The sequence below is a fragment of the Heteronotia binoei genome, chromosome 21 (assembly GCF_032191835.1).
Source record: "Heteronotia binoei isolate CCM8104 ecotype False Entrance Well chromosome 21, APGP_CSIRO_Hbin_v1, whole genome shotgun sequence".
Lineage (NCBI taxonomy): Eukaryota > Metazoa > Chordata > Lepidosauria > Squamata > Gekkonidae > Heteronotia > Heteronotia binoei.
Window position 1 is genome coordinate 134,709,513 of NC_083243.1, and position 144,179 is coordinate 134,853,691.

Genomic DNA, 144,179 nt, shown 5'->3' on the forward strand with positions numbered 1-144,179 from the left:
GGGAAGGACCTTCCCACCATGGGCACCACAGCACTGAACGTCCTGAGAGCACCGGAAAGCCAGCAGAGGAGCCACCAGCCGCAGTGCCGCTTTTCCCGCCAATCACCTGTTCGGCAGTGGGGGGCTCCTTGAAAGAGCCCCGGGAGCTGGTACTTTACCAGGTGGGTGGTAGGAGGGGGAAGGTGCTGCAGAGGAGGGCGAGGACTAACAGAGAGGTGGGAGATCAGGGCTGTGAGAGCAGTGGGGAGAGGGGGGACTGGTGAGGTTTTGAAGGATATGGGAGCCACATATGGCTCTTTCACACATATTGTGTGGCTCTCAAAGCCCCCACTACCCCATCAACTGACTTGGAGAAGGCATCTCTCTCTCTCACTCTCACTCTCTAGAAGAAGAATTGCAGATTTATACCCTGCCCTTCTCTCTGAATCAGAGTCTCAGAGAGGCTTACAATCTCCTATATCTTCTCCCCCCACAACAGACACCCTGTGAGGTGGGTGGGGTTGAGAGGGCTCTCACAGCAGCTGCCCTTTCAAGGATAACCTCTGCCAGAGCTATGGCTAACCCAAGGCCATTCCAGCAGTGGAATGAGGAGTGGAGGAGTGGGGAATCAAACCCAGTTTTCCCAGATAGAGTCCATGCACTTAACCACTACAACAAACTGGCTTAAGTCACTTCTCCAAGCTACTCCAGCTGGCGGCATGGAAAATGCATTTAAAGTTGCTTTCTTTCCACCTCTCCCTCCCCCTTCCTTCCTTCCTTCCTTCCTTCCTTCCTTCCTTCCTTCCTTCCTTCCTTCCTTCCTTCCTTCCTTCCTTCCTTCCTTCCTTCCTTCCTTCCCTCCCTCAAACATATGATGCTCATGTCTTGCAGCTCTCAAACATCTGATGTTTATTCTATGAGACTCTTACATTAAGCAAGTTTGGCCACCCCTGGTCTATGGGCAATCGCTGTCCTTAGGTCAAGCCTAATTTCCATTATTCACTATGAGCAAGCATGGTTTCCAGTATTCCCTATGGGCAAGCATGATTTCCAGTATTCCCTGTGGACAAGTGTAATTTCCATTATTCTCTATTGGCAAGTGTGCATTCTCTATTGGCAATCATGTATAAGTCTATTGGCAATCGTTGTTCCTAGTTTTAGTAAGTCCCATTGGAAATAACAAAGGATAGGGACTCATTTTGGGACTCATGGAATAGGACCCACTAGTCCAATCTTTTTGAAACTTGGAGAGTGTTTTAAGGAGAGCCATTGGATGCTGTGCTGAAACTTTGGTGCCTCTGCCTCAAAAAAAACAGCCCCAGATACCCACAGATCTATTCTCCATTATACTCTATGGGAATTGGTCTCCATAGGGAATAGTGGAGTGCCCAGCAGACATTTCTCTTCCCCCCACTTTCTTATGGCCCTGATTCCCTGAAGTGAGGTGAGGGCCTCCAAACTGGGGATCCCCTGACCCCACCTGGGGATTGGCAACCCTGGATCTTTAGATGAGCCAGCCTGAAAAGAAATCCTTTCTCTTTTTGGTAGAAAGGAGTTTTCTCCTTTTGCATGGAAAGTATCTAAACTGTTTGTTTGGGGAGATTTGGAAGTTAGATATGATTGAGTACTTGCTATAATTGGGGAAGGGTAGGAATTTTCCTGTCCAGTTGTTGACATGTGGAGGAAATTGCTGAAATCAGCCCATTGCTTATTGTCTTTGAGATCTGGCTCATTCTTTTCCACCTTAGCATGACTTAGATATCCTTTTGATATCATGTTAACTCAAGCTCCATATATCATTTATAGGGCCCACACTAAGGTGATATGTGTACAGGAAAAGGGCATGACAAAAATGAGGGGTCCCCAAGGGTGAAGTCCTTATGGGCATCACAGCTGCAACAGCCACAGCAAACTGGACTTGGTATGGACCAGCACTGGCAAACACCCTGCAAACTGGCAAACATCATGCATCATGCAAACTGGCAAACATCATGCATCTTAACCAGACTTTTTTCCCAGAAAGAGGCTGTCATGGTAGAGTTGCCATCCTCAAGGTGGGGTCTGAAGATCTTCCAGAATTACAACTGATCTCCAGATTAAAAAGATTAGTTCCTCTGGAGAAAATGGCTGCTTTGGAAGGTAGGTTGTATGGCATTATACCCCATTGAGCTCTGCCCCTGGCATCAAACTCTACTCTCCCCCAAATCACCAAGAATTACCCAATCTGGAGTTGGAAACACTATGCCATTGGTAGGAAGGAAAGAAAAGCTGAAGACAATGAGGCAGATGAAGATAGGTTGGATGGTGGATGGGAAGGAGAAAAAGAAGCAGGAAAAGGGGGAGAGGCTGTGGAAGCTGCCAGGAAAGAGAAAGAGGAAATAGTGAGAGAAGAGGATGCAGGGGGAAATGAGATGCAATCTCCCCCAAGTGCTTGCAGATCCCCCATCATGGCAACTTCAAAACCATCAACGTTTTATTCCATGTATAAACTTCTGTATGCAAGCATACATCCTCTTTGCAAGGAGGGAGGGTGGATGAGTGGATTCTTCTAACAAGCAATGTACATTGAGGAAGTTATTTTGGCTTATTCTGAAAAGCTGTTGCTGTTGTTTTTAAAAAGAATTTCTCTGTTCCTACCTGGATTTGTTTTCTTTCAAAAAGACTCTGATTAGAAATTAGAACACTTGGATTGGTCCTTATATCTTGGAGAGTCAGAGTGGAATGATTTCAGATGCCAAATGATGACAACACACATTGGCAGGAGACAGCTCTCAATTCAGTCCAGGAGGATGCATTGTCTTGAGCTTCATTATCAATTACAATTCAGCAGTCTCTCTTTCTAATCTCCCTTTGAAGTTCCTTTGTAAGAGCACTGTTGCTCTTAGGTCAGCAACAATGTTTCTAACTTCAGGCTTATGTCCATTTGTTCTTTGCATCCTCCCAGACTGAATCCTCCTGGATGGAACTGAGACCTGCGAACCTTTCTTTTTATTTGTTAGCTTCTCTGACCAATGGTCTTAAGCTCAAGATAAAACAAAACAGTAAATAAAAACAAATTACAAATAATTTAAAGCCAAAATAGACTAACAAGAGGGAAAACCAATAACCATAATCGCAAAACATAATTAAATAATCTGAAAGACTACCTAATATTAAAATTCCATAAAACTCTTTAACATTATAAAATTTTATAACAATATAAAATTAGAGCTAAGATCTTAGTACATATTAGCAGCACAACCAGGCCTTCATTTTAGAGAGAGCACTATTTGCCATCGAGTGAGTTATTTCAGGGTCCACATCTGCCAGCAGTAGGGTTGCCACCCCAGATTCCACAGGAAGTCGATATTTATGAATGGAATTGAGACCTAGGTTTCTTGTTTCATTACCAATGCTTGTATCTTCACAACTACTACCCCTCTGCCAGGCCTGGCGCTAGGGGTTCTGGCGCTCCTAGCCCAAGGCTTGTTCCCCCGCCCCCCGTTTCTTCTCACGCGTGAGAGCGTGCATGACCTGATGATGTCATCACATGGGCATGCTCTGCTGGCCCAGCCAGCTCCCTCTGAAGGAGGGGGGAGGGCTGGGCAAGGGGTGTTCTTGCTCAGCCCACTCCTCGCCCAGCTCTCCCGTGTCAAGTCTGATGTTTCAATAACGAGACCTTTTTGATAAAAAGTTGCTAGTTTGTTGTAACATGTTGTTAGACTATAGAACGAGGTTGAGAGACTGGCGGGTATACAAACAAAGCAATCATATAAGGTATACATCAAAGGAATTCTTAAGGGAGGGGCACACTATGCAGGGCACATTCACACATTGATGTTACTTTTTCGTTCTCAGACCTAGGTCGTCCTTGAGCGTCTGCTTGGTACCACTTTCCCCCCACGCTCCTCTGAGAAGGCTCCACAATCTTGTTCCCATATTCCCATTTCAAAGCATTGCTACATAACAAAGGGAGGGAGGGGGGAGAGGAAAGTTCGAGCTAGCAGCATTGGCATACAGTGTGGTTTTTACCCAGGATCCTTCTCCTGAACCAAAGAAATGATTTAACTACACAGAGAATTACAGCAGCTGCGGAGGAGACTGAGTTGTTTTACTGTCCGGGGTTTCTTGACTGGTGAGGCAGCGGTCGATCGGTGGGGCAGCGGGGGCCCCTAATGGGGGAGGATGCCAACTCGACGGCCCGGGGTCCCGGCAGAGCAGGCTGCAATGAAACACAGGGTGGATTTTACCCAAAGCGGGTGGCAAGTCTAGTTCCACCGTTACTGGATTGATCACCCTTTTAATTCGGAAGGGTCCCAAGAATTTGTAAGCCAGTTTCCTAGAGGGTTGGTTGAGGGGCAGATTCTTGGTTGACAGGAACATGGAGTCCCCCACCTTGAACTCCCCCGCAGGGATGTGAGATTTGTCATACTGTTTTTTGTAAGATTCCTTCGCTGCCTCCAAATTTTCCTTGATGGTTGGCCAACTGCTACTCGGCCCCTGCCACCATTGTTCAAAAGCTGAAGGGGCCCCCTGGCTGTTTCCCCCTGGTAATAAAGGGATCGGCTTCCCCTCATAGCGAATACCATGGAGAAGGGGGAGGCTTTTGTGGAGCTCTGCATACTGTTGTTATAGCAGTACTCGGCAAAGGGGAGCAAGTCTACCCAATCGGACTGGCGCTGGTTCACACAACACCTGAGATATTGCTCCAGCACCCCGTTCACCCTCTCCGTCTGACCGTCTGTTTGGGGGTGGTACGCTGAGCTCAACCCCTGTTCAATTCCTACTAATTTGCAGAACTCCTGCCAGAAGGTGGCAACGAACTGCGGCCCGCGGTCGCTAATGACCTTATCGGGGAATGAGTGTAATTTTATCACGTGATCAAAGAACAGGGCCGCTAGTTTCTTCGCCGTGGGCAGTTGGGGGCAGGGGATGAAATGTGTTTGTTTGGAAAAGGTGTCCACTACCACTAAGATGACTGTTTTCCCCCGGGAGGGGGGGAGTTCCACTATGAAGTCCATAGACACCACCGCCCAGGGCCGTTTTGCCGTTTCTAGCAGCTGCAGGAGCCCGGGCGGTTTTCCCCCCCTCCGCTTGGCCATTATGCACACGGGGCAGTGTGTGACGAACCCCGACACGTCTTTTCGCAGGGACGGCCACCAGAATTGTCGGTTTATTAGGTGCAGGGTTTTTACATAGCCAAAATGCCCCACCAGTTTGGAGGAATGACAAAGTTGCAATATTTCCCTCCTCAAGCATTCGGGGACGTACAGTTTTTCTCCCTTGTACCACAGTCCGTCCTTCCCTTTCTGCACCCCCTCGGGGCGGTTTTCTCCCTCCCTTTCGGTTTCTAGGGCGAGGCGCTCTCTGCTGATCCCTTCCAGCTCTCTTTTCTTTTGGGACCGGGTGGTGACCATGGCCGCCACTTGGGACGGCGGGATTAGGGAGTCCACCACCTCCTCCTTTTGACTCTCGTGTTGTGGGAGCCATGAGAGCGCATCGGCCAAGTTTTTCGTCCCCGGGATGTGTCTCAGGGTAAAGTCAATTTTGGAGAAGAACCCGGCCCATCTAATCTGTTTTTCACTGAGCTTGCGCTTCCCCGTCAATGCTTCTAAATTTTTGTGGTCGGTCCACACCTCGAATGGCACTTTCGCCCCCTCTAACCACGATCTCCAGGTTTTCAGGGCGAACATGACAGTGAACGCCTCCTTGTCCCAGACCGACTAATTCCGCTGTTCATCTGAGAATTTCCGGGAGATATAGGCGCAGGGTCGCAGCTTCCCCTCCCCATCCCTCTGCATGAGAATGGCTCCTACGGCTACATCGGAGGCGTCGCATTGGACCACGAAGGCCCTTTGTTCGTCTGGGTGACTTAGGACCGGCTCGCTAGTGAACAGGCGCTTCAGCTGGTCAAATGCACTTTGACACTCTGGTGTCCATTTTAGGGCAGCCCCTGGCCGTTTGGCCTCCGGACCTCTCCCCTTTGTTTTTAAAAGGTCAGTCAGGGGCAGGGCGATCCGGGCGAACCCCTCTATGAATTGTCTGTAAAAATTTGCGAACCCGAGAAATGATTGGAGCTGTCTACGTGTCCTCGGGGGGGCCCATTCCAGCACTGCTTGAACTTTTGTTGGGTCCATGGCCAGCCCCCGCTCAGACACCCGGAAGCCTAAGTAGTCTAGCTCCGTTCGGTGGAATTCACATTTAGACAGCTTGGCATACAGCTGGTGCTTCAGCAATGTGCTCAGCACCTCTCTCACTAGTTTCACATGCGACTGCTCATCCTGAGAGTAAATAATGATGTCATCCAGGTACACCACCACCCCCTTGTACAGGTATTTCCTTAGTACATCATTGATAAAATTCATAAACACCCCGGGTGCCCCCTGCAGCCCAAAAGGCATGACCAAGTACTCAAATTGTCCCATCGGGGTATTGAACGTGGTCTTCCACTCATCCCCCTCCTTGATGCGAACTCGAAAGTACACATCCCGCAAGTCCAGCTTGGTGAAAATCTTCCCTCCCGCCACTGTACTTAGCAAGTCTCGGATGAGGGGGATGGGGTAGGCATTCGACATAGATATCGCGTTTATCCCGCGAAAATCTGTACAAAGCCTAAGTGAGCCATCCTTCTTCTTCCGGAAGAGTACGGGGGCGGCGTGGGGGGCCGTGGCGGGTCGGATGAATCCCCACACCAGGTTCTGGTCCAGAAATTTGCGGAGCTCCTTCTTCTCCGCCCACCCCATTTGGTATAGCTTAGCTCGGGGCAGAGTTTCCCCCGGGATCAGTTCTATGGCGCAGTCCGTGCTCCGGTGGGGAGGTAACTGATTGGCCTCCCTCTCGCTAAACACTTCCATTAGGTCTCGGTACGCGTTGGAGACCGTGTGCACTTCTTCTACTGACACACACGCCCTCTCCTTGGCAATGGGAGCTCTGGGGCCCCACGCCGCGCTCCACAAGTGTCCTTTGCACCCGGGGTCCAAGAATCTAATGGTCTGCGCCCTCCAGCGAATCAGGGGCTCGTGCTTCTCTAACCACCCCACCCCCAGTACCACAGGGTATGAGCACGAAGGGGCAATCACAAAAAATTCCTGGTCCCAATGTTCCTCAATCCCCATGGGGCAGGGTTGCGTCTCGCGCGTGCAGGGTTCCCCGCACATCACGGACCCGTCCATCTGCTCAAACAGCATGGGGTGGGGTAGCTGCGAGCTTTCCAGGCCAAGGCCTCTACTACTTTGGGGGACATTAGCTCCCGGTTGCACCCCGAGTCTATTAAGGCCCGTATCTGCAAGAACCTTCACAACTTGGGGTTCAGCAGCTTCACAGTCACAAAATACAATCTCCCCGTCACTCTCACCGTCAGCGGCACCTCGTCTCGATCGACCTGCTGGTGGGCACCCTTCAGAGCAGGTCGGGCTCGTTTCCCACCGGCTCCTCCACCCAGGCGAGATCGGCCAGTTCCGCGGACAGGAGCACCTCTTCTTCCAGTAGCTCCTCTTGCACGGCCACCGCGCTGCTCTTCACCGCATCCTTAGGGCGGCTGGGTGTCTTCTTGGGCCCGGGGGGTGGTCGGCTTCAGGGGAGCTGGCAGGGCGCGGGGAGGTGGGGGGTGAGGGCAGTTGGACGCGAGGTGCTTTGGGTCCCCACATCTGAAGCACTGGCAGGGCCCCACCGGTACTGCTACAGCTTGCTTCTTCCCCTTCGGGGGTTCCGCCTTCCCGGATCCAAGCTTCACCTGGGTCTTGCCCGACTGGTGCAGGCGTAGCATGGCCACTCGTTTTAGGTTGTTTTCCACCTCTCTTGCAAGCTGGATCCACCCCACTAGGGTGGTCAGGCGGGCTTGGGTAAGGGCCCGATCCAGGATGCTCGCGTTCAGCCCGTTGGTGAACTGCTCGATCTTCATCACTTCATTCCACCCTCTGACCCTGGCCACGTTGGCCTGGAAGTTGGCTGCGTACTCGCGGATGGGTCGGGCCCCTTGCTGCATGTCTCATAAGGCCGCCAGCGCCTGAGACTCCTGCAACGGATCTTCATACTGGGTCAGCAGGGCTTGTAGGAAGGTGTGCACGTTGTCCAGTACTGGGCTCCTTGTCTCACACAGGCTCACGTACCAACGTTTGGTGGCCCCCCTCAGCTTCGAGCCCAGGTAGTCAACTCGGCTGAACTCATCTGGGAAGGAATGCTCCCAATAGTGCATGAAGCTGTTCGCTTGGATCCTGAAGTAATTCACTTCCTCCGGGTCCCCATCAAAGGTTGCATCCAGCTCCCTTCCCACGTTCCGCAGAGCCACCAGGGGAGCTGGAGCTTGGGGTGCCAGTACTGGTGCCGGGGTGGCGCCTACTCTCGGCGGGGCGGCCACCTGGGCCAGTTGACTCAGGCGGCTACGGGCCCCTGGTTGGGAAGCCGAGGGCCTTCGGGACACCGCTCCTCCTAGTGCACCCCCCAGTTGAGTCGTCAGGATGTGGACCTCGTCTCGTAGGCTCGAGATCGCTCTGTCGATCTCCCGGCGGACCATCGAACGGAACATCTGGTAATCCTCATCATAGGCGTCCCGGGACTTCAGCTCCCTGCTCTCGGTCCCCTTGCGCCCAGCACTCTTGCCCTCGTCCTCACCGTCTTGGACAACGATGATGCTGTCCACCTCCCCCGTCTCCCCAGAGCCCGGGTTGGCAACTTCTACTCCCACCATCTGGATCGGCCTGATGTGGAGGTTCAGAATGGCATCCCGGCGGAGTGGGGCCTGATCCATGATGGTGGTCGAGGTCCTCGGTTGATACTGCTGGGGTAAAAGCACCAGCTGGAACTCGGGAGGTGACTCCGCTGCTCTCCTTGGGTCTAAAACATGCCACGGCGCGGCAGTCCACTCCAGTCCCGCATCGGGTGGGAGTTCTCCGTTGTCCGGAATCTGGTCAGCCATCGGGCTTTCAAGTAGCCGGAAAGGTTGGACTCCAAAAAAGGGAGTCTCTCAAAATGTCAAGTCTGATGTTTCAATAACGAGACCTTTTTGATAAAAAGTTGCTAGTTTATTGTAACATGTTGTTAGACTATAAAACGAGGTTGAGAGACTGGCGAGTATACAAACAAAGCAATCATATAAGGTATATGGAATCAAAGGAATTCTTAAGGGAGGGGCACCACTATGCAGGGCACATTCACACATTGATGTTACTTTTTCGTTCTCAGACCTAGGTCATCCTTGAGCGTCTGCTTGGCACCACTTTCCCCCCACGCTCCTCTGAGAAGGCTCCACAATCTTGTTCCCATATTCCCATTTCAAAGCATTGCTACATAACAAAGGGAGGGAGGGGGGAGAGGAAAGTTCGAGCTCGCAGCATTGGTATACAGTGTGGTTTTTACCCAGGATCCTTCTCCTGAACCAAAGAAATGATTTAACTACACAGAGAATTACAGCAGACTTGACATCCCGCCCCCTTCAAAGGGAGCCGTCTGGGAAGCAGCCGCCTGTGTCTTTCTTCCTCTGTTCCGATTTGGAACAGAGCAAGAGGCACTGGGTGGCTGCTTCCCAGCCAGCTGAGTTCCTCTGAAGGGGGGGAGTGGGCTGGGCATGGGGTGGGCCAATCAAGAACTCTCGGCCCACCCCTCACCCAGCCCTCTCGCCCCCTTCAGAGGGAGCTGGCTGGGAGCAGCTGCCAGCGTGCTTCTTCCGTTCCGAATTGGAACGGAAGAAGAAGCACGCTGGCAGCTGCTGCCCAGCCAGCTGAGTCCCTCTGAAGAGGCAGAGGGGCTGGGCAAGGCCGGCCCCTTGCTTGGCCCACCCCTTGCCCAGCCCATTCCTCCCTTTCAGAGGGACTCAGCTGGCTGGGAAGCGGATGCCCGTGAGCTTCGTCTTCCGTTCCAAATTGGAACGAAGGAAGAAACATGCGGGCAGCTGCTTCCCAGCCACTCCGTCAGTGCAAGCGGGAATGGGGAGAGGGTGCCTGCCCCTGCCCTCCATCCCTGCGGCCAGGTGGGGCCACCTACCTGGCCTACTCCCACATGTCGGCCCTGCCCTCTGCATATCATGCCAAATCTAATCAAGCCTGCTATTGTCATTCACTTGCTATGGCCATTTGACATCTGAAATCACCTTTATAAAGTTTATATCTCCGGTACCTCATGTCGCATTTTATGACAGACATGGCCGCCTGGCCCAACAAAGTGACATAAGAACATAATAATATAAGAGATGTCTAATCAATCTGGCCAATGATCCATCCAGTCCAACACTCTGTCACATACTGGCCCAAAAAACAGGTGCTATCAGGAGGTCCACCAGTGAGGCCAGGACACTGTTGCCCCCCCACCCCCAGCACCAAGAATACAGAGCAGGCATCATTTTAGGCAGGAGCTCACAGGAGCAGCACTCCAGAACCTCTAAATTTTATTTCTTAAACAACTCTCCCCCCCCCAAAAAAAAAAACCTTGCTTCTGGGCTCCATTGTTCAAACTCTGTGAAAATTTTGCTGAATTTTAATAATAATAATAATAATAATAATAATAATAATAAGATGATTGATGATGATGATGATGATGATGATGATGATGATGATGATGATGATGATGATGATGATGATGATGATAATAATAATAAACAACTTTTATTTATACCCCGCCCTCCCCGCCTGGGCAGGCTCAGGGCAGCTAACAAGACATGGTGAAACCATGATACAAATAAAACAGAATACATAATTAATAATTTAAACAGTAAAACCAATAAAACAGTATAACATTATAGTACTATCAGAATATATGCAAGATGGCTCAGTGTTATAGATATTATCAGGAGTTCCGTCTTAAAAAACTAATTGGAAGAGGGCGGTTTTGCAGGCCCTACGGAACTGGTTAAGATCCCGTAGGGCCCGCACCTCTTCTGGCAGTTGATTCCACCATTGGGGGGCCTTTGTGGAGAACGCCTGTTCTCTGGTAGTTTTTAATTTGGTTTCTTTTGGCCCAGGGATTTCCAAAAGATTTTTTGAGCTTGATCGCAGTGCTCTCTGGGGAACATATGGAGAGAGGCGGTCCCTAAGGTAGACAGGTCCTTGACCATGTAGGGCTTTAAAGGTAATAACCAGCACCTTGTACTGAACCCGGTAAACAATTGGCAGCCAGTGCAACTCCTGCAGCCCAGACTGCACATGTTCCCACCGAGGCAGTCCCAATAGCAGCCTGGCTGCTGCATTTTGCACTAGCTGCAGTTTCTGGGTTCGGTACAGGGGCAGCCCCATGTAGAGGGCATTACAGTAGTCTAACCTCAAGGTGACCATAGCGTGGATCACTGTTGCCAGGTCGCTGCGCTCCAGGAAGGGGGCTAACTGCCTCGCCCGTCTAAGATGAAAAAGGCGGACTTAGCAGTAGCTGCTATCTCCATTGTCAAGGAAGGCTCCAGTAGAACTCCCAAGCTCTTAACTCTGCGCACTGCTACCAGTGGCGCCCCATCAAAAACTGGGAGGGAGACCCCGTTCCCTAAACCGCCATCTGTTCCCTAAATGGGTGTCTGTTGTGGGGGTGGAAGGTAAAAGAGGACCAGGCAAAGGACCTCTGTCTTCGCTGGATTCAATTTCAGCCCACTCAGCTTAATCCAGTCTGCCAAGGCTTGCAACACCCAGTTCAGATTTTCTGGGGCATTGTCAGTCCGGTCACCCATCAGTAGATAGAGCTGGGTGTCATCAGTATGACAACCCAGCCCATATCTCCGGGCAATCTGGGCAAGGGGGCGCATAAAGATGTTAAATAACATCGGAGAGAGAACTGCTCCCTGTGGCACCCCACAATTAAGTGAGTGTCTCTGGGATAGCTCTCCTCCAATTGCCACCCTTTGTCCCCGACCCTCAAGGAAAGAGGAAAGCCACTGTAAAGCTTACCCCTGAATCCCTGCGTTGGCAAGGCGGCGGGCCAACAGCCGGTGATCGACCATATCGAACGCAGCCGATAGGTCTAACAGCAGCAAAACTGCCTCACCGCCTTGATCCAAATGTCTCCGGAGATCATCCATGAGAGCGACCAAGATTGTCTCCATTCCGTGTCCTGGGCGGAAGCCGGACTGGAATGGATCTTTTTAAGATTTGACAAATGAATTTTAAGATTTGACAAACTTTCTAATATTTTTCCCCACAATGGGAAAATAACCAAACATATCAAGCAGATCGATGGAAATCTTAATTTAAAAAGTATGGTGGGAGTAAGGTTATGTTATGACAATTATAACTCAAGAAGCATTTTAAGGTAGATGCTGGATATAATTTAGTACACCTTCTAGTGATGTCAGAGGTGTGTGATGTATACAAATGAGTTGTGCTGATGAGCTCTGGCACCTCTTTTTCTACAAAATGACCCCTGATATGGAGCATCACTTGCCCCAGACAGAGACCTCCATCTATACCTTGGGGCTAATTGCCACTGATGGACCTCTACTCCATATGTTTATCCAATCCCGTCTTGAAGCCATCCATGCTGGTAGCCACCACCACCTCCTGTTAATCACTTTTTGAGTGAAGAAGTATTTCCTTTTATCCATTCTAACCTGACTGCTCAGCACTTTCACTGAGTGCCCACGAGCTCTTGTATTGTGACAAAGGGAGAAAAATACTTATTTCTCTACTTTCTCTATCCCATGCATAATCTTGTAAACCTCTCTCATGTCACCCCTCAGTCATCGTTTCTCCAAGCTAAAGAGCCCCATTTATGTCAGATCCAGCCCTCATGAGTTTTAACACCTCTGTAATAAGGTGTTTAAGAGCCAGTTTGGTGTAGTGGTCTGGACTCTTATCTAGGAGAACTGGATTTGGTTTCCCCACTCCTCCACTTGCAGCTGCTGGAATGGCCTTGGGTCAATCATAGCTCTCACAGAGCTGTCCTTGAAAGGGCAGTTTCTGGGAGAGCTCTCTCAGCCCCACCTACTTCACAGGGTGTCTGTTGTGGGGGTGGAAGGTAAAAGAGATTGTAAGCTGCTCTGAGACTGAGATTCAGAGTGAAGGGTGGAGTATAAATCCAATATCATCATCATCTTCTTCTTTTTCTTCTTCTTCTTCTTCTTCTTCTTCTTCTTCTTCTTCTTCTTTTTCTTCTTCACACTGGCATTGAAATAAAGTAGAATTAAGTTTCTAAATTTAGGTTAGATTGTGCCCATTAATTTTATATTAACTTATTTCACAGGATTGTACACTTTTTATTATTAAAAACATTTAAAGACTTCTTCTGGGGGAAATATCTATAAATACTAAAATATTAATGCAATCACCTGTCTATATAATTATAATATGACAGTACATACCTATGAGGGCAGGATTGCCAACCAGTTTGAGAAAAAGTGTCCTGTGCCTTTATTAGAGAGAGGCCTTAGGTAATAATATTTACACTAAGGCCAGGAAAGCTTCCCTTGTCCATTTCCACACATTAAGCTGCTATTAAAGGGACAGGGCATTTATTTCTCAAGGTTGTTGGCAACCCTACTAGAGGACTATTTCTCTATTCACACTTTTACTCTTCTTCTAAACACTCAAGGTCATACATAGGATCATCTAATTTTATCCTATAACAAAAATTAGATTAGATTAAACTACAATGATTAAGCTAAGGTCATCTATGGAGGTTTATGGCTGAGTAGAGATCTGAATCCAGTTCCCCTGTGTAAGTCTAATGCCTAATTTACTACTTCATGTGTGTAAATATTTGCACAGGAAATCAGTGTTCAGATTAAAGGGGGCCCTGCTACCTACTTTTTTATAACCTCTCAACTACATTGCTAAGGATGTGGGACATTTGGCCTCCCTATGTCTATTCAAAGGTTGGACACAGGAAAAGATAATATGTGAAAGGAAATGTATGTTTTCACTTCCTACAACCGGCAGATACATAATCATGTTAAATTTTCCCGTACAGCTCCATGTTAATTCACTGTTTCATGCATTTGAATATTCTTTCAAGTTTATGCAGCCAGTGGCTGTTATTGCTAAGTTAGGAGGCAAGATCCAGCTGTTCTAGTTAGGTGAAAGGAGTACTGCACTACCTGGAAACTGTCCATAAACCTAGACAACAGTAATTTGGCTTGACTTCTCATGATGCCATCACAAGAGGAATAGAACTTGTGTCTCCACAGTGATTGCTTTCATGATCAATATGGTATTTGCCATTTCTTTCAATAGATGCACTCCAGGTTCCAGATACTTCTGAGGCCATACATATTCCTCGTGGCTCCTTTGGAGCTCTTTCTCTAGACTCTGGACTTTCTGTTAAGATGCAGGGTTTTTTTTAAAAAATTGTTATTGGTATTATTAGCGTGTGATTCTGGGGTGAAAATCATTCCACATATTTGCTCCCAGGTACCCACTGGTCTCAACCAGGAAATCTAAAACCGCACATAGGTTTCATTGTCATAAATCACAGGTGAAAGCTGTGAAGAATAAGTTACACACAACATGTTCACTGCTGAAGTCTTAAAGTGTTACTTTAAGCACACCACATCAATGATGGCAGTCCACATGTTCATCTTTAAGTCACTGAGTGAAATGTTACTGAGGCCTGGCATGTGAAGGTTGCATACAAAAGTCACACAAACTGCTACAAACTCCAAGTGTATGTGAACATAGCATACACACACCTTAGTTATGTTACCACCTTCATGAACAGGAAAAGGAAAGGTCCTCTGTGCAAGCACCAGTCGTTTCCTACTCTGGGGTGATGTTGCTTTCATGTTTTCACGGCAGACTTCTTACGGGGTGGTTTGTCATTGCCTTCCCCAATCATCTACACTTTTCCCCCAGCAAGCTGGGTACTCATTTTACTGACCTCGAAAGGATGGAAGGCTAAGTCCACCTCGAACTGGCTACCTGAAAACCCAGCTTCCACCGGGGATCGAACTCAGGTCGTGAGCAGAGCTTAAGACTGCAGTACTGCAGCTTTAACATGCACAGAGTTTGACGCAAAGCTTTGCAGTTTGATAGAGCTCCAGTTCACTGTAATCTCTGCATGCAGTTACTGAGGCACCTGAATATCAATATCATGATGAAACAGAGTTTGATCAAACTGGAAAGTTTTGCATCAAGCTCTGTGTAGGAAGTAATGATGGAGGAAACCATGCAAGCTCACTAATAAGTTGTATTCATACACAAGTGAACTTTAATTTTAGTTTATCATGATCAGGGGGTTTTTTTGGTAGAAAAAGCCCAGCAGGACCTTTTTTGCATATTAGGCCACACCCCCTGTCATCACCATTGTTTCACACAGGGCTTTATTTGTTTAAAAAGCTCAACAGGAACTTATTTGCATATTAGGCCACACACACCCTGGTGTCAATCCAGCCTGAACTGCATTCCTGTGCATCCCTGCTCAAAAAAAAGCCCTGATCATGATGTATAAATGCAGCCTAAAATGTACTTTCTTGTCTGAATCATACTTGACAGAAGCGCTCACAAAATCAAAAGCTGCACAGTCTTGATGTAAAACATATATATATTAAAAATCCTGATACTTCTAGCTTTGTATATGTGTTTTGCATGAAAATATTAGGACAATTCCTACGGAAGTCTTAAAAGTCATCCATGCAATCCATGTCTCCTTACCCATGTATACTACTGCCCCTCTGGCCAGTTCCATGTGTTCCTTCTGAAAGGAAACATTATTTTTATAAATGACATAATGGAATGCAAAATAAATATGTTCAGATTTTGTTCATGTGCTTATTTCTTAATTATATAATTAAATCATTCTGATCCACAAAGTTTTTAGCAAGGATGAGAAGGATTTCTGGTACAAACTTCTAATCCCTGGCACACTTATTGGGGAGTTTCCTAATGATTCTTCCTCTTAAAGTACTAAAGGTAAAGATAAACAGGGTGGTTTGCCATTGCCTTCCCCATTCATCTACATCTTCCCCCCCCCCAGCAAGTTGGGTACCATTTTACTGACCTCGGAAGGATGGAAGGCTGAGTCAACCTCGAGCTGGCTACCTGAACCCAGCGGAACCTGGGATCGAACTCAGGTCGTGAGCAGAGCTTAGGACTGCAGTACTGCAGCTTTACCACTCTGCGTCATGGGGCTCTTCTTGAAGTACTAGCAATAGTCTTATGGAATATCATTGATATTACAAGCAACAGCAATAAACTGCATGGATGATAATGTACAGATTCCTATCTGTCAAACCCATTTTAGCTGCAGACCATGTGGCCATTTTATGTTACTCCTCACACATCTCTGTTGACATGTAGGGTAAAAGCTGATAGCCTTTTCAGTTACTTTATAAAAACCTGGCTGGCAAATAACAGGTACCCTCCAAATTGTAAAGCCAGCCAGCATACATATTTCTCTATTTATTTATTTATGTATTTTGATTTTTATCTTGCCCTACAGAATGCAGAAAATGTGGGTATTGTAGTCAGAAAATAATTAATCATCAACAGCTAATGACATCTTGATTTTGTAGAGGACACAAGTCTGATTACATATCACAAAAGTATGATATCTCTTTCACTTAATTTCTTAACAATAATTTCTCAGAGCATCAATATTTTTAAAAAAAAAACAAAAACAAAAACAAAGAAAGAACATGCCAGGCATTCTCTGGATAGTGGGGTTCTGCAAAGCATGATTCTTTCCCAGATTTTATTACACACATACAAATAGGGTTGCCAATCCCCAGGTGGGGGCAGGGGATCCCCCGGTTTGGAGGCCCTCCCCCCGCTTCAGGATCATCAGAAAGCGGGGTGAGGGGAGGGAAATGTCTGCTGGGTACTCATGATTCCCTATGGAGACATTCCCATAGGAAATAATGCAGAATTGACCCGCAGGTATCTGGGGCTCTGCTGGCCCTGTTTTTTGAGATAGAGGCACCAAATTTTCAGCATAGCATCCAGTGGCCCTCCCAAAAATACTCTCTAAGTTTCAAAAATATTGGACCAGGGGGTCTGATTCTATGAGCCCCCAAAGAAGATGACCCTCTCCTTCATTATTTCCTATGGAAGGAAGGCATTTACAAGGTGTGCGGTCCCTTGATATGTGATAGCCAGAACTCCCTTTGGAGTTCAATGATGCTTGTCCCACTCTTGCTCCTGGCTCCACCCCAATGTCTCCTGGCTCCACCCCCAAAGTCCCCAGATATTTCTTGAATTGGATTTGGCAACCCTACATACGCATTCTATTGGAGCTCATTAGGATCTTGAGTTGGATGACACCAATATGCAGATGAGATAACACTAAGCTCTTTCTCCTGCTGGAAGCACAGCCAGATTCTGCGCTGGCAAATCTGGCCCATTGCCTTGAGGCCAGGCCTCAAATTCAGTGGGAGCTCACAGGAGCGCAGCTCCTATACCTTTCTGAGAGTTCCACCTTCTTCTTCTGAGGGTTCCACCTCCTTGTCCATTGAATAGTATGTGCAGCTGCAAAACAATCCCTGGATGAGCTCCACCACCTATTTTTCTACAAAATGACCACTGCTTGAGACCATGGTTCATTGGCTGAAGCAGAACTGGTTGGCCAGTGAGCACAAGGGGTGGAAAGGTTATTCTGTACCATGGGATCAAATTCTTGTTGCTGCATCTATGTAGGCCTGGTGAGTTGCATTTGTCAGCCAGTGGGACCGACTTGTCTTTAGCTAATCTTCAGGATGGTCTGTGTGGCCTCCTGATGCAATGGGAGGGTGGGGAGTTAAGCCAAGGCTAACCCTCCTTGTGGGAGGAAAAGCAAGGGTTGAGGGAGGTTTAAATTGCTAAACACCCCGAGATATCTGCGATAAGGGGATTATCAAGCTGGGCACTATTGGCTATACAGTCTGGGTGTCACAGTGGTGGCCCTCTCAGGGTTGGGGGAAATATGACAAGATTTATGCTGAACAGTTGTGGGTGGGGCTGTGCCCTCCATACATGCTGTACACTCAAGTATGGGCTGAGAGGGAGAAGGTTTGGGGAAAATTCCAGACCTGGCTCTGAGACGGGGTGATATTGTCCAGTTGATGAGGCTTGCTTTGCTTTGCAAGCTTATGGCAACCCATGCTTTATGAGATATTTCAGTTGCAGATCAGCTATATTTAATAAAGTTCCTAATTTAACCCTAATTGAACTGAAGAACAGAGAGGGGGAAAAAACCCACATCTCTAAAAGGTCACTCCTGAGCTTATTCATGAATGGAGTTGTTACCTAGGAAAGGATATTCTTCCTCCTTTCTTAGGGCAAAACTAGATGTGACAGTATCTTCATGGCTGCCATGAGAATGCTGCTGCCATTTTAAAATCATTGAAAAATATCATGGGGGCCTGATTGGTCCCTATAACATTGCCAGGCAGTGCCAGCAACCGGTACAAGGGTTGGAAGAGCACAGCATCATGGGATTTTTTTTTTAATGTTGCCTCATGTACTTACCAGAATTTCTTACTGGAAGTGACAAAGGGTAGCTCTAGGAAGGACCAGAGAGTATGGTAAAACCAGGCCTCGGATTCAGTGGGAGCTCACAGGAGCATAGCTCCTGAACTTTTCTGAGAGTTCCACTTCCTCCTTCCCACCTTGTCCATTGAATAGTAGGTGAGCTCCAACACCTATTTTTCTACAAAATGACCCCTGGGTAAAACCATAACATTTCTGATTATTCCTAGAGATATCTTTTGTCACTTCCAATAAGAACTTCTGGTAAGCACATTAGACTGCATTTTTAAAAGAAAATTTTCTCCTGTGGCTACTCCAAGCAGCAGCAGGCAAGGACTTGGGGCAGGGAGCACTTGGCAGCCCTATTGGGCCTACAGTTTGGCATTGCCCTCTCCTCCTGCACTGCCATTTCAAGTGCTGAAACAAGCTAGGGAATGTGGCTATTTCAACACTTGATAAGGCATAGTGGGAGATAGGAAACAAGAGTGCCTAAATTCATCACATTGCAAACCTAATCAGGATTAGACCCTCACAGCATTTTAAAATTTTAAATGGTGGTGGTGGTAGCCTTGTGGCTGCCATGAAAATGCTAACACATCTAGTTTGGCCCTCAGACAGGACAAAATCCTTCTTTAAAGATGGTACCTGCTGCAACTCATTTATGCATCATCTGACAAACATATTATCTTCCTTATTTACTTGACAGTTCTAAATGTCTGGCTTTGTTGCAACTGTTCTTGTGATTATATTTTCAATCAGATAGCTATATTCATCTTTGGTTTTGCAGATCATATATTACATTGCTTAACTAGGTTGGTCTTGGCTTGTAGCATATATTCATCTCTGAGGTGTCTGTTTTGGGTGCAGATTAAAAACAGCTTCCTCTGCACTAAAAGAACATGTGGACATTGTTGTTAAGTCTGAACTGGAAGAAGGCACTCTCTCACACTCTTTCGCACACACACACTTTCTGCCAAATTCTCTCCTTTGCCATTCTTGTTATGAGTTTCTCCAGAGGCATGCAGTCTTCTGACAGCAAAAGATAAAACTGACTGATACAAATGAGTCACGGTAAACCTTGGGGGGGGGGAGAGTGGCTCAGTCCCCATGTGAGTGAGGGGGGAGAACTTGAAAAATTAACTGTTGAGTTATTGTGGAAGATGCAGCTGAACTCAATAAATGAAAATAAAGCCACCTCTTTAGAATTCTGGCTCTGGACATGAGTGTGAGAGGGATGTAACAATACAACTTTTTTGTATTTTTGTCAACTTTTTTGTTGGGATGAGAGAAAACAGCTGTAGAACAAGATAAACATTTAAGAGCATGTATGTACTCAACTAGAGCACATAACAAAGTTCTATGGATTGCAAAAACCATTCAACCAGTAACTGCCAATTCATGGACATAGTGCTATCAAATTACAGCCAACTTATGGCAACCCCATAGGGTTTTCAAGGCAAAGGACATTCAGAGGTGGTTTGTCATTACCTGCCTCTGCATTGTGGCCCTGGACTTCCTTGTTGGTCTCCCATCCAAATACTGAACAGTGCCAACCCTGCTTAGCTTCCAAGATTTGACATGGTCAGTCTTACCTGGGCCACTAAGGTAAACACCTATTTTTTGCGGGGGGGGGGGAGAGAGAAAGAGGAGGAGGAGAAGAAAAAGATTGGATTTATATCCTGCCCTTCACTTGGAGTCTCAGAGCCGTTTACAATCTTCTTTCTCTTCCTCTCCCCACAACAGACACCTTGTGAAACAGGTGAGGCTGAGAAAGCTCTTTCAAGAACTGCTCTTGAGAGAGCTGTGACTGACCCAAGGACACTCAGCAGCTGCATGTGGAGGAGTAGGGAATCAAACCTGTTTCACCAGGTTAGAATCCACCACTCTTAACCACTACACTAAACTGGGTCTCAAAATAAAAGACTGAACGCAGTGAATACATTGTGCCTGTATCTGCTGGAAACATTGAGTGTGATCACATGAGAGATTTGACCCAACCTAGCCACGCCTCCCCTCTAGATCTGCCTCCTGAGTCCCGCCCATATTTACCTCATCTTAAAATGGGCTGGGACTGGATTAAATAACTACCAGGGACTTCCTAGTAGTAAATCTCTAAAATGCAGCTAGGACACATTTCCCAGCTGCCTGAATATCTAGGGCATGCAATGCAAATGCCCCACATGCACAGGAGCAGTCTGAATGCTCCTCTTGCATGTATGCAACCCATGCCTCTCCTAGCAGCAGGACAGGGGCTGTGTGATTGCCATAGCATACATCAAAGAGAACAAGCTTTTCCAAAGCTGGTATACTGTCATGTCAAATTCCTAGTATGATTCCCAGTTACAGCACCTGGGTAATATGTGAAATATCTCCTGTGAAATAAGCATAGCAGATGTAAAGCTTGCCTGTTACCTGTGATTATGTCAAAATCTAAAAAGGCATCCATGCAGAATACTACTTCATGGTCTTTCCATAATAGAAAGTAGGATTTAAATGTAATAAATAACTCATTGAAGGAAAATGATAACTGTTATGTAACTGGAAAATAGCTTTATGTAAATTTGACATAGTTGCATGCAGATAAAACCATCCCCCCTTGCATTTCACCCACATAGTTATACTAGAACATGGAGTAATGTTTTTATACTAAAGGAAGTTGAATCATTATTTTAATATAGCTTGCACTGAAGACAATGTGTCTACTGAAGAGGAAGAAGTAATTAATTAAATCCAATGAGACAATGCCAATGTCAGTTTTACCTATGGATAATCCTCTTCAAGGAAAGTGGCTGTTAAGTAATTGTAAAGGAGAGGAGCAACTCTCTGCAACATAATATGAAACCTGATACTGTTAACAGTACAATTCCCCAGCGAGAAAGATAAACTGTGGTCAAGACCTAGACTGGTTAACTAGTGGTCATCAGTGCTGGTGGCACCTTGCTACACATAAAAAAAGAAATCAACACTATTTGGACAAAAGATTTGAAACTTAATACTAGCCATGAAACAAGACATTTGTTGGACTCATTGTTTTTCTTTAAATGGACTTTAATTGAAAGCTTGGTGAAAATGCAGATTACAGTTTTTGTGGAATCAATAACTTGTAGTAACGTCTGAACTGTGATTCATCTAATGTTTATTTACTTTCTAATTGTAATTGTTCAAGAGCAATGCATTAATAGATATATAGCTATATATATAAGATATATACAACACTTCAAGCAATTAATAGTAAATAATAAAGCCCTAAATCCTGAAATAATATAGTTCCTCACGTTGGGCATCTCATTCTGCACATATAATCGTAAATGAAGAGACATTCAAGACACAAGCGCCATCTGTTTACTTTAAGAGCCATATGTTAATGGAAATTCTGGACCAGCCTCTTCTTAATTTCAGCTTTAATTTTATTTTATACAACTTGCTAGCCACATAACCAGCATGGCTGCATGTTAAACAAATCCTAAACTTCTACAACAATGTCAGTTTTATTTTGTGTGAGGACTTCACACACAAAGATTTAAGAACATTATACAGTTTCTCTAGATAAGATAAATGCTGTTGGTCAGACCAAGTTAACTTCAAAGCAAGATTCTCACTTCCAGCTCAGAGAAGTTTTGAATTTAACTTTGCCAGCTTTACAGTCAAGACTGGCAATCTTGTAGCTTGTGTTCAATTTGTTTTTTGTTTTTACAAAGTTTGGTGCAACCTAGTATTTCAGAAGACTACAGGCACATCAGTAGCTCCTACTATTTCCTCAAGAACTATGTAGTCTAGTATTGCTCAGAGCCAAAACTCTATTTACCCAATGGGCATTAGTACCTAAAATAATGCCAGTCAGTGGTTTAACTAAAACTGGGGAGACCAATGTTAACTAAAACTGGGGAGATCAATGTTTAAATCTCCACTCTGCCTTAAAACATACTGAGTGAACCTGGGCCAATCACACTTTCACCATACTCAATTCACAGGGTTGTTGTGAAGATAAAATTGAGTAGAGGGGGGCCATGTAGACTGCCTTGAGGGTCCTTGAAAGAAGGGCAGCATTAAAATGTAACAGATTCATGGTGGTTGGAGAAAGGTCTGATGATGATGGCAGGAATCATTCCCCCCTTGTGGGAACTCAGCCGCCCTGAGCCTGCTTCGGCTGGGAGGGCGGGATATAAATTGAATAAAATAAAATAAAACTGTTTGCAGGCCTTGGCCACTGACCCCCTCCTGAATTGTTTTTGCTGCTCTGTTTCCCCCCCCCCCCCATGCCTATGACACACAATGCAGGAAGGCTTTCAAAATCAATTGCTATCTTTTCCAAGTAGGTTTGAGCACTGCATCTATTAAGCATATCCTAAAAAGAAGGTAGTAGAAGGAGAGGAAGTCCAAAATATGCCAATGTATCAGTGAAAATAGATATATTCAGGTCTCTACTACAACTCCAAGAAAATGTTGCTGACTATTTAATTTTGTAATCATAAAACAAGACAAAGACACTTCATCCCTGCCTATACTGCCATCATTCCTGTCAGCATGCTGATTGTATCAACAGCACTGTCCCTGTCTGCAGTAGTTGTGGGGACCCAGAACAAGCAGAGGACAAACTCAATGTGGACTCGGGACTCAGATGCATATGCCAATATATTCTATGAGAAACTAGTGTCTATAGTCCTGAGGATCGCAAGCAAGATATCAGAAACAGTTGACATGGAAGAAGAGCAAAAAGTGGTCCTCTTGAGCAGTACAAGGGTTACCAAAATTATCTTATTCTTATAGGACAGCAGAAGAATGTGGGAATCTGGGTGTATGCAGTAAGCATATAGGTTACCCAGTATGCAGTAAGCATATAGGATACATAAATAGTCATTCACACACACCCATCACACCCATCATATTGAATGGATGAATAAGAATTAACACTGCCACTAGTTTGTATTTGCGCATTTCAAGTAAAAAATAAAAGTACAAAACTTTCTGAACAAGAGAAAAAATACAAATATTACTGTAATAGTTAAAGTATAGTATAGTCAACTTGTACTTATATAATAATATTTAAATTGGAATCATTTGAAGTTTTTGAATGGGAAGATTCAAAAAGTCCATGCAAAGGGCTGACAGAATCCCACAATGTAGTTAACTTGTCTCAACTGCATTATGAAGACACCATAAGATTTCCTAAAAAGTTGAAAGACAATGGTTGAAATGTTTGCAGTAGTTCATACTGTCCCATCTGGTTTGTACATATAGTATGAAACATCTAAAGGGTAAGCTGAAGTTTAGTCATATTCCTGTTGTGCATATTATGATGACGGACCAATTCATCAGACCGGGCAAATTTTTTTTGACAACTGGGCCACCGGCAACTGAAAGGCTTTTCACCTGTCAAGAAAACATACAATTATTAAACTAGGATATAAGTAAACTGAAACATCATATTATAGGTCCTTCTCTCCCTTACATGATGTTGGACTCAATGAGTTTTTCTCAAACTTTCCTAAACAATTGGGAGGGGAGTATTTTCCAACGTTTTTTTAAAAAAACAAAAGCTTGGCAAAAATATGGGAAGCAAACCTTTCCTTCCTGCTCAGTTCTTTCTCTCACCAAGAAAATAAACCCAAACTAAGAAGAAATGAGGCATATTGAGGGACATGTTTTCCTGCTAGGGATTACTGGATTTTTTTGTTAACCTCCCAAATATAATCAGAAGAAAGTGGAAATTACAATCACAAACTCACTGCTAATATTTTCATAAAAGAGCTGACTTTTTCTTAGTGAGCCCTCCCTGTAACTCCCTCCCACTGTTAAGGGTAATTTTCCCCCTTTGGACAGTGGAGCACTGACTGTCTAGAAACCAGCGTTCCCAACCTCAAGGTAGTGCCTGGAGATCTCCTAGGATTACAATTGATCTACAGGCAATAGAGTTCATCTGGAGAAAATGACCACTTTGGAAGGTGAACCCTAAGACGTTACACCTCATTGAAGTCTCTCCCCTCCCCAGACATCACCTTCCTCACCCCCAAACATCTCCAGGCTCCACCCCCAAAATCTACAGGTATTTCCCAACCCAGAGCTGGCAACCCTACTGGCAACAGCACTGAGAGCCAAACCAGGCTCACGTTCAGAAGAGTGTGCTGGGCTTACAGTGGAGTGAACCCTTATGATGTGAAGAAGCTCATGGTCTAACTCCTACAATTCTGAACTCACATATGTTGAACTAGCTAGAGCATGTAGCTAAACTTTGAGTACTCTTTCATTCACCAACATGATGGGAGTCTTGCCAATGATTTCAGTTGGAGATAGACTGCATTTTAAACTTCAGTTGTTTTATAAATTAACATGTGTTAGAAGTACTAGAGCTGGGTCAGAGTTGCTCCAGGGTTGCTTTCAGTTGGGCAAGTGCCTTGAGACAAAGCAAGAAGAGGGGGGTTTCTTTTACCCAGTTTCCTCACATTGCTTTGCCAAGTGTCTATTCCAACCCACCAGAGAATGGGTTTGGCTCTTCCTCCCTAGCTGCTCCCATGCATGTCTTTTAAACACTTCTCCAAGAGAGGGCCAACTCTGGGCTCAGTCAATCCTGTCTCCTCAATCCAGTCCTGGGGAGTGACAGGCCCATGGGCTAACGGATACTTGTCTTTGGTTAATGAGCTCACTGGTACTTCCCTAGGCTTGCCAGTCCCCAGGTCCAGGCAGGGGATCCCCCAGTTTTGTAGGCTTCTGTATGCCACCAGCCAGTTGTCAGCGGGGGGGGGGGGAGCCTCACCCCAACAGCTATGATGTACCTTTAGATATCAGACAGGTTCAGAAGCTTGCAACTGCTTCTGTTTTGGAAGGTGTGTGCATGCCTTTAAATCTCAGCAAGACTGAAGCTGCAGGGGAGGATAATGAGCAGGAAGAGCTATGTGTGGGGGAGAGAGAGAGAGGAAGAGGCAAAGCCCAGTTCCTCTGTTCATTTTGCATTTCTTTCAGAAGCTGTTTGTGTCATAAAAGGGACAATAAAGATGCAATAGAGGAGTATGGGATAGAGGAAATCTCCACTCCCTAGACCTCTCTCTCTGTAAGTTGGTTGAAATACTGCAGGCTGTTACATTCAGCAACTCTGGTGAGTAAAGCTATCTATACCATTGCCCCAGCAAGATCACAAAAGTGTGGGCATGCAAACTGTTTATTTTCGCTGCTATGTGTGTGTGTGTGCATGTGAGTGAGAGAGAAAGAGAGAGAGAGAGAGAGTTCACTTTCATTTTAGTCGAAGTGCATCTGCTGTGGAACTATTTGAATGCAAAAAAGAGGAGAAAGAAAGACTGCATTCAGGGGAACTGCACTGCTGTATTTTTATTTATTTTTAGAGAATAGGAATGTCTCCCAGCTCCACCCCCAAAGCCCCCAGATATTTCCTGAGCTGGACTGGCAACCCTACATTTCCCCCTGAACTTCTTTTAAGAGCAGGCTGCCTTATTCAACCTCCTCTAAGAAGGTCAGTGCTTCTGCTGTTCCTCCTCCTCTGGCAGAGCTCCCCTAAGTCTCAGTGCCAAAGTTTCCTCTGGTAGAAATTCAGCTGGTTTGGCTTCTATTGCTTAATATACTGCTGAGAACCAGATGGGCTCCTTCAAGCTGGCTGACTCCTGAATAGACTTTTATTTATTTTATTAGATTTTTAAGCCACTCTCCTGTGCAAGCACGGCTAAGGGCTGCTTGCAACAGAAGAAATGAGTAATAAATAACTTTAAAAATGTACAATAAAATACACAATACATACATTAATAATGATCAAGGACGCACCCTGCTACAATCTGGCAAACAACTTCCCCAGCTTTGAGACTTGCTGGTGCAGCATGCCTTTGATGAGGTTGCAGTCCCCTGGGATAACTGTGGCGATGATGGCACCAACCCCAGATCGTATGTATCATGCTTCTCTGTATTCTGCCTCAAAAGAGCTCAGAATGATTTATTTATAGCTCCTTCAATAAGTCTCCCACTATCAAACTGGTGTTCAGTATCAGACCCACAACAGGGTCTGATACTGATACTATTTCTCTCCCCTTCTATTGGGCCTGAAGGACAGTACCCTACCAGAGCCATTTTTGCCCCTCTCTCAACTCTAATCCACAGCTTTAGAAGAAGAAACCTCCTCACTTTAAAACAGGTTAATTTAGTGATGGGCAATTTCTAAACTAAAACTAAACTAATTTTTTCAGTTCATGAGCTTATGCTTGAATAACTCTGCATAGAATTGCACCGCAAGTCCCCCTTTCACATGAGGCAAATAATTATATTTTCCACCATCATAGTTATTATTACCATTTGCATAAGTCTAACCACTTTCAGCAGTTAGCTCTATACTATGATGAAATCACAACTTTGGAAAGAGACAGGACACCCAGCCACCAGGGGCACAGTATCAAGTACAGCAAAACAGTTTGTTGTTGTTTTTAAAGAAAAGGAACACAGATAGTTTCACTGTCTCTCTTACTTATCACCACCATCTAGTATGTTGAACTGGATATTACACTATGGGGCTGAACTAGGACTAGTATGAATACATCACTGAAGGAAAAATAATTTATAATTTAGAGGGACTCCAAATATTTTGAATAATCATGAACTCCTTTTGTTACAACTTTACACCCTCACTAGGTGATGGCAGTAAGAACTCAGTGCTTCTTAGTCCAAGAAATACATTTGCATCACTAAAAATATTAATGACATTTCTTAAGATCAAGTAAACTATACATTTGCTAATGTCCTGAGCATGCTGTAAGAACTGGTTAATCACAACAAAATCAATTTAGTTAAAGTAAATCCAAAAAATATAAATTGGAAAAAAGTATACGCACTTGTTTTACCTGTATGAGTCCTGGTGTGAGTCTTCAAGTGATCAGATCTGGAGAACTTTCTCTGACAGGTTTTACATTGGAAGGGTTTCACACCTAAATAGATAAAAGAAGTCTATTCCTGTATTTCAATGCCTTTTGGGAGGGATGAGGAACATTAGTTATTTCTGAGTTTCCAAATTCTGGATAGTTTGTCATTGTTTAATAGTTAATGTTTTTTCAGCTATTTGCCAACATTTCCCAAAGGGCGTTAATCAGATTCTATAATTATCTAACCTTTTATAACCCTTTGTATTTTTTAAAACTCTTTTTACTAGTGCTTTGAATCTAATACTGTCCTGATTCCTAGCAATGTGAGCACTAACTCATCACTGGATTCTATACTCAAAAAGCTTGCAACTGCTTCTGTTTTGGAAGGTGTATGTGTGCCTTTAAATCTCAGCAAGACTGAAGCTGGGGGGACAAGCAGGAAGACTCACTTGTGTGAGAGAGGAAGCCAGAGAGCCTAATCCCTCTGTTTGTTTTGCATTCCTTTCTGAAGCTGTTTGTGTAGTAAAAGAGATAGTAAAGAGTTAACTAGAACCTGAGTATGAGATAGAGGAAAACTCCACCCCTAGATCTCTCTCTCCATAAGTTGGCTGAAATACAGCAGATCATTACATTCAGCAACCCCAGGGAGATCACAAAAATGTGGGCTTGCAAACTATTTATTTTGGCTGCCTTGTGAGTTTGTGTATGTGTGTGTGTGTGTGTGTGTGTGTGAGAGAGAGAGAGAGAGAGAGAGAGAGAGAGAGAGAGAGAGTTTACTTTCATTTTAGTAGAAGTGCACCTGCTGTAGAACCATTTGAATGCAAAAAAGAGGAGGAGGAAATGAAGACTGTATTCAGGGGAACTACACTGCTGTATTTTTATTTATTTCTTTTTAGGGAATGGGAAAGCTCCCATCTCCACCCCCAAAGTCCCCAGATATTTCCTGAGTTGGACCTGGCAACCCTAGGCTTGGGAAACCCAAACCATGAAATTTGCTATGTGACCTTGGGGCAGACACACATACCTTTAGACTAACTGGGTGTCCTTTGAAAGTCACCACTTCCCTCAGCACCTTACCACCAAGGTGCTTAAGTTGTGTTTAAAGCTTCCAGCCTATATGCTGTTGCATGGTTTGTTGCCAATTGTATGAATTACTGTTCTTTGATTGAAATATTTGTTTTTATGATGTTGTCTAACTTTTGATGTGGTTCATTTTAATGTTGTTTTAGCATTGTAAGCCGCCCTGAGCCCACTCATGGGATAGGGTGGGGTATAAATTGAAAAATTAAATTAAATTAAATTTCTCACAGAGCTGTTGTGAGGATAAAATGGTGGAGATGAGAATTATGTAAACTGCTTTCGGTCCCTATTGGGGGGAAAAGTGGGATATAAATAAATTTAAAAATACTGGGCCTTGTATGGAATTAGGCTATGTATGAGAGGGAGATCATTCTACAAATATAGAAATTCTCTAAGTCGGCAGAAAAATCTTAGAAGTATAAAAATGGGCAATACAAAGTTTTAAAATACTGAGATCTCATAGCATTTCCTCCCAAAATCTTAGCAGCCATTTGGATTGTTTAGGGAACTCTGATAATCCAAGTTGGCTGGTGCAGCTTCATTTCAAATGGGGACTGCTGTGGATTCCCAATGGAAACTGGAAAGAGTCAGGAAAGTGGGGGGGGGCGGGTTTGCCAGGTCCAATTCAAGAAATACCTGGGGACTTTGGAGATGGAGCCAGGAGACTTTGACGTGGAGCCAGGAGAAATTGGGGGTGGAGCCATGAGCAAGGATGTGACAAGCATAATTGAACTCCAAAGTAAGTTCTGGCCATCATGTTTAAAGGGACCACACACCTTTTAAATTCCTTCCCTCCAGTGGAAATAATGGATAGGGGCACCTTCCTTTGGGGCTCATAGAATTGGACCCCCTGGTCTAATCCTTTTCAAACTTGGAGGGTGTCTTGAAGAGAGGCACCGGATGCTATGCTGCAAATTTTGTGCCTCTACCTCACAAAACAGCCCTTCCAGAGCCCCAGATACTTGCAGATCAATTCACCATTATACTCTATTGGACTTGGTCTCCTTAGGGAATAATGAAGTGCCCAGCAGACATTTCCCTCTCCCCCCCCCCCGCACTTTCTGATGACCCTAAAGCGGGGGGAGTGCCTTCAAACCAGGCATTCTCCTGCCGCCACCTGGGGATTCGCAACCCTAGGGAAAGGGAAATCTTCAAGGGAAGGGAAGGATAGGAGAGAAAGTACCAGATAGAGAGATGAACCAGTTAGGTGGGATAGATAAAAAGGAATCAGGAAAAGGAATGACTCTGTGAGGGCTGCGATGGGGAAGGAAGGGGGGAAATGAAGATAGACTAGGGAAGATCAGCTGGGCTGCCTGACTTTCCCTAGCCCTGGATTATTCCCTAATTCAGAAATATATCAACACAGGTCTTTTGTGATTAGATTCTGCTATACTGGATTCCTACCTCTTTCCCAGCTATGAAACTACCTAATGGTCAAACTGGCAGAGAAACCCAAGAAAACAAAATGGCAATAGTACTTATTTAGAATGTTAAAGAGAAGGCTAGAAATTTTGTACAAGAAAACTGAATTTGTGAGATGCTAAAGCTGACATGTATGATTCATTAAAAAAAGGTCAGTCTGAGTATGATATCTTGAATAGCTTTAGCATTTAAACAAAATACGTAAAATACCATGTGGGCCATGGTCCTCCAACTAATAATGTGTTTTTATTACTGAACAGTTTTCCTATTTTTATTATCTAAGCAATATTGTTTGGTAATCCAATAATAAAATATTAGGCATAATAGAGAGGAGCATTGTTTACAGAACATAAGTATAAGTAAGGGGTTCTCCTCTCAGCTCAGTTTCAAATTCCTCAAGACCACTTATATTAGTAGATAACTCTTTTTATACACACTAGGTACTGATAGAAATAATGACTTTGGCCTGCATATTAGTTTTACTCACCAAAAACCCAAATATCATTGCTTCCCCCTTCTTCAAAGAAGGGTAATTGTTTGACCTGTGCTAAAAATATTGCTATGATTATTACAAGATGTAAAAATAATCACCTTATACATTTAGCACTTTTTTGTATTTTAATTTTGAATATATTTAAACATTTGACTGGATCCGAGCTTGTAGATGTATCCATACATCATTGGATATTGCACCCTCTTTCTGCTGTGACAAATTTGCTACAGGATTGCCTTATCCACACAGGAAAATACAGTTACAAATTATTGCTATAGTGCAATAAGAGCATAATATCCAGTTATGTGTCGATGCAGTATATCATCATAAGTATTAAGGAAAATAACCAGGAGTCCATCCTCCACATTCCAAGAAATTAGGACTTCAGACTGCTACAGATTTCAAAAGGCAATATATCCAACAAACCTGTGTGTCGTCTTTGGTGTCGTTTGAGTTGATCTGAACGAGAGAACCTTCGTTCACAATCCTTAAAGTCACACTGGTATGGTTTCTCACCTTAGAGAGAATTTTTCATTTGAAAGAGTTAAATAAATATGGAAGTTATAAAATGAAGACCCTATTCAATATCATACTAAAATGCTAGAAACTTTTCTCATTTGTATTACCGGTGTATGTTTAATGCTAGGGGGAGGGGCACAACTTGGAATGTGATTGTGCATTAAGAACAGCTGCTTTTTGCATTTTTCTTACACCAAGGAAATGTGCAGACAATCACATATGAAAATGGTTCAGAAATGTTTTATCAACAGTACCCAGATAGTATAGCTGTCATGTATAGCAGCTACTCAATTTGCGTGTTTATGTCAGAATAAACCTCATTCTACACATCATAGTCATAGTCCATGTGATCTTCCTTACATGGAGATTTATCTCCATGCTTAAAAGTACACACCGAAAGCTGAAACAATTATAGTTATATGTTGAAACAATTAACTCAGTTATTGGGGTGGTGAATATGAAGTGTTTGATAACTTGGGTTTACACAGAACATACCTGACAATATAGGCAGGATCTTTTATATATATATATATATATATATATATATATATATATATATATATATATATATATATATATATATATATATATACGAGTCTTATGGTGCAAAAAATACGGTATATATATATATATATATAAAACCACTATTGTGTAGATAGATTGAGGTGAGTAGCTGAACAAAGTTTGAGTCCAGTGGAACAGAACATACCTGACAATATAGGCAGGATCTTTTATATATATATATATATATATATATATATATATATATATATATATATAACCACTATTGTGTAGATAGATTGAGGTGAGTAGCTGAACAAAGTTTGAGTCCAGTGGAACCTCTAAGACAACGTTTAATTCTTGGTATAAGTTTTTGTGTGCATGCACATTTCTTCAAATAAAGTTCCTCAGACAAAGTTCGGTTCTGGGTATCTGAAGAAATGTGCATCTAAACATGCTAATTATCTTGGTTCTTGCATATACCCAGAATTAAGCTTTGTTGGTCTTAAAGGTGCCACTGAACTCAAACTTTGTTCCACTACTGTGTAGATAATCTATAAAATGAATATAATTATTTTTGTTAATAATTATATTCATATATCTTTCTTGAAGCGCACTGAATGAATTTTAAAATGTCTGCATTTGTAATATATCTGGGTATTTTCCTCCTCTGAGGCTAACTTCTGAAACCTGAAATGTATTGTGCCTTATGAGATCCACTGAAACAGTTATTTACATGAGATTTAAGGTCAGTTTACACTCAACTTTTGTAATGGCCATCTGTATCTTTATATAAAACACAGGGTTTGCTGTGCCTCTCAATCTTTATTCTAGTAAGATAATTTTTTTTTCTATTCTCACTAACTGAGAGGTCTGGGACAGAAATGTCATATCAAGAGTTCCATGCAAGGTGTAATATTAGCCAATATTTTAAAACAATGTCATTAAAACACTCAGAAAATGAATGTTGGTAAAATGTTTATAGTCAAAGGACTGGTTCAGATTGTCTTCAAGAGAACAATAATAGGCATGGAAATATGGAACTGACTAATGTGCAGTCAAACCAAGGATTTTTCAAACACAGGATTATGTACTTTGATTAGCAGTGACTTTACCAAGACTCAGGCAAAGGTTGTTCCCAATCACCATTTTTAACAGAAGATATGAGGGCTTAAACCTGGCATCTCATGTATACAAAACATGCTCTTACCACTGTACTATGAAATTTATTTCCCCAGTTCTGACTTTGCTGTGATTCGTTAGGATCCTTTTAGATATATTCTGGTACAAATTGTTATTTTTAACATGACATAAACCAATAGCTTTGAGATCTTGTCTTTTCCAAAGGCAAGCGATAGCACCAAGACTAACAGCTTTTTGAGGCAAACAGAGGCAGTGAGACCAAGCTATGAATGCAACTACTGAGTATCTCCAGAAGGGTGTTAGTCTGTAGCAGCAACATAAAACAAGAGACCAGTGACACTTTAGGAATAACAGAATTTATTCCAGCATATTCCGCATACATTGGATGAACTGAAATCTGACTCACAAAAGCTGATGCTGGAATAAATTCTGTTAGTCACAAAGGTACCACTGGACTCATGTTTTATTGGGTATCTGCAAAAAAATCTGGAAGACTTCCTGATACAGTGATTCAGATAAATTTATTGCCTTATTAATCCAAAATGGGTTACTTATGGGTCAATTCAATTCAATTTATTTGCTAAAATGTCACAACAATTTCAAATGAGTCATTTCATATAAGAACACAAAATAATAATAATTCCCCTAGGAATTATTGTGCCTTGGAAACTGATTCTGGAAATTGCTTAAACCTTGGCAGGTTTAAAAAGGAGAGTACTGATAGAACACAGTGCACTGATGGATGATAGTCTCCAAACTATAACACAATTATAGTGTATATGCATTTGAACATGACACCATGGTAGGCTTTATACTGCTTCCACATTACAACAAAGATCTTTTGTTACTATTAGACTGATAACTTACTGCAATTTTTATATCTTTCTCAAGCCAAGTTACTGCAACCAGCCACTGCTGTCACTCATCTACATGGGAGCAGGGCTTTTTTTTGTAGCAGGAACTCCTTTGCATATTAGGCTACATCCCCCTGATCTAGCCAATCCTCCAAGAGCTTACAGGGCTCTTATTACAGGGCCTACTGTAAGCTCTAGGAGGAATGGCTACATCAGGGGCATGTGACCTAATATGCAAAGGAGTTCCTGCTACAAAAAAAGCCCTGCACAGGAACATATCCAAAAAAAGGATATAGCAGCAACTGCTTCCAGAATTTTGATACGTTCATAGACCTCTGCATTTCTGATCAAAAAATTAAGCCACTGTTGGGGGGAGGATCAAATCAGATTCTGATTTTGATTCATTTCATAAATTTCAGAAAAAATCCTGAACTTGAGATGGTTTAATTATTCAAGGCTTCTTTACATATTATACTATCACAACTAAGATATTTTAAGGCTACACTTAAAAATTGAAATCCAGATTCAATAACAAAGCTCTGACTTACAACCTGATAAGGTACATATGTAGGACTATTCTGATCTTGTGAAGGAAAAGGTGCTCAACCTGGCAAAAACTGAACACATGATAATGGAAGGGAGTTGCAGCCTGAGATCAGAATAGCGGTAGTACATAAACATCTAGTTTCTTTAAATGAAACTAAGTCCTCGGGGCCAGATGAACTGCATCCAATGGCACTAAAAGAACTCATGGATGTAATTTCTGAGACTCTGGCCATTATTTTTAAGAATCCTCAGAGAACAGGTGAAATTCCAGAAGATTGGAGGTGGCAAATGTTGTCCCCATCTTCAAGAAGGAGGAAAAGAAGGATCTGGGGTAACTACCATTCTGCCAGCTTGATGTCTATTCCTGGAAAAGTTTTAGAACAAATCATCAAATCAGTCAGTCCTTGAGTATTTATAAAGAATGGCTTTAATTATTAAGAACCAGCATGGGTTTCTTAAGAACAAGTCATGTCAGACTAACATCATATCTTTTTTTGATTTTAAACAATTTATTGGTAGCATATGGTTACAAAGCTTTTCTATTTCTTAATTTTTTTTTTCTTTTTTCACATTAACCCATATGACATTTCCATCCCCCCTCCCTCCAATGTCGACTTCCCCGAGGTTATAAGTTCAAATCCATACTAAAGGCACTTCTGACTGCTCAAAGTTCCATATATATATTCTTACAACTAAAAAATTGTCCAATATTTCTTTACTTTCCAAGTTTTCTCCATATATCCTTTAAATTTTCTCCACTCCCTTTTGAATATCTCTAGATCATAGTCTCTTAGTGTTCTGGTTAATTTGTCCATTTCACACCACGATAAAACTTTCATGGTCCATTCCCATTTCTCTGGTATTTTTTCTTGCTTCCAAAGCTGCGCGTACAAAGTCCTAGCAGCTGATAACAGGTACCAAATTAAAGTCCTGTCTTCTTTTGGGTATTTTTCATATTGTAATCCAAGTAAAAACGTCTCTGCAATTTTCTTAAAATCATAGCCCAAAATTTTGGTGATTTCTTGTTGTATCATCTTCCAGAATTCTTTCGCTTTTTCACATGTCCACCACATATGGAAGAAAGAACCTTCATGTTTTTTACATTTCCAACATCTATCCGACATTTTCTTACTTATCTTAGCCAATTTTTTCGGAGTCATATACCACCTATACATCATTTTAAAACAGTTCTCCTTAATGCTTTGACAAGTTGATATCTTCATTGAGTTCTTCCAGAGGTGCTCCCATGTTTCCATTTGTATTTCTCTATTCACATTAATTGCCCATTTGACCATTTGAGACTTTACTACTTCTTCTTCTGTAGACCATTTCAATAATAACTTATATACTTTTGATATCAATTTTTCATTGTCACCTAACAGGACCCTTTCCAGTTCTGTTTGTTCTCGTCTAATTCCCTCTGATTTTATGTCATTTTCCATCAAACTTTTAATTTGTTGCATTTGAAACCAGTCATAATTGTTATTTAACTCTTCTGAGGTTTTTAATTCAATTTTGTCTCCTTGAATCTTAAGCAGTTGGTTATATGACATTTCTCTTTTTTCTTCAGAATCAGCTGTTATTTTTATTACTTCTGCTGGCACTATCCATAGTGGTTTTCTCTCGTCCCCGTATTTCTTGTATTTTATCCAAGTATTTAGTAATGTATTTCTGACATAGTGGTGAGAGAAAAAACCATCCATTTTATTCTTCCCATAGTACATGTATGCATGCCAGCCGAATCTATTTCCGTGAGCTTCTAACCACAAAGGTTTTTTGTCTAACAGCATTATCCAATCTTTTATCCATGTCAAACAAACTGCATCGTGATATAGTCTTAGATCGGGAAGTTGAAAACCTCCTCTCTCTTTGGCATCCGTTAAGATCTTCATCTTTATCCTTGGTTTCTTTCCGGCCCAAATGAAATCAGAAATTTTCCTTTGCCATTTGTTGAATTGTTTTGCTTCTTTTACAATCGGGATGGTTTGAAACAAATACATTATCCTTGGCAAAATATTCATTTTGATTGCAGCTATCCTGCCCAGTAAGGACAAGTTGAGTTTATTCCATTTCATCAAATCTTTGTCCATCTTACACCACAGTTTTTCATAATTGTTTTTGAATAAATCAATGTTCTTCGTTGTTATCTTCCTGTTTGGTTGGAAGACAGTCTGCAGCTCCCTAACAGAGGGGGATTTTATTGTCACTGTTCAGGGTATTAAAGACCCCTGATAAGGTCCATGCTCATTAACCCTAGGCAAGGGTTAACCCAAGACGACTTATCTTCCTTTAATGCTGTTGATATCGAACTGGAAGAGTCAGGAAGCTGACTCCTTCATTTCTTGATGTCCGGCAATGGAATTTGTCAACCATCGTCTGCAGTGACTCTAAAGTGACTTCGGTCACTTAAGGCTGTCGGAATCCAAGCACTCTAGAAGGACTGATTTTAATTGCAAGAAAATAACAGCCGGGGGAGTTGAGAACATCTAAAAGGTACACTTATCATTCTTATCTTCACTCTGAGAGACTTTGAATATAGTTTAAACACTGAGTGGATTAACAACAGACGAAGGCAAAGCATAATTGAATGGGAAAAAAAACTTTTACCTTGTTAAGCTGAGCTCTGTGGCTTTGGAAGTGAACAACAGCAAAAAATAAAAAAAAACCTTCAAGATAAGAGTGAAAGTTGGCAGTCGGAGGCTGGTGACGCAGAAGAAAGAAAAGAGAGTTGCCGTGTATATATGCCCATAAACTGCAGAACCTTGAATGAACTGAGCTGAGTGGGGGCATAGTAGGAAAAGAATTCAGCTTGTGAAAATTGAACGCCGTAAAAATAATTGCCTTCAAAGATATCTGGAGTAAAGACATATTGTTGTGGATTTTTGTGGTTGCGGTTTCTTCATGCAGCTCAAAAAACTGCGAGATTAGACACGAGATCAGTCTAAGCTGTGACAGGAAGTGAAACTAAAAGGGGCTGGACAATAAATCAGAGCCTATAAGGATAACAAGAGCTGTGACATCCGACCTTTGAACTAGGAAGGAATTGAGTCCAAGATTCAGACCAAGAAAGACGAAGAGAGACCTCTCTAGGCTGGAACTGTACCATAGAGAAATAACGATTGCCATTTTAAAAGGGAGAAAAACTGTCAAAATTGTTAAAATTCAATATCTTTGCTCAGGAAGAAGGGAGAAAAACGAAACTAGTCTCATCTGAAAGAACTGGCTCTAAGCTATTGGATTGGATGCCAAACTTTATGTGGGGATTTTTTTAAGGTTTGGTGATTTTTTATATGTCAGTAGAAAGAATAACACGTGCAAGGGCCCAATCATTTGACAAGATGCAGTCTCAATTTGACGCTCTGGAGGCAAAAATGTTAAAAGCTATGGACAAATTGCATTTGGCAATAAAAAAAGATATTAAAAAAGAAGTTGGAGACCTTAGGAAGGAGATAGAGAGTTTTAAGGAAGAGACTCAAAATAAAGTGAAAGAGGTAGAGATGAAAGTGGATACACAGGCCTCTGCCTTGCTAAAAATTCAAGAAAAGGTCATAATACACGACTGTAAGTTGCTGGAGTCACAAGTGCGTCTAAGAGGGGTACCTGAAAAAGAAGGGACAGATTTAAAAGGCTATATGGTGGATATCATCACTGAGTACATAGAAGAAGACCCTGACAGATTTAAGAGTATGTTGGAGGGTGCCTATAGAGTCAACTCAGTTTATGCGAAAAATAAAGGCCTGCCAAGAGACATCGTCATAAGATTAAGATCAAAAGAGGTGGCAGAGAAAATCTTGAGGAAAGGGTACCAAAAAGCCTGGGCAATAGAAGGGAGCAGAGTTAAAATAATGAAAGAGCTACCAAGAGAAGTGATCAGCGATAGGAAAAAGTACAAGAAGCTAACCGATCAGTTGCGTGCAGAGGGCACAAGATATAGATGGATAATACCAGAGGGTCTTGGATTTGAACAAAATGGCAAAAGGATTACAATAAGAAGCGAACAAGAGATGCATAGCTTTTTTGAAGAAAATAAAGAACCAACATCATAATGGAGTACAAATTACTATCTTGGAATATAAATGGACTAAATTCACCACAGAAAAGGAGAACATTTCATTGGATTAAAAAGCAAAAATGTAATATAATTTGTTTACAGGAAGTTCATATACAACGCAAGGACAGTAAATTTTTGTGGAATAGAAATTTGGGGTTGGAATTTTTTTCACTAGCAGAGCAAAAGAAAAGAGGGGTGGTTTTTTACATTAAAGAACAACTTGACCCAAAATTAATCTTTAAAGATAAAGAAGGAAGATATATTGCTGTTGAGGTGACGATAGAGGCGAAAAAAACGTTACTACTAGGACTTTATGCACCCAATGGAGCGAAAGACAAATTCTTTAAAGACATAAATCGACAAATGGACGAAGAGACCTATGACCAGGTATTGATGATGGGCGATTTTAATGGGACAATACAAAATAACCTTGACAGATCAAGTCCAAAGAAGAATGATAAAGAAGGGAAGCTGCCCAATTCTTTCTTTGAGTTGATTAAACAGGAAAATCTAGAAGACATTTGGAGAAAGTTCAACCCTGAGGTAAGAGACTATACATTTTTCTCAGCAAGGCATAATTCTTTTTCCAGAATTGACATGTTGTGGGGTTCCCAAGGCTTGGGCCTCATAACAAAAAAAATTGAGATTCTTCCAAAGGTTTGGGCGGACCATAATCCAATATGCTGGTCCACAAAATTGCAAAGAAAATCAAGAAGATGGAGAATTAATGAGGATTTACTACAAAATAAAGACACTGTGTCATTCTTAGAAAAGGAGACTGCAGCATTCTTCCAAATAAATGAAACGGATGATATGGAGTATCAAACAGTATGGGACACTTATAAAGCAGTAATGAGGGGTATATTAATTACATTGAATAATAAAGACAAAAGAGCAAGAGAAGAAAGGCTGTCAGCACTGCAAAATGAAATAAATAAAAAAGAAAAGGACTTAAAAAAAAGACCAGGGAAGAAAAAATTAATAAAAGAAATTACGATATTACAATCCCAAGTTAAACATTTGCTGAATAAAGAACTAGAATGGAATTTAAAAAATTTGAAACAGAAATCGTTTGAAAGTGCAAACAAACCTGGTAAATACCTGGCCTGGCAATTAAAAAGAAAGAAAGAAAATAAGACTATAAATAAAATCATGGCAAATGGGAAAACAGTAGTGGATCAAGAAGGAATTAAAAGAGAATTCTTTAAATACTATGCAAATTTATTCAAGGGTGTGAACGTAAGTAAAGAAAAAGTGGAAGAGTATCTACGAAACATCCAGGTGGCACCTTTGACGGAATATATGAAAAAGATATTAAATGACCCAATAGAGAAAATTGAAATAGAAGCAGCAATAAAAGCAATGCAAGAGGGTAAAGCTCCAGGGCCAGATGGATTTACATCAAAATTTTACAAATCTCTTAAGGATGAATTAACACCCAAACGGTTGAAGTTGTTAAACACGATAAGAGAAGAAGGGAAAATCCCAAAGACCTGGAGGGAAGCTGTAATCTCTTTGATTCCTAAGGAAGATAAAGATAGCACAAACGTGAAAAATTATAGACCAATCTCATTGTTGAATAATGACTATAAGATCTATACAAGAATCTTAGCAGAGCGACTAAAACAATACCTGACCAACTTTATAAACAAAGACCAAGCGGGATTTCTTCCTAAAAGACAAATAAGGGACAATGTAAGAGCTGTTATTAATGTCGTGGAATACTATGAAAAGCACCCGGAAAAAGAAGTGGCCTTATTTTTTGTTGACGCAGAGAAAGCCTTTGACAACTTAAATTGGGACTTTATGTTTGCGGTAATGGAAAAAATTAATTTAGGGGAACAATTTATAAAAATGACAAGAGCAATATATACAGATCAGCATGCAAAATTGTGTATAAATGCAGACCTTACCAAAGAATTGAAAGTGAGTAAAGGAACAAGGCAAGGATGCCCGCTATCACCATTGTTGTTTATAATGACTCTTGAAATTCTGTTACAACAAATTCAAAAAGATGAAAAAATAGAAGGTCTAAAAATTAGAAGATTCTCTTATAAATACAAAGCTTTTGCAGACGATATAGTGTTCATAATGGAGAATCCGGTTCAAGTGTCACCACTGCTGTTAGCTAAGATAAAAGAGTACGGAGAACTAGCAGGATTATACATAAATAAGGAGAAATCGAAATTCCTCTGTAAAAACATGCAACCAAATAAAACAAAAGAACTACAAAAGGTGACAGGTTGTGAAGTCACAACCAAAGTTAGGTACCTTGGAACATCATATCTTTTTTTGAGAAAGTTACTACCTTGCTGGATCAGGGGAATGCTGTAGACATTGTTTATCTTGATTTCAGTAAGGCTTTTGATAAAGTTCCACATAATATTCTTGTAGACAAATTGGTAAAATATGGCTTGAACCCTAGTAGTGTTAGGTGAATCTGTAACTGGTTGACAGATCACACCCAAGAGTGCTTGTGAATGGTTCTTTGTCCTCTTGGAGAGGAGTGACAAGTGGAGTGCTTTAAAGATTTTTCCTGGGACCTTTTTTGTTCAACATCTTTATAAATGATTTGGATGAAGGAATAGAGGGAATGCTTATTAAATCTGCAGATGATACTAAATTAGAAGGGGCAGTAAATACAGTAGAAGACAGAAACAGGATACAGGATGACTTTGACAAGCTGGAAAACTGGACTAAAACAAATAAAATGAATTTTAACAGGGATAAATGTAAAGTTCTGCATTTAGGTAAGAAAAATCCAATGCATCATTATAGGATGGGGGAGGCTTGACTTGACAGTAGTATGTGCAAAAAGGATGTAAGGGTCTTAAGTGGACCATGCACTAAACCTGAGTCAGCAGTGTGATGTGGTAGCTAAGAAGGCATGTGCGATTTTGGGCTGTATTAACAGAAGCATAGTGTCCAAATTGTGGGAAGCAATGGTATTGCTTTACTCTGCTCTGGTTAAACCTCACCTAAAGTATTGTGTTCAGTTTTGGGCACCAGAATTTAAGATGGATATAGACAAGATGGAATGTGTCCAGAGGAGGGCAACAAAGATGGTGAGGGGTCTGGTGACCCAAGTCCTATGAGGAAAGTCTGAAGGAGCTGGGTAAGTTTAGCCTGGAGAGGAGATGACTGAGAGGTGATACGATCACCATCTTCAAGTGCTTGAAGGGCTGTCATATAGAGGATGGTGTGGAGTTGCCCCAGAAGGTTAGACTAGATGGGTTCTGGACCAAATTCAATCAAAAGCATTTTCAACTAAATGTTAGGAAGAACTTCCTGACAGAGTGGTTCCTCAGAGAAACAGGCTTCCTTGGGAGGTGGTGGGCTCTCCTTCTTTTGAGGTTTTTAAACAGAGGCTAGATGGCCATCAGACAGAAATGCTGATTCTGTGACCTTAGGCAGATCATGAGAAGGAAGGCAGGAAGGGTTGCATCTCGTGGCTCCTTCTTACACACCCAGGGAAATGCTGTTCACCATTTTGGGGTCAGGCAGAAAACCCTGCGTCTCCAGGCCAGTTTCTCCAGGCCAGTTTTGCCAGGGATTTACATACCAGTCTACCACTGTAGATTTAACAACAGCACCTCTGTATACTGGCGGAAGCTGGGTTCAAGTAGCTGGCTCAAGGCTGACTCAGCCTTCCATCCTTCCGAGGTCAGTAAAATGAGTTTGCTGGGGGGAAAGTGTAGATGACTGGGGAAGGCAATGTGACGAACCACCCTGTAAAAAGTCTGCCATGAAAACATCATGATGCAACATCACCCAGAGTCGGAAATGACTGGTACTTGCACAGAGGACTACCTTTACCTTTTAAATAAAGGCTTTAGTTCCTTTCCAGCCCATATAGCAGACTGTTTTATATATAAGAGCACAGCAGCAAGGATGTTCCAATCTACTGCAAGAAGAGGTAGAAAGGATATAACTGAAATGTCACTTGCAGTAGTTATCATAAAACTGCAAAAAGCAATTGGCAAAAACTTTTGGAAAGACCCAGTATTGAAGGGGGGGGCAGGCAGTAGGTGATGTGAAAAACCTCAACCTGAGAAACTGCAGGGCTGCTTCTAGCCTGAATAGACAATACTAACCTTGATGGACCAATGGTCCAATTCATATAAAGCAGCTTCATGTGTTCATGTGAAAGAATGGAAAATGCCAGTAAATTAGCTATTACAATTCTATAGGGGGGGGGAAGCTGATCCAACTAGGAGGTGGATCCAGCCACCTTTTTTCTTCAGTCTTGCTCAATTCCTCACCCAAGCCTACATCACACATTACTTTTGTCCACACAGGTTCCATGTTCTCCAGTGTAGCCTTTTGGTAGTCAAAAGAGACCCTCTCCTCCCCTTCCCCCTGTTTAAAAGCTAGTTATATCATACATCAGATCAGGGCTTTTTTTTTTTAGCAGGAACGCACAGGAAGCAGTTCCGGCTGGCTTGCCAGGAGGGGTGTGGCCTAATATGCAAATGAGTTCCTGCTGGACTTTTTCTACAAAAAGCCCTATGTGAAACAATGGTGACATCGGGGTGTGGCCTAATATGCAAATGAGTTCCTGCCAGGCTTTTTTCCTACAAAAAGCCCTGTGTGAAACAATGGTGACATCAGGGGGTGTGGCCTAATATGCAAATTAGTTCCTGCTGGGATTTTTCTGCCAAAAAAGCCCTGCATTGGATGCTCTGTCCAGAGAACAATATTGCATTAAACATTTTTTAATTATTAAGATAACAGGCCTTAGAGTTTTCCTCTGCTCTAAAGAGCACTCAATGATATCCCAAATTCTGTTTCTCTAGTCAGTATAAAATTCAATAGTCCCCTCCCTGTACAATTACCAAGCTACGCGCTAGTTACCGCTTCATAGTTTCATCTCTAGTTCTAAATTCTGATTTGCATCGCTGGTCTGCCTGTTACTGAACTTGCTCCTATGCTCTCTTGACCTCCCTTTGAATGACTAGATTTGTCCATGTGTCCATAGCTTTGAGCGACCCAGTTTGGTGTAGTGGTTAAATGTCCTTGAAAAGCATTCTGTGTGGGGCTTTTTTGTTTTGTTTGCCATTCCCTAGGGATCCCCCCTTCCTAATCAGTGTGTTGTATCTTGCATTTATTTTAACTGTTTTGTATGTATTTTAACTCTGTTTTTTAACTTTTAAAAGTTATTTTAATGAGGGGTGTTTGGGAGAGCCATTTTAATGGTTTTATAACATATTATATCATGTATGTTTTAAATTGTTAGCTGCCAAATACAGGATATACATTTTAAAAAATAGAATAGATATAAATAATGAAATAAATGCAGATCTTTAGACTGAAGAAATTAAAATTCAGCTCAGTTCAACCCCTATCATCCTAATTCAGCCCCTATCATCCTTACTAAAAGTCAGATAAGAGACGTTAGTATAGACCAGTTCCTCACTAGTCATTGCTCTGTCCCTGAGCTTCTGCTTTCCCCAGCTCAAGCTATTGATACCCCACCAGTTGCTGTGCGGGCGCATTTTGATCTGTGGCTCCCTCCAGTTTCTTATGCGGCTTACTGATCTCTAAAAAAACAAGATCAGAAACCCACAAGGGAAATTGGAGGAAGCCAGGGGTCAAAATGTGCCCACACAGCAACTGGTGAGGAATCAATCACTTAAGCTAGGGTAAGCAGAAGCCTGGGGGGGTGGAGCAAGTGCTAGTGAGGAGCAGGTCATAATGTTTATCATTTAATTTATTTTTTAGATTGTCAGAGGAGTTGTTTTAAAAATAGCTATTTAGGTTACACTCTGAAATGTAAGCTCAATAATATACTCACATACTAGATGCTTAAGTAACCTTAAAACTATGAAGAAATACTGGATGAGGCTGGGAAGACCGCACTGGCAGAGAAACTAGGTACAAAATTTGTAATGCTATCTTAACCTGGTCCACTCAGAATCCTACTCAGGTTTCTTTAACGGAGCATACTCCCATAAAAGTGTTCTTAGGATTGCTCTGCTATTTTCCTAAGAAGAAGACTATAGATTTATACCCCACCTTCTCTCTGAGTCAGAGTCTCAGAGAAGCTTACAATTTCCTTTATCTTCTTCCCCCACAACAGACACCCTGTAAGGTGGGTGGGACTGAGAGAGCTCTCACAGAGAAGCTGCCCTTACAAGAACAATTCTTGCAAGAGCTATGGCTGACCCAAGGCCATTTCAGCAGCTGCAAGTGAAGAAGTGGGGAATCAAGCTGGAAGTGGTCAGAAATGAAATTCTCTAGCTTTTGACTATTTTGTCTATTGCACAAGGTTGGACTAGATGACCTACAGGCCCTTCCCAGGTCACAGACTCTGTGACTAATCATCATGTCCTTAGAACTGTTTATTTTCAGCTTTTCATTATATTTATAGGTTTCAAGATACTCCAAGACACACGGGATATTCTTATTATCATAATTGTTTCAATAATAGCACTATTATCTCGCAGAAGGCACTTGATAAACTAAATAAAACAGAAGTCTCGTGGCACCTTGAAGATATGAGGTTTGTGAATCAGAGCTCACTTCTAGGGATGGGCATGAACAAGGATTTTGTAGCTCGGTTTGTGGTTTGTGGCCAAACCATGAACTCAGGAGGTTGGTTTGCAAACCTAACCATTCTGGTTTATGACCCCTGCTTTCTGCTCCTTGCCGTTTTTTACTGGAAGCAGAAAGCTGGGAGTTAAATAGCTCTGAGCCATTTAAACCTCTGCTTTCTACTCCCTGCAAAAAAAACCAACCAAAAACAGCTGAGCAGCAGGCAGCGCAGAGCCATTTAAACCCCTGCCTTCAGCTCTTCATGAACCGGCACAAACTACCTTAAATCCAGCTCAGCATAGTGGCTGAGTGGTGGACTCTAATCTGCAGAACCAGGTTTGATTCCCTACTTCGCCACTTTAGCCAGTTACAGTTCTCTCAGAACTCTCTCAGCCCCATCTACCTGTTGTCTGTTGTGGGGAAAGAAGGGGAAGGAAAATTGTAAGCCATTCTGAAACTCTGAGTGAAGGACAGAGTCTAAATCCAACTCTTCTTCTTCATGTAAGTTTGTGGCAATTCTTTAGCTCATGAATCATGAATCCACCAAAATTCATCACCAATTTTCATTTGTAAGCCAGTTCATGCCCATCCCTGTTCACTTCTTCAGTCGTATTAAGAGGAAACCATTTTGGGATTTCTTATATGGAAAGTTAAAGAAAGGTTGAGGGAAGAGGTGTTGAGGCCAGAGGACTTAGTATGAATCCCATCATAAATGTTTCAAGATTATGATGGGATTTTGACCAAGCCTTTCACTGTCTCAGCTCCTCCTTGCCATCCTCCAATTTCTGTAATTTTTCCTACAAGAACTCTTCAGACATTCTAACTCATATTGAAATGAATATTGTTTGTTTTTAAGGTGGACTTCTGTTTTGTTTTGCTACAGCAGAATAAGACAGCTACTCTTCTGCAACTTGATAATCAGTTACTGGAGATATGAGATGCCAGGAAAATGTGTTGAAACGCTGGTAATGCTGATTAGAAATTCCAGTTTTGTGTAACAGAGCACCACATTTTTTGTGGTCCAGTTTTTAGTAACATTATCAAGTAACAAGAATGAACTGCAGGAAATGTAATGAGTCAGTTTCCTATAAATATCTAGGCTCTGGGACAGGGGAATTTGTGGATCACTTTTTTGTAACCAGGATTGCTACCAAAGTTATATTTATTTTATGAAATATTTCTCAATGAAATATATTTTATATAATTCATTGGAAAATATTTCATCCAAAACTTCAAATGCTTTGTTCTTCTAGAACACAAAGAGAATTCCAGCTCTACCAAGATGCTTCAGTTTTGACACTATGCCTGGTAACCACTTGCAGCGTTCCCTCTAAGCTGAGTTAGTGTGAGCTAGCTCACAGGTTTTAAGCCACTGGCTCACACATTTTTGTCTCAGCTCAGGAAAAATTCCCCCAGAGCAAACTAATTGATGCAGTAGCTTACAACTTTAATGCCAGTAGCTCACAAAGTACAACTTTTGCTCACAAGACTCCTCATCTTAGAGGGAATGTTGACCACTTGCCATTCTGCCCTCCATGCAAAGCACCCCATTCCTCCCATTCTCATTATTAAAACAGAGACAATTAAGGATTGTATTATCTTCCCTGGCACAAAAAATCCCCCAAAACCCTCAAAGAATGTCACAAGAATGGACAATGAATAGGTTCCATTACCAGGGCAAAGGAAAGGACAGTAGTAGAGAGAATTAAGCTATTGGACAGGAAGAAATTTACAGTCAGTTATGACACCACTTACCAGTGTGTTTTCTACTGTGCATATGCAGATGAGACAATTTAAAGTATCGCTTGTTACAGCCAGGGTATGTACACATGAAAGGCCTTTTCTCATTTGTTTCACTTGCAGATCTAACAATTGTAGAAGTTACTCCTGGCATTCTCCGCATATCCTATAATGGCATAAAGAATGTTTTTATATGCAATATATATCAGCTGTCCAAGATGTGGAAGAGAGGTAGCTCATACAAAGACTACTACTGTCATGATATCATAAACCCCAAACAAATATACAGTCACAAATATTGGAAAGACTTTTTTCATTTGCATAACAGACATTAATATATAGCCCTTTCATCAAACAAGCAACAACAACAAATAAGATGTTCAGGTCACCAGTTGATATGTTATACAACCTAAAAAGTAGGGTTCATGTTAGCTGGAAATAGATATGCTGAATTCTAGGTACATTAGAAATTTCCCATGTAAAGAAATCTTGCAGCTAGTTAGCAATATAGTCCCAAACATGTTCTGCTAAAAGAGAAATCAATTATTTTGTTGTTATTATGTGCCAAAGTGAGTTTATATTGCTCTTTCTGGCAATAAAATAGCATCTTATTAGGATGTGTTATGAACATCAGCCAGGCAATCAATTTAGACATATGTTTCTAGCAGTACACTCACTTGTAGTCCTCTAAAGACTCCATGAGTATGTATTCTATATTGAGCCCCACAGCTGTATAACATAGGACCTGCATGGCTGTCACTTTCATATCCTGCTGCGTGGCTGAAAACAAAGAGACAGAATGTTTAGGTATACCTGGTTAACAAGAATCTACAAGAAATACCTGTAATGTTTCTTCATTTGATACTAAAATAGTTACATATTCCTCATGCAATCCAAACATTCAGTGATACGTACTGAAGGAAGATATGTCTAGTTGTGCTTTAAAATTTGATTAGTGAATTAAAAACAATCAGGAAAAACTACATATGAACAAAGTTCTATGCACACGTGCAAGTTATTTATCAGCCAAATGCCAGGTTGCATATTGCTAATAACTCTGGAATGAGCAAAATGCCTCAAGTTTCAAATTAAGTGCTGTGGGTTTTTATCAGCACCTCATGACTCAAATATAACGAGATAGTACTGAGAAAGTGATGACATTTACAAGAACAGCAGTGCTATAACCCCTAGGACCGGATAACAAATCAATGTCCTTACTATTTAACCTACATATCAGCTTGCAAGATGTACTGTAGCTTAACCTTTAGTAAAATCAACAAACAGGAAAACTGTTACACCTTGTAATCAATTATTCTATTTTAGTAAAGTAGAATTATGCCCAAATACTCTTATTTAAATTCAAAGCAGAAATTTGAGCACTTCATTGGTTGCAACATGGATTTTTTCCTACATGTATCAATGTTTCCAACAGCAGAGAATACATTGTTTTGACTGAAATTGGATCATCATCATTTGACTTAATTAATCACCCTATCCTGGCTAGTGCTGGGCTCTGGGCATAGATTAAAACCAATAGAACAATTTAAATTAAAAACATTTTACAAACCCCGATGACATCCTACTAATTTCATTCTTATTCCAGACTGCTACGCACTGGGGGGGGGGGGGGGAGGGTGGAGAGACTCAGAGGGATGGTGGATGAAGGTGCCAGCTAGGCAACAATCATTGTCCTCAGTATGCTTCTCTTGCACATTGAAATATTTGCTTTTAGTAGAAGAGTAAGTATTACAGTTCCTCAGAGGAGCCAACTCCCTTTCTGTGTAAGAACTTATCTAATTCTGGCTATGTCTGGACAAGTTATCTGCTGAGGATTCAATGTTGTTTGAAAGGGGTGGGGGAGGTTCCTGTTGCCCCTTGGCATCATGGTGCATACATGCACCTCCTGGTGCTTCCAAACTTTTCTCTATGTCACCATGGCAACTATTTTCTCCTTCTGCTTCCAGAGAGCTTTTATTAGAGTGTTGGACTAAGATCTGAGAGAATCAGGTCTGAATCCTCACCTTGCTGGGCAACTGGGCCAGTCACACGCTCTCAGCCTGGGAGCTTACAGAGTTGTGAAAATAAAATAGAAAAGAGGAGAGTTATGTAAGCCACCTTGGATCCCCATTAGGGAGAAAAGTGGGGTATAAATAAAATTAATAAATAAATCAAGATGACTACCAGGTTCTTAATTACTAACTTTTATTTTTAAAAAAGAAGTCTCTAACTCCTTCTTCTGCAGAGATATAAATGAAAAGGTGTATCTCTGTTATCACAGGGCTAAATACTTTTTTCTTGAAAATTAGTTCAGAGAACCTGGTACACATCTTGGTTGGTACACTGATATAAAAATATTCTAGTACATTTTTTTAATGCAAAAGACCTGATAACCCAAAAGAAGGGGAGTGGCCACTGATGGGGGACTGGAACAGGGAAATTGCAGGAAAATCTTACATGTGGACAGGGGTCATTTTGAAGAAAAAGTGGCGCTGGAGCACAACTCATTTGCACAATTCATTTGCATAACTCATTTTCATATGCCATGCCCCCAGATATCACCAGAAGGTGTCCTAAATTATGTCAGCTCAGCATCTACCATCAAACGCTTCTTGAATTATAATTGTCATAATAAAACCTTACTCCCATTGCACTTTTTCAGTTACTTCCTCCTATGTGGCCACAGTAGCCTGATGAAGATTTCCATCTGTCTGCTTTATATGTTTTGGTTATTTTCCCATTTTTTGTGGGGGAAAATACTAGAAAGTTTGTCAAATCTTAGAGTTCCGCTATATTCTGACAGGGGGATTGAACAATGGAGCCCGGAAGCAAGTATTTGGAGGGGGTGGAGTGTAAAAGAAAGAGCACAATAAAATTTAGAGGTTCCGGAGCTCCACTCCTCTGAGCTCCTGCCCAAAATGAGTCCAATTGCTGCTGCACTTTATCAGCAGCTGCACCCAGCAATGGGGAAACCACACAAGCTCATCCTTGTGTCTGTGTGGACAGCGCCTGTATTTCTTGACTGAAAGAAAACCAGGGTACTGTACTGAATGAATCAGAGAGATAGCAGACAGCCTTCTGCATGGATGGTTGCTTGAGCTTAGAGGAACTTTCAACTGTTTGGACCACTGATGTCTTGGGCCACTGGCAGTTCTTTTTGTGCCTCTGGTTGCCCCAAGCCATAGTTTAACCGTTACTAGCATAGGGTTTTCTAGGCCAGAATTTTTTACTAGACCAAAGGTTAGGAAAGCAAACTTTTGGGTCACTCAAACGTTTTATTTAGCTAGATTACTATTTCTTAAAATAGAAAAATATTGTACAGTCATATTTTTTCATAAATAAAAAAATGAAGACAAAATCCATGCAATACCTTTTATTCAGACTAATCAAATTCTCATAAAACATTGTGCAAGCTTTCACCAGAACTTTTCAACAGGCTGGTTGCTGCAGATTTTCAGAGAGACAAATGAGTTAAAAAGCAGGTTTTTTGGGTCATGGTGTTAAGGTCTGATCTTGCATACATCCTCTGAGGAATATAAGCATGCAGTTGGCTTAACTTTATTGCAGGCATGATATCATTTTACAGTACATTTTCTATGAAGCTGAATTCTGTCCATATTTTTAAAACTTTCTTGATTTTAATTTTCAGTTATACAAATATGATATGTATAATCTTTAAAACAGCAAGTCTTCTAATATACAATAAATATTAAATAATATTTCTTTTTATTTTAAAGAGTCTTGTTTTCATTATTCAAACTAAAAATCAATTTATAATATGGATTTTTAGGAACTATGTACTGTATTTTTCCACCATAAAAGTTATTAAGGGATACCATATTGCAACAACCTTAGTTTCATATTGATCTGTGGGGAGTTAGAAATGTTATAGGCTAATTTACACGTAAAATGATCCCATAATTCAGGGGTGCCCAATGGTAGCTCTCCAGATGTTTTTTGTCTACAACTCCCATCAGCCCCAGTCTTTGGCCATGCTGGCTGGGGCTGATGGGAGTTGTAGGCAAAAACATCTGGAGAGCTGCCGTTGGCCACCCCTGCCATAATTCATTAAACGATTGTTCTATTGTAGGTGGTGAGTTGTATATCCATTCTGCTGCCAGTGTTAACCTTGCTGAATTCTCTCCATTCTTTGCTCTTTCACAGAAAAACCACCCCAAGTTCACCTAAAATGCCAAATGAGAAGCACCCTTGCAGACTGGGAGCAATAGGAAGCACCACATTTCACAGAGGATGCCTGCAAAATCAGAGCGTGGCCTGAAAAATCTGCTTTTCACTCTTCTATCTTAAAAAAACCCGCAACATCCAGCCTTTATGAAATTTCTTGTGAGTTCAAAAGCTTGCAAAGTGTTTTATGTTTGGCTGAAACAACGAATGACAGCAAACATATACGCACAAAAAACCAACAACCCAGGAGCAGAGGGTGGGAGGGAGGGAATACAGACAAAGGCAGAGTGGAGCCAGCATGCTGAGGAACCTTATTTTATCCTGGGCAGGTTGACCAGACAGAAGACTAACACTCTGAGGTCCACCAGCCCAAGGCCTGCCTCCCAGGCCCTCCTGGTGAGCCAAATGATTCACTAACCTCAGGAGAAGGCTGCTGGGGAAGAGGACAGCATTCTGAGAAAATGACACCTGACCACCTGGCTCCCTGTGACACCCTGTAGGCCACAAAAGGGCTCTACAGCTAAGTCCAAGCTCCTGAATTGCAGTCCAAATGTAAATGAGTAGGTGAGAGCTGTGGGGGTACAGAGACAATACACATATTTGGGGTATAAAAGGGGGCCACAACTCTGTAATTATTACAACCATAGAGGTTTGGCTTGGCATATGGTACTGAATCCAGCATCAAGTAACCCACTAAAGCCAGTGGGCCAAGGAACCTCTGTTTATCCCAGGCAGGCAGACCAGAGAGAAGACTAACATTCTGAGGTCTGCCAGCCTGATCCTACATCCCAGGCCCTCCCAGCAAGCCAGCTGATTGGTGCCCCTGAAAGCCATGTGGCCCCCTGGCAAAAGGACAGCATACTTCAAAAATAGCACCTGGCCACCCAGCTCCCTGTTCCGCCCCAGTGGGTCAAAAAAGAGGCCCTTCAGGTAAGTCCAGGAGCCCAAATTTTGGTTTTTACTTTTTCTTGGCCTAGAGTAACTTATAACTTGCAAAGGTGTATGATTTGTAAAACACATTTTTAGTATCAAATATTATGATGGTAATAATAGAATCTTCTACAAAATTGTAACTTTCCTGACACTTCCAGTTGGGAAAACGAATGGAACCAATATGTACCAAAAGAAAGTCTTCCTTGGATTGATAACTGAATTGTTACAAGTAGTTGAATTGTGTACAAATCTCATACTGACTGGTTTCATTACAGGCAGAGCAAAAGGTCAAAGACAGACTTCAAGAGAAAATAATGCTGAAGGAGGGGGGCAGGAATTTAGCAGTAAAACATGGCTGCCCCACCTGAATCAATTTAGCAGTAAATCAGTCTAATACATCCATCGTAAGCTCACTTTTAAAAAATAGATACAGACCTTGAATTGAGCAGGAGCTCACAGGAGCACTACTCCTGAACCTTTCTGAGAATCCCCCCTCTTCCTCCCCACCTACCTACCTTGTCCATTGAATAGTAGGTGCAACTGCATAATAATCCCTGGATGACCTCCACCACCTGTTTATCTACAAAATGACCCCTGAATGGATATAACTGATTTCAAGATATCTTACTTTCAAATAAAAGTGAGTGGATTGAATTGTAAAACTTTGAGCGTTTTCGCACTGACCTTACTCGGCAGAGACGTTCCTCTTCACCGCGCAGCATCTGTGCGGATTTCGCACACATTGCTCTGCAGAACCCGGAAGAGCCGCAAAGTCCCGCGTGTGCGAAATCCGCGGTGAAGAGGGACGTCGCTGCCGAGTAAGGTCAGTGCGAAAACGCCCTTTATCTTTTATCCAGATCAAAGATCAGGGAGGGGGATGATGGACAGGTTAGAGTCTGCCTCCCTCTAAACAACCTATGGGAGCTGATGGAATATTGGTGAGAAGGGACAGTTGAAAATGGCACTTAAAAGAGTTTTAGAGAGCAGTTAGGGAGCTGGGAGTGAGTCTGGCTGAGAAGTTCTGAGAAGACCTGGTTAAATCTGACTGAAAAAGGTCCGTTTATAACAAAAGATTCTGAACACTGAAATATTCAGAAGTCAGTTGAAAAAACTTTGTAACCTCAACACGATCTACTCCAATATTATATTCAAACCAGAAATAAAAGTGAATTCCTAACTTGTTTAATCCTGTGGGCAGGGATCATGGTTAGGGCTATCAGTTCAGTGAAGGATTTACCAAATATTTACCGAAAACTGCCTGGGGTGAGAGGGAGGGGGAGGAGGCCCATGATCCAATCACAGTCAGCGATTTTCCCGCCTCTGGTTGCGGGGAGGGGAGGAGGAGGCCCCTGATCCAATCGCAGCCATGCATTTTGCAAATGGCTCAGGGCTGTTGTGTGCTCCAGCAAGGAAGGGGGAAGAGAGAACCTAATCTCTATTGCTGCTGCTGTGTGTTGCCAACTTGCTATAGAGAGACTGTGAGTGAGCTTCCGTGCCCTTCGCTGTGCTCTGCTCTCTGTGGCCTGGCCTTAGATGCTGGTGTTCCTGGCTAGACTGGAGGATCTTCATCTGGTAAAATGACTCCTTTTTTGTGTGTTTATGGGGGGGGGGGGATTTCTGTTCAGATTAGAAGCAGGTTTATTTTTACCTTTTTGAAAACCTTTAGTTTTCCTCCTGCTTTGGGTGGTTGGTTTTCTGTTGGGGACTGGGTTGCTGGGGAGCAGGAAGTGGCTCTGGCATGACCTGGCTTAAAGTGTTTAATTTAATCCATGTTATCTTTATAATCTTTTCTGGGAATCTTAAAAATCTTGGTTTTTTGGAGTTGTCTGTTAAATTTATGCCAGGCTATGGTTACAGTGTATGTGTGTGGTTTGGACTGCTTTTGGTTTCTGGGTGGTTGGCCTTTGCTTGGCTGTTCCTCTCTGGAGCCTGAGACAAGTTTGGCCAGGCCTGGTGGTGACCTAACCTGTTGAACTGCTGATTGTGTTTTACTGTTTTTCTGGTTGTGTTGGGGATGTGTGTGCCTTTGTAAAGCCTTTTGGAGTGCCCACAGATAGGTCCAGCCTTTTTGGGCCTTTGGGGAGAATCCCCTGCAGCTACCCTGCCATTTTGGGAGCTCTCCCCCAAGCCCCCTCCCCTCCAGGTGGCTTCCGTTATGCCCTATGTTGTGTCATTGACTTCAATAACCCATAGGTATAATGGTGGGACAGAGGCCCCCTCTTTGGGTGTCCCTGGAATGGGATCCCCTGGTCCAATCATTTTGGAACTTGGGGGTTCCTTGGGGGAAAGTCCTCTGAAGCTTTGCTACAGTTTTGGGGGCTATCTCTCAAACCCCCTCCCCTCCAGGAGGCTTCCATTATGCCCAATGTTGTGCCATTGACTTCAATGGCACATAGGGTATAATAGTGGGATAGGGGCACCCTCTTCAGGTGCCCCTGGAATGGGACCCCCTGGTCCAATCATTTTGGGGGGTTCCTTTGGGGAGTGTCCCTTGAAGTTCCACTGCAGTTTTGGGGGCTCTCCCCCAAAGTCCCTCCCCTCCAGGTGGCTTCCAATATACCCTATGTTGCCATCGACTTCCATGGGCTACAGGGTATATGGAACTGAATATCCAGATATCTCAGAATATTCGGATATATCCAGATACTACTATTTGGAAATATCTGGAATACCAAAAAATTTATTACTGAATATTTTCAGATCCGGATATTACTGAATTTTTTTATTGACAGTCTAATCTTGGTCATACACTGAAAAGAGCAAGAGTCCAGTTTGACTCATGAAAGCTCATACTCTGCCACAAATTATGTTAGTCTTTAAGGTGCTACTGGTCTCTTGTTCTTTTCTACTGCTACAGACAAACATGACTACCCATCTTGGTGTGTGTCTCTGTGTGTGTTAGAATATGAATAAATGGTAGCAGTGTGTGAAGGAAAGCATGTTTGAGTCCCCAACCCCAATAGCTCTGTGCAGTGTTTAAGTAAGGGGCAATTATTAAAGGGGGCTGGGCTACTCTGTCTGTTAATGTCTTTGAGAATGAGAGAGAGGACCTGGGATCTGAAATGGTCGTGGCTCTCTATATATTTTAAGAGGCAAGAAGGGTACCCATGTGTACCTGCCTGACTTACCTGAAATCCTGAACCTGTGGGAAACATTTCTGCCAGACAAATTTGTGCCAGACCAATACCTTTTGATCTAAGGAATCCTTTTTGGATGAGGAATCGGACATCAAAATACTATCTGGCCCCTCTTTCCCTGTCTCTATTTGCTACCATCAGTCACCATTTACTGTTAACTATAAGGACCACAACCTCTAAAGAAGTGAGTGAAGTTGTTACCAGGACACCATGGACACAGTATAGTGTGGAAGAGTCTGAATCGCCAACATTTAGAATAATTGCTGTTATGGTTTTTTTTTTAAATATCTTATAACTGTGTGTGTAATATGTTCGCAGGAAAAGTGGGATAAAAGTCAAATAAATCAAATAAAAACCTCTACAATGTTCATATTTCTATATTGAATTTTCCTTTTGGATTGCATTAATTCCTCCTTTTTTATTCCCTTAAAAAAAACAGGAAAAAAAGACTTACATAAAGACAACAATATAAGAACAGTGGTGGCTGATCTACACATTTTCTATAAATAGTTTCCAAATATCTAAAAATAAGTCCATTGCCATCTATATGCCATGCATTCAAATATTGATAAAGTTCTAAGATCCTCAATCCATACATTTACCAGAGGTAGGTTCTTTTATTTTTCAAATGCTGTAGTATGAGTCTTTTAGCTGTAGTTAGGGCACAGAGGTTCCATTTTTGTTCACCATCTGTTAGCCTCCAAGAGATGGGTAGATAGTTTTAAAGTACATAAAAGTAAAGTTAGTCCCCTGTGCAAGCACCTAGTCATTACTGACTCAAGAGGTACTGTCACATCATGACATTTTATTGGCAGACTTTTATGGGGTGGTTTGCCATTGCCTTCCCCAGTCATCTACACTTTACCCCCAGCAAGCTACATACTCATTTTACTGACCTCAGAAGGATAGAAGGCTGATTCAACCTTCAGCCAGCCACGTGAACCCAGCTTCCACTGGGATCAAACTCAAGTTGTGAGCAGAGGTTGAACTGCAGTACTGCAGCTTACCACTCTGCTCCTAAAAGTACATAAGCATCTTCAAAAATCAATAAACATTCTAATGCGAAACTGATACGAGTAATAATATTTTCCCAGATATCCAAATGACTGGACAAGCTCAAAGCATATATTTAAGAGACATATCCTATAGGTTACAATGCCAACAATTAGACACTTTACTCAGTCCTTTGCTAAGGAGTTGCTGTGGTGTCCAGCAGGCTTTGAATTCAGCAGGAGCTCACAGGAGCACAGCTCCTGAGCCTTTCTGATGGTTCCCCCTCCTCCTCCCCACCTTGTCTATTGAATAGTAGGTGCAGCTGCATAACAATCCCTGGATGAGCTCCAACAACTATTTTTCTACAAAATGACCCCTGGTGTCCAGTATATCTTGAGCATAATTTTTTGCTAAATAAGCTTCAATTTGAGACCCATGGAGAGAGCAGGTATAACCTTTAAGGCCATATCCCATTGCTTTGGCAAAACAGGGCAATTTAGCTCCTTATTCCATTCATTCTTGGGGCACTGCATATTTATCGATTGACATCCAGTATATATAAACAAATCGTGTAGGTTTTGTTTTTTCTCTTGGTTCAATTATAGTCTCCAGAAGCAGAGGGGACTCTGAGACACTTTTTGCCACAGGGCCTTATTGACATACCAACAAATGTTGCAACAACAATTGCCATTCTACAGAAGGTGTCAAGTCACATCTAGACTTCAGCTCAGAAAATGACAAAAACCTATCATCATGATCTATCAATTGGTCCAATATAAAAATCCCCCTATCTGGTTGTATTCATGTAATTGAAAGACCCATCAAAACTCAGACATTTTGTTTCAGATCCTTTAAAAAAGATGCACAGTAGAGGAATAAAATTGACATCTGTGAAATTCCTGTACCCTTTATCTGGACACATTTGCATCAACACTGGAAATGTTTCTACTGAGTAATGCAATGTATTGTTCTGTGACCTATTTCTAAGTTTTTTGCTTTTATAATCTATTTTTGTTTATTTAAATAACACCTGCTACCGAATGTTAGCTTATGTAATATAGTTATATTAATTTGCTTAGTATTTCCTTATATATGTAAATAATTGCTGTTTTACCCACCATATTCTGCTTAATAAAGACAATTTAAAAAAAAAAACACTGGAAATCTTTAATACCTGAACAGAAGATTAATAATTATACTCTACACTTTATACAAGACTGGTAAAATGGCTGTAGTTTTTATTCGGTTTTTGGGAAACAGATTTTCAAGTGTAACTTCATCTTCCCCACATACACACCTAATTGTGATGAAATTGTAAGGGATTGCTCCTCACTCCCAGGGAATTCTTCCCACATTTCAGACAGATAGGAGAAAGGTTCTCCATTCTATAGACAATTATAATTTTTGCCTGCAAAGCACAGACAGGAGACAAAAAGTGGCATGTGAGTGGTATGTTCCTTCATTTTCCAAGATCATCAAATGTACAAGGAGAGCGGGATCTAATTTTGGGTTTGTTTTTCTTTTTAAAAATAAAAGTATAGCTTGCACATATGAAGAGCTAAGCCCTACGATCTCCTATATCTTACTTCACTGTGGTATGTTTCGTTCAGTATTCCCCCCCACACACACACACACACACCATTTGCTTGTGAATGGACAGACTTTAGATTCCCCCATGGTTATAATCTTTTAAAACATAATAAAGACATCTGAAAGATTAGGGTTGCCAAGTCCAATTCAAGAAATATCTGGGGACTTTGGGGGTGGAGCCAGGAGACTTTGAGGGTGGAGCCTGGAGACATTGGGGGTGGAGCCAGGAGCAAGGGTGTGACAAGCATAATTGAACTCCAAGGGAGTTCTGGTCATCACATTTAAAGGGACGGCACATCTTTTTAAATGCCTTCCTTCCATAGGAAATAATGAAGGATAGGGGCACCTTCTTTTGGGGCTCATAGAATTCGACCCCCTGGTCCAATTGTTTTGAAACTTGGGGAGTATTTTGGGGAGAGGCACTATACTGAAAATTTGGTGCCTCTACCTCAAAAAACAGCCCCCCCCAGAGTCTCCGATACCTCCAGATCAATTCCCCATTATACTCTATGAGAATCGATCTCCACATAGGGAATAATGAAGTACCCAGCAGACATTTCCCTCCCCCCCCCTGTTTCTGGCGACTCTGAAGTGAGGGATTGGCATCTCTGCTAACTAGTTGCTGCGAACTTCTTAAAAGTAACACAGACACACCATCCAAAGAGGAAGGCTTTCTCAAGTAGAGACTGAAGCCTCCGGAGGTGGAAAGTCACATGGTGGCCGTGGGGGCAGGACTTTCCCCTGCCGGCCAGCTGACTGGGGGCAGGAAGGAGCCTGGGAAAGCGGGAGAACCCCTGCTGGGACCTGGGGATTGGCAAGCCTATGAAAGATGGACCAGCAATTCTCTTTTGCACAGAGATAATCTGGTCCTTCATCATCATCATCAGTCACATCTTCTAATTGTGTTTACTAGTTTATTTTTTACTATTTCCGAGAGAGTCGTAAGCCTCTACTTTCATTTTCCCTCTTTCCCTTTGCAGGGCTGTTAGGATCCCCATTGCCAAGAAGGCAAACTATGGTTTTCTGCCTCTTTATCTCCTTGGTCCCTGAATCCATGCCTGCCTGCCAATGCGGACAAGCAAAGGCTTATTCTGTTTCTTCTACTGTAGGTGAGCATCTTATTAATAGAATGGGGGTAAAATAGCCTGATGCAAGGCCTCTGCTTCTGTTTTTACCTACACACTGCCCTACCCCTGTGTATGTGAAGTCTAAACTTTTGAACCTGATAAGGAGATAGTTTAGGGCAAATATGCCTCATGGTGTATAGAATCAAAAAGTCCTACCAGTGTAATAAATTGAAACATCACACAGAAATGCCAGTCAACCCACAAATGATCCTCTTTGGTGTGATGGTGTAATCATGCATGTCCCTCCTCATTATTCCTTTCACCTCCCACTGCCTCAGAAAATGAAAACAGTCTGCAAAGCACCAAAGTAACTGTTTGATTTTTTTTAACAAAAACTTCCTAGCCTCTCCAAATGTCAGAAATAATATTCAGATTTAGAACATTTATGAGTGCATCTTTTCCACATTAGATCTTTATTAGTAAATTTCCAGATGTACATCCATAATTATCTGTTGAATGCACTGTCTTTGTGGTTCTGAAATAGAAAACTTGACACTGGTTTTCTAGCACAAATCATAACAGTACTAGAAGGACTGGAAGAATTAACACATGGTTATGCAGAGGCCTCAAGATTAGCAAGGAGATGTATCCTTCAATTTCTTTAATTCATAGTATAGTAAGCACAGCATAGCAGTTAATCCAGTTCTACACACTGTAAACTATTAGAGTGAAAGAAAATAATATGTGTGCAGCTTTCAGAAAGCTGATTAGCATTCTGTACCATGAGGCTTTTGTTAGTCACCAAATTACAATCATGGTAGAGTAATAGTGCTACATTTCTTTGAATTTAATAATTACTTAAATATGGTAGTAATATTCTCGACTAACAGAGATTTGCTTCAAAGGACATTTGTCACAATAGGCAGAAGTAGCCATGATGGGAAAGGCATGAAGGAAAAACTGTGAAACCAAAGGTTATTACTTGTACTCAGTATCATGGGAAATAGTAATAATGGGCATAGCTGACAACATTTTATTGTCTTCTCCACTTTAGTATGCAAGCCACCCCTGACTGCAGTCCCCAGCACCACACAGCTAGGGTTGCCAATCCCCAGGTCGGGGCAGGAGATCTCCCAGTATGGAGGCCCTCCCCTCCCCCCAATTCAGGGTCATCAGAAAGCGGGGGGGGGTAGGGAAATGTCAGCTGTGTGCTCCATTATTCCCTATGGAGACCAATTCCCATAGGGTATAATGGTGAATTGATCTGCTGGTATCTGGGGCTCTTGGGGGGGTCAGTTTTTGAGGTAGAGGCATCACATTTTTAGGATAGCATCAGGTGCCTCTTCTCAAAACACCCTCCAAGTTTCAAACAGATAGGACCAGGAGGTCCAATTCTATAAGCCCTTTCATTATTTCCAAATGGAGGGAAGACATTTAAAGGTGTGTGGTCCCTTTAAATGTGATGGCCAGAACTCCTTTTGTAGTTAAATTATGCTTGGCACAATCATGGTACTGACTCCACCCCAAAGTCTCCTGGCTCCACCCCCAAAGTCCCCAGATATTTCTTGAATTGGACTTGGCAACCCTACACACAGCACATAGAATCATAGAGTTGGAAGGGACCTCCAGGGTCATCTAGTCCAACCCCCTGCACAATACAGGAAACTCACAAATACCTCCCCCTAAATTCACAGGATCTTCATTGCTGTCAGATGGCCATCTAGCCTCTGTTTAAAAACCTCCAAGGAAAGAAAGTCTACCACCTACCGAGGAAGCCTGTTCCACTGAGGAACCACTCTAGTGGTCAGGAAGTTCTCCCTAATGTTAAGGCGGAAACTCTTTTGATTTAATTTCAACCCATTGGTTCTGGTCCTACCTTCTGGGGCCACAGAAAACAATTCCACACCATCTTCTAATATGACAACTCTTCAGGTACTTAAAGATAGTGATCATATCACCTCTCAACCACCTCCTCTCCAGATTAAACATGCCCAGATCCTTCAACATTCCAAAGAGTCCTTTAGTGAAGAGGGACCCCTGAATAATTATGAACACCCCAATAATAATAATAATAATAATAATAATAATAATAATAATAAATGAAAATATGGTTTTTGTGCCTTCAGAAGAGAATGTCTGATGTAATATTTGTTACATCTGTTAAAACCAGACAGCCCAAATGGGTGTGAGTCACAAATGTGTATTGATAACAGACAGGCCCCTCAGAGGGAGCATCTTGCTGAAAGCTGATAGCAGACTCATACAGGAAGGTGGGGCATTTGAACAGATGAGGCTGTGGGCTTGTCTGCTTGTTTTGAGTTGTGAATAAAAACAGTCAGAAGGCTGAAGATTGGAACTTAGTCATTTTGGGCTTATGCCAACAAGTTCTACTTTGATATCAAAGTAAAATACCTCATTTCAAACCAAGCAATGTGTGGGGCTTTGTTATTTTCCTGCTACATAAAATGGTTTCATTGGCCGGAGAATGACGTGGTAAGGATTTTTCCTTCCCCTTGGATGACTGCATAACTATCTGCCCTCTACCCTCATGGCAGGAAAGAACGGACTAGGCTCCACGATCACTTTTTTGACTGAGTCCAGCTTTCTCTGCCTTGTGGGGGGCGGGGTGCCCGGTCAGTCAACCAAGATCCTGAGCCTGGTTGAACCGACGTGTGTAGGGAATTGGAAGATCTTCAGGATTGTGAGTATGAACTGTTTGGGAATGTTGATTGCCTCTCCTTGGGAGAGAAGAAGGGTCTGATCATCCCTTGAGCTCTGTCTATTAGGCTCTGCTTTGGAGCTGAAGCACAGAAGCTAGGATCTGGGAGGATTTCTGTGGTGTGTGTGAATGAGAGACAAAGCCTCTAAGTGAGAGGGATTTTCTTTTGTGTAGTTCCCTGTAGGGAGGTCTTACTGGGTCACGAGAGAAAGGGAGTGTAAACCCTCAGGGCTCCCTGGCTGCCAGACTCCTTACTGGCAGCTCCTGTTTTCTGTTTGGGAGCCAGTTTGGTGTAGTGGTTAAGTGTGCGGACTCTTATCTGGGAGAACTGGGTTTGATTCCCCACTCCTCCACGTGCACCTGTTGGAATGGCCTTGGGTCAGTCAAAGTTATCACAGAGCTTGTCCTTGAAAGGGCAGCTTCTGGGGGAGCCCTCTCAGCCCCATCCACCTCACAGGGTGTTTATTGTGAGGGAGGGAAATAGAGGAGATTGTGAGCCGCTCTGAGACTCTTGAGTGGAGGGCAGAATATAAATCCAATGTTGTCATCTTCTTCTTGTTGTTGTTGTTTTCCCTAGAAGTGTCTTGTCTAAATGTTTGGTGCCATGGGGAACTTAGAAGCCAGAATTCTGGGAAATGTTAGAGAATGGTAGTTCCACATGGGCAGGCAAGGCTCCTTTGTCCCTAAATCTCCCCTACAAGAAAAATCTAGCTTTTGGATTTGAATGTCTTTTAGAATGGAGAGACCTGGCTTTGTAAGGTAACAAAGACCTCTCTCCCCTTAATAAAATAAAGCACAGAAGAGCAATGATTTGGACTAAAATTAGATGAGGCCAGTTCTCAGGGGGAGGCCTGGAGATCTCCTGGAATCACAGCACAAAATTCCAGGCTGCAGACTTAGTTTTCTCTGCAGGGTAATGGAAGTTTGGTGTGAGTGAGAGCTCAGAGCCTGGTTCCCATGGGATCTCATCTTTCTTTAGACTTCCATTTTAGATCTCTAGCAATCTGTCCTGTCCGGATATGGCAACCCCATTCAGGAAATAAAACTAACTGCAGAGAATGTGGCCTTGCCCAAAAGATGAGATCTCTGTTAGTGTGAAAAAGTCTGCCACCTGTCTGGCCAAAGTGGGTCAGCAGACTTGCCAACTGATAGTCCAACACAGGTCCAAAGTCTGGTATTTGCCCCCAGAAACACCAGGAAGGTAGGTTGCCACCAGACTGGATAAATCCTTTAGCACAGAGGCCCTAGTCAAGCCTCTGCCTATTAGGAAAACTCTAGAGAAAACCAAGCCACACCACTGCAGCAAGGGGTTCCCCAAGTCAGTTTTCAAAAATTGATAGTAGGTACTTTCAAAGGCTAGTGGGTAAGTTTGGCTCAGATTGTGGTGGCCCTGAAAGCATTCGTTTTAGTGAGTTGCTCAATGTAACTAGCTAACTGGGTATAAATTCAGAGAGCTAGATATTATCATACAGAGTTCAAATGTCCAGATGGAATCCAAGGGTTTCCCCAAATGGAATTACGTCAGGAGGCTGTTTAGCATAATAGGCTCTAGTCTAGGTTAGGCTAGGCAAAGAAATGTACTTATGTTATTTTTATGCCTCCCAGACCCTCGTGGTGTATCCAGTTAAGGCTATTCAGCTATCTCAGCACTAAAAATTCAGTTGGTGCATAGCTACTGCATTACAGTTAGCCCAAAAGAACTTAGGTTCAGCTCTTTTAAAATGCAGCAAGGATGCAAATTAAATAAATACAATTTATTGTCATGATTGAAAGAGAGATTCAGAGAGTTGTACCTTTATTTTCACCTTTAAAATGCCAGAATCAAATATCTCTGAGAAAGAGAAATTAAACTAGTTTTGTTAAATATTTACTGCTTTAGTTCTATAAATTTCAGGCTCAAGGAAAGGCCTCTGAGCATGTACACAGAGTGCCTAAATCAGCCCCAAATTGGAGCCTGGCTTAGGGAAGTTAAAGGTTGCAAATTTGCAGTCCTCTTGCCCTTCCCCCACAAGAACACTGTGGCACAGAGTGTTAGAGCTGCAGTACTGCAGTCTTAAGCTCTGCTCACGACCTGAGTTCAATCCCCAGTGAAAGCAGGGTTTTCAGGTAGTCAGCTCCAGGTTGACTCAGCCTTTCATCCTTCTGAGGTTGGTAAAATAAGTACCCAGCTTTGCTGGGGGAAAGTGTAGATGACTGCGAAAGACAGTGGCAAACCACCCCGTAAAAAGTCTGCCATGAAAATGTGAAGTTGTGAAAGCAATGTCACCCCAGAGTTGGAAACAACTGGTGCTTGCACAGGGGACTTTTCCCTTCCTGCCCCTTCCCCCACCAAGAAGGAATGCTAATCCTCTTCTCTTTTCTTAATCTGAAATCTTTAACAGAACCAGAAAAGAGAAGTAAATTGCCAGCATCTTTGCAAAGAGTCAAAGTTTTCTCTTTTGCAAGGAATTTATGTCCTAGCAACTTTCACTGGATTTTGGCTAGGAAAACTTTTGCAGACAAAGGGCACTGACCTTACTCCGGAGCGACGTCCCTCTTCACCATGCAGCGTCTGCGCGGATTTCGCACCAATTGCTCCACAGAACCCGAAAGAGCCGCAAAGTCCCGCGACTTTTGCATCGCAAATGTAAACCGTCAAAAACCAGTTTACATTTGTGACGCAAAAGCCGCGGGACTTTGCGGCTCTTCCGGGTTCTGGGGAGCAATTGGTGCAAAATCCGCGCAGACGCTGCGCAGTGAAGAGGGACGTCGCTCCGGAGTAAGGTCAGTGCGAAAATGCCCAATCTCTAGCTGTTTTAGGAAAGAAAAGGCACTTAGCCGAATTTAGTCTTAATTGTAGAAATACGAAGTATAAAATCTGAACCCACCAGGCAGATATCTCATCACCTTTCCCATCTTGTGTTTATATATATGCCCCATGGTATCAAAGGGGGGAGGCACAATTGAGATATTTTTCTGAATTCTCATATTCTCCTGATTTTGGGTCTAAGAATACAAATTCAAACTTTTGAAATTCTGCAAGAATGTCTCCATAAACAAAATGAATAGTTCTATATGCCTGGAAGAAAGATGTGTATATGTTAGAAAAAAAAGCAAGTCAGTTTGAAAGCTCCTTGGCTTGCTCAAAACACTACTGTTTTGCAAGGGTGCCAGTCTCCAGGTAGAACCTGGAGATCACTCCCAAAATATAATGTAATGCCCAGAACATTAAGGCTAGTGCCTCTGGGAGAGAAAGTGTCCAGGAGGGTGGACTGCATGTCTTGTAATCTTCAAATTTGATTCAGAGATTCAGAAATCTCCAGCCTGGAGCTGGCATCCCAAAGTTCCACTTACAGCTAATCTTTCTCTGCTAGAGAAAAAACCCTGCCTGTAAAATGCCTTGAGGCAAGAGTTCTTCTAGATTAGAAACTATTCCTCTGATAATTTATTTCTTTTTGCTTTACCTTTTGAGTCCGAGAATATTCTTCTAGTGGCCATTATCAGTTTTCCTTGTACTTAAATTATGTAGCTTTAATTTTAAGGGGGATATTTATAAGATATTTAGCTTGTGATCGTCTTTGTTTTAAAGAAATGGTGCACTTAACAGATCTCTTGTTAAGTTTTTTTATCTGGGACAATGGGTTGGAGGTTTATATTTGTAATCTTGGGTTTATATGGAGCATCTATTCTGCTAAAGCAATACAGTATCCAGCCTTTTGGAAATTTTATTCTTTTGGGATTTTTGTTAAGAACATCTCATACCAGAAGCATGTGGTCTTCAGGTGTTGCATCTGGCAGTTTTTCTGTCTTACTTTAGGTTGCTTTCCAATTTTGCATTCATTTGAATCTGGGGGTTCCTTTTGATGGTTGGTACTGAGTTTTTGTTTAGAGCAGTGTTTTGAAGTTCTGCCTCATAAATTTTGGTTTTTACAAGACCTCTTTCCTTTTGAAGTTATAACGTGTTATAGAGAAACATCTATACCCTTCCTTGGGTGGAACTGCCCTCTCACTGTGCATCTTCTCTCTTAAGTCTTGAGAAACTAATACTTTGCTTTACTAGCGAGCCAGTTATTCTCAGTGTCATGTTTCCTATGGAAATACCCTTTCTAGATTTCTTAGTAATTTAGTAGGCAAGATTCCTGAAAACTCTTGGTCTTCATTGGAAATCTGGACTTTAATACTGTTCTGCATTCCTCAAAAAGTATATCTTCATTTGCTCTCTTGATGTCATTTATAGTTATGATCCATCTATGAACTGTGCATATCAATCTTCCTATTCAGATATAGTGTGAACCTCTTACTTGTGGAAAGAGGCATCTATATGCTTATCTATCATATTTTATGCCTCCAACTATAGCATTTTGTTGGAGCATGACTTTTCTGAGTGTTTTGTTGAGAAAATCTTTTCTATGTTTCATGTTCTTACCATGGTAGGGCTCCAATTCTGCTTAATTTTGTGTTTCAATCCAGTCTCCAGTCCTGGCCAGGCTAGCTACTGGATAACACATTTCCATTTAATTGTTTTAAGTTCATGCCGCTCTGTTATTTCAAACTTTTTTTCAAGGTGTATTAACCAGAATTTGCCTTCCAGGATTGTTTTGTTATATATGAAGAAAATCGGGATCTGCAATTCAAGTTTAGTGCATGCTCATTATTATATAGTAATTTTAAGAATTACTGGTATGTCTGCTAAGAATTGTTTGTTTAAGGATTAACTATTATTTGCTTTTAGGATTTTGTTGTTAAAGTTTGTTGAAACCCACTCTCACATCTACGTGAGACCCACAGAACAAATTTTGGATGAGTTGACACAGAGAAAGATGGGGTTCAGTGGGACTTGAACACCCCACTGATGTCCAATGATTTAAATTCTCTAATCCAGTTCTCTAATCATTTTGGGTCTGATCCCTCACATACATGTATGTTAAAGCTGGCATTGTTCTATTGAGGCCTCAGTTTTGTTTTATATTTGTTTTTGAAGATTTCTTGCCCTTTTTGTGATCATTTTCATAATCCAGGGGTAACTTCAACTCTGGTAATCTCTTTTTGGAGCTCCAAATTTTGTGCACAATTTCATGTTTCTTTTTAAGATTCATATCTGTTGCAACAAAAATAAAAAGCCTCTCATGAACCTCTAGGTGCACATTTTCTATATGGATATTCACTAGCCTAAATCATGAGAAGTGATGCATGGGTTTATATTGCAGATTTGTGTTCTGCATAATGTATGTTGTATGAAATCTGTCCTTTAACATTGGAAGGGTAGAGACATTGTCAAACTGAAACACCATGTGAGAAGGAGGAAGTTTCCTGTCCAAAGCAAGTATGGTAAGTAGCTAATATGTGTGAAACTCTATCTCAACAGGGTTGGACTCAAGTTATGGCAATTTGTGGACAGCCAAGGAAAGCTTTAAAGGGAAAAAGCACCTATTATTGCTGTTTTATTTGTTTGTTTCTCCAAGTATGTTTTCCAGGCTCTTCCATATCTACCTAGAGGTCCTGAAATTTGCCTGGTCATGCCTCATTGATGTTGGAAGGAAGGCCTCCCAGAGAACCCCATCCAAATTGAGTTGTGGAGAAAATTTATTTCCAGGGAAATTCCTCTGCCTAGCAAAAGGCTGGATTCCCCAGCTGATCATAACAGCAGCCCACTGCCACTTCCAAGTTGTGCTTCCAGGAAAAGGAATTCCTTCCGGCTGCAACAGAAACAGATTTCCCTGTGAAAAGATTGTCATGCATAGAGCACGCAAACTCTCCATGAACTCAAGAAAGAAGACCTTTTGTTAGACTAAGGGAGGAGGGGAACAAAGAATTAGTCAGGAAATGGTTTTTGTATTGTAATAATGTGGCCAGGTGTGGACTGCCCACAGCTGCCAATGTTTTCAAGTATGTCTGAATGTGTGTATGATTGGCTCATATCACTACCAGTGATGAGACTATGTCTAGCTATGATTTTCCACAGATTCTCCATTCTTGGCCCAAATAAAAACATTTAAATTTACTTTTACGAAGCTGGTTTATCTTAATCTCATTGTCTCTTTGCCATTTTCCCCAAAACTTGCTATTTAATTTGGGGTTCCCCAAAGAATAATTTCTTCCCTGCTTTAATAACCTGGATCTCAGTCAAGATTGATGTAGTTCTTCACATTGAGTAACCACTGGGTGGCAGAGACTCTAGCCTTGCACACACTGCTGTGCCACAAACAGCTTACCATTACCAGTATTTATCACAAAATTTCTGTGCTGTCTCAGTAGCTGGACTGAGGAAACGTAGGGAAACGTCTGCTGAGCTCTTTATTCCCTATGTGGAGATCGAGTCTCATAGGGTATAATGGGGAATTGATCTGGAGGTTTCAGGGGCTCTGAGGGGGCTGTTTTTGAGGTAGAGGCACCAAATTTTCAGTATAGTATCTAGTGCTTCTCTCCAAAGTACCCCCCAAGTTTCAAAACAATTGGACCAGGGAGTCCAATTCTATGAGCCCCAAAAGAAGGTGCCCCTATCCTTCATTATTTCCTATGGAAGGAAGACATTTTAAAAGGTGTGCTGTCCCTTTAAATGTAATGGCCAGAACTCCCTTGGAGTTCAATTATGCTTGTCACACCCTTGTTCCTGGCTCCGCCCCAAGGTCTCCTGGCTCCACCCACAAAGTCTCCTGGCTCCACTCCCAAAGTCCCCAGATATTTCTTGAATTGGACTTGGCAACCTTAGATGTGCACCTTCCCTAGAAGCTGTGAATTCACTACTTGCAGGGAAGGCAAACACAGCCCCACTTGGAAAGAGAACGCACCCCACATGCATGCCCTGCAAGCAGAGAATTTGCAGCTTACAGGGCAGGAGAAGGTAGCTCCTGCTTGGAAAGAGCGGGAGCCATGTGCACCTGCCCCACAAGCTTCAAATTCACAGCTTGAAGGACAGGAGCAGACATCCCCTTCATTTGGAAAAGTTCACAGTTTGTGGGGCAGGTGCATATGGTGTCCACTCTTCAAGCTGGAGGTGATGATGATTGTTGGGGGTAGGGGTTCCCCCAGCAGCCATTTGGGGACTGGCATCCCTAAAATTCCAAAGGTGCCCAGAGGCTCAAAAAGATTTGGGACCCGTGCCCTAGCTGTATCACTCTGTAAAACTAGAAAGTGCTTACATGTCTAAAGTTTGGAAAGTCCTTTAAAATATTTTAATATAGGAGGGAAAATATTGATTACATCACAGAGAAAGAGGACAATGACTATGCAAGGCTGTCATCTCTGGCAAAAAATAAAGAAGGTATCAATTTCAAAGAAAAATAAGATGCCAATGCTCATTAAATACTTAAAGGAGGAGGAAATATCTGAAATATTAAATCCCTTGTGAACAGTCTGTATATTTTGAAGATGTAAATCTTAGGAAAGGCAGCTTATAATCATAGCGACTGTATATTGTAACTATCACAGCTGGAAACGACAGATAACTATTTTGGCTCATATCACTACCAGTGATGAGACTATGTCTAGCTATGATTTTCCACAGATTCTCCATTCTTGGCCCAAATAAAAACATTTAAATTTACTTTTACGAAGCTGGTTTATCTTAATCTCATTGTCTCTTTGCCATTTTCCCCAAAACTTGCTATTTAATTTGGGGTTCCCCAAAGAATAATTTCTTCCCTGCTTTAATAACCTGGATCTCAGTCAAGATTGATGTAGTTCTTCATTTTTTAGGATATTTTGTCTAATATTACAATGAAGTTGATAATTACAAATGGGTAGCCAAGTAGCAGCAAAATAAAATGAATCCAGTGGCAACTTAAAGATTAACTACATTTATTTCAGCATAAGCTTTTGTGAGTCAAGTGAAACTGATGAAGTTAGTTCTGAATCATAGAAGCATATATTGCAAAAACCTTTATGGGCCACCAGACTCCTACTCTATTTAAAGGATTTAGGATTGTGAGTTCCAAAAGGAAGTTAAAAACACTGAAGGAAAGTCAGAAAGATCGTCCGAAGAGCTAGCAGAGTACTGGAATGAGCAAAAGCAAACTTCTGTACAAATCGTTGCATTTCTCCTGTTCCTTTTTACTGAAAAGGTTGGCCTCATTCACCACAGTTTCACTGCTTTTATCACAATATAATTGTGTATAATGCTTAAATACCATATATGAATGGAGCACAAGTCCTAAAGATAGGCTGCAAGTGTGTTATGTGACACTGTTCTCCTCTAGACAGTAGCTTGAGTATCCTATGATTTGATGAAGGTGTGTGCTATGAATTTCCTTTTGTGTCCAATCTATAAAAGAAATAGAAGTCTTCTATATCTTAGGAACCAGACTTAAATTCTCTGTTAAGGTTATGTCAGTACATAACAGCTTTAGTTTGTAAAAACTTTACTCATTAGCATTGGGTTGTTAATTAGGCTGGTAACAAAATATTTTACATTTTTTAAAAAACATGGATCTGGTTGCATGTTTCCAGTTTTCAGTCATCTTAGCACAATTTACAAGCCAAAGTTTCCAAATGGTGAATGATGTTTTGATATTTATGCTGCATCAGCATAAATAATAGTGTCAGTTGTTGCTTTGAATTTACAGTGTTCTGGTTCACTTTAGAAGCTCAAGTAACTCAAAAGAAAATCAGTTCCTGGTTAAAAGTAAAAGGGTATTGTAGAAAGGTTGACATGAAATATAGAGAGAATCTCCATAATAATATATGTCTGTAGTCTGTTTATATGTTTTTTTCAATTATTGTATATATAATTTATTTTAAATGTTTTTAATATTGAAATGTTTTAATATTTGATGGCTACTGGCTTGGGGACCCTATTTAGATGGAAAGGCAAGAGACAAACAAACAAATAAACATGCAATACATATATGGATATATGCACCATTCAGTATGCATAAATATACACACACCATTGTCAGTCTCCAAATCTAGCCTTAATTCAAGTTTTGTGTTTAGGGTTTTTTTCTTAACTGATACCAACAGGGGCAGATTATGGCCACCATAAAAAGTCCCAGTAGCCAAGATCTTGGGGAGCCACTACCACCTCTCACCCAGCAAAGCAAGACTATCCTCTCACCCAGCGAAGCAAGACTTGCTACACACAGGGAAGAAGCAGTAAGCCAACATAGCTCATTTTGTGAAAGGTGGATAGACAGGAGCCACCACAAGCTGGTGGCCCCACTCCACATACAGCAAGTGGTAGCCAGCACCCCCTGCCTTCCACAATGCAGGCAGGAGCCAGGGCCTTTGTGAGCCAGTGTACCCTATACCTAGTGAAGCTGTCACAGGCCACTGCCACCACTAACCAGCAGCCCCTGTCTGAATAATAATTGAACTGTCTGGCAAAATTAGCTCCATAGCTCACCTTTCCCAGCTTCCTTCTCTCCTTTCCACAGGCACATAGCTATGGTGGGACCCACAGGGTCCCAGCCCCACCATTTCAACACCAAGGCCAGGGTCCAGGCCCCACCACTTACCACTCCCTGACTTCTGCTGCAGCCAAGAGGGAGAAGGACAAGGGCATTAGACATTCCTGCCTCCCTCCAGTGGCCACGGTGATTGCTCGAGCCAAGTGAGGAAGGGTGGGCTCTCTCTGTCTCATCTCCCCCTCCCCACTGATGCTTCCCTTGGGCTGAGATCATGCACAGCCTGCTGTTCCTTTCCCTGCCTGCCATCCAGGCTCCCTCCCTAGGGTTCCTGGCTGCCAGCCCTGTTCCCAACCATGGGACTGGCACCTTGAGGCCCCAAGAGAAAAGGCACCATTGTTGCAAGGATGGCAGGGCCACAGCAGCTTGGACTCCAGTGCACCGAGTTGGTGCTTGTTGTGAGAAACATTGGGAGATACTGGCTTGGTCCATGGTGGCTTTGCAACTGCTGGAGCATCCTGCCTACAGGCTCCCTCCCAGCCTCCAGTTGTGGCTGGCCAGGGCCACTGCCCTGCCTTCCAGCGCCGAGAGTGTGGTCAGGCAGCCCCCTGCCCCTCCGCAACAAAAACCCTGTCTATGTGCCCCACCAGACTTGAAATCCTGGCTATGGCCCTGCCTTCCCACCAACCAACCTATCTTTTATCTGCACCCCACCTTCAGCTATATTTTTATTTACTTCATTTATGCCCCATGTTTCTTCCCAATGGGACCCAAAGCAGTTTACATCATTCTCCTCTCCTCCATTTTATCTTCACAAAAACCCCATGAGGTAAATTTGGCTGAAAATGTGCAACTGGCTCAAGGTCATCCAGTCAGCTTCCACAGCAGAACGGTGATTCAAATTTGAGTCTCCCAACTCCAAGTCTGGCACTCTAATCACTATACACAGTGTCATTTGTGGAGTGGCTGTTGCTGAACTGTATAGGGTTCTCAGACCCCCAATCTAGGTGGGGGAATCCCCTGATTTTGCCCCCAAAATCAAGGGATAGTCTAATTTCAAAATATTCTAATTTTAAAAAGATTTCAAATCAATAAACTACTGACTAATAATAGCATGTTATTTATAAAGAAACCTTTTTTACTTGCAAAATCCCAAGGTTAAGATTTACCTAAATATAGCCTGTATTAAATTCAATTTTCTATCTATTTTCCAACTCTGTTCAAGTTTCAGGAAAGAAAAAAAAACACAGCAGCAGCGCGATATCCTGTATGCAGTCCATCAGATATCTTCAGTTTGTGACCATTTCAAGAAGAACTTCCTGCTTCCACAGTGACAGGAAACCAGTATTGTACAAAAAGTGATCATTCTGGAACCCACTCCCAAGAAGTGGGAGGATAACAGCCCTTTGTAGAGAGGAAACTAAGGAAAGGGGGGGGGGACACCAGAAAGGCTGAAGATGTAAGACCTATATAAATGCAAGGTAACAGAAGGAAATGTGAGCTAGAGAGATGATAAAGAAATGGGAAGATCAGAATAAGAAAGGTATAAAGAAGAGGAACTTGAGAGCTATAACAAGGTCAGTGTCAGAACCACTGGGGTTGAAGCAAAAAAACTTGGATCTTGTTTACCTAAATGCACTGCTTTCTGTATCTAACAACTATTCAAAATGAACATTCTGGGACATAGAGGGGACCTGGGGAAGCAGAATTTGTGGTTTAGGTCAGTCTACAGTACAACACACCAATCTGGAAAGAGTCCAATGCAAAGGGACATACACATTTCTTAAAATGAAAAATATTTTGTCTTTTGGTTTGCTTAAAATAATCCCAAAAACTAGCCAAACAAGGAAATTGGCCAAGCCCTGGTTTCAGTAGCTGGCAATTCCACCTATATTAGTAATGCACCATCAATTTCAATTGGTCTATGTCATCATCAAGTCATTTGGAATGGTGGCTACTCAAAGTCAATGGTATGACACATGGAGAAAGGTAAAGTATGATACTTTAAAGTGGCTATAACTGCAGCACACTTCTTCAGAAGAGCAAAATGAATGTATATGCTCAGCTGATCTAAAAAGAAATTAGTACCAAATCAGAATAAAATTTTCCCTTTTGCCTTTAACTGCTTAACATGGTCAGAAAGTTGAACAAAACTTGGTTTTAAGTTATTACAGATTCAAATTACAAAGGTTAAACCTTAGTATGTGCAGGGACACATATACACATGCTAAGAAGTTTAATATATTGGTAAATTCTCTAACTACATTGGAAATAAAAGAAATAAATTACAGAGTAAGACTGAATTTTAAAAACAAACAAACCTTACCCCTTAAGTGTAGATCCCAAGTTCATTTGATTCCATGTCATGCATTCAAGCTGTGAAGTCATTTGGTATAAATTGTCACTGTTGTGAAAATATTTAAAGTTAGAACTAAGTTTATGTGACCAATTTCAAGTCAACAGATATAAACCAAAAATGTATTTAAAGAACTCATTTACCTATTTGCAAGGCTGTATTTAAAAAATAGAAAAAATACTGAAAAATATTTCATAATGTAATAATAGCTTAGAGTTGTTGGCAAATTATTATTCTATACAATTTAGTTATATAGAGGTTCACTTTATTGCTTTGGGGGAAAGAAATGTCACTATTTAAGTGAAGACTACAAGTGATAATAGAGTTATTGGACTTAAAAAGCTATAGGGCTAAGTAATTAATAGTATTACTACCTATAGAAATTTGTCATAAAGAACAAATATTGAGAAACTTACTTTAAAACTGGGCTCCAGTACTGAACTATAGTCATAAATTCAGCTATGAGTTAGCTGTGAACTCTGTTTTTTGAAGCTGGCTCTTTATTTATTTTCTAATATTATTTTAAAATCTCAGCTTGATTAGCATTACACCTACATTTTTAAAAGACAACAAAACAAGCTTCAAGAAGCATAACAATGAGGTGCAAAAGAATCAAAACAAATTATGCAATTGTTGTTGACATCTGCCCCATTATCTGCCCCATGGCTGGAGAATAACTCACCCGCAGCTGGACAGATCTCTCCATCACAAATATATCTTTAATCCACATAAGTATGTGTGGTGCACAGGCATATGCAGCCTCAGAAGGATAGTGTAATTATATGGGTGCATTAATTTTTACCTGAAAAACTCCCATTCCATTGTATATACTTTAGGGAGTATAATATAGTGGGGTCCATGCATGGCAGTCTCGAAGTAAGTGATAACAAGCTCTTTAATAGGAATCACATAGTAAAGGTTACAATACAAGACTGAAGACGGGGCCTACTGGCCCAACTTATATACATCTCTGGATTCCCGCGCTAGCACATCATTGGGTAATTCAAACCAGTGGAGGCTTGTGATTGATCTAGGGCTGCAGGGATTTGGATCCTGCAGCCCTTTGTTCCCAAGTCCCCAAACTCAGTCTGCCTAGCTCCAATGAGCCTGGCGGGAATATCCAAAGTCTTCTCTTGAGTTCTCATACATAACACCCCTCCCCCCTTAGTTCACAAGCCCTAGTGAACATAGTCTTTCAGATACGCGGGCTTGCGGTGCTTTTGCATCAATCACCTGAGCATTGGAGCTGCCGGCGATGCGGTTTCTGCATCAGGTGTCCCTGGAGGAGGTCCTGGTGCCGAGGGGGATTCTGTCGGCTGGACGGGGTCCTCTGCGACCTCTGGTGCTGAGGGTGGTCCTGTATGTTCCACTGGCGCCGGTGTTACTGCGGGCTCTTCTGCTTCCTCTGGCTCAGGGGTTGTTTCGCCTAGATCAGGTGCCGGGGTAGTTGTGTTCTCATCCTTGTCTTTCCCCTCGGGCACCTCTTATGCACGTAATTGGTCAGTGTGCCGCCTTATTGTGAATCCCCCCTCTGAGATGGCTTTGTACATGATGGCCCCTAGTACATGGGATACTTGTGCTGGTATCCAGGCTGGCCCTCCCCAAAAGTTTTTGGCAAACACAGAGTCCCCCGTGTCAAACCCCCGGGGGGCCCGGACCACCTCAGGTACCTCTTGTAGCTTGGGCACGCAGTCTGGGTGTATGCGATTCATGAGGGTTGTCAGCCGCCGGCCCATGAGAAGCTCTGCTGGGCTGCTGCCGGTGACCATACTGGAGGTGGAATGTTGCGCTAAGAGGCACTCAGCAAGGAGTGCTTCCCACTTCCCATATATGATGCAGCGGAGCGTTTCCTTCATAGCCCGCACCATTCTTTACGCTTGGCCGCTTATGGCTGGGTAGAAGGGGGCCGATCTTATGTGTTTTATTAAATTCTGGCCACAGAAATCCTGAAACTCGGCCGAGGTGAAGGCTGTCACCGGGAGGCCATGTGTGGCAAAAACCTTGCGTAATGCCCCTAACACTGCCTGAGACAAGGTGGAGGCTACTGGCACTACCTTTAACCACTTGGAGTATGAGTGCACAATGAGGAAAAATATATGCCCCTGGAAGGGCCCCGTGAAGTCGAGATGCAGGCGGGACCAGAGGTTGCAACTGGACTCCCACTGTTGGGCTGGGGTGCAGAGTGGCGCCGGACATGTCTCCTGGCATGGCTGACATCAGGCCACCCAGGATTCAATGGTGTCATCAATTCATGGCCACCAAACATAGCTGCGGGCCAGCGCTTCCATACGTACAATCCCCAGATGAGTTTCGTGCAGTGCTGTTAGGACTCATTGCTGCAGTACGGGGGGGGGGGGGGCACCACCACCCTACTTCCCCACAACAGGCACCCCTTATGCACCGACAGTTTGTCCCGGCGGGATGCAAATGCTGAAAATTCTGCACCCCCCCCCCATCCTTCTGGCCACCCCCTCCACACCCAGTCCAGAACTCGGGAGAGGGTTTTGTCTTTGGAAGAGCAGCGGGCAATGTCCTTTGCATGTACTGGGCAGTCCAGGAGGGTTTCCAGTGACATAATCTGGAATGCTGGGGCTGGGTTCATGGAGGGCAGTGGCAGGCAGCTCAGAGCATCAGCGTGACCCATTGCTTTTCCGGGGCGGTTCCTATGGTCATACTGATAACCCACCAGGAAAATGGACCACCTCAACACCCGCGGTGAAAGCATTTGGGGCATTTGTCGGTCAGGGGAGAACAGGCCCAGTAGGGGCTTGTGGTCCGTCAAGATAGTGAAGGGCCGGCCATACAGGTAATCGTGGAATTTTTTTACTCCTTTCACGATAGCCAGGCCCTCTTTGTCTATTTGAGCGTAATTTCACTTTGGTTTTTGTAAGGTCCTTGAATAATAGGCTACCGGGACCTCGTGCCCATCTGGCAGCCTGTGGGCCAACACGGCGCCGACCCCGTATGGTGATGCATTGCATGCGAGCATAACGGGTAGCCGCTCGTCGAAGTGCGCCAGCAAGCTATTAGAAGTCAAAATGTCTTTTACCACCTGGAAGATGGCGGCTTGCCAACGACCTCAAACCCACGGTGCCCTTTTGTCCAGCAGTCTGTGTAAGGGCTCTGCTACTGCCGCCTTGTGGAGAAGGAAGGCATGGTAGAAACTGAGAATTCCCAAGAACGATTGCAGTTTAGCCTTGTTGGTGGGAGCCGGCGCATCACAAATGGTCTTTATTTTGTCCTGGGCTGGATGAATGTCGCTCGTGTCCACCATATACCCCAGAAAGTCTATGGTGGGCACCCCCAATACACATTTTTCCCCTTTTACATTTAACCCTGCCCCCTCGAAATGCTGTAACACCATCTGGAGGCGGTCACCAAATTTGTCTTCGGTGGCTGCTGCAACAGCACATCGTTAAAGAATGGCTGGACCCCAGGGATGCCTTTAAGAAGGGAGTCCATTCAGTTCTGAAACAGTCCCAGAGCCATGCTGACCTCGAACTGCAAGCGTCGCACTTTGAAGGCCCCCGGTGCGTCACAATAGTTTGCGCTTCTGCTGTGGCTGCGTTCACAGGGAGCTGCTGGTATGTTTGTGTCAAATCCAGTTTCTCAAAGATTTTTGCTCCCACCAGGCATGCTAACACATGGCTCACCACCGGAACGGGGTATGCATGGCCTTGCAATGCCTTATTTATCGTGCATTTACAGTCAGCGCAGATGCATATGCTGTCATTGGGTTTGATCAGGGTTACTATGGGAGTCTCCCACTTTGCATTAGTGATTGGTTCCAGAACCCCTTGGACCATGAGGCGATCCAGCACCCACCTGGTCTTCAGCTGTATGGGCTGCACGTTGGGGTCTAGCTGTAAAGCTACAGGAGCCCCAGTGTATGTCCCCAGAGTTCCGTTGAAAACTGCAGGGAACTCTTTGTACACCCTTTGAAAGTCCCTTTGAACAGGGGTGTAATGGATCCCCGTCACTTGGATGCCCAGTGCCTGGAACCAGGACCGACCTAGAAGACTGCATAGATCACCCTCCACCACAATGAGGGGGAGCTCGCCCTTGAATTTTCCATACCTAACATGGACCAGGCCCACTCCCTGGACTGAAACCTCCAGCTTTTGAAAGTCCCGGACAAGGAATGAGGTTTTAATTGAGCCTCCCCCCCCCCCGGGGCACATCTCCCTGAACATGTGAGCCGAAATGACCATCTGGCCCACCCCGGAATCTACCTCCATTTTGCAGGGCTTGCCTTCCATGAACACAGTCACGTAGTATTTATCCGGGGAGGGAATGGGCAACTGGCATACCTGGGTCCCTGAAGTGGTCAGTGCCTGGATGTCGTCCACTAGTACAATCTTGCGGCAGCGGCCATTCTGTTGCCAAGGAAGTTTTCCTTGGCTCAGCACCACCGACCAGCACACCAGAGCTATGTGCCCGGCCTTCCCACATGTATGGCAGGTTGTGCTCCTGAACTTGCTATTGTGGGTCCCCACAGCTAGCGCAGGTCTTGGGGGTGGTCAATTCTTTTGTGTGGCCTAAGCTTTTGTTGGGTTACCTGATGCAGCTTGAGGGTGTTGTCCCTGTCTGAGTCGTCCGATTCTGCGGCCAGTCGCAGCTGGTGGGCGCTGGTCCCTGGGCGGTGGGCCTTTTCTTTGTGCACATCCTCGGTGGCAGTGGCTATTTGTAGGGCCTTCTCCAAGGTCGGCTTTAATTCCATCGCGATTTTCCGATGTGTCTTCCCGTCCTTGAGGCCATGAGTGAACTTCATGAACAGGTTCTCCTCCAATTGTGTGCCATACTCTGCCTTCCTGCCCAAGTCTCGCAGGCGGGCTAGGAAGGTTGCTACGGTCTCGTTCGGCTCCTGGAAGCTGTCGAGGAACTGTAGCTTCTGGGTGAGGAGAGTAGGCTTTGGGATGAAATGGCCAGTCAGTGCCTCGATGATCTTGTCGAAGGAAGACACCTCAAGCATCTCTGGCGTGACCAGACCCTCCGCTAGCTGTAGCGTGGTGATGCTTCAGTTGCTCAGCAGGATGACCTTCTTGATTTCGTGTTTATCATCCTTGATTTGCTGTGCCACGAGGTGGTACTTGAGTCTTTTGACCTCGGGCTGCGTCATGTTGAACTCTGGAATGAAGTTTTGTGATCCGGACACGGCAGCCATGATCAGGCTGGGTGGCGGTGCCTGTTGTGCGGCGACACTGGAGCTCGGTGCACTTGGCGGTGCTGGGGTGCCATGGACCTCACTCATCCAGATCCCATCCTTGTCGCCACTATAATATAGTGGGTTCCATGCATAGCAGAGTCTCGAAGTTAGTGATAACAAGCTCTTTAACAGGAATCACGTAGAAAAGGTTACAATACAAGACTGAAGACGGGGCCTACTGGCCCAACTTATATATATCTGAATTCCCGCGCTAGCACATCATTGGGTCATTCAAACCGGTGGAGGCTTGTGATTGGTCTAGGGCCACAGGGATTTGGATCCTCCAGCCCTTTGTTCCCAAGTCCCCAAGCTCAGTCTGCCTGGCTCCAATGAGCCCAATGGGAATATCCAAAGTCTTCTCTTGAGTCCACATACATAACAGGGAGATAGCCTTATTATCCAAACAGCTACAAATACATGTCTTACAAAAAGAAAGGAATCCTCATTCCCCTCAAATCTTCCATCAAAACCCACATCCATCATTAAACTGTAGGCCTACCAGCCCTTCAACCCAATCCCTAACCTCTACAGAAATGAACTACTTCAGAGGCATATCTCTATTATGGCAGGACCTTAAGGAGCAACACGTTTTTATTTCAGCATAAACTATGCTCTAAACCATGGAAGGTTACACTGGAATAAAAATGTGCTAATACTTAAATTGTCATTAAAATTGTATTTAGTTAGCCCTAAATATGTGTGCTTGAGATGAACACATTCTTTTCTTGTTTACTTTTGCCTCCATCTCCCTGCCCTCCCTTTCCCTGCCTTTTATTTTCAATTGTGAACTCTTTGAAGGAGGGACCTGGATTTTTTGTAATCTGTACCATAAACATAGATGACTACTGTGAATATAGATTCAGGTGGGTAGCTGTGTTAGTTTGAAGCAATAGAATAAAGTCCTAAGCAACAGAACAAAGTTTGAGTCCAGAATTAAACTATGTTGGTCTCAAAGGTGCCACTGGATTCAAACTTTGTTTTTCAGATGACTACTGTTACATTGTAATTATTACCAACAACACAAGGAATACCAGAGGAAGCAAATGTTTGCAAAATGGCCTATAACAGCATATACACTGGATATAGCCTGAGGACCATTTGCCTCATATCAACAACTGACTAGAAATCATCTTCGTAAATTTAATTATAAGAACATCCACTAAAACATGGTGTTAATATCATTTTCTGCTAACATTTTCAGTAATAGGTAGGACCTTGAAGAACTATTCCAGTGGAAAAGTTTTTGTGAGTTCACACACATACACAAAGAAGTATAGTTAGATTACTTCAGTTGAGAAATATGTGTGATATCATTTTTCTTTAGCACTTTAGCACTATTATTCATTACAGTGTCTAAACTGCTATTGTGTGACTACAGTGTCCCACATATCAGCTCTGAAATTGTTAAGACTCTCCTGCAGTTTCCTCATTTGCAACAGCGGTCCGTGCTGGTCTGTGCCACTACATTTTGCAATTCCATGAATTCTTCCTGTAATGCTGATGTAATTAATTCCTCTGGGGCCCTGATTTTTATTAGAAGCACCAGCCCTGTGCATTTACAGCAGGAGATTTTCCTTTAACTTTTTTTCATTTGACACTTCATTTATAAGAGACTTCTCCGCAAGATCCACCTTTTTCTCTTTGTTTGCTTTTTCATCAAGCAGTACACTTACTCATCTTGACACCAGCTAGAAGCCACTCTGGTTGCTAGGATCAGATCCTGAGACAAGTCCTATACCTTTAAGAGCTGCACAGAGTGGAGAACTTTAGTAGGTGCAGCCTCACTCCACCCCACCCCCCATGCAGTACTATCAGAGAAGCTTCGCTTGGTGGATTTTTTCCTTACAGAATCTACTGTGATATTTGCAGAGTGAGAGGAAACCATTGAAAAAAATTCATGAACCAAAGCAACTTTAAATTCAGAGACTGCATATTTTAAAAACTTTCTGCTTTTAAAATTTGCCTTCAGTGACATGTTCATTCTATAAGCATCCATTTATAATAAACACACAAATAAGAACTTGCACAGATGCTTCTTATAAAGAGTTTAATTCTAAAATTTGATATTTCAGTGTGAATGGAGGAAGGGAAAATTATATTGTAAGCTATTTTGGGTCCCCATGGGAATAAATATTTGTGAATATTATGAATATTCCCATTTGTGAATATGGGAAACAAAATGGAAATAAATATTTATGAATATAAATATCTGATTACTGATAATGACATATCTTTGAAATTAAAGCAATATTGTTGCTTATAGAACACATTGAAAGGCACATGTTGCAGTGACCTGCCAAAGCTAGGGTGCATCTGGTCAGTGCTACGTTAGGAGACCTTCTGGGAACTTTATATTCAATGGGATATAAAGGATAGAAGGTAGGATATAAATGTTATTAATAAATAATAAACTTAATACTCAAGATAATAGACTTCTACTGGTTCTGAATGTAAGATACAAATATTTGAACATCATTAGTCAGCCTTTATTTAATGAATATAACTATGTCGTCATACCAGCAATGTGCTAAATGTTAGCAATGAAAATGAATCAAATCCACATCTCTGTCCTTAAAGTAAATCTGTGCAGTTCGTACCTGCCATATATTCATTGCATGACTAAAGTTCAACATGAAACTGAAAACAGAATAATAAAAATGTCAGAGAGAAATTCAAATGTTTGGAGGAGGAATCATATTGAAAGTAATACAATATGAAAATAAATCATTTTATATCTGCGCACTGACTAAATTGAAACATGTAATATTTAAATCTAAGTATGTTGGTATGACCAGAAATTGGTGAAACTGAGCTTTCTCAAGAGGCAGATTGGGGATGCTACTACCTGCTTTAAACCCCATTTGTTTTTAAATTTACATGAGGTAGAGATTGTATACGAGCTTTCAGGATGATACCAGTCATGTGCACTGTTTTCAGGTTCACTTATTTAATATTGTCTTAGACAGCAATCACTCCAAGAAGCACTATATTGGAAACACTTCTTTCTGCTGTAGGAAAAGTCATGCCAACTGCACAGAATGATGGAGAGGCTGGCTGACATGCTAGGAGTAGAGAACTAAATAACAGAGGAATGGTGACAAGCTCGCTCAATGGTGTACCTATCCTATTTTGCACTTAGGACAAATAATTAACATCCCTCCCCTCATGTGTGTGTGTGTTGCTATCAAGTCACAGCTGACTTATGGCAACTCCATGGGGTTTTCAAGGTAACAGATATTTGCATATAGCTTGCTATTGTCTGCCGCCACATTGGCCCTGCAATCTAACAAGATCAGGCTAGACTGAAGCTATCCAGATGAGGGCCCCTCCTTTATATGACAAAATTATTTTCAGTAATAATCATTAAATAAAATAATAATAATGTCCAGAAAACAGTTTCATGTGGACAGCCATGTTGGTCTGAAACAACAGAACAAAGTTTGGTCTTAAAGGTGCCAGTGGACCCAAACTTTGTTTCAGTGGCCAGAAAAGAAATGCAGACAGTGAAAAGAAATATTTTATTTAACTTCATACATATAATCATAAAAGTTAAAAAAAAAATCAAATTCTAACACGCTATTCTATCACAAGAGCCACCATGGTATAGTGCTTAAAGTGTTGGACAAGGATCTGGGAAATTCAAGTTTGAATCCCCACTCATGCCATGGAAGCTTGCTGGGTGACCTTGGGCTAGTCACATTACTCTCAGCCCAGCCCTGACCTGACCTGGATAGCCCCAGGACAGCCTAGTCTCATCAGATCTCAGAAGCTAATCTGGCCTGACATGGAGGCAGGCAATGGCAAACCACCTCTGAATATCTCTTGCCTTGAAAACCCTACAGATTCACTATAAGCCATCTGTGACTGATGCAAAAAAAAATCCATCACACCGCTCATGTTCTGAGCAGGCACTTGAAAGGGCTTCTGTACTCCATTTTGAAGCCCAGGAACTGGTCATTCCAAGCATATACAAGGCATTTTTGACAGCTAGGAGTCTGCCTTTGTACTAACTTTTACTAACACTAGCCAAAGAATCACAAAATAGTAATTGCAAGCTTCACCAGACTAGATGTTAAGAAACATACTACTCCCTCAGGAAGGTGGCCCCATCCTCCATAGTTTCCAAAGGACTAAAGTCAAACCAGAGAATCTCTACAGTAGAAACTGAAGAGGGGGCATTTTTGAAAGCCCAGCAGAATCAGTGCAATGTACAGAGTACCCAGCAGTATCAGTGCAATCACACGGTGCCCAGCAATGCCAGCTGATGTCATGCACAGAATCACAGTCCAAGCAAGAGCAGATTGGAAGCACAGCAGAATCAGTGCAATGTAGATTACCCAGCAAACCCAGTGCCTTCTGTTCATAATATTAACAAAGGTTTGTCACTGTACTTCTCTTAATTACATTCTGTCACTAAGCAGGATAGGAATGAGAAGGTCTTGAGACCAAGAAGTGAAAATGAAGCGGGGGGGGGGGGGGGAGAGAGAAAAATTAGGTAAAGGGAAATGAATGAGAAACGCATGGAAAAGAGGGAGAGAAATTGAGGGAAGGGTTGCTTTATCTTGCTGCAATACTCTAACTACTGCTTTGCAAGATCTGGCTGAACTGGGTGCAAGAAAAGGAAGAGACAGAGGCTAGACTATTGGAGAAAATGACCTGCAGGCTGGCAATTACCGTAGCAGCTATCAGTGTGCTGGCTTGGTTACATAATCAGTTCAGTAAGTTTGCTTCCATCTTGAAGAAAGCGAAGTCTAGCCAATACTAGAATGCTTTTTGCTATGCTCAGACTTCCTACACCCCTAGTGGCTGCAGCTAAAGCTGCATTTTTAGATAAAAGGGAAGACATTTGGCTGGATGCAGCATGACACTGACCTCAAGGGCCCCTCTTCCTCAGACTGCACCCTCCCCCCACTCTTGGTATACCTCTGAGTTAACCTTTTCACTATAGATGGCAATAAATAAATAAATAAATAAATACAACTCTGCATAAATGTTTTTGAACCAGGTTTCAAGAAACTGTGCACTTTCCCAACATAAAATAACTAGGTGTAAAGTCTTCCATATTGCTTATTACTGAAATATCAATAAACAAAATATACCTTCACACTACAATACCTGTTTCTGTATCTCTACTTTGAAAGCCTTCTTGAAGCTTTTGATTAAGGTTAGAGAGAGTTAATGGCAGATGCATTAAGAGAGGACTACACCAACTAGAGTCCTACTCAGATCTATTTGATGGAGCTTACTTCCAGGAAAGTGTTCTTAGGATTGCACTGTAAACCTGCCAGATTAACAAAATCAAGCATACAATTAGAAACGAATATTTCATTTGTGATATTCAACTTCTTTTTTTTCATATTTCCACAGCTCACAGCTCAAAAGCCTGGGGCTTTTGATCATATTATGCCCTCAAAAGCTATTTTTATTGTGATATACTGCTAAGATATACATGAAGAGAGGACTCAGTCTGCATTCAGTGTTCCACCACTGCTTATACTTCTGGCTTTTGTCCTCCAGTATTATCTGCCTCTTTAACATGGTACTGCCATGACTGGTGTGGATAGCGTTTCACATTGACCCTTTGCTTTTGTGCTTCCCTGCTTTCCCTATCACAACTACATTTTTGTGTGAATTCTCCTCATGGCAACAATGAGCCCTTTCACTGAGACATTTTGCTACTCTTTATCTGTTAACAGAAGATAAAATTCTCACAGTTGCATGATCCTGAAACACAGTTCTTCCCAAAAACAGCTGTTTTACAATCCTGGTTCAAGGTCACCTCTCCCACTTGTTACATTTTTTGTATGTTACACAGAATTTACTAGGTAAGTCATGGGTTCACTATACAAATTAATTAAATGACACAGTAAAAGTGTGAGAACAGACACCCAGTAGCAAACATACCATGCAATACTAATCATGTACATAGAAGTAAATCCAGCTGAATTTATTGGACTTACTGCTGAGTAAGCATTCTTATGATTGCAGCTTAATCTAACTGCACACTCACTGTGTAAAGCAAAGTAAAACATGGACCAGGATATGACTGTTGCTAGTCATCTGGTTTGAATATCACTCATTAAGGACAATGAACCAGAGAAGGAGATTTGAAGACTGAGAGTTATTCCTTCCAATTTATGCATGAGCAGAAAATAGCTCAGTGAGACTTTTTAAAGATGGTTTCATAATGAATAATATATTCAAATATTATTTAAAGTAAAGATACTATTGTTTTGCATCAGTCAGTAGAATAGGATGCATTCTTGGAACCCAACAGCTTTATTCAGATAGTTTTTCTTCTTTAAAACAGTCTGAGGAGGCAAAACTGAAGGGAGAGAAGATGATCCATTATTCTTAAGTGAATCATTTCATCCCTAAAATTGCTGTAAACCAAGCATTACAAAAGTCATTTTTTCCCTTGCAAAGATGTTTTAAAATTGAAGTGAGGAACGGGAAAGGCATTTGTACAAAAGGGATTAATGTTAGTTGGAGTGAAATAAAAGGAAGTTAACTCTAAGCAAAAAAGAACTTAAAAGGAAACTAGTAGTAGATCATATGGAGTTTGTTTTGGCCTGTTCTGCTGCCTAGAGTTCTTGACCTTGGTACAGAAACAGCTATAATCTGAGTTTCAACTCCTCCACTCTTAAAGTCTTTGTAAGTGTGACTCATAGTAAATTTTCAGCAAGAAACATGTTTATTGCATGAAACTACGTGATGCAGAAAAGTTCACATCATCATTTGAATTCATACATAACTTTAGGGAAACTAATGCATATTTAAGATCTGTATTGCTTTACAGTTTTTTGCTTGCCCTTTAAACAACTTAGTAAACATACATGCATACATTAAACAAGCAGGGTGACTTTGATCTGATCACAGTTTCTTGGATTAATACACTGCACAAGTTTGTTGGACAGATAAATGAGGAGGAGAAAAGAAAACTATGTAAAGTTCCCTAGTATTCCATTGAGAACAGTCAGGATAAGAATGTATTAGATAGTAACTGATGCTGCCAAAGTGAGATTTTTGGGGGTTCCTGAACATTTTAGAGTTATGTAGAAGGTATTTTTAAAAATCAAATACAGTCTTGGTGGCGAGGTTCTGTTCCCAGGTTTATAAAGAATGCAAAAAGTGAGACATATAGGCTAAACTGTAAATCTTTTAACAAATTTTAAAGTGACTTTTTAAAATGGTTTAAAGGGTTACGTAATAATCTTTTAAATTCTTCTTTTACTGTTATAACCCTTAAGTCATCAGATTTTAACATGCAGATTCTTTGCGGGACTTTTTAAAAGGTACTTCTAAGGTTGTTCTAGATCAGAGGTCTCCAGCTCTTGGACTGCAGACCAGTACCAGCCCTCGGCCTGTTAGCAACCAGGCCACACAGCTCCGCTGCCCCGACCTCCTCGCCTCATGAAACAGTGCAGCCTTTTCACTCTGCCACCCCATGGTGCCTCCTCTCCCTCCAATCAGCGGGGGGATTGGCCTTTAAAGAGCCAGGAAGGTGCTTCACCACCTCTTCCCCAGCCTTAAACTTGTGCAAACGGAGGGAGGAGGAGGTGCCACAGGGGGTGGGGAGGAGGAAGTGCCATGGGGGGGTGCACTGTTTCATGAGGCGAGGAGGTCGGGACAGCGGAGCTGTGTGGCCTGGTTGCTAACAGGCCGAGGGCTGGTACTTCTCCTGAGAGAAGAATACAGGTACATTAATTATATCTGCAAAAGACTCACTATTATCATTACTGCTAGCAAATCACCTTTCACTAAGGTATGTCAATTAAGTTATGGCTTAGGTTTGCCTGGAGAAAAATGTGCTGACCCTTTAGTAGATGTTTAATGTATGGGAATGGGCAGCTGAAGCTTTTCATGCCATGGATGTAAATAATATCCCATTAATGTGTTAATAATGTAACAGGAACTTTTTTTCTCCAAACAGATGGCAACCCTAATTGACTTCATGGCTGTATATCCTAGGGTGATTAGCCAGCCCCAACAACTTGATGGCTTCTTCTAAAATATATATGCATGCTTGCTTGCAGTAACAACTACATATATAAATTGGAAACGGGGGCAATAATAATTGCAGCTCATCTATTAATGGGAGCTAGTTGGAGCATGCATATTACTACCATTCTGCAGAGGCTCCATTGGCTGCCATCAATTACCATATTCAGTTTAAGGTATCTGCAATCACATACAAAGCATGCATGACCTTGATTACTCGTGAAACCAACTCTGTTGCTGTGCTCCACCACAGCAACTTCACTCATGTAAGCAGGGGCTTCTGCAGAAGCCAACCTGCAAATGAACAAAGTCAGCCACTGATCATGCACATGCTTCCTCCATTGGGGCTCCCACCTCGTGGAATGGCCTGCCCAAGGAAGTCAGGAAAGCTCCCTCTCTCCTGGCTTTCCACATAAAACTGAACTATGCAAAAGGGCTTTTCTGCAAAGGTAACAGGGTTGCACAGTATAAAATGGTTCACAAACTGCCTTGGATAAATTATTGGGACTGTTGTCTATACTGTTGTGTATAGCTTATTGTAAGCAGAATCCTGTTATGTAATTTCTGTACCACCTAATACATCATATTAACACATGCTATGATTCAGTTCTTTCTGGTGGTTCCAGACTCTAAAATCCTAATGCATTGTTTTTTATTGATTATACTGATTTACTATGTAATCCACCTTGAGTCCCTGTGAGAAACATGGACTATAAATAACATAAATAAAACAAAGACATTCTCCATTTAGCAATTAGTTTATTTCCATGTTTCAAGGCCATATGAGTATAGCTACGCATAGGTACAGATATCATGTGATACAATATTTAGCATTGTATGGAAGTACTACCATTAATATTTCTATTCAACTCCCATGCTATAACATCACTAGATTCCACTCATGAATTGAACCTGAAGATAGTATTGCAATTATATATTCCTATTGTTCTGTAAAGACAACTTGCTAAGAACCTGGCTCTTTAGATCTGTCTCAGAATTCCAAAACTATATTCTGGAACATATATATAACCGAGGATACACACACACACCAGAAAATAAGTTTTATGCAACTGAAAATGCTTGCTCTCCTAGCTCAGCAACATATGACTGCAACAATAAATGGTATCCTCTCAACTGTTTTTCGATTGTAACCATTGATAGGTGAAGAATGAAATGTTTTGAGAAACAAACCCTTACTTGTTTCAACAGTCATTGAGAGGTTGCGCTCAGAAAATGAACTGCCTTGCCAGATAGTCATTAAAGATGATTAACTGTTCTTCCAAATATGCTGCCCTTGGAGAGTTAGCATGAACATAATGAACAGTACTGCCTTCCCACTGTTATGACTCTGAAAAAAATCTGACAGTATCTCAATGGGTTTCCTGCTCCAGCTTTCTAGAGCTTTGATTGTTTCCAAGTGATATTATTATTATTTACAGCAGATCATGAAATACTTCTGTGTGAGAGAAATCGGCTAAAAATGGCTGTTTTCAACAATGTTTACATTATATGTTTGTCGTACACTCTACAGAAGTGTATATGCATTTGTTACTCTTTCACATATCTCTGCATTCTTTTTTGAACTGGACATTGTTGGTTTGCCAATTATCCACTTTCTGATTGGTAATTTTTTAGCTTTTACAAAAATCATAATTTTAGATTTGTCATAACTGATCTCCAAAAGTTTGCTGCTGTAGTAGATCATGGAAACTTTTATAGCTTTCTTCAGGCCATCCTGAGAAGTACTTCCACAAATGAGCCATAAGTGCATAGAAATAGAGTTTTAAGTGCTGCAGCTAGTCTTGCCAGTCCCCAGGTCCTGGTGGGGATCCCCTGATTTTGAAGGCTCTTCCCTGCCACCAGCAATCTCGCTGGGAAAGGAAAGCCCTGCCCCAACAGACACAATGTGTCTTTCCACCCTGGGAGGCTTAGAAGAAGCTTGGAAACTTGGAATGTATGTGTGTGCACCTTTAAATCTCAGTAGGAGCAAGGCTGAATGGGGGCAGGGTGGAGTGGGCCAGTAGAGCCATGTGGTTATTCCCAGTGTTTGTGAAGCTGTTAAAAAGGAAGAGAACCCAGTCCCTCCATTTGTTATACATTTCTTTCAGAAGCCATTTGCATAGTAAAGACTAAACCTTTCATTTCCTGTGTTAGTCTGAAGAAGTTGGTGGAAATACAACAGATGGTTACATTCAACAACTCTCATGAGTAAATTGCCCCAGTGAAATCACAAAAGTGTGTGCTTGCAAACTGCATTTATTTTGGCTGCTTTGTGAGTATGTGGATGAGTTCACTTTCATTTAGTGGAAGTGCAGTCAGATGCTGGGGGACAAGGAAATGAAGACTGTATTCAGGGGAATTGCACTGCTGTATTTTTATTCATTTATTTTCGGGAATGGGAAAGTCTCTGGCTCTGCCCCCAAAGTCCCCAAGTATTTTCTGAGCTGGACCTGGCAACCCTAGCTGGAGCTGTTGCAACAAAAAACCTCTTTGAACTCTGTTTGCTTCAGCATTTCTGGCACTGATCTGTGAGCAACAAGTGAAACCAAGGATATTTTTTTAGTTCCATGGCTGATAGCCCACATTTTGACTCCCACTAACTTTGACTCTCATTAATTAAATTAATTAAGCAGGCCCAGAACTTGAATAAAAGAGCCACAGCAGAAGGGCTTTTCAGAACTCATTTTTGTTCACGTCTTTGGCCTCTTGCCTGCTTGGCCCTAATTATGGGGTTTACTTAAGGGATATCTGTGGATGAAAAGCAAGCAGAATTAACCTAAAATAATATCAGAAGCACTGAATGCAATCCCATTCCTGCTGAAGTTAAGACTAACATTGATTTTAATGCAGCAGGCACCAAAGCCATTATAATTTTGACTTTGCTTCAAAATTTCATTTCTAGATATCTGGAAGAAGACTGTGGACATTATTTTCACATAGATCTTCTCTGCCATACTTATTCCTGTGCAACTAAACTGAATAAAGTATTTTGTTTCCTTTATTACCAAATCACCTAATTTCCTTGAAGTCTAGTCAGGTTTGCTATCGAAAAGGTTTTTGGAACTGAGTGACACAATATTTTTGCTGTGCAGAATTGATTAATCAACAATGATATAACCAAGCCTGTGCTGTTTCCCTTTGTAAAAGCTCATTGTTTCTGTATGCACGTTTCTTAGCAGCTCCCCAGACATGGGATTGGTTCCAAGTTCACCAAAAGTTGAAGAATAGGTGGGGTAGAGGGAGGGGGGAGGATTTTGTTCTGGCTCTTAAAGAAACGCCCAAAAAACTAAAAGGTGCTCTTCTCCCCCCACACACAAACACTCTCTTTACTATCATATCAAAGAAAATTGCAACTGCAGTTATAGTATTGATTTAAAACATGTGTGCCCACCACAGTAAACAAATTAGGATTTGTAATCCATTCCCCATTCTCAGCCGCTGTTCCCTATAAGTGAAATGATGAATGGTCATTGATAAACATATCAGAATTTTATCGAGAACAAATTACAAGGATGCATTCTGATCTTTGGGGGGGGGGCTTTTTTTGAGAGGGAATGCACAGGAATGCAGTTCTGGCTGGCTTGCTGCCAGGGGGTGTGGCCTAATATGCAAATGAGTTCCTGCTGGGCTTCTTCTGCAAAAAAGCCCTGTGTGAAACAATGATGCCATCAGGGGATGTGGCCTAATATGCAAATGAGTTCCTGCTGGAGGTTTTCTACCAAAAAGGCCCTGGGAATAAACAACAAGGATGCCATTGGTTTTCAATGTGCATGGATATACATGTGTATATTGCAACTCTTTGAAAGTACCCTTGCTTACTCAAAGTGCTGTGAAACAAAGAATAAAATGCCTTCTTCTCATAATCAGCACTGTGAAATACATATTTAAAACAGTGGTCTGTCCCAGGCCTGTAACTAACCAGGGGCCCGTGGAGCCTGTCCTTCTGACAGTTTTTCAGGGCCCTCACACTCCATCTCAGGGCTCCCCCTCCCCCTCCTACACAATTTAAATTGGGAAGGGGGTGCCAAGGAGCAGCCACTGCCTGTCCCCTGCCATTTAAAAGGCATGCCAATCTGCTGATCAGCAGCAATGGGATTGGTTCCAAGTTCACCAAAAGTTGAAGAATAGGTGAGGTGGGGGGAGGGATTTTGTTCTGGCTCTTAAAGAAACCCCAAACAACTAAAAGGGGCTCTTCTCCCCCCACATAGGGGGTTGGCAGAACTATAATGGAGTTGGTGCCTTCCTTCTCTCCTCAATGCCAACCCCCACACACATCCTTTGCTAAGCATCCAATCCCACTCCTCATGCACAGGCTTCAGAGGGCTTTAATTCCCCCCCCCCAAAAAAAACTTTTTGTCATGCTCTCCCTCCATAAGACAATTAGAATGGGTCTCTTTGACTGCATGCAGCAAAAGGAACTGCAGACCCATTGGCAGGGGAAGGACACACGAGCAGGGACATGAGTGGGAGAGCACGAGAGAAGGAGAAATTGGCCTCTTTTTGGATTGCTGCAGGCTGAGCTCCAGGAAAGGGAGAAGGGGAATCAAAACTCATGTGCAATTTAAATCATGCAGGCAGGGGGAGGGAGAGGGGCAGCCCCCAGCCTCTCCAGCTTCCTGCTCTTGCCCCACAGCTCCCTCTGCCCATGGCCTCCCTGCAGCCCCCTCCCTCTGCGGCTCCTAGCTATGGGGCTTGTCTGTCCCCACTTGGATCTTGCATGTTTGTCCCAGTTGGTATTAATCTGCAGTAAAAGGCTGTTTATGTTGATTCATTTTTAAAACCTTAGAATTCCAGAATGCTATTTGAGAGATGCCCTGACATCTTCAAGTACTAGTATTCTATTCTGTCATTCTGTTTTCATGGAAAAGAACACACCCGATCACTCCCTTTCCCCTATTTATCAGTGAGATCAACTTTTGAAACTGTCACTGGCCAAAGTGGAGAAAACCCAAGGAACAAATCCATTAATTGAAGCTTTAGATTATTAATGAACAAATTAATTACATCTGTAATTTTCCATCTCACTGTCAGAACAGCCACAGTTTAATCAAGGAATACTGTGTCTCAAACCTGATGCCATTAAACCCATTGAGAGGCTTAATTTTTTAAAAAATCAACTTGCCTTTAAACTGGACTCAAAAAGAAAGATTGAGTTATTAGTTAGAAGGAAATTCTAAGGAACTTCACTGTTAGATATTTCTGTGATCTTAATTGAAAAGAACCTGAGATAAGTCTGGCAAAGACAATTATTCCTGGCATTGTGATAAGTAGTTAAGATCAAACACAATTAGAAGATGAACAGCCATCTTGTGTCAGTGAGGAACCTTTACAATTTAGTGGATTGATTGGTTGATTATAGCAAGATTATTCTTGTTGTGAAAGAGTAGCTCCTACTGCACAATAAGGAAATCCACAATTACAAAAAAAACCTGTGAATTGCTGTGAACCAGAAGTCCATTGTGGAATAAGGTCCATGATATTTAGAGTAGCAACATATCATGCTAACCATACCTTTGCAATTTACAGAAATTGATAAAATTAACACAAGGACTCCTTTGTTTTCAGAAACAATGCACATGATGGGATAACATAGGATTTTTTGTCTTTGCTTTTAGTATTTACTGTTATTTGTATTTTGGATTCTCTTAAAGAGAATTAGAAGATGTGATAAAGTTAGATATACTTCCTATTCCTGGAATACTTGCTCTTAACTAAATAAAGACAGGAAAGGTAAAAAGAAAGAGGAAAAGAAGGAGGAGGGTAGTAATTTAACTTCAGAGTAGTTTGCACTACCAACAAATCTGTTTTGTCAATATCTGGGAGGTGGAACATACACAAAGACAAGAGGATGAGGAGCCTACAGCAAAATTAACAAAAAGCCTTCGCACCTGTTGTATGGGCTCCTCAGGAGTAAGGCCTGACTGTCCGTGGGAGTGTGGCAGCCATAGACTGGGGGAGGCACTGAATACTGTTGATCACCTGTAGACAAACCAAAGAAATTCACTACCCTGAAGCACTGTGACCTGATGCTGAATTTTAAAGTGTCATCAGAAACCCTGGGGAAGGGACTGAGTCCTTTTCAAGCAATTATTATTTTCATTTTCTACAGTTATTTGTATCAGAGACTGATCCCCAGTTATTTTGAAAACTGCTTTAACATTTGACAAAATGTAAAACTGGTGGATGATTTTTGTTTTTAACAAGCGTGCAGTCAAAATGACAGCTGATGAAGTCTGATCAAGATGGGTAGCCCTAGTAGTCTCTCTGTAGCAGTAGAAAAGAGCGAAAGTCGGAAAGCACCTTAAAGACTAATTAAATTTGTGGTAGGGTATGAGCTTTCATGAGCCACTACTCACTTCTTCAGATATCTGAAGAAGTGAGCACTGACTCATGAAACCTCACACTCTACCACAAATTTTGTTAGTCTTTTAGAAGCTATTGGCCTCTTAATCTTTTCTTCTGATTTAGTCTGTAGGTTCTCTTTGGCTCAGATTTCACTTAGCCATGACTCCCCAGCCTGAGGCAAGCTTGCATTATTCCGCTTCCTGTTTGTAAAACAGATATTGTAATTTTAGCCTCCTTTACAGTACTTCAGTAAGTGTTACATGAAGGGTTACTGAAACACTATGTCCCAAAGCCCTTTAAACTCCTGGCATGTGCAACATAAATGCAAAAAGTAATCTTTCCAAAGTTAAGCATTCTGATACCCATTGATTTCAATTGGTGTGTTGAGTGTGTGCGCCTATAATTTGTCCTTACTATTGATTCAAGCACCTGTGGTATCTATTGCTTATGCAGGACTTAGGCATCTGTCTGAAACACCTTTTCCAGAACTCTTGCTGACTTCAGGGGAACATCCTATCCAAAGTCCCAACAACTTCTCCAAATATTGTACATAGTTCTGGGATATAGTCAAAATACATTTGTTTTAATGACTGCATTATTTCACAAGAGCAGAGTAATTGTCAACAGTCATGATTTTTGGTAACAACCCAGTGTTTGCATAGAGACTACCTTTACCTTTTTATTTAGCATCTTTCCTAAAGATGCTCATTATTTAACTGGTATTTATATTAATCTTCAGTCAAAAAAACTCATGGATGAACTAATTGGGGGGGACTTTGCAGGGCTTAAGAATATAAGAATTATATTATATTCCGAGTTCGCTACAAGGTGCTGGTTATTACCTTTAAAGCCCTATATGGCCGAGGCCCTGTCTACCTTAGGGACTGCCTCTCCCCACATGTTCCCCAGAGAGCACTAAGATCTAGCTCCCAAGGCCTTTTAAGGATCCCTGGACCAAAGGAGGAAAACTGAAAGTAACAAGAGAGCAGGCCTTCTTCGTAATGGCCCCCCACTGGTGGAATCAATTACTGGAGGAAGTGCGAGCCCTGCGGGACTTTAGTCAGTTCTGCAGGGCTTGCAAAACTACCCTCTTTATGCAAGCATATAAGGAGTCCTGAAAACGATACCTTGCCATCAAGAAATATCTACTGAATAGCACCTTAATTTATGGTAGTCTTAACTTTTATGTAGTTTTAACCTTATGTAACTGTTTTTAAATGTATGTATCAATTGTATTTTAAAATTGTCTTATGTAAATCATGGGAAACCATGTCTTGTTAGCCGCCCTGAGCCTGCTTCGGCGGGGAGGGCGGGATACAAATTAAAGTTTGTTATTATTATTATTAAGAACATAAGAGAAACCGTGTTGGATGAGGCCAATGGCCCATCCAGTCCAACACTCTGTGTCACACAGTGGCAAAAAAAAAAAAATTATATATATATATATATATACACACACACACACACACTGTGGCTAATAGCCACTGATGAACCTCTGCTCCATATTTTTATCTAACCCCCTCTTGAAGCTGTCTATGCTCGTAGCCGCCACCACCTCCTGTGGCAGGCTTGTGTTTTGTGTTTGTGTGCGTGTGGAATCCTCAGTAATTTCAGTCCTGTGATCACTGACATATTGCACCGAGAAGCTTTTGCACAGTTACCTAGAGATGTCTGTTGGCCAATGGGGTCCTCGTGTTTAAAAGAGTGGTTTGTAAACTGTGCTGCATGGTGAGAGGGAGTATGTCCATAACTTGGAGTTCCATCAAATGCCACTGTGCCGTAACCTGCCAAGAAAACAACATAGTCAGGAATCAGAAGTTGAATTGCCTAGCCTTGAACTTTCTCATGAAACAGCTTCCTGAAAATAAAATTGTTTCCCCCAAGCAAACAGGCCAGCAGGCGTCAAAAAGCTGAAGCCTACGCTCTTTGCAGCAGCTGGTGGCTCCTTTCCACAAGAAGAGATAGCCATCACAATGAACCCAGATAAACCCATGGAGGGATCAAAATAGTGCAACTGTAGCAAATTCCATGTCTAGCTCCGGTCTTACATCATCCTCTCCACCATATAGCTTCAGTGGTTAGAGTGATGGTAAAAGTAACCCTGCTTTGTCATAAAAGCTAACCTCTGTTGTACATTCACACCTTAACTTTTAACAAAAGAACAAAGCTGTTGAAGAGATTCAGTATTAAAGGTAAATGAAAATCAGAGGCATAGACTTAATTCATGTTGTGCTTCAATTCCCTTGTGCAAATTGTTGGCAATACTGCTTTTCCTCTGGATACCCATGTTGGTCCAATGAAATGTGCATGCACCAGGGTCGGATTAACAATTAGGCCAAGTAGGCACTGACCCATGGGCCCCCACATCTTTAAGGGTCCCAGGCTGCCCCCCTGGTTTTCCCCCTGCTTGTAGCCCTCCCAGCCTGCACATGCAGTCAGCAACTGAGTTGCTCTTTGCCCAACTTGCCTGATGCAGCTGCTGCTGGCGGTGTTGCCAAGTTTGCCTCTCTCTGCCTCTTTCCCACAGCTTTGTCAATGGGGCTTTTGAGAAGGTGCCTGCAGGCTGCAGTGGGGGCCGCAGGTGGTGGAGTGGGCACTCTGAGATTATTTGCAAGCCCCCCCCCCCCAAGATTTTGACTGCCTAAAGGCATCCACAGGGTTTAATCCGGAACTAGCATGCACATGAAAATTTATACCCGGAATTAAACTTTGTTGATCTTAAAAGTGCCATTGGACTCAAACTTTGTTATATTGCTTTTCTCTCTGTCTCTCTGAGAACCACTGACACTCAGGCAATGAGAGAATCTACCTGCCATCCTAAACACATTTGAGACTAATTTCATGATTAGATACTTCCATCTAATGCCATCATAAGTATGGCCACTTGGGACAGAGGTACAATTATAGGAATGGCGATGAGGCTCTGTCCTAGGATACCTACTTTGGTGGGAAATTAAAAGTAAAGATTTTTCACCATGCATGAAAAGGGTGGGCAGGTTGTTTGCAGCAATCTTTTCATTAATTATTCCTCATATTTGAGAGAAAGTTTCCATCTGCTGAGCAAAGCTGTCTGCCATTTCACGTGTAAAGGTTACCCTTTAATCTCCATCTCTCTGGCTTCTCACTAGTTTTATAAGATTAACTTTCTAAAGCATATGCATTAAAATAGCAAGCCATTAAATGAAAAATAACCTCCTACTTTAAGCGAAAATTGCTGGCTCAAACAATAATAAGCAGCCTTTTTTTAAAAAAAGGGGGCGAATTCAGAAGGAAAAGGATCGCCTCTGGTGACCCCAGGTTGACACCTAATCGTAAATCAGGCGTTTAGACACCAACTTTCATTAATTACTTGGAGCCAGCTAAACAACTTCAGCTAAAAAGTAATTACAAAGTAATATTATCTTTGAGGCTTCTCGGCTCATCAGCATTTACCCCAAGACCAAAGAATGTTTAGCGTGGCCCTTCTGAGACCTGCCCGTGCTTTCCCAATCAACACGCGCTGATTCCTCTCTCCCCCCCCCCCCACCCCCTGCAGCTCTCCGTCATAAAAGCTGTTTTCTTTAAATCCCGTCCTCCTGTAAATCCGCTAGTTTCAACAGAAGATTCCAAACACGTTCTGGAGTGCAATGTCTTGCAATTATGATGATTTCGGTTTGGGACAAGGCCTCACAGCCAGAGACTTTGCCTTTTTTTAAAAAAAAAGACAGAAAATGCCGCCGCCCACACTATCTTTCACAGCCGCATTTGGTCCTCTTCTGCTTCAGGGGCTGTTCGTTCTATGGCAGCAGACGACGATGAAAAAGAAAACGAAGATGATGGTCGATTTTAGACCACGGTCTAGGGTGAAAAAAAATCAGTTCCTGATACTCCAGAGAGTGATTTACTGACCACACTTACTCAGCCCGATCCACAAGTCGCTAAAACAAGAAACTGACTGTGCTTGGTTAGGACCATCTTTCGAAAACACCTTACCTGCGAGATCTTATGCATATTTACTCAAAATGTGCATTGATTTAAATGGGCTTGCTCCAAAGTAAATGTTCTTAAACATCCTAGCTCTCAGGGGAAATCCATTGAAATATACTGGACATAGTCTAGTTAAAAAACGCTTTCAGATTGGAGTCCTGTTGAAATGAGTAAAATTACCCCGTTCATTTTTTATAGCACCCACTTTCCGTCCTAATGCTAAATCTAACTCCAGAGGAGTCCTATTACATTTGTGTCGACGTTTCCAAGCTCGAGAACCAGAACTAGGAGGACACAGAGACTCTGGCTTAAACTGAATTTAGACCACCGACTTCACACGCAATTCGTTAGTCTCGGCGTTTTCAGCAGAGCTAACCATGCTTGGGTACAAAGTTTTAAAGGGCTGCCCAAAGGGCACTTATGGTGGACACCGGAAATCTCAAATGGCCTACTTAGGAGAGCCAAAGGACAATGGCAAAGCCTCATTCAAACGCTATTGGTGAGCTGCAGTTTAATGTCCTTTAGGATCACACAAGAGCAAATGGTTTCAATGGATGAGTCCAGTTTAAGATACTTGAAGTGCATTCCACTATTATAGCTCATCCACAAAAACTCTCTTAACCAAAAACTTGGATTTCAACCACTACATTTCTATTGCAATCAAGCAGAACTCATGGTTAATCCCGGTCCTAATCTGATTAAGGAAACCTAGAAACCTGTCTATTTGAAGGTAATTGCACATAAATGTACCTGCAACCTAGGCATTTGCAAGAGTCCCTCGAAGATAAAGCTTACTGTGATGGATGGAATTTACTCTCAAGTAAGTATGTACTGGGTCCTAGTTGTAATGTATCCGGGACTGGGATATAATGGGATTCAATCGTAATATTGCATTTTTCAGAATTATAAATTAGGCTGCAGACTTTTCTAATCCCGGAGGTAGTGTCTCTTGAAAATAGGATTTTATGTGACGCCTTGGGCTCCTCCCGGATAGAGAAATTACTGGAGCTTCAAGTTCTTTCCAGAGAAAAGGACAGACGATACACTGTGCTTATTCCGCCCGCCCCCCCCCCCCAGTTGGCAAGCGATAGAACAGGCCTGGAAGCGCCTCTCCAAGCCTGTTGCATGCGCTTGGTGCATCCTCGAGCGCAAGAGTCCTTTTTCTCCCCAGCCAAACAGTGCTGACAGGCCGGTGCCCAACCCTTTGCACTACCACGCTATAGCTTTTCTTGGCTCCCTTATTTCCTCTCATAACCCACAAAGCAAAGGCTTCCCCTCCTCCCTTTAAGCCTCGTCTTCTCTTTTCAACTGTCTTGCAACATTGACACTTCAGATCTGTAGTTCCTCTTGGCCCAAAATGCAGATATTTGGTGACCTTCAAAATTCTCCTCGGAGCAGAATGATGTTTTGGCCACATTTTCGGTGTTGTTTGACCCAAAGCTTCAGGAATGCGATAAGAAGGCTGAGTTCTGAACCATCCTCCGATAGCGTGGTCTCTTTAATTAGGATTTTATCGGAGGCTGGGCTGATTAAGACGCGCCGAAAATAATTGAAATTTGGACATCTGTTGAAGAAGGCAAATCATCTAAAGGGATCCAATTGTTAGAAGAACCCAGCTGTTTGGAAGAATGGAAGGGAGGAAGGGGGAAGGTAGATAGAAAATTCAAAGCAAGAGAGTTTCCCCGTGCCAAAGACTTGGCAAAACAGCCAAGGTAACATCTTTCCCACGGTGGGAAAACTTGTCTAAACCTCAAATTCAGCCTTGACAGTTCAAAGCAAGAACATTATATTCATTCCCCCAAAAGTGTTTACCAGCGTTCCCAAATTCCTCCCAGGCCCCCCAAAATTAGCGTTCCCGCTCTCTCTTCCTCCCCCTCATTAATTTATAGCTTAGTCTGCTAGAAAGAGGCTGTTGGTTTGTTTTTGTTTGGGACTATCATTCAAGTGCTCATTCCCCGTCCCCCACCCTCGCTGTTACTCATTTGACACCATCAGGACAGCTAACAAACCTCCCACTCTTCGTTCCTACTTCCCGCCGGTGCATGAATGTCGGGAAGTCTAATATAACAGAATCGTTACTTGCACCAACCAATCACTCAAGACGACCGGGAGGGGGGGCTAACTACAGCACACAGTGTCAGATTCCTCTTTAAAAAAAAAAAAAGTCGGGATCATGAGCTTTATTCTTCCTTTTCGTCAGAACAGAAATAACGCAAAGGAGGGTTGAAATATCAGATCCTTTGAACCCAAATTCTTGAGATTCAGATACACCTGCAGTACCAAAGTAAATAGTTTTGTATCAATATTTGGGACCAATGTAGTACAAATTGCTGTTTCTTGGAATTATACTATTTCTTCTCAGTGTGCTATCCACTAATTGAACTAGGAATCCTTTGTACAAAAAAACCCTGACTTTTACTTAGAGATTTCAAACAGCACTGAACTGAAATTTTATAAAACACAAGGAAAATAGCTAAATTATATTTCACAATGGGGGAGTCCATTATATAAACAGCACTTATTTTTATAGCATTATTTTCATGGAACATTTGAACTGATAATTTTGTTGTTTAAGAACACATTCTTTTTTTTGGCATAACTGTTTTTCCTCATTCATCTAAAAACCTCTTTCTCAAAGAAAAAAAATCACAGACCACAGTAAAATTTATAAATACACAAAAATACAAAGAGATGTGTCAAAGAAAGAAAGACACCTGACATCAAAACAACTGAAATTCAAATTGATTTGTTAGTTTATTGTAGCAAAATAAAGCTTAAATCCAGTGGCATCTTAAGGACTAACGGCATTTTTTAAAACATGAGCTTTCCTGAGCAACGGTTTATTTCTTCATAAACTGTGACTCATGAAAATTCATATTCAACTCAATGTTGTTAGTCTTTAATATGCCATCGGATTTGTTTTTCTTAGTCAATAGGGCAGTTCCCGTCCCAGCCCCTAGAAATGCTGTAGATGTATAGATGTATATATTTGTGGAATTAGGTTAGGATATTGATTTGCTTCATAAATTTACTGACAAAGTATCCAAACACCAGACAGTATGTGTCAGAAAAATGATATAATCCCAGGTGCAACAGGAATGGGGGAGAGGCAATTATTAGAAAAACTAAGAATCTGTCTCAAATAATCAAAGGGATTTCCTGCAGGTACTTTGGAGAATTATTTATTCACTACTGGAGAAAATAAAATCTCACTTATGAAACATCCAATGGTCAAATTAGAACTAATAATTTCTTGTTAAAGGAATCATTTGGGAAAACATTTTCGAATAGCTGGAAAATATTTTTCTTCTCAAAACAAAGTTTTGTGACTGTAGTATGAAAAAATCTATTAATTTTCTTTCATTGTTGCTTTGCACTGTAATTCCATAATCATATTTTAAAGTGGACAAAGGGTTTCCTTTATCTTCTACATTTACTTAACTGAGGAATTAAGTAGGTTATTGCCTAGGAAAACATGACACTGTAAGGGAACGATCCTCTTGTAAGTACTTCTGCACCAGCCTCACTGGAATGAATGATTCGACTGGGTTGTATAATTATGCTAAGGACCAACTGGTTTCAAACATTACATTACTTTCATCTTCATATTAGACAGTATAGAGTTAGAGTATAATAAAGGAACCTGAGAGTTTTAGTAGTGGGTTCTTTTCAATATATTTCTCCTTTCTCGTAATCTCTCTACCCACCCCTTATAGGTGGTGCAGGCAGAAACAGAGAACTATGAAGAAAAGGGATTTATTCAATTATCAGGAAGATCCATAACCCAAAATATGCCAATGAGAATTCAGTAGTATTTGTTTACCATTTTTATGTAAAGCTAAGGAACATTTCTAAATAAATCCTCAGGGCTTAATGGTCCCAAGTGCCACGTCAAGTAATTTGAAAAATCTTGTCAGAGGGAATAATCGATTCTACATACATATTGCAGGGGTAAATTCCATTGATTTCACCAAGACACATTACCACATAAATATGTTAAAGTTCTGGTACCCATTAGTAGTGTACTCCCTAAAGGACTGCATCTTTGAACCCTGCCTTTGATGTATAGGTCCTGCAAAATTTGGTGGTATGAGATGCATGCCTATTCAGACATCCTCTGACCCAATAAAAATCACAAATAGCTAGTTTCACCATTAAAATGTTGTAGTTGCCCCACAGTGTTAGCTTCTCAGTATAATCAGATCAGGCATTCAGTCCAACCCTCTGTATCCTCACCTGCCTGTATCCTTTACATTTGCAGAACTATAATTAATTAGACTTCAATTACTTTTCATTTCTACTATCTAAAGACTGGTAGAAGAATCTACTAGCAGCCAGTTATTGTATGCCAACTGGATGCAATACTTTATGGAAATTAATCTTAAATTGTTGAGCAAAGTCTGAAGGAGAGTACATGCACACCAAAACTTACGCCCATCTGTCCCCTTTGAGCAAGCTGTTGGTCATAAAGATGCCACTGGATTAAAACTTTGTTCTATTGAGTCAGAATAACACAGCCAAACTCCTGAACAAATACAATCTGTTAACTAAAAAAGGAAAAGTGGGCATGTTTGACCACCATTCCCAGTCTTTAGGAATTAACAGGCTTGGCAGCCTTAAAAATAAGCAAACGAACATGACATTAGCACTGAAAGCTAGAGTTTGTTTTCACTAATATTTAAATTGAAATTTGAATATTAGGAAACAGGCCCCATACAACTCAAGGGAACTCACATCTGAATGAATATACAGTCTGTTTGCTACATAAGTTTATTATAAGGCAAATATTGTTTATTTATAATGCACTGAAATAAATTACTAAATTTATTATAATTCCACTGAATTCAGGAGAATTGGGATCAAGCTGTTAGGAAAATTTGGCCTCCCCCCTCCACAACCTTTTTCTGCATTTCTCTCTGGCACTAGTCTGAAATTAGAAGTGTAACAATTCACTGGGAAAGTGTTGTTGCTTCAGGTATTTTTTTTTAAAGAATGTCTAAAACTTACTGTGAAAGGCTGATTAACTGAAGGAGACAGAAATATTCTACTCATTATCCTGAATCTCGAATGTGTTTATAGAAGAGGTCGACACAACGCACAACCCTCTTACTCAGTCCGGAATAGTCTTGGGGTTCGTTCACACTATACTAAATAATGCATTTTGAAAGTGTATTTCTGTTATTCTTACACAGTAAAAAGCAGTTGCAAAACATTTATTTAGTGTAGTGTGAATGCACCTTTGGCTGGACTTGGTGGAGTTCTTACTTGCATTTTAAAGTTACCCACCCAGAACCCATTTAATCCAAAGTAATTCCCCTGAGTGTTAAAGCGCAGTGCCTTCAACGGCCTTTATGTTTCCATCTAAATTTCCAGTAAATCCTTAATCGTTTTTTTTCTTTTGTCATGCTATTTATTTAACCAATTTAACCAAGGACCAAACTGGAAAGCAGCGATCCACAATCTGGACTAGATTAGTTAAACTGGAATTCAGCTAGTAAATTGCAACCCCAAATTAATTTCGTCCGGGATAGCTTCCCCTTCACATGCCGGGTAACTCTCTGCATACCGATTTAGGAGTAGAGATGCAATTTCTGCAGCTGCGTGCTGAGGGGACTCGGTGGAACTTAGTTCCGAGTCCACAGGCGGAGGGGTCGGGCTGCCCGTGTACGCGCCACGTTCGCTGGTTGGGATCCCCCTCGCTGGTTGGGCTTGGCCCCAGGTGCATGCACCCGTTGGCGGCCATCGATAGTAGCGTAAAGGCCCCTGGCTAAAAGCGGCTAGGATGTCCCGGCAGACAGCAGCAGCAGCAGCGGAGGAAGGCCGCCTTACCTTGGTTGCGGATGGCTTGCTGGCTCTCCAGGCAGCTGGGAAGGTAGGGCCCGTTGGGGAAGATGCGCGCCTGGCCGGAGGGCGCCTGGCTGGGCGGCGGGGGCGGCGGGGCGAAGGGGCCGTAGCGGCAGGCGCCGGCCGTGCCGGTGAATTGGCCCGAGAAGTGGACGGTGAAGGCGCTGAGGCACTGCTCCTCGTGCGGCTCGGAGGCGCTCCAGCTGGGCTCCTGCTTGATGAAGGCCGAGGGCGGCGGGGCCAGAGAGCCGTAGGAGGCGCCGGGCGGGAAGTCGAGCACGGGGGCCCATTGCGCCGCGCCGCTCACCGGCATGGGGCAGTTGCCGCCGCCGCCGCCGCCGCCCGCCAAGGAGGGCCCCGCCGGCTGCAGCAGCGCGTTGAGGTCGCGCACCTCCGAGCCCATCTGCTCGCCGCCGCCGCCGCCCACTTTCCGCCGCGGGCCCGGGAACCACTCGCTGCCTCCGCCGCCCGGGCCAGAGGAGCACTTGTTCCACGCGCTTGGGCCCCGGCCCGGCTCCGGCGGGAGGCACCAGGCGGCCGAGCTCAGCCCTTTGGGGGACCCTTGGTCCGCGGCGGGCAGGCAAGGCCCCGGCTCCAGCCCGGCGGCGGCGGCGGCGGCGGGCAAGAGCGAGAGCGAGAGCGCGAGGTTGGGCTCCAGGGTCGCCCTCTGCTCCGACCGGCAGCAGCGCGCCAGGAGGGAGGGAGGGAGCGGGCGGGCGGGCGGGCCGGGCAAGAGCTGGCTGGCTGGCGGGGAAGAAGCGAGCGGCGGGCAGAGCGAGGCGCCTTGGACTTCTTCCCTCGCCTGCGCCTTTGCCCTCGCAGCCCCGGAGCGCGGCTAGTTGAGAGGGGCTCGCTGCGGGAGGGGGGGGAGAGGGGGAGGAGGAGGAGGAGGAGCCAGCAGCGCGCCGGCTCTCCAGTCACCCGCCCCGCGCTTCCTCGCGCCCACAGAACCCTCCCCCGACTCCGGCGCCCTTGCTCGGGCTCGCTCCCTCCCTCCCTCCCTCCCTCCGTCAGTCGGGCCAAGCAGCCGCGCGAGCAGCGGCGGCGGCGGGAAGACCAACCCAACACCCCCCCCCCCCCGCCGGCGGGATCTTTCCCAGCCAAGTGACTGAGGCCGGTTGCTGTGTAGGCTGCTTCGTGTGAAAAGACCGCAACTCGCCACCGAGGCGGGGGGAGGCACAAGGGCGAGGCTGCTTCTGTGTGAAAGCGGGGGATTTAAACACACTTCGGCCCAAGATCACCTGAGGCGCGTCCCTGGGACTAGGCAAACGTGCTCCTCCCCCTTCCCCTTCCCTCAGTGTCATCCTGAGGGCCACCTGCCATCCAGCCGCCTCCTCCGGAAAGGCTTCGTGGCACGTGCTGCTCCCTCCAGATAAAACCTCCCTCGCCGCCACCTTCCAGCGCGAAGTTTATGTGAAACGCCTCCTCAGAAGACAAGCAGCGTCGAGGCGGTGTCCAGATTCCGCCACTGAAAGCGCGGGAGGAGGAGGAGGGGGGCTCTGACCATCCGCCAAAGGGGAAGGGAGAGGAAGGGTTTGAAGTCAAGGGTCCCCCGGAGCTGGCCGAGAACCTGCAGATGTCAATGAAGCGTGCGTGTGATGTTATCGGAGGCGAACACGAAAGGGCTTGGGTATAGACTTCCGGCAGATGCTCCGCATTCTGCCTTGAAATCGCCCTGCAGTTCTCCACCGGTCAGGTCAGGTGGCTCAGGAAAAGTCCGGGGCTTTTGACATTGGCCTGCCCCACCCAGCAGCCCTTTCCCGGACACGGAACCCTCCGGCATAAAACACCCCCCCCACACACACACACACAACCCCCCCGGAAACTGCTGCTCTCTCTGCAGCATCGTCCCGGAGGCGTAGTAGCCGGTAGAGGACAGTGGCCGCTTGGGGCGCCGCCCATCTGTCCCCTTCGAGCAAGCTGTGCCTCAGCCTCCTTTGCGCCCCAGGACCTGAAGGCAGCGCCGAAGCCTCTGGTTTCATTTTGATCAACTGGGAAAGCGGCTAGACGGTGGAGACAGACGAGAATCCCGCAGGGTCCTCCTTTGCCTCCCTTCTCAGTATTGTTGGGGAGGCTGGCTCCGAGGTGTGCTAGAATTCTCCTCTTCACAGCAGAGGACTGTGCAACAGATTGCCGCAGGCCGTTTGAGAAACGGGCGCCTACAATTTTCTCGCTTGCACTTGCCCAAGTTCCTGGTTAGCGGCTGAGCTCCGCCGCATTTGAACCCCCGGGGCTCGGTTGAGAACGGCCGAGCCCTTTGGCCAGGGGTGCCTCTGATAACAAAAAGACTCACTCGACATTCATGGTGCTGTTTATTGGTAACTAATGCACTAGTATTGCTTCTCAGATGTTAAACCGAGTTCTGTCATTCAAGCTACTTCATCTTCTTTAATTTTACCCGCTTCATCTTCTTTGATCCCCCCTCCCCAAGCTGCTAAGAAATTCAGTGTAGGTATGTCTTCCGGCCCATGCCCAAAACCAGGAGAATTTTTAAAACTATCAGGAAGGGATGGGCATCCGACTCAAGCTGAACCTTCACTTCAGGGGTGCGGCAAAGGCAGCCCTAAAAGGAAGAGCCTCTCTCCTCTGGAGGGGACGCTGCCTTCAAGGGATATGTTTGCACAAGCCGGGTGCTCTCAGTCCCGCCTACTTCACAGGGTGGTTGTTCCGCCAAAGTATTGTTCTGAGTTCTCATGAGGGAGGGAAGGATACAAATATGACGTCTAATTTTTTAAAAAGGAGATTTGGGTTAAAGGATTCTAGTTTGCTTCATTTGCATAAAGATGTCTGTATTAAAAGCAATTTAAGGGCTTAGACTGGGCATTGATTAATTAATTAATTAATTCTAGGGAGCTGAACTCCTCCTGTCTCCTTGCAGAGATCTCCAGGGTGTTGCCCAGATTTTTTTTAACTCAGTATCAAGCTGATGTATCTAACAGAGAAAACATCTAGGATGAGTGAGTCATTTTCTCAAAGACCGACACACTTAAGAAAGCGTACCTGTTACTCTGGTTAGTTTTATTGGAATATAAACCTAAGGGCAGGTCAGTCTGAGGAACTCGGAAATAAGTCCCGTGAGTTCAAAGGCGTCTACACTCACCTTTGCTTTCGTTGTATTGCAGCCATGGGAGGGCAGCTTAAACTGTTTTTGACATCTGGCTCTGATGACAGCTGCCCGCAGATGAAATTTAATGCAATAAACTTACCGGTGTATGTTACAAGAGAGGAAGCAAAACGTTGCAAATCACTCTTCTGGTGTCATTTGCAATTTTTCAACAGGTATTAAAGAACCTAGTTAACATAATGTTCCCTGGGGGATCGGGTTACTTGGCGCATGAAGAGGGCAACATCAGAATCTCCAGCCTCAGACTGTTATTTAATCACATTCAAGACCGAGGCGTCAATTTACATCATTTAACGCAGTATGTAAAGTTTTTATATCCAGCGCTGGGAACGCTATGCACGATTTTCATTGTTTCTGTTAGCTGACATTCATTCGTTTCTTTGCACATTTCAGAAATGGGCCGCGTAGTCCACAGAAAGTATCCGAGAACATTTCTCTTCCAAATTGTTCCAGAATGGCCTAATTGTTAAAAAAAATAAATTGTTACGTTTTTACATTTCTCTCGTTAACTCATTCTAATTCATTCCCCATCAAGTAGAAATACGCGGGAAATAGGTGGTACCAAAAGGTAGGGTTTACTGTTGCTCCAGGGCACTGGCTATATTTGAGACAATCTTGGGCGCAGTCAGCTTCTGCCAAATAATTTCTGAATTTTCCTTGTTTCAGTCACTTTATCTTCAATGTAGAGATCTGCATTATTTTTTTTTTAAAAAAAAGGTTTAAGATTAGTTATTTCGAATATTATTTCTTTTCAAACACAAACTGGATAAATGGAATCTTACAAAAAGTTAATCTTTCAGCTACTGAAGTGCCCGATCTCGATAGAGGCTGCCCTCAGCAAATCACCCAATCTGATATCGAGAGTTTTGCGAATCCTGTGCAGAGGTTGCGACCTAAATCGCCTCTCAAATTGAAAGGCTATCTTGCTTTGGACCTGCCTTTCTTGAGGACCGTATCTGTTTTCATCCTCCCTCACCTCGTCAAAAACAATAACACCTCTGAAAAGTTGCTCGCAGCATCTTCATTGTAAATGCCAAAGCTTCTTCATAGGTAACAATCAGGCAACCGACCCTTTTCAGGGCAGCTCCCATCTCAAAACTCCTCAAGAGGATCGTGGAAGTTTTATTGCAGCGAAGAAGGGCTTGCTGTCGCTGCTTTCGAAACTTATCTATAGGGTTTATAGCTATACAGACGGTTTTCTTCAGATTATAAATGGGAGAGGTTTCCGTTGTACTTTTGGATTGCTCTTAAACCTCAGTTTAAAAATAATAACTCTTTAAGGTCTTTAAACCTTAGTACAGGATGAGATATATGACTACAGACTTGCTGGCGTTTAAACTAATTTGCTCAATAGAGCACAATGGAATGAAACACCCTATGCATTTTGGCAGGAGCTGAATGTGGGTCATACTGGTGGATAAAATACAAACTGGGCAGGGACTAGATCTCTCTGAAACGCCCCTTTACTTAACTCATTAACATCCCGTGTTTTGCCGTAGTGGGCGTTCAAACGGTTCAGTTCCTTAGAGCTTCCAGCTGCCTCTTAGAGAGCAAGGAAGATCCCAGTCCTCCCCCCACCCCCGCGATTGGTATTATTGCACGTGAAAGCTGAGACTCGGATCCTTTTTTGCCCTCTGGCGTTTTCTTGCCCCCAGTTAATCAGCCGGTCCTTCTTCACTTCTCCCATCTCCCGGAATAACACGCTGTTGTTTAGGAGAAAAAATAGAGAAGCAAAATACAAGCCATGTTGACTCCGAAGGGAGCCTCCGACCAAATTAGCATAGGTAGGATGATGGCAGCACTGGTTGTTTAAGAGAGGGCTAATGATTTCTCTGTCCATCCCAACCCCTGGGGCTGGCAGGGCATTCTGTGGAAACTGTGTCTGTCTGTCTGTCTCGTCTCACATCGCCAGTTGATCATTTAAAGAGCCGAGAACCAAAACTGTGAATTTGAAGCATCTCTAGGCAGGAACCTCCGCGGGTGTCAGGAGCAGAGAGGGAAAGAGAATCTATCACTGCCGAGAGCCTCCGGTGTCACCCAAACCCAACGCCCTGGAGGGAACCGTTCTGCTCCTTCCAGGCCGGTCTGCACTGGAGCAAGCGCAAATCAGGGCGGCTCTTCTCCTCACGGTATCTTCTGGCTCTACCGTAAGCCAGTGGGCGCGAAATGGGCTTCCCGTCTTGCCCTTGGCACGCCTCCCGTCCTCCCTGCAATGACATGCAGTAGGCAAAAGGAAACGTCCGACGGGCCCGCTCCATTTCTGCTCACACAGCATCTTTGGTCCGACAGAATGGCCGTTAGCTGGGTAGCATCTACACCAGGTTGCAAATAGGAGAAGCTCTGCATAGCTCCAGAAGGCTATTCGCTAACTGAAAATGATGCAAGAAAATGAAGCGCCGATTTGGGGAAAGTGGAAGGCATTGCATTTATTGGGGGGGGAGGGATAGGGCCTGAAGTGGGCACGAAGACTATTCAAAAGTGTAAACCCTGTCATGAGTAGTGCACCTAGCAATCGCCTAGGTGCGCCTAGGTGATCTGCGGCCCCCTCACTTCCGCAAGCATTTATTCATCTCACCAAGCGCAGCCACACAGCTTCCGCGTCAAGCGCCCTTTTCTCAACATTGGTTCGTCATAAACTAAACCTACTGGGCAAGAGGCCGAGGAGCGATTGGGGGCGCTCGGAATGCTGGTGAAAGAACAGGGAGCTCATAAGCGATTTTGCGAGAGCAGGAAAGAGCCGCGTCCAGGAACGGATGATAATAAACCGAGTTGATGCTGCCGGGAGATCAAAAGAAGCGCGGGGGAAGGGAGAGGGATTCCCTCTGCCCCCAAACTCCTTCTCTCAACTTTGGCATGTGGTCATCCACATCTAAGGGAAAACCGAGCTGGGTTCTGTTAGCTCATCCTCACCAGGGAATTCTAAGCACTTTGAGCCCGTCTCTTCCCGCTTCCTCTGTAACCTCACCAGCAATGTACAACTGTAAAAACAGACAAGAGACGAGCGATCTGTCAAGATTCATGGGCTCCTTAGTGAAGGAACTTAACAAAGTAATAAATAGTGCCAGTGACCTCCTTTTGGCCTCAGTCAGTACTAAAGCATGTATGATGAGATCCCAGGGCAGGCATGCCATTGGACTGCGGCGCCTCGCCAAGGCCAGGCCGTTGACCAATGGAAAATGAAAGTGAGCGAGAGCGCTTCATTAATCCACGCCTTGCGCCCAGAGTTCAGCGACAGGGAGGAAGAGGGCAGGCGAGTGCGCGGAAGGAGGAGCGACAGTGCAGCTAAACACAACGGAAACCCCCGTGGCTCCTTCGAGAACGCATCGCTTTAGTTCACAAGTTGTGGTATGAATGCTTATGGAGTCAGTGCGTTGTAATGGTGTCAGACATCAGAAACATCTGAGAGATCTGGAAGATTAGAAAGGTAAATCGGAGAGATTACAGAAACAAACAGAAATCCACTCTGCCATGATGCTCACCAGGTTACCCTGGACTAGTAACACAGCCTCACCTGCCTCACAGTCAGGCCTCAGCTTCAGTGGGAGCTCACAGGAGTGCAGCTCCTGAACCTTTCTGAAAGTTCCACCTCCTTGTCCATTGAATAGTATTGCAGCTGCATAACAATCCCTGGATGAGCTCCACCACCTATTTTTGTACAAAACGACCGCTGCTCACAGTGAAGATAAAATATAGACAGGAGAAGAGTGTGTAATACCCTGAATCACTGCAGGAACAGTAGGATAAAAAGGTGCAACTCTTCCTGACTGGAACATCAAGTGTCAGTGGGCTCCTACAGAATCTTCGCAGAGTTTTCAAGCTACCTTAAACCCAAAGCTTTTTAGTGCAGTCAAATTCACATCTTTAACAGCCCACTAAGTGCACACTAATTCATTTTAGAGCATGCAGTTCTTGTCTTTAGGCTGCAGTCCTACTTACTAGACACTCACAGGGTCTAGTTTAAAATATGCTTAACATAGCTTCCGGTTAGATGTAGAGGCAGTGCTAAAGTAGAGGCTGCAAGCCTTGCCATGTGTGTTTCCATGGAAGTGAATTCCAGCCTGTACAGTGAGATTTATTCATAGGTTTGCAGCCTAGAGCTATTTAGTAGAGGGAAAGTCCTGTTCAGTTTAAGGGACTTCACTTTTGAGTCGAGCCTTTTATGTGAATTTCAGCTGAAGGAGCCACATACTGGGGGCCCATTTATCAGAGGCTGAATCATAAATCCTAAATTAAAATTAATTAAACAAAACTGAATAAATAAGAGGGAACATATTCATTAGTTACATTTTGCAGAAAATAGGACATTTGCACTATACAGGGGAAAATGCTTTGCAGCACTAAAGCTTGCTCTCCACAATGTCACCATTCAGGGCCTAGTACCCCACCCAATCTAAATCTATAGTTGCTTCCAAGGTCAGGAAGCATTCTAGTTCCCAGGAAATGAGCTGCAGGTGATGGTGCAGAGGCTTAGTTAGCTGATTATTCATTGGCAACTGAGGAAGCACTCCAGTTCACCTGCAGGGAATTATGAAAACCTGCTGCAGTATGGTGTAATGGTTAAGAGTGGCAGACTCTAATTTGGAGAAGTGGGTTTGATCCACTACTCCTCCACATGAAGCCTGCTTGGGCCAGTTCTCTCAGAACTCTCTCAGCTCTACCTACCTCACAAGGTGCCTATTGTGGGGAGAGGAAAGGAAGGAGATTGTAAGCCACTTTGAGACTCCTTATGGTAGAGAAACTGGGGTATAAAAATCTACTCTTCTCCTCCAAGTGTCTGGAGAAAAAAATGTTCTTTTAAAAGAGACTTGATGGGATGTTGTTTACCAGGTGATGTTATTTACCTTCACACTATGAAAAGTTTTAGCTGTTCATATCCAACATATCACCCCATATATTTCCTCCCTTCCTTCCAACATCTGACATTCCTGTCTTGTGGCTTTCAAACATCTGACTTTTATTTTGTGTGGCTCTTATATTAAACAAGTTTGGCCACCCCTAATCTAGATTAAATTGCTGCAATATGCATTATGTGGGGCTGCCTTTGAGAAGTGTTCAGAAACTACAATTGACACAGGATGTTGCAGCCAGGATGTTAACAAAAGCAGGTTGTAGGGATCTTATCACTCCAGTCTGAGCCTACCTGCACTGACTTACAGTTTGTGTCTGGGCACAATTCAAGGTACTTATCTTGAACTTCAGACAGGGCTGGATTAACATAGGCCAAGTAGGCACTGGTCTATGGGCCCCCATGCCTTTAGGGGCCTCAGGACAGCTTCCCCCCCCCAGGCTTTCCCCATGCTTGTAGCCCTCCCAGTCTGCATGCACAGCCAGCAACTGAGTCGCTCTTTGCTTGACTTGCCTAGGGTGGCTGCTGCTGGCATCATTGCCAAGTTTGCCTCTTTCTGCCTCTCCCCCACAGTTTTGTCAAAGGGGCTTTTGAGATAGTACCTGCAGGTTGCAGGAGGGGCTGTGGGCAGCAGGGCAGGTGCTCTGACTCAGGGATAACTTGCAAGGGGACCCCTGGGATTTTGACTGCCTAGGGGCCTCCACAGGGCTTTGGAAGGGAGACCTCCATCGAATACCAGGGTCGTGATGCAGAGGTGGGCAATGGCAAACCACCTCTGTTCATCTCTTGACTTGAAAGCCCCACAGGATCACCAGAAGTCAGCTGTGACTTAACGGGACTTTCCACAGCCACCACAGATTGCTGGTCTTTCCTTAAAGCCTCAGTTTCTTTCATCTGAAATATTTTCCCCCTTCCCACTAGGGTTGCCAATCCCCAGGTGGGGGCAAGGGATCCCCTGATTTGGAGGCCCTTCCCCCACTTCAGGGTTAGCAGAAAGCACAGGGGGGGGGGAGGTTGAATGTCCACTGGGCGCTCCATTGACAACCCTAAAAGGCAGTCTACAAATAACATAAATTAAATAAATACATAAAGGTAGAAGGCAGAAGGAAAATAGGAAGACCATAGATGAGATGGATTGACTCCATCAAGGAAGCCAGAGCCTAGGGGCCTCCACGGGGTTTAATCCAGCACTGACTTCAGAGCTCTACATGATTTGGGACCAATATACCTGAAGGACCACCTACTACCTTCATATGACCCTGAACCTGGCCTCTGTGGTCATCTTCAGAGGCCCTGCTTCAGGTGTCCTGGGTGGCAGACTGAGAAAAGGCCTGTTTCATCATGGCACCAATGCTCTGGAATCTCCCCAGGGAGGTTTGTCTGTCTCTTGCAATCTTCTGCCAGTGGCTGGAGGGCTTTGCTTTGCTTTAAGACTATCAGTGGCTTAAAATGTGTTTTTATTTAAATTATTGCATTGTTAGTTGCCTTGGCTGTGTTCTAGCTGTATCTGAAGAAGTGAGCAGTGACTCTGGAAAGATCCCTCCTCCTCAACAAATGTTTTCATTGCTGTTTTTATGCTTTGTATGTATTTTAAATCTGTTTTTGTTTTAATGATGTGTGCGTGTTTTGAGGTGTGTGTGACTTTAATGGTTAGAATAACAGAATCTGAAGAAGCGAGCCATGACTCTGGAAACCTCATATCCTGCCACAAATGTTAGTCTTTTAAGTGCTCCTGGCTCCTGCTCTTTTCTACTACTACAGACAGACTAACATGGCTACCCATCTTGGCAGTGCTTCTGAGGGCAGAAAGGCAAAATACAAATTTGGTAAATAACAATAAAAATCCTATAGTATAGTGTAGGACCTATACAGTCCCTGAACAGTGGATTTAGGTCTCCTTTGTTGTCTGAACAGTTCAGGCAACAAGCATTGTACAAGAATGAATGTAGAAAACTGATCTTTAAAATAAATTTATTTTCTTTACTGTGTTGTTGGGTTTTTTAAATGTGGGAGGAAAACTTTCTCTTGAGATTAGGGGATGACTCAAACAATATATTTGAAATATATTTATAGCGAAAACATAGCACGAACAAAACCGCATAATGATGTCTGAGAGAATCGCCATCATTTGCCTCAGCATCAGGACGCTGGTGTTCCTTGGAGGAACCCCGACCAAATTCTAGCCAGGGACAATCCTGCTCAGTTTTCGAGATTTGATGAGATCAGGCTAGCCTAGGCTATCCAGGTGACACACAGAGGGTCTTAAAACTCTTGGAAGTGCATTGAGGGAGACGGCGCGGGCCGAAGTTTCCTGCCAGCCCTGGCCTCAGTTGACAGGAGGTACATTCCTCGGTACCGTTAGCTCCTGGTAGGCACCTCCGCCGCCCATCGGCCTAAAGAAGAGGCTTTGTTTTGTGTAACCAATGTCTATTGGCTTTCATGCTTGAATTCTCCGCTGGTAAATACAATTGATTTTTCTTTTTCACTTTGAAGCCCCGATCCTTCCGCAGACGTGTGTACTTTGAAGTAAATCCCGCAGACACCAGTGAGACTATCAGTTGGCCATAGCAGCCAAAATGGAATGGAGCCTCTATGTTCAGAAGGCGTGTGCCTCTAAACGTCCGTGTCCTGGCCTGGGAGCGTTCGGAGTGTCTGGTTGGTCCCTGCGGGAAAAGGGACGTTGGACCTTCTGTCTGATCCAGCGAGCTCTGCGGGCGATCTTCTCTGTGTTATGGAGTGCCCCCCCCCCCCGGATATAGCCCCGTCCTCTTTGGCTTCAGCTCCGCCAATGGTTTGGGGCAGGCAGCTGTATTCACCTCCACATCGCGAAGCCCCCAGGAGGAGCTCTCTGCACCTCGCCTCTACCCTCGCTCCGGTGGCAACGCGCCCGTCTCCAGCGCCCTCCTCTCGCTGGGCTGGAAAAGGCAAAGAAAAACAGCTTTGTGGAGTTCGCTCTATTATTTTATCGTAAATCTTGGCAATCCTGGAACTAATTATCGAGAGGATATGTCTCAATTTGTTCTGCATTAATGCCACGTTGGGAATGGAGTCGGGGCCACAGCCAGAGCAGACACTCGAGCACATGAAATTGATGAACTGAGACTTGCTCCTAGTCCCGAATACACCATCTGGAATTCCAGTCTGAGGTTACAATTAGAATTTCTGACCCCAGATTCAACTTTGGAGAAGAACAAGGGGAGGAGGGGAAGGGGGGGGGGAGAAGGGGGGGATCTCAAGAGAGATAAAGAGCGAGAGAAACGCTGCTTTTTCTGCACCTGTAGGAAATGCAACCCTCTAATATCTCCTTTCCCAGAACATTATTCCTCTTTGCTGAATGAGCCTGCTAACATTTGTCTCCTGGGCGGAGGGATTTACATTGTGTCATATCCTACCCTTCCCTGGTCTTATAGAAAAGTAAGATTTTAACAACAATACCCCTCCACCATGTACACACTTCGGTTCTCTGGGATTAAGTTTTGTTTTAAAGAGCCCGGTAGCGCAGAGTGGTGAAGCCGCAGTACTGCAGTCGGAGCCCTCTGCTCACGACCTGAGTTCTATCCCAGCAGAAGCTGGTTCAGATAGTCGGCTCCAGGTTGACTCAGCCTTCCATCCTTCCGAGGTCGGTAAAATGAGTACCCAGCTTGCTGGGGGGGAAGTGTAGATGACTGGTGAAGGCAATGGCAAACCACTCCGTAAAAAGTCTGCAGTGAAAACGTTGTGAAAGCAACGTCACCCCATAGTCAAAAACGACTGGTGCGTGCACAGGGGGATTACCTTTACCTTATTACATTTGTTTTCACTGGGGTGAAATTTCTGGATTTGGGACAACAGGGATTATTCCTGCAGTTTTGTAGGGGTATGATGAAATAATGTAGGGGTATAATGATATAATAGAGAAGGGCATGTGATTCATGCACATCTTAAATTGGAACACTTTCGTTTGAGACCTGAGATATATCTGTGGTTGTCATCCACCATCAGCTGTACCCAAGTTTTCAACCCAGCCTTGAAATCTGAATACACACCAGAAGTGCATTGAAGCATTGTTTTATCTGAAAGCAGGTTTGTAAGGCCGTAATCCTATGCATACTTATTTGGGATTTAGTTGAACTTGCTGATTTTTTTCTGAGTTAGTTCATGGTATGGCTGCGCTAGAGTTCAGGATGGGTGTTAGATTCAGCTGACTGGTATTCCTAAGCACATTGGAAGCTCCATTTTAAAAAATGTTTACTTGGTAGTCCCAATGAGTTCCAGGAGATTTATAAGCGTGCATAATTATAACTGAACATAAGCCCCACATTGATCTCTATAGAACTGATATCCAGCTATTTAGGATTACAGCCCAAATTTCCCATTTAAATCATTTCTTGCATAGACCTGTAAGCTATCTAGGTAGCCACACTTTGGCTTGTGGATCACATTGTGTCATTCAGTCTCTAGGGCATCGCCTCCCCCTTGCCGTGACATCTCACCTTGCACCAAGCTTCATTTTAAATGAAGTACAAGGGTACTACAGAGGTCTTGTTAAATTTATTAGCATATTGCTAGGGCAAAACTGAACATAAATCAGCAGGCTGCATAAGGCCATAAAATATCCCTCTACAGCTAGTTCCAGCCAAGATTCTGGTGAATAAAAGTTCATATAAGAGTAGGTATCGGTAACATCTTTCAGATCTGTGTGACATTTTAAAGGTCTGGGACACACAATAGGATCTCTGTGGAGATTAGCTAGGACTGCTCAGAAACTCTATTAGTAACTAGGACTTCTCAAATATAAAAGAAAAACAGAAGAGGGTTCCAGTGGTCCCCAGGTTAACAGTTTCACTGTCTTTAAAGGAATGCCTTTAATCCCAATAATTTCAGAAGTGTAGCTGGGTTTGTCTGTTACAGCTGAATAAGCAGGAGTTTAGTAGCACCTTAAAGACGAACAAGACTAATAATGTTTTATCATAGCATAAACTTTTGTGGATAATAGGTCTTTAAGTAATTTTTTGGTGGACTTGACTCCTGCTTATTTTTTAAAGGAGGAAACCCCCAAGAATTCTCTACATTTTATACTGTTCTGTTCTTCAGATGTAGGGGGTGTGTGTGTGCAATTTGAATGATATTTTAATTCCGAAATGGGAGGGCAGAGTTGTCAAACACCATGGTGAGTTACACCTTTCTAAACCAATTGAATTGCATCACCTGGATTCTAACCTGTGAGTTCAGAAATATAACTTAAAACTTCAAATTCAGCTGGTTTTTGTTATATTAATTAAGCAAATAGCATAATATTAGAGATACTTTTGATGGTGTGTGAGCCATTGAAAAGAGGTTTTGATGAGTAATATGTAACAGATACTGTGATAAAAGAGAACTCAAGGCCTCATTAGCTGTAACAAAAATAGTTTCCCCTTTCATTTCTCCCTAGAACAAATGTTTGTTGTAACAAAACAAGATCTTGGATGCTGGTTTACCCTTTAGTATCCTGTAGTGATACACTGTGGATCTGCGTGTAAGATGACTGTATACAACATCAATTCCACTAGTGTAATACCTATTAAATCCTGCAGAAGATTCCTAACTTAATTCAACAGTAAGCATAATAATATTTCAAATGTTAATATTGCAATGTATGCTTTGTTGGCCATGTTGTCAACATCAGGGCTACCCAACTACCCAAATACAAATAGAAATAATTCAAATATGTTTTCCAGATCCCTTCTGATTATTTCTTAACCAGGTTTCAGATTCAGTGTCAGCTCACAGGAGCACAGCTCCTGAACCTCTCTGAGAATTCCACCTCATACTTCTGAGAGCTCCACCTCCTTGTCCATTGAATAGTATGTGCAGTTCATAACAATCCCTGGATGAGCTCCGTCACCTATTTTTCTACAAAATGACCTCTGGCAGCTACCATTTAAAAAAATCACCGCTAAGTGTCACGTGACATGATAGCCAGCCTCTCCACACATCATCCTTTGAGTCAGAAATCTGGTTTAAGCTCTCTCAAAACTATCCATTTGCAAACAGTTGCCATGTGATGGCCCCCACTGTCTTTAAACATGCAGTGATTGTTATTATAAACAATGAAATACACTAATTTCCTTGATATACATGCCAGAAAGCACAGATCCCATTGGTCAAACTAGGCACATTTGTTCTGCTATAATTATTAGGTATTGCTATAATTATTAGGTATTATCTAAAAATAAAGAAAACCACAGTAACTGGTCCCTCAAAATAAACCTTTTTAGCAAATTAACTTGGAATGTATCAAATAATAAGCCTTCTGATTTCTCTGAATCTTGTTTCTTCATGATATCACTTTAAATGCTATCTGGATTTTCTTTTGTATGCACAAAATCTTACATGAATCTCCATCAAACTAGCACAAGCATTCTCAAAATAAAGGTGTGAACAGAGCTCACTGTATCAGAGGTAGCTTTAGGAAAAGTGCAAGGAAGGGGGGAGGAGGAGAGAAGCTAGAGTCTGAACTGGAGAGAAATAATTTTCATAACTCCAAATAAGGGTGTTCAAATAGACCTAAAAAGAGAAGCAAATCCATCCGTTCTTCCACCCCACTTCTAAAGGAACACTTTCTTGGCCCTCTAGCATAAGACATCCTCTGTCATGTTGACAAATTCCAGAGAAACAGCAGTCTTAGTCTGTTACAAGGGGGGGTGGGGAGGAATATTGTGGCTTCTTAAAGATTAACAGATTTACTGTGGCATAAATGTTTGTGGACTACAGCCCACAAAATCTATATCATAATACATTTGTTAGATTTGAAGATTCCACAAAGATTTTCCCCTCATAATGCATTGTGGTCCCCCCTCCACACACACACTAATGACAGGAAAGTCTATTAGGGCACAAGTAAAGTACCAGATTAAGAATCACTCTTAAATGTATCCAACTGTCTGAAGAACAGAGTGATTCTTTGTTCCCAGTATTGTTCTACGGAGACAATTTTAGACTTCTAATATTTTACAACTTAATTCCTGTGTCCATAGCTAGTTCATGGTGATATTAAGAGCAGGAAAATATCTTGGATAAAATCCAAAACCTGCCTTTCCTTATTTAGCAGTTTGTGCTGAAATTTTACTTAAGTAGAAGTACTCTTTCTCTCTCTTTTTTCAAACTGTAAAAGTTTCCGGTTCACTCACCTAATATCTCATCTGCTTACTCACCCATCAGAAGTCTAGCTGTCTTCTGTCAAAGAAAGCATTTTCCTTTCCACACTGATCAAACTTCTTCCTTCCCTCATCCCAGCATGCCAATAAACCACAACTGATTTCTAAATGAGACTGGCAGTATACTAAATTCCAACTATTTTCCACATACAAGGAGATATGCTTTATGCAGTAAAGGGAGTAGAGATCAATAGCTTCTTGTTTTTAATTTCTCTTCTGTTCCCTGTTACACAGGGAAGGGTTAGTGATGCTATACAGCTTCAGTGAATATTAACCTAGCATAAGATTTAAGATCCAAACAGCTTTACAACTGTAAAAAAAGGAGGCGGTAGTCCCCTTTGACTAACAAAAAAAGAAAAAACTATGCAGGGATTAACATACCTGCATAGAAAAGAAGTGATGTGGAAGAGGAGCTGTACAAAGGAGCAGGCTTGGGTGAGATCTGTGGCAAAGCTGGCAGGATCCCAACTACATCATTCCTGAGAATCTACGCAGAATTACTTACGTGAACATAAACAATTCATGATCTAAATGTATGTGTGTCCTGCATAAATCTGCTTTTTGTATAATAACTTATTAACCTGTGTAGAAGCCATGAGAATTAGTAGTATCACTCTAAGGCAATGGCCCCCAACCTTTTTGGCACCAAGGACCGGTTTTGTGGAAGACAATTTTTCCACAGACTGGTGGGAGTGAGGGTGCTGAGGTTTTTTCTGCCCCAGGCTGTCCCCACACCCACACCCCATCCCTGCCCCCCATGGGGGGTCTTTAAATGAGGAGCAGGCAAAGGTCTCTGCCTCACTCTGTGGCCCGGTTGCTAACAGGTCATGGACCAGTACCGGTCCATGACCTGGGGGTTGAGGACCCCTGCTCTAAGGTACCAGGGGGTATGAGCTGTCTCTTCCTGGAGCGCAATGACCTGGCAACAGTGATCCATGCAACGGTCACCTCGAGGCTAGACTACTGTAATGCCCTCTACATGGGGCTGCCCCTGTGCCGAACCCGGAAACTGCAGCTAGTGCAGAATGCAGTGGCCAGACTGCTATTGGGCCTACCTTGGTGGGAACATGTGCAGGCTGGGCTGCGGGAGCTGCATTGGCTGCCAGTTATTTACCAAGTTCGTTACAAGGTGCTGGTTATTACCTTTAAAGCCCTATATGGCCGAGGACCTGTTTACCTTAGGGACCACCTCTCTCCATATGTTCCCCAGAGAGCACTGCGATCCAGCTCACAAAACCTTCTGGAAGTACCTGGACCAAAGGAGGCCAAACTAAAAATAACCAGAGAACAGGCCTTCTCTATAAAAGCACCCCAATGGTGGAACCAGCTGCCGGAAGAGGTGCGGGCCCTACAAGACATTAGCCAATTCCGTAGGGCGTGCAAAACCGCCCTCTTCCGGCTAGCCTTCCAAGATGGAACCTGAAATAAACACCATGCCATCACTAACATCAATAATTGAGATAGCAATAAGATGAGATTATTTTAGATTGATTTTAGACTTTTATATTATGTAAACTTAATGGTAAATTTTAAATTGTATAGAAATGTATAATTGTTTTATTGTCCAACATGGCTTTTGCCAGACCCTGTAAGCTGCCCTGAGCCTGCCCCGGCGGGGAGGGCGGGGTATAAATTTTTATTATTATTATTATTATTATTATTATTATTATTATTATTATTATTATTATTATTATTATTATTATTATTATTATTATTATTATCCCACTTCCTTTGCAATAGGTTTTGGCATGGGCATTAGGATCTGAGAGTACCACATCATGCCTGACAAGTCAGTGCCAACTAAGTCAATGTGTTTCATTATAGCAACACAAAATACATATAGTTTTCAAAAGCACATCATTCACAATGTTTTATAAAATCACTTAGAAAAATAAGAAACTAAATCCCCTGGAAATTTGCTTCTGGTTCTGTCCAGTTCTAGCTTCAGTCTTCCATATATTCTGCTAAAAAAAACCAAAAACCCGTCCATGGTGCCCACTTCTCAGAACTAAACAATCCCTTTTTTCCCCTATACAAAAAGCTGGATGCCTATTAAAATTTCTATGTTTGATGATATCAACTTAAATCAAACAGTTCCAATGGAATATCACAATATTTCATTCCAATAAGAAGATAATTGAACAAGAATCTCAAAAAGCAGACAATTTTATTTATTTATAAATTAGCTCGTATGCCATAATTCATATTCCTGTTTAATTTATTTTTTAAAATCAGACAATCCACATTTAGCTCTTTGGAGCACAGCAGATGTTAGCTTTCCATTTTAAAGATTTTTTTCCCCACAGGTATGCTTCTCTTCTTTTGTTCTTGACACTGCATCAGCACTCAAAGGGCCCAGGCCCTGACTATTTTCTATCCCACAGCTCTGCACATTTTCCTACTTCAGGTTGCCTGTTCTGGAAAATGAAGAGTCTAGCTGGGGTACAGAAGGAGTGGAAGGATCTAAGGTAGTTGAAGAGAAACTGATTGCTCTTATGCAGCTCCATGAAATGGTAATGGGAACAGGGAGAGGAGTTAAAGGCGGAGGAGGGAGGGAGAGATCTGAATGACAATACACCCACAGATCAGGTCAGGAAACAATTTCTATAGTAGTCCTTCATTTAATGATGCCATGTTGGCCTTGTTTTGCATTTCTAGACCATTATTCATCTCATAGAAGGTTGTACCTTTTGAAAAAGTTGTATTTTTACAAGTTCACACTGTTGAGTGAGTGACAAAGAGTTTCTTTTAAAGACAACTGCAAAATACGAAACTTAAACTTTTGCCATTCAGCAATTCCTATGTGAAAGAAACAAAATATTGCAAATACTCTTAATTTGCATATTTGCATAGGGCTCTGCTTACGTAAATTAACCCAATGTTTAATTCCCTGTTTTCATTCACTACCTGAGTTTGTTATATAATAATAGCTGTGCCAAGATATTTGATGTACTGACCTGAAGTATGTATTTATTATTGTCACCAGGAATATATCAGTTGTGGAAATGCATACTGCAGTCTAATTCTAGTCGCTTATACCAAGTAGAATAACTTGATGATTGCAGAGTCACACTAATTAAGAGGTGGAAAAGGGCTACTAGGCCATGCAAGTCAAGCCCCATGTGACAGTGCAGGATTGTTCCCCACGGTACACATTTCAGCTCTTTGTCAAACTTAATGTTATGTTTCCCACACTGTGGGACTTCTATCATTTTCCTGAGTTCATAATCTAACAGATCTCTCCTTATTCAGGCTCCTTTATTTCCTTCCCTTAATTACCTAATTATTCATTATGCCATTGAATTAGGACTTAAATACGTTTTGACTTCCACAAATGCTCCCATCATGTGCTATATGCAGCTTTGGCCCTTACTTACTAGTGGGACCAGTGGGACTACAAATCAGCATGGTTCTCATGAATCACCTAGTCCAGTCTTGGAACTGTCAGTCTTAGGTAGTGGCACATCCAAAAACTCTGGTCAAGCTACTATTGTTTATGTGTGTGTGGTATTAACAATCTACTCCTTTTTTATGCCCCTTTTCTATACAGTTCCCTCCCTAACTCTGTTATGTTTCTTTGGTCTTCCATTAACATTTCTAGTTCCCTTCCCATCTCTTGCAGTTAGATAACCCAGTTACATTGCTGGACCAATAACTGGATGATAGTCCATGTTGCTGAGAGACTGCCATTTGAATCTATGTCAAATTTTTCCTATCTCACAGCAGTAGATGGGGAAAGTAACTTGTTGGGCAGAATGGCACAGAAAGAACTGTGTATTTAATTCAGTTATCTTTAAAGATTTCCAAGGCTAATGCCCAAGATAAATGTCCTGTCCAATGGACTGCCTAAAATCTCAATTCCCCCCTCAATTCTTTTTGAAATAACAATTTCTAGTCTTCATTGGAGGGGAGCTTCAGTAAACTTAGGAAGCTGTGACAAAATTAGATGCAAGGGAAGTTACCTAATTTTTTTAGATCACACATCGTTTGATCAATATAAATGCAATCCAGAATCCTTCAGGTTTTCTCTTTGGCAAATAAATATGCTCCCTCCCTCTCATGTTCCAATGAAGAACAGAAATTGGGGAAATAAATGTGAGATTCTGCAATTTAGGCAGCCTGTTCATAGAGGCATTTATCCTGGGTGTTGGCCTTGGAAGCCTGCAAAGAGAACCAACTACAGTCCTTTCTGTGCCCATTCTGCCCTCACTAGTTGCTTTGCTCAGACATCCTTCTGGGGTAGGAAAAATGTGACATGGATTCATTGTGCAATCTCTCAGTAACACAGATGATCATCCAACTTATGGTACAGCAATATAGACTTCAGTGGGCTTAAAAAGCTGTAACTGTGTAGGATGGCACTATCAAAATATAGCAGTCATGAGAAGTAGTACTTTTAATTGTATGGCCCATTTAATTGTCCACTGACTAGGTGATTTTGCAGATTTTTCCATTTGGTCTTCTGATCTCTTGTTTTGGACATTAATTCTCCTTTGGATATGTGCAATTATGTATCTTGAATCCTGCAGAACATTTCCACCAACAGAAGCAAATTCCATTAGCAGAGTGGACCTTCCTCACTTCCCTTTCTCACTGCACCCTCAAATGCCCCCTGAAATGCTACCCCTGAAAGACACGGGGTCCCTGAGATGGCAAAAGGGGGAAGTTTATGTCTGCATCTCATTCTGTTTGTGGGAATCCTCTGGGATCCAACCCTCTCTGTATTAACATCATATGACAAACTAAAAGCTTACAGGATTGTTTCCACCTTTCTGCGCATTTTCGGTATTTCTGTTTTACTAATCTGTTCTTTAACTGATGCATTTTAGATTTTTAGACATGGTTTACTGTATAAACCCTAATGTTATAACCTGCCCTGAGCTCGCTCCGGTGGGCTTTTAAAATTGATTCTTACAGATAAAGACCATTTGAGGTTCTTTCAGGGTGATGATCTTTTTACTTGCTCCAGCATTCTATGTATAACCACTGACTAATGTCTAAAATTTCAGTATTTTTATAAACCACAGTATATTTTCTCAGTAATGGTATGAGATTTATCTCCATATCCTTTTTGCTGAGTCATATTTCTAATGCCTTATGTCCCAGATAGGGTTGCCAAGTCCAATTCAAGAAATATCTGGGGACTTTGGGGGTGGAGCCAGGAGACTTTGGGGGCGGAGCCAGGAGCAAGGGTGTGACAAGCATAATTGAACTCCAAGGGAGTTCTGGCCATCACATTTAAAGGGACAGCACACCTTTTAGAATGCCTTCCTTCCATAGAAAATAATGAAGGATAGTGGAACCTTTTTGGGGGGCTCATAGAATTGGACCCCCTAGTCCAATCCTTTTGAAACTTGGGAGGTATTTTGGGGAGAGGCACTAGATGCTATATGGAAAATTTGGCACCTCTACCTCAAAAAACAGCCTTCCCAGAGCCCCTGACACCCGCGGATCAATTCCCCATCATTCCCTATGGGAATCGTTCCTGGAGGTGCATAATGGCTGTGGGGGTGGAGCTTCCCCCGCCGGCCAGCTGGCTGGGGGAGGGGGGAAGCCTTTAAAACCAGGGGACCCCCCACTGGGACCTGGGGATTGGGAAGCCTAGTCCCAGAGTTCCCTGTGCCCAGGACTTTTTTTGAGCAGGAACGCACAGGAATGCAGTTCCCGCTGGCTTTGTGTCAGGGGTGTGTGGCCTAATATGAAAATTAGTTCCTGATGGGCTTTTTCTACAAGAAAAGCCCTGTGCAAAACAATGGTGACACCAGGGAATGTGGCCTAATATGCAAATAAGTTTTTGCTGCGCTTTTTTACAAAAAAAAAGCCCTGCCTGTGCCACAAAACCATGAAATACCCCTGCTTCTTCTTCCTTTGTCATCAAAACCAGATGTCCTCAGACCTCTGACATGCACTTTGAACTCACACAAAGTCTATATGTGCATTTCAGCTTCATGCTGGGATTTCTAGATTGAGCTGCATAACTGTTTACCTTCCATATTTCCAGTCTCTGTTGCTCCTTCCACCACTGTCCATTCTATTGGGAAAAGGGATGGGACATACTGGCAGGCTTGCCTCCCTGTATCAGTTTGGAAGTATCAGTAGTGTCATGGAAATACAACTCCATAAATCAAGTGAGTATGTTAAGGCTGAAGAACGTTGCATGGATCTTAAAGAATGCAGTAGCAATAAATTTCTAAAGGAAATCACTTTTTATTTTTCTACACATTAGAACCCTAAAATGTTTATCAAAGTCTTTGGGTTGGGTGTTGCACAATGGAAAAACATACCACAATGTAATGAAGGCCATTCTGCAAAATGTAAAAACAAAAGAGTACTTTCTCCTCATTTTTAGTTCGTCTCCCCAAGGAAATGGAAGGCATTTTGTACATGTCCAAGGAGACATTAAAAATAATTATGTGGAAGAGTAATAGCTCCCTTGGTTATTTTAATGTATTTTTGTCTACAAACAAGAAAAAAACCTCTAAAGCCTTGGCTTTGCTTGAAAGGTTTCTCAAACAAAAGCACTTCAAGAAACTTCAGGATTATTAAACAGTAAGATTAGTGATGATGATTTCATTGTGATAATAAAACCTAATACACAAATACTGGTCAATAGAAAAAAGTTTGATTCCCAAACGCCTTCCAGTAACATGACTCCAATAACATGCAATCCTTGTATAGATTGGTAGAATGTTAGGGTCTTTTTCTGTAGAAAAAGCCCAGCAGGAACTTATTTGCACATTAGGCCACCCCCTCGACATCGCCATTGTTTCACACATTGCTTTTTTGCAGAAAAAGCCCAGCAGGAACTCATTTCCATATTAGACCACACCCCCTGACACCAAGCCAGCCGGAACTGTGTATACCTGCTAAAAAAAAAGCCCTGAGAATGACATTGTTCTATTACAACTTAATACTGAGTTATTATAGTGCATCATCTTAATCAAAGCTTTTATAACACAGTGATCAGTTGCAAAACTGTCTAGATCCTAGTTTGAGTGTCTTTGAAACTGCTAAAGAACTGCATGGGAACATAATGCATATGACCAAACTCTGTTGGCTGGAATAAAAAGCATACTAGGTAACTGGTGGGACATTAGACTCCTTAAAGGAAAATCAATTCCAATAAAAGAGGTATCAGACATAAGATGGAAACTGGAGGGGTCATCTGGTGGTAGCCCAGTCTTCATCAGCAGAAAGGAATAAGCAGGTTCTACTTTGGAAGGAGATCATAACTAGCAGCACAATCCTATCCAGGTAATTTTCAAAGAAGCTATGACATAAGCCCCAGAGAGTTACACAGACATTTCTTACATCAGACTTCCATGAAATATGCTTAAATATTTTTATTATATCTAAACTACTATTATTTCTCTTAATAGATCAAATTAATGAGGTGCCTTCAATGGAACTTTTAAGAAATGCAGACTTATGTCAGGTCAGAGATAATGGGTTCATTCCAACACAAGAATTGCACAAGGAGTGTGCAAGGACCCTCTTTCCTTCCCTCCTCACAGCAGCTCTTTCTAGCCCTGGGGAAGTTTATTCCTTTGGTCACAGGACCCAAATGGAGTTATAGGTTTGTCAGTGGAGCTTCACCCAGGGAAGAGACAGGAGGAAGCAATTTCATTCTCTTTCCTCTATCCACTACAGCCTCCTGACCTGCATGGCTATTATTCCACGCAGGTCCTGTGATCCTGGAAATAAATTTTCCTTGGGTAAGGAAGGACTGCTGAGTGGAAGTGCAAAGCTGGGAAGATCATCAGTTGTTTTTGCTAACCAATGGAGGGATTCAGCTTCTAACTTTTCAATGGCCTGTCATACAGATGGTTGAGGCTCCAAGTGTTGTGTAATCAGGTACTGAGAGATTGATCAAGTGATGTATGTGTATCCTTTCAACATGCCTGCATGCCCAAAAAGCTTCACTATAAGGGCTAAACAATCAAGATTTTGGGGGGGATTTTTTTTTAAATAGTAGGTTGGAATTGGCCATTAATTGGCCATTATTTTGTAATATATCAGCTAATGTGTGAGGACAATATGTACTGAGTCAGGTATCTTATCATTTCTGGAGAAGCAGTTCTAAGACTAAATGCTGCCAAATGACATATATTGTTTATAGTCAGATAATAGTTGGTCATTGACTTAATCAATCAAAATAGTTATATCTGCCTAAGGTAGATCCTAAACATACTTCCTTAGAGGTAAGTCCCATTGAAATCATTGACTGGTGAGTAAATATGCTAGCATGTCAATTAAAATACAATCCTAATGCTTGCTCTATGGTTTAGTAATTATAAAGAGAGGGGAAAAAGAATTAGGTTACTATTTCTCTGAAAACGATCCAACCTTATGGAAACAGGAAAATACTTCTTTTGTCCAACTGTTAATAAACTGAATGATACCAGACAACCATTAGCACTTAAGTATTACTGACTATTGCATGGATGTCCTCTCTTGCTATGTGGAAATGGGTATCTGCCTCAGAACAGAATTGTTCTAACAAAATCAAAACATTGAAGATTTCTAGTGGGGAAAGAAGGATTAACTTTGCAAACCAAGCCTTTCTGAAACACAGAACGGGTACCCAGTGTATACACAACCCTGACCACATTAAGAACTCCAAAACAGGGGTTAAACCATGAGTAAATTATGTATTGTGTGGGTCAGAACACCACTGAAACTTTTTTAGAATATAGTGCTATTGTAATGTATTGCATTAAGTTATGGTGCATTGCTTCTTTTCCACAAGTATTTCTGCAACTCAAAACACTGATGAGCCACAGAGACAGTGCTGGTTCTGCTGCCAAGGCTTATAGCAGGGGTGGGGAACATCCGGCCTGGGGGCCTTTTACAGCCCTTGAGATTACTTGGTCTGGCCCTCAGGGATTGCAGAGCCACGTCGCAGCCTCCCTGAGGCCTGGCTAGCCAGCAAGGATTGTGGGGCCCAGTCGTGCTGTGCAGCGGCCTCTCTGGGGCCCGGTTGGCTGGCAGGGATTGCTGCAGGGCCTGGAAAAGTCACTGTCACAGTTCAGGTAAGTTTCCTCCTCATTTCTTTATTTCCCTTTCTTTCCATTTCTTCCCCCATTTCTTTATTTCCCTTTCTTCCCACCATTTCTTTATTTTCCTTCCTTCCTTCCTTCCTTCCTTCCTTCCTTCCTTCCTTCCTTCCTTCCTTCCTTCCTTCCTTCCTTCCTTCCTTCCTTCCTCTGTCTCTCTCTCTCTCTCTCTTTGTGGAGCCTGAGTGGTGGGCATTGTGAAGGACTGCTGGTGAGGTATGTGGGTGCCTTTTAAGGTCTGCTGGGAGCAGTTACAGTTTCTGCATGAAGAGAGGAAGGGAGGGGTGGCAGGGGTGGGGGATGGGAACCAGCTATCACCAGTTCAGTTTGCACTTGATTATCCCAGATGGCATGACCTAATATGCTAATATTAGGGGATGTGGTCTAATATGCTAATGAGTTCCTGCTGGGCTTTTTCTACAAAAAACCCCTCTGGACCTAGGCATTTGCCTAAGACAGTGGGTTGGGGTGGTGGTGCTAAATTAGGCTCTCCCCATATGACTTCAAATAGAAAAATAATTATTTGCGTTAATTTTGCCAACCTGAACCCTCCCTGGGTGGAGCATTGATTTTTAAGTTGATAATTTTGTATGGCCCGTGAATGATGTTATAAATATCCAAATGACCCTTGGCAGAAAAAAGGTTCCCCAACCCTGGCTTATAGAGACTGCAGGCCAAAGGCCATGATTCCTTCATGCCTCTGATCATGGATGACTGAAAAAGAAGAGGGGCAGATACTCAGCCCAGGTCCTGGTCAGCTGGCCCAAACATTCCTAATTCCCGCCCCTCTTTGCACACTGCATGCCATGTAAAGCAATCAATCTCTCCATGACTTCCATTAGCTAACACTGCCTGAAATTCTGCTCACATTTATATGAGCATCGGTCTGAAATTTCTGCTGGCGCTGTTGGAATGCAGCTGGAAATGTGAAATCCTCATTAGGTTCTAGTATCTTAGGATTTCAGCTGGCTTGGTAAATGCCAATCTTCTTCTATCATGTGTAGTGACAGTTGTTGGGCATGCTTATTTCTGTTGGAAGTAGGGTTGCTAGCCTCCAGGTGGGGCTTGGAGATCTCCTGCTTTTACAACTGGTCTTTAAGTCTTCTCAAACAAATCTAGCATAGGGTCTACCTGTACTGTGAAGAGTTGCTCTCTATATAGCTATGAGGGCTTATTTGGCAAATCAGAAACCTGGACTCTCTCTGAGACAAATCTGAACTAGTGAGTATACACAACAACATCACACTACAATTCAGTTTGTTGCTTTTTATAAAAAGATATAAATAGAAATAGACATAACTCCTGCTCTTATTTCTGTGGAAAGCTGGCTGGCGTTCTTCCAGCCAAGACTTCTAAAGTATGTTTTGTACTTTGGGGCAGCAGGAAAAAGGGGTGGGGAGAGTCAGCTGCAGGGGAAGCTTGTGATGGGACAGGATCCAAGTTTCATATGAAGCAAAAAAACATGGAACAAGAGCCTTGATGAAGGAGCCAAGGTGGTACTGCCAGCTGCAGGACCATTAATTAATGTTCTATGGTATGTAGCAGTACAAATTACCTTGGTATTTGTTGAATACTAGGAGATAACATTTACAGAGACGTTCTGCTTGCCCTACACAGGTATATTTATCCAAGAAGTAGCTTACACATTTCCCCCCCATTGCCAGCTCTCAAGGTAGTAAATTAGTCCTAATTGCAAAGATATGTAATAAAAACCATGTTCTGTTTTGTGCAGCATTTGAAGATTTATTTTAGGGTTTTAGGTTTGCTTTGAGTGTTCAACTTAAAAAGAAAAGGAGCACAGCAGAAAATGTAGGTTTTATGGATCTATAAAATGACTCAGCTTCAGATAAACTCATGTTCCAGCGCAACTTAAACATGATAACCAAACACTAAAGAACTCGTGGCTGGCAGTGCAATGCACTGTATACATTATGTTACTTAAAAAAAAAACCTCACTTCACTAGACATTTGCTTCTCCTGATGTAAATACAATGAGCATTATCATTGTGTCTTTGAGGAGGAAATTATATGCACACAAAAACGTGTTACCCCAGAATTTCTATGAAAGCAGTGAGCTAAATAAAATAATAGTGAATAAAAAGCCAGATTCATTTGTTAGGGCCTTATATAATACAGCAATTGTCAATTTACTATATTTCTTTCACTTTCCTACAATCCTAGGTTGGCATACTTGGTTCTCAGCTACTCCATTTTATTTTCACAAAAATTCTGTGCAGTAACTCATAAAAAATTAATCTTGAATCAGTAACTACCCCTCAGTGATTGGTTCAAGATGTGTTTCATATGGCCCCATGTTTCCTCAGTCCTCATCCAGTACTACTTTACCACACTGGCTATGGGAGCTCCTTATAGCTGACTATTTCCCCTTCATTTTATTTGAGTAGAGAACATACTTGACACCATCAAGATGCCACAAAATCCCAGCATCTCAGCAAGTCTTTAGACTGCAGTGAATTGGAACCTTTGTTTAGAATTTTCTGAAATTATTTACATGCTTCTCCCACTGCAGTGTGTGAGGTCCTAAAATGAATTAATGTTCTGTCTAAGGATGAAATTCACTTGTTATTATCAGTGGGCACAACTCTGCCTCTACTACAGGATGATCCTCCATATTATTATAACTTCAGTACGCAAAGGCTTCAATCCTGTGCACAATTAGCTAGGAGCTGAATTTGTTGAACTTCAATAGAATTTTTCTTCTGAATAAACCAGTTTAAAATTGCTCTCATAGGGTGCGGTCACATGTACCATTAGTGACGACACAGCTCCGTCTGGCTGACGGATTAAATGTGTTCGTTCAGACAGCCACATCTGGCAATCGAGCATCATCCGGGGTCATCCAGGCTTGCTACGCCTGAATGGCGCATTAATTTGACAGCACAGAAAGTCCGGCCCTTTTTCAAAACAGCGGCACAAGATCGCTTGTTGTTTGGACAGCTCATGCGCGATACTGCCTCCCACCTTAAAAAAAAAAAGCCCCAGCAGACATGCGCATTGCCAGATCATCTGGGAATCTGAGGTGAGGCTTCTGCTTCTCCAATCAACATAGGATCGGAGGGGGGGGGGGGAATGTTATCCCACTATTTAGAACAGGAAAAAAATCTCTTTTTTTCAATGTGGAGGATTTCTGGAAACTTCCCCCCCCCCCCGAAGTAACGTTTGATTTCCCACCTCCAAACAGTTGGGCGCATGTTCAATGGAACCCCCCTCCCAGAAATCACCACCTGATCATGCATGCTCCAAGAAAAGACCGTGATAGTATTGCATGTCTGAACACTCAACAACAGAATGAGTTGCATTCTTGGATGCTCGTCTGAATGGCCCTGCATCGAATCAATATTCAGCTGTTCAAATTTGAGCGCTACACACACGCTTTTAATGTGACGTGTGACCGCACCCATAGAACACTAAAAGTCAAAGATGTATGAAAGTTACTTTAGTAAAGAAGGATATTCTCCATGCAATATTTAACTCTGGATAATAGCTTGGTATCAAATATTATACAAGCAGGTATCAGGAATGGACACACTTCCATTCAGCGTGCCAAGGATGCCAGTAGAGAGAACACATTAAATAATAAATAAATAGACTCAGTTCAGCAAGTGGTGGTGATCAATATCTCAGTAAAGGAGTGACGGAGAAGATTTTCTTTTTTTGGTTATGCTGGGGTCTAGCTTGTGTGTCTGTCATGTATTAATGTTGCTTACCTCCAGGTGGGACATGGAGATCTCCTTGAATTATGACTGATCTCCAGAGCACAGAGATCAGTTCCCCTGGAGAAATGGCTGCTTTGGAGGATGAACTCTGTGACATTATATTCCATTCAGGCTGCTCTCATTCCCATCTCTATCTCCATTTCAATCCCCATCCACCACCATCTCTAGGAATTTCTCAACCAGAAATTGGCAGCCCTAGTGGTAACTAACAGCCCTGATGGAAATTACATGCACAGATTAATATTATTCTTTAACAGTGACACTGAGACTTAAATCCTGCACAGAATATTGTCGTTCTGGTGTCCGTTGGTCTTGGGGGAATAAAAAAAAAGTTGGAACATCAACTGCAACTTAATTTTTCTGTGGCTGGGGGAGGGGGCTTCTGGGTTAGGATATAGACTTCTCACTTTGGATGGTTTGGGATGCCTCCTTGAATATGAAGGCCCAAGTCACACATATTGCCAGGCTGGCATTTTTCCATCTACACCAGGCTCTACAATTTCCTTTCCTGTCGCACCCAGACCTAGCCATGGTAATATATGCAACAGTCACTTCCAGGCTAGATTACTGTAACTTGCTTTATGTTGGCCTGCCCTTTAGATGGACCCGGAAGCTCCAGCTGATCCAGAATGCAGCAGCACGAGCCCTGATGGGAACATCATGGACTGTACATAAACAACCTGTGCTGCACCAGCTGCACTGGCTCCCAGTGGAATACCAAGTCAAGTTCAAGGTTTTGGGTTGACTTTTAAGGCCTTGAACAGTCTGGGACCATGTCTATAGGACTGTGTGCTCCAGTAAGTCTCTGGGAGAGCATTGTGCTCATTGGATAGCAACCTGCTTGTGATCCCTGGCCCTGAAGACACCTGGCAATTTTCATCCAGGGCCAGGGCCTTTTTGACCATGGACCCAACCTGGTGGAGCTCTCTGACCATGGACTCAACCTGGTGGAATACCATTAAGGCCCTGCAGGATGTTATGCAATTCCAAAGGGCTTGTAAGGCAGAGATGTTCTGCCAGGCTTTTTGTTGAGGACAGTAACACTGGCTGGCACTCTCCCCCTCACCTACAGACTTGCTTGTTCCTCTTTCCCCTTGCTTGTGAGGTTGGCAGTCTGAAATGGGAAATAATTAAAAAATTTCCATCTAACTTTTATTTTTTAAAAAATTAAATGCTTTATTTATTAAAAAATTAGGTTCACAAGCAAAAAACCCCAATCTGAGAGCAGAACTATTATAACATTATCAACTGGTAGATACTCCAGAAAATCTAAACTAAAAAAAAAAATTTTGTACAATTTTCATACATTCTTATAACAATATATGTTTATAATAACTTTACAGTTTTAACCAGATTCTATAATCATTTCTACGTGGAAGAACTTCATTTTGTCTCAACAACCTAATAATTGGCTTTCAGAATTCATCATAATCACAAGGTGAAAAGGACAACCAGGAACCAACAAAGAAAAAATTTACTGTTTTCCCCATAATATAAACCTCCCACAGTTTGTCAAACCAGGCATCTATGGAAGGTCCCTTTGGATTTTTCCATTTGTGATCACCTGTCATGCAGCTACAATCAATATTGAGACCAAGGAGCTTTTCCATTGAATAATCTGGCCATAAATTAAAAATAAAAATAAAAAGTCTGGAGACATAGTGAGGGAACTGTCTACCATTTGTGAAGACTGGATCATTAGTATGTCCTCAGGAGGGCACTGCACTCTCAGGATAGTAACCTGTTAGTGGTCCCTGACCCTAAAGATGTCTGGCTATCTTCAACAACGGACAGGGTCTTCTCAGTCCTGCCCCCAACCTGGTGGAACTCTCTGCCTAATTCCATCAGGACCTTTCAGGACCTTATGCAATTCCACAGGGCCTGTAAGATAGAGATGTTCTGCCAGGCCTTTGATTGAGGACAGCTATGGTTTCATCTTAAACTGGCACCCTGCCTGTCTGTTTGCTTCATGCTTGCCTACCCTCTCCCCCACTACCCACGAAGTAGTCGGCAGTCTGCAACGTGGATTAAATTATCACTTGCCATCTGTTCTTCAAAGTTTACATATTCTGAAATGAATTTAATAATGTTTTATTGTAATGTTTTAATAATATTGTAAATCATCCAGAGCCCTGCAATAGCAGGGATTGGACAATTAATAAATAACAACGACAATGACGACAATGATGATAGGACAAGACTACCATAAGTGTAAGGGGAAGCCTCATTGATTACACCATTTCCAACAAAGTGGGCTACAAAAGGGTCCAATTTTATTAAGTTTGGTTGGGAAGCCATCTGACTTCAAGAGTTGTATTATTCTATTTGTATATTCTGTTTTTATGATCTGATGTTTTATTATATGTTGTAAATTGCCCAGAGCCCTGTAGTAGCAGGGATTGGGTGGTTCATAATTTAATTAACAACAACAACATTCAAGATTTTACTGCCTCACCAACCTTTTTAAAATAGGTAGGCAATAGTTTTATTGTATGTGGCCATTGGCCATTACCATATAAAATTACAGTATAAAAATTTACATTCAAAAATTAGAGTTAAAAAGCAGATATTCAGGTTAGAATTGTAGACTTATAAAATTTCATAAGTACATTGTTGGTATATTTAAAATCATAATAGCTGTGCTGGACTTCAGAGCTCAATATGGTGCATTACTAGGAGTCACCTTGGATCTAACTTTTCTAGCTTTTAAATAATCAAATGGATAGGATTCCACCTAACACAGATACGTATATGTAGTGTATCAGTAAATAATATGCGACCGAGCGCAGGGCGCGAATCTCCCCGCCCATCAACAGCTGTGGCGGGAAGTTCAACGGGTCAGGATTGGCCTGACCAACCCTGTAGGCTGTACCGGGGATTGTATATAAGCGGGACCCGGCCCGCGTGTTCCCTCTCTTGCAACGTGCTCCTAATAAACCATGTTGCCCTACTCTCGTCTCCGCCTCGAGTACGTTACACTGGCGACGAAGGTGGGATCCTAGCCTTATCGGCTACGACGGAGATCTCGGGCAACGAACGACCGGCCACGACCGCCGCCGCCACCATGGCCAACCAGGGCGGAATCACCGGCCACCTCGAGCCCTTCGACCCCGCAAATCCAGAGGGCTGGGAGTCCTACTCGGAACGGGTCGAGTTCTACCTCCGGGCCAACAAGGTTACCGACGCCGGAGCAAAGAGGGATGTTCTCCTGAGCGTATGCGGGCCTGCTACGTTCGAGATCGCAAAGGGTCTCTCGGCGCCCGCCCACCTGGCGGAGAAATCCTACGAGGAGATCATCAGACTCCTCACGGGCCACTTCTTGCCGCAGCCCTCCCGGGTGGCTCGCAGATTCCTGTTCCACAGGAGGGACCAGGCGGCAGGAGAATCGGCCGCCGACTATCTGGCGGCCCTCCGCAAGATCGCCGGGAACTGCAACTTCCCCCAGCTGGAAGACACCCTGGCCGACAGATTCACGTGGGGCCTCCGCGACGAGAGGCTCCAACAGAAGCTCTTCGCCAAAGAAGAGCTCACCCTCCAGAGCGCCTTCAGCGAAGCGGTGGCGTTCGAGAGGACCTCCAGGACCTTTCCCAAGACCCGGTCAGACGCCGTCCACCACGAGGAGCTGGACCACGACCGCATGGAGGAGAGAGAAGCCTACCAGCTGCGTCGCCCCGCCGGCCCACCCAGCAGAGCGGCCCAACGCCCCCGAGCGGCCGATCGACCACCAGCGTCGGAGAGGGTTCCGGCCACCAAGTGCGCCAGCTGCGGCGACTCCCACGATCGGAGAGACTGCCAGTACCGGACCTGGGACTGTCGGAGTTGCGGGAAGACCGGCCACATCGCCAGGGCTTGCCGGGCCAAGCTCAACCGTCGGAGGCCGACCACGCACCACGAGTCAGCGGAGTCCCACTCAGCAGACTCCACGTCCCTACAGGTACTGAACTTGCCCCACGCCACCCCCGATAAAATTAAAGTGGCAGTCCTCATCGAAGGGAACCCCTGCCAAATGGAGGTGGACTCAGGTTCCTCCATTTCCCTCATAGCGGAGGAGACCCTGAGGGAACTGTGCCCCCGGCAGCGGCTGCAACTACGGCCGGCGAACTTCATACTCCGGGACTTTCAGAAGAACCCGGTGCAAATCGCGGGGTGGGCGCGGGTGAAAGTTGAGAGGGGGTCCTTCTACGGGCCGCTGGACATCCTGGTGGTAAAGCGCCAACTTGCCACCCTGCTGGGGCTAGATTGGTTCAAACCCTTGGGGATACGCGTGGAGGGGGTGGGGCAAACCTTAACGCCCAGCGGGTTCGGGGAGATTTGCAAAGAGTTCCCCGAAGTATTCGATGGGTCCCTGGGAAGCTACAAGGGGCCGGCCATCTCCCTGCCCCTAGACCCCACGGTCAGGCCGATCCGGCTCAAGGCAAGGAGGGTCCCGTTCGCTTTAAAGCCAAAAATAGAGGCCGAACTAGACCGCCTCACAGCCCAGGGTGTCCTGGAGCCTGTGGACTATGCCACCTGGGAGACCCCCATCGTAACCCCCATCAAGCCAAACGGGGAGGTGCGGATCTGTGCAGACTATAAATGCACGATAAACAAGGCACTGCAGGATAACCCCTACCCAGTGCCGGTGGTAAACCACGTTCTGGCGGCCCTAGCGGGGTCCAAGATCTTCGGGAAGCTGGACCTGGCACAGGCCTACCAACAGCTCCCGGTAGATGCTAAGACGGCGGAAGCCCAAACGATAGTAACGCACAGGGGGGCCTTCCGGGTGAGGAGGCTACAGTTCGGGGTAAGCGTCGCTCCGGGGATCTTCCAGAGTATAATGGACGCTCTCCTTAAAGGGATCCCCGGAGTCCAGCCGTTCTTCGATGATGTTTTAGTCGCCGCCCCGGACCCCGAAGAATTCGGCAACCGCCTAAGAGAGGTGCTCCGCCGGTTCCAGGCTGCGGGGCTAAAAGTCAAGAGGGAGAAGTGCCTGCTGGGGGTTCCGCAGGTGGAGTTCCTGGGGTTCGCCGTGGACGCAGCGGGTATCCACCCCACGGAAGAAAAGACACGGGCCATCGTGCAAGCTCCGGCCCCCACCTGCAAAGCGGAGCTACAAAGCTTCTTGGGGGTCCTTAACTTTTATCACTCATTCCTCCCCCACAAGGCAGCCCTAGCAGAGCCCCTTCACCGCCTACTGGATAAAAAAACCCCTTGGGTTTGGGGCAAACGACAAGCCGCCGCGTTTCAGGCGGTCAAGGACGTTCTGGTGTCCAACGCGGTGCTCCACCATTTTGACGAGGGCCTCCCCGTCATCTTGGCTTGCGATGCGTCGCCGTATGGGGTGGGAGCAGTCCTGGGGCACCAACTCCCGGACGGGAGGGAGGTGCCGGTAGCGTACTACTCCCGCACACTGACACCGGCAGAGCGCAATTACGCGCAAATAGACAAGGAGGCTCTGGCGATCGTGGCGGGGGTCCGCAAGTTCCATGAGTATCTGTACGGGCGGAGGTTCACCATAGCCACGGACCACAAGCCCCTCTTAGGCCTGCTGGCCCCAGATCGACAAACCCCCCAAATCCTGTCACAGCGCGTGTTGAGGTGGAATCAATTCCTCAACTCCTACACTTACACACTGGTACACCGGGCCGGCAAGGCTATGGGTCACGCTGACGCGCTCAGCCGCTTGCCGCTTCCGGAAACGGGTCCAGACCCCGCCCCCGCGCACCAGGTCATGCTGATGGAAAGCCTCCCAGAGCCGCCCCTTCACGCAGCGGAGGTCGCCAAGGCCACCCAGAAACATAAGACACTTGCACGGATGCTCGACTGGGTGGTGAGGGGGTGGCCAGAGGGGAACATGGGGGAAGATTTCAAACCCTATAAGGTCAGGAGGGAGGAACTAGCGGCACACAAGGGGTGCCTACTATGGGGGAGTAGGGTGGTGATTCCGCCCCCGCTGCAAAGGCGTGTTCTAGAATCCCTCCATGAGACCCACCCCGGCATAGTTCGCATGAAGGCCCTGGCCAGAAGCTACGTCTGGTGGCCGGGAATGGACGGGGAAATAGAGAGTTGGGTCCGCAGGTGCCAGACGTGCCAAGAGTCGCGGCCCGAGCCTCCCAGCGCTCCCGCCACTAGGTGGGAGTCCACCAGGAAACCATGGTTGAGACTCCACCTCGACTTCGCGGGGCCATTCCAGGGGCAGATCTTCATGATAATTGTGGACGCCTACACCAAATGGCTCGAGGTCATCCCCGTAGGGTCCACCTCGTCCGCAGCCGCAATCCGAGCATTACGCAGGGTCTTAAGCACACACGGTATCCCGGACACCATAGTCTCGGACAATGGGACCGCTTTCACGTCCGCAGACTTCCAGGCGTTCCTCCAGCGATACCTTATTAGGCACATAAGGTCGGCCCCCTTCCACCCAGCCACCAACGGCCAGGCAGAGCGGATGGTCCGCACCACCAAGGAAGCCCTGGGCCGTATAGTACAGGGAGACTGGGACCACCGATTAGCAGCATTCCTATTCGACAATAGGATCACCCCCAACCCGGTCACAGGGGTTAGCCCGGCCGAGCTCCTCATGGGGCGAAAGCTCATAACTAGGCTGGACAGACTACACCCTGACCGGGCGTCAGACACCCGCGAGAGCCCCGAGGTCCGGGACGCAGTCAGGGGTTTCTTCGCGGGCGACCCGGTTTTCGCCCGAAACTACGCCAGGGGGCCCAATTGGGTGGCGGGCCGAGTGCTACGAGTCACCGGGTCCCGCCATTACGACATATCAACTGAGGGGGGCCAGGTACTACGGCGGCACATAGACCAATTGAGGCGCCACACGCTACCAGAGGAACTGGCAGACACAGAAGAGGCAAGAGCCGGAGAGGAGCTCATCGGGGACCGACCGGAGGACACGGCCCCATCACCCCTAACGCCGGCCCAGGTAGCACCGGAACCGCCAGAGCCCGAAGGAGCCGAAGAACCAGTCCGGCCGCCACCGTCCACACCAGGGTCCCCCGCAACATCAGATGCGGTGGCGGCGCCTCCCCCACAGGACCTCCCCAGACGGTCCACCAGAGAGCGCCGACCTCCCGCATATCTGCAAGACTATGTTCATTAACCAGGGGGGGAGGGGTGTAGTGTATCAGTAAATAATATGCGACCGAGCGCAGGGCGCGAATCTCCCCGCCCATCAACAGCTGTGGCGGGAAGTTCAACGGGTCAGGATTGGCCTGACCAACCCTGTAGGCTGTACCGGGGATTGTATATAAGCGGGACCCGGCCCGCGTGTTCCCTCTCTTGCAACGTGCTCCTAATAAACCATGTTGCCCTACTCTCGTCTCCGCCTCGAGTACGTTACACATATAGCTAGTAGAGATCTGTATATTCTGCATGTTTAGTCAGTGTAGCTATTTTCAACTCACGAATATGTTTCAGCAACTTAGTATAGTTAGCATAATTTTTATTTAAGGTTCTGGTGCAAAATTTAATAAGAACAGTTAATTTAGAGTAATAGGATAAAAGAGACAAAATCATGTTGTAAGTAATCATAAAATTATAATACTAAAATACTTCCTTGGCTAACAGTTATAAAGCAAGAAAATCAGGGTACCAGCCTTTAATTTAGGGCTCCAACAGAATGCTGGGAGTTTCATGAAGTTGTTGTTGTTATCATTTTTAAACTCTAAATATCAAGCATGCAGGGCCTGGATTCAGACTGCGATCACAATTTGAGGAGTAGTAAGATTTAATTTTCCCAACACTATTTTCTTGACGTTGAAATAGAGGGAAAACATGTATTTTCTATCTCCAGTTTTCTAGTTGTGGTGGTAGACAGTGCCATCCAGTTGCAGCCCTCTGGGTTTTTAAGGTAAGAGACACTGATGGCTGAGATGTAGCTTGCAATTGTCTGGGTCTGCATCGCACCCTGGACTTGCTTGGTGGTCTCCCATCCAAATACTAATCAGTACCACCCCTGCTTAGCTTCCAGGATCTCAGGAGATCAGGCTAGTTTGGGCTATTCAGAGCAGGGCTGTCTAATCATACAAAAGCCTCAGGCTAGATGTACAAACAGATTCATGTCAGACATACAGCTAGAATTTCAGAGTGTTAAGGGAAGTATCCTAAGAGGAGACAAGAATTCTAAAAGTTATCTGATATTTTTGTATGTAAGTAGATATCTGCTCATGTGGATGGTCTATCACCAGAAGTAGACTAGTATCAAATAATCTTACAAAGAACAGAGAATAATTTCCATGTGCAAGAAAAGCTAGGGATGCATTTACCACTGCTCACGTCACTGATGTCCCTTGAATACAGGATCTTTAACCAGCGTTGGCTTCTGAAGACAAATGGACTTTTGTAAAGGCTTCACCCACCTTAGCAGTAAAACCCACTCTGGCATCTGAAGACAAACAGATTTTTTTTTAATCTTTCACACACCAAAATGATAAAATGCTGCCCACTTCCAGTCAATTAAGGTTTAAGCTAAGTTTTCCAAAACCTGTTTTGACCCAATTTTGTTCCTGTTGTGCTTCATCCTTTTTTTTTTTAACATATTTTATTACAACCAACATTTTTTATACATAACAATCAGGATAGTAAAAAACCAATAAGACTACTACAGCCCTTAATAGATATATTACTGTTACTTATATAAATCTTATAAAATATCTAGATGCATTTTCATTAGATTGGAATATACACATTTACATTTTGTATGATTATTAAGGCCTCACATTCAGCAAGCAAATTATTGATTGTTGTACCATACTTAAAAGTCTAAAACAAAAAATACTGAGACAATTAAATAAAATTACAATTTAAGACTGATAATGAAGGAGAGCCCCTGAATAATTAATTAAAACCCTTATAATAAGGAATATATTGATTAAGAGCATGCTTTGCCTTTAACATGTCTGTAATTTTCCATTAAAATGCTGGCCACAGCATAGCGGGTGTGTGTCTAAAGCTGGCTAGCTTTAAGAGAAACGGCCTCTTGGAGGTGCCTTGCTGAAATAGATAAGTAAGGGAACTTGGTCATGGAAATTTACCAGGCAGAACTCAGTGAAGGCGGGACTCTTGAAATCATGTAAGCCTGTGTGCCGGCCTGCTTGTTTGTGTGTTAATAAAACTGTCTGTATGCAGAATGATGGTAACTCAGTCTCTGGGGCAGCCAAGCCTGACTAGGTCCTACTTTTTGGTATCAGAAGTAAACCTCGCTTCAAACCAGAAATTCTGTGCGGACCTCATTACTTTTCTGCTACATTAACCTGGTGTATTGCCCGGGAAAATAACAGGGTAGGATATTTCCTTCCCCTTGAGGTGGCTGCATAACTGTTCGCCTTCCACCCGCACGTCGGGAAGACCAAACTAGGCGCCATGGTCCCATTTTTGATCGAGTCCAGCTCTTTCTGCCCCGGTGGGGGAAGGTGCCCGGTCCAGCAACCAAGATCCCGCACCTGGTTGAACCAAAGTGTGCAGGGAATCGGAAGATCTTCAGGATAGTGAGTATGAACTGACTGGGAATCTGGAATTACCTCTCCTTAGGAGAGAAGAAGGGTCTGATCACCCCTTAAGTCCTGTTCAGTAGGCTCTGCTCTGGCGCTGAAGTACAGAGGCTAGGATTTGGGAGGATTTCTGTGATGTGTGTGTGTGAATGAGAGGAAGCGCAGCCTCTAAGCGAAAGGGACTCTCTTTTGTGCATTTCCCAGTAGGGCGACCTCACTGGGTCACAAGAGAGAGGAAGTGAAAACCCCCAGGGCTCCTCGGCTGTCCAGACCCCTTACTGGTGGATGCTGTTTTCTGTTTTCCCTAGAAGTGTCTTGTCTAAACATCTGGTGCCATGTGTGGAAATCAGTCAAAAACCCTGCTAGATTACGTGTCAGACCTTTAAGGAACATTTCTGTGGTGATTATGAAGTCAAACTGTCTCCCAAAACTCTGAAATCATTGTGTCAGGAAGATTGGGTGGTCTTACATATAGAATGGCCACCCAAGGGTAGCTTTGACCAAGGCTTGGTTCACAAAGTTTACAAGAGTGTAGCAAAGTCCCCAAGTCACACAAGTCAGTTCCCCTACATCGACAGTTGGGCAGCAACGGTGCAGAAGTCTTACTGCTGGCCAGAAAAGTTGCAGAGGATGAAAAAGGAGTGGGCTCAAAGGGCTGCTGATAAAACTGCAAGTCAAGTTATGTCTTTGTGCTGGGACATATTAACAAAAACAACTTCTCCTGCAAAGAAGGAAAAGCCCCCAGTGTTAGATGCCGGACCCAAAGACCCCTTGGCTAGTCCCCCACCATATGGTTCCAGTGTACCCACCACTCCCAATGCAGCAAGGAGGAGGAGGTGCCAGGGCAGCAGAGGGAGAGGCTGAAGGAGAGAGCCAAGCTCAGCCAGATAAAGGTGCTCCAGAATCCTTTGATGAGGAGAACCAGAAAGCAGAGGCAAATGAGGGAGCTGGAGCTGTGAAAGAGCGAACAAGATCCCCGCGAACTTTAAATCCAATCCAGCAGCTGTTTTCTGAATGATCATTTCATGCAACAGCCCTCCGTTATTCCACACCTGTGTCTAATAGCCTGAGGTTAGCTGCACGTTTTAATTCGCCCCTAGAGTTTTCATCCAACACTGAACTCTCTCCCAGCACTGAGCAAACTTCTGGCTCCTCCATGGCCTCCCCCTCAACTTTTCCAGGTTTTATATCTGGCTCAGAGGGCTCACTGTTAGCCCCCCTTTGGGAAGTTCACATTCCTCAACAGCCTGGCCCTCACATTGAGACCCGATATATGTATGTGCCCTTCACTTCAAGTGATCTAGTAAACTGGAAAACCCATACGGTTGCATTTTCTGATAATCCTACTCCAATGACAAATCTGTTAACCAGTATTACGGTTACACATCAGCCTACCTATGCAGACTGTCAACAGCTTTACTGGCCCTCTTTACAACAGAGGAGAGAAGTCACATCCTGCATCATGCCCGAAAACGTGTAGAAGGAAAAGTTCCCACAGAAACTGCAGATAGAGAGGAGTGGATAAAAGTCCGTTTTCTTGCAATAGACCCAAACTGGAATCCCAATGGCCGTAAGTCTAAAGAGCATCTACCAGAATACAGACAGGCAATCTTAGAAGGGATGAAAGAAGTAGGCAAGAAGCCTATTAATATGTCCAAAGTCAGCGAAGTTCTCCGGAAAGCAGATGAGAGCCCTGGAGCTTTTGCTGAGCGCTTGATGCAAGCATTTTGAATGTATACTCCTTTCGATCCAGAGGCTACAGAAAACTTGTGCATGGTAAATGCAGCTTTTGTCACCCAAGCCTGTGCTGACATCTGCAAAAAGCTCCAGAAGCAAGATGGCTTTGCTGGCATGAATTTATCCCAGCTGCTGGAGATTGCCCAGAAAGTTTATGCCAATCTAGTTGTAGACCAAAAGCAGGAGGCCGAGAGAAAGATGAAAAAGAAAGCTGATTTGTTGGCAGTGGCTCTGGCAGGGCAGTCATCTATGAGAGGCAGAGGGGCTGTACGGGGATAAGGAATGAATGGCAGAAATCAAAGATCTGCAATGACTAATTTAGACCCAAACCAGTCTGTGTACTGTAAAGAATTTAGGCACTGGAGAGACATGCCCTAATCGACCCCCCCCCCCTGCACACAAGAGATCCAAAGCACCCCTACACAGATGACAGGACTGGAGTTTAGAGGCCATGGGAGCGGAGGCGCCAGAGGCAAAGGCCAGGTCCAGAGTGGCAGATATTGGAGGAACAAAGAAGAGCCTATGTACGGCCTGGCTGGTCTGGAAGGATGGGATGACTAGGACAGACGGGGCACCGATGATCCTGGCCCCACAGAGCCCATGATCACAGTTGATATTGGGGTTCAGGAGATTCCATTCCTTATAGATGTTGGAGCTGCACAGTCTGTGGTGCCTGTTAAGATTGCTCCTTCAATTCACAAATACATTAATATAATTGGAGCTACAGGGCACAAGCAATCCAGACCACTTCTAGCCAAACGAACTTGTACAGTAGGAGGCCATGTAGTCCGCCACAGTTTTGTCCATTTACCTGACTGCCTGGTGCCGCTGATGGGAAGAGACCTGCTTTCTAAGTTGCGGGCCCGATTGACTTTTGAGCCAGAGAACCAAATGAACTTTGAGTAGCCTTATACAACCCCAGAAGGCGAACTACATTATCAAGGTATATATGCTTTAGAATGCCCCCGAGAAGAAGACTGGCGGCTTTACCAACCAGCTCCTGTAATGGTCATGTCAGAAGCCTGGTTTCGACAATTTCCAGATGTATGGGCAGAGGAAAACCTGCCTGGATTAGCAGTAAACTATGCGCCTATCAAGGTAGAGTTAATCCCGGGGGCTACTCCAGTCCGAGAACACCAGTATCCAACCCCCAAGAAGGCAGTAGCTGGCATCCAGAAACACCTAGACAGGCTCCTCCATTATGGAATTCTTATTGAATGTCGGTCTCCATGGAATAGTCCCCTTTTGCCAGTCCAGAAGCCGGGCACCAATGATTACAGACCGGTGCAAGATTTACGAAATGTTAATTCTTGCACACAGCCTTTGCATCCTGTGGTACCCAATCCATATGTCTTGTTGGAACTAATACCTCAAGGATGCATTCTTTTTTCTAAGACTGGCACCTGAGAGTCAGTCACTGTTTGCCTTCCAGTGGGAAGAGAAAGAAACTGGCAGAAAGCCACAATATACATGGACCCGTTTACCCCAGGAGCTGAAAAATTCACCCACTCTCTTTGGCAATGCCCTCAGCAAAGACTTGAGCCAGTTCCCAACTGTGCCAGGAGAAGTTGTGTGCTTTCAGTACGTTGATGATATCCTGATAGGGGCGAAAGACTTACAGACCTGCCAAGAAGCCACTGCTACTTTGCTAACGCTCCTAACTGAGGCTGGGTATAAAGTGTTTTGAAAGAAAGCTCAGCTATGCCAAGAGACAGTGAAGTTTTTGGGCTTCCATATATCCCAGGACAGATGGCAGCTAAGCAAGGAGCGAAAAGAGACTGTGAGTGCTATTCCTGAGCCCACTACCAGGCGCCAGCAGAATTTGGCTCTTCAATTTTGCTATAACAGCAAAGCCCTTGTACAAAGCCACAAAGGGGGGAGAAAAAGCACCCTTTGAATGGACAGAGCAATGTCAGAATGCTTTTGAAACCTTAAAGTGCCAGCTTATGCAGGCTCCAGCCCTGGGATTACCAAATACTGAAAAGCTCTTGACTCTGTATGTGCATGAGTGAGAAGGAATAGCTGCAGGAGTCTTGACCCAATTGCTGGGATCCTGGCCTTGACCAGTGGCATATTTGTCTAAGCAGCTGGATACTGTGGCAAAAGAGTGCCCCCCTTGTATGCGTTCCATAGCTGCTGTGGCAGAACTTGTGAAGGAAGCTGACACGTTTACCTTTGGCAGTCAATTTGAAGTAAAAGTACCCCACTATGTGCAGGCACTTCTTGAGCACAAAGGGAACTATTGGTTCACTAATGCCCGCATGGTCAGATACCAAGCTCTTATGGGTGAAAATCCCTGTGTGAAAATAGTGACTGTGTCACCCCTGAACCCAGCCTCCCTGTTGCCAACTCCAGGCGTAGAATTAGAACATAACTGCCTAGAAGTTATGGAAGAAGTCTATTCCAGCCGGCCTGATCTAAAAGATGCCCCATTTACAGACCCAGATATTGGGTATTTTACTGATGGGAGCAGCTTTGTCCAGGATGGGAAGCGGAGAGCAGGATATGCAGTCATTACTCTAGAAGCAGTAACCAAGGCTGACGCTCTGCCGGACTCCACTTCAGCCCAGAAAGCAAAGTTAATTGCACTCATCAAAGCACTTTGGTTAGCAGAAGGCCTAAAAACCAATATATATACTGATTCCAAATATGCTTTCATGACATTGCGAGCCCATGGAGCCTTATATAAAAAGAGAGGCTTAATAACTGCCAGTGGCAAAGGAATTAAAAATGGGAAGGAAATTCTAGAACTATTAGAAGCTGTTTGGACCCCCCAGCACATAGCTGTTATCCATTGCCTCAGCCATCAAAAGCCCCTAAGTCTGGTAGCGAGAGGAAATCGCTAGGCTGATTTAACGGCAAAGGAAGCAGCCCTTAAGCCTTATCAGGGAAGCGCAGAAATTCTGCCTGTTTTTCAAGTTTCCTTAATCAAATGGAGCTCTCGATATTAACTAGCTGAGGAGCAGTGGGTTCAATCTCAAGGGGCAGTAACAAAATGAAGATATGGCTGGTATGTTCTTCTAGATGGCAGAATTTATATTCCAGAAGCTATAGCATGGCCATTAATTCAGAATCTGCATGAGGGAACACATTATGGGAAGACTGCTCTTGAACGCTCTGTGAGTCAATGGGCATACATCAACAGTGTGAGTTCACTGGCAGCCCGAGCCTCTGCATAGTGTGTTACATGTGCAAAGAACAATCCAAGGTCAGGCCCCACTCAACTCCCTGGAAGTCAGCCAGTGGGAGCAACACCTTTCTCCTCCCTAGTTGTAGATTTCACTGAGATGCCCAAAGCTGGACATTACTGTTACATGCTTGTATTC

General features: G+C 43.3%; 1 protein-coding gene across 3 annotated transcripts; it reads right to left on the minus strand.

Annotated features, from left to right (window-relative positions):
• Nucleotides 1-21,332: 21,332 nt before the first annotated feature.
• WT1 (WT1 transcription factor) lies at nt 21,333-102,096 on the minus strand. 3 transcript variants are annotated; one of them, XM_060262650.1, is made up of 9 exons: nt 101,679-102,096; nt 93,545-93,667; nt 91,427-91,517; nt 72,302-72,379; nt 46,712-46,814; nt 46,050-46,200; nt 30,573-30,662; nt 27,125-27,217; nt 21,333-23,672 (listed from the first exon to the last, which is right to left on the minus strand). In XM_060262650.1, the coding sequence occupies exons 1-9, from the start codon at nt 102,094-102,096 to the stop codon at nt 23,551-23,553; spliced, it is 1,269 nt and encodes a 422-aa protein (XP_060118633.1). In that variant the 3' UTR covers nt 21,333-23,550. The 3 variants fall into 3 exon arrangements, with proteins under 3 accessions (XP_060118633.1, XP_060118635.1, XP_060118634.1); XM_060262651.1 differs by having other exon boundaries at nt 23,207-23,672; nt 27,134-27,217; XM_060262652.1 differs by lacking the exon at nt 72,302-72,379.
• Nucleotides 102,097-144,179: the final 42,083 nt, after the last annotated feature.

What these genes read in the sequence shown, in the direction of transcription:
- WT1 (XM_060262650.1), bottom strand. Translation starts at nt 102,096, where the DNA reads ATGGGCTCGGAGGTGCGCGACCTCAACGCGCTGCTGCAGCCGGCGGGG. An exon ending in TGGCCAACAGACATCTCTAG is followed by an intron (nt 91,518 to 93,544) that starts GTAACTGTGCAA and finishes GTTTGTCTACAG; the next exon opens with GTGATCAACAGTATTCAGTG. An exon ending in ACACCAAAGACGACACACAG is followed by an intron (nt 27,218 to 30,572) that starts GTTTGTTGGATA and finishes TTATCTATTTAG; the next exon opens with GTGTGAAACCCTTCCAATGT.